The following is a 144179-nucleotide window of genomic DNA, read 5'->3' on the forward strand; positions in this document are numbered from 1 at the left end:
AGGAAACCATAGAGGAACCATGAAAATAATGTACATATGCGCTAAAAACAACTAATTAATGTAATATCTACTACAAAAGATCAGATGCCAAATGTGATAAATGCTCTATGGACATTACCCATGATTAAGTCACGTGGCAAGTGACGATACGCGTGGGGGAGGAGCCTGCCATACGAGACCTGTCGGAAGTTCCCGAGTGAGGATCTCTACAATTCGTTACTGAGCGGCTTTCACAAAGAGGGGGAAAATCGTGAGTGTATCAGCGCACAGCGCCTCTGATTCTGCTTTGGAGCTTTGCAGCATTACACTATTGTGTGTTTCTTTCTCTCCCTCATATATTTCACATCCTGCCGTGATTTGTGTGGAGTGGATCTGAAGTAACTGCATTGCATATTATTCAACAAGGCTGTGTGGTATCATCACACTGAAGCCGGTCTGAATCCATTTGTAGTGCTTAATAGCCATCCTAGGCTGTGTTGGTTTGATTGCACTGACATTCACTTTCTGCTGATTAAACACGCACTGTTAACCCTTCAGAGCAATATCCATTCAACTATAGGGACGGTTATTGGAAACCTTATGCAGTCGATGCTATTTTGATTTTATCACATATAGTTTGCGGTGATAACAATACCGAGTTCACTCATCAGTATTAGCAATTTTTGTTTGTTTTTTATCACATTTGGCATCTGATCTTTTGTAGTAGATATCACATTAATTAGTTGTTTTTAGCGCATATGTACATTATTTACATTGTTTATGGTTTGGTCACCCTTTTTCACATACTGCAGCTTTTTACATTTGATTATTAATTGTGTGGTGTAATTTTGGATCTAGTAGCGCTGTAGTTTATATATTATTAATTTTGCACATAGAGGAACCATGTTCCTCTTGGCTTCCTCTCCAGATGCAGTGCTGCCATGGAATAGCTACATCTGCAGTCAAGAAAGTAGACTGCACCTGCCTACACACAGAACACAAAAATATAGGCAGGCAGGCCAGAGTCTAAATTAGCATAACAGTCAGGACTTACAGTTAGGAATCTTTTGCTTAGTTGCCATTTAAGTATACTCAACCAAATCTGCCTCCACTGCCAGGTGATACCATGAGCAGAGTGTGACTGTAATACAATTGACTTTTTCAACGAGTAGGTGGAAAAAGTATGCATGTGTGATAGCTGGCTGAGAACGGGGAATGCTAGGCTCAAAGAAGCACAGATGCCATGTAGGTAGATCATGTAGGTAGATCTGCTGGAAGCTGCTTACAGAACAGTCAACCGGATAGCTGTCAGTTTGTCTGTCAGGAGAAATGGCAGGACTTCTGTTGCCCCTTGAGATGTAGCGGGACCAGGGCCATGACCACAGGTGAGGTGGCACCTAATTAAGTAGCAAGATGAGACTGGAAGGACTGGACTCAAAAAAAGTAGTCACTTAAGTTATACATAGGAAGGCAAGCCACAGAGAATGCAGGAGCATGGTCAAGAACAAAGCCAAGGTCATACCCAGGGATCCAGGGGAGCAAGCAGAAAAGTAGTTAAGGAGCAAGCCAGAGTCATGCATGAAAGAACAAGAGAAGCAAAGTCCTTAGAGCAAGCTGGGGTCAAAACTAGGGATGAGGAAGCAGGGAGGTGCAGAGGCAAGCTGGATTCGTAACAGGTACCAAAGGATACAGAGAACACAGATGTACTGGTAGCTGAAGGTCATCCAGCAAAGTCTGAGTGCAGCAACTGTCCTTAGATAAGACGTTTGGCGCCAATTCTGGCAGCAAATGTATATGAACCTGCGCCAGTGTGCACGCCCACCCTAACGCGCACAGGCACACGCATTGGCACAATTCATGTGCACCTGTGTGCATTCCTACACAAACGAACATGGCCAGGTTTTCAGCACACACACATCTTTTTTTCTGCTGTCTCCTTTTAAGCACATGCTCATGTTTGTTCTGAATAGCACCCTGGCATGTGCCCAATGAATATTACTAATTACTAGTCACCAGTATTGCCTGTGGTTCTGGCAGCTGATCTTTTATCCATTACTGACTTGTACTGCATTGTGTTTTTATGTGTGCAAGTAGCCATCTTGGTAGAGACAGAAGTTTGTTTCCTCATATCTGAGCTGACCCCCTGAATAATGGCGATCTGATGACTGGCAGTGTGATAATCCAGAAGCAAAAGGAGAGGGGCAGAAAGCACAGAGCAACAAAATGAATGAATCAGAAGGGCCTCAGGCTAGGGCTTTTTCGCCAGCGAGGAGAACAGATAACAGCAAGGTAGTGATATTAGCAAATCTCGCTTCAAATCTCCCGAGACAAACACTAGGAAAAGGATCTTACGTTTTCTTGGGAACTTCCAGAATGGCTCAAAACAATCAATATTCTCTCTAAAATATCGATCAATATGACTTTAGTGGAATCTAATTATAAAACACCATTGCAATGGTACATAGTCACATCGAGCATAGCTAAAATGAATAAACAAATCTTTTCTAAATGTTTTAGTAATTGTGGTCAAAAAGGTTCTATGGCACACATTTGGTGGCCCAAAATAGGTAAACTTGGATCAAAATATTTGACTTTAATACATTAAATTACAAATGTAAATGGTATTAGATCCCCAGAAATTTACTCATAAATTTGAGTTTCCCTAAACATATGAAACGCTTAAAGGGGTTGTAAAGGTTCGTTTTTTATTTTCTAAATAGGTTCCTTTAAGCAAGTGCATTGTTGGTTCACTTACCTTTTCCTTCAATTTCCCTTCTAAATGTTTTTTTTTTTGTTTTCTTTGTCTGAATTTCTCACTTCCTGTTCCTCCTCAGTAAGATGTTCAGTAAGCTGTTCTGGCTGACTATCCACCGCTCGGATGATGGGGGCAAGCTTACTGAGGAGAAACAGGAAGTGAGATATTTTTAGAAGGGAAATCGAAGGAAAAGGTAAGTCAACCAAAAATGCACTAGCTTAAAGGAACCTATTTAGAAAATAAAAAACAAACCCTTACAACCCCTTTAATTCTCTAGATAATCCTGGCCTCTAGAATAGCCGTTACATGTTGTTGGAACTACCCTTGTCTTACCCACCCCCTTCTTCTTATCTTATCTTTCCTTTCTTTTTTCTCCTTCTGATTTATTTTATCTTGACCACATTTTAAGAACCCTATTTATATGATTAGTTATCAATAACAACAAAAATGAGATTACATAAATACAGTTTAAATAAAATATTAGTCTAACTATATGATATTGTTAGCATTTTCATATGTACCTTGGAATTCTGATATTTAATATGTCCCGAATTATAATTTTTTTAATGGGTTACACTTCATTGTCAGTCATATTTATATCTTCTTCTTCTTACTTGATTTGTTAATTGTTAACATATCTGTTATGATTATATTGTTTTTTTTTTTTTATTTCTTTTCCTCTTCTTTCTTGTAATATGTCAAGAAAAAACAATAAAAAGTTGGAAACCTAAATCCCAGAGACTAGCAACCATAGGCAGCCGCAGCAGTGCCTTAGATGATCTCACACTGCAAATATACAGATATGAGGCTCAATGCACAATAAGTACACTTCTATTTTTCAGGAGGAGGTCAAGATGATAAGAACATTTTTAAGGGTTCTGCTTAGCTACAATTAACATCTGTAAATGTTCCCTATAAGATAGAAAATCTTCCCATTTTGAGTTCAGGTCCACTTTAACTACTTACGGACCACCTGCTGTCGTTATACAGCGCCTGTTTGACGTTGAATACCGGGGTTATGGTATCTTTTTAAACAGCGGCCGGTCTGTTTTCAGATAAAAGTGTTCTGTATGGCGGATTCGCCGCAAGATCACTTTTATTCGCACCAGGAGAGGTGCCCACATATCACTCCCTGGTGGTCTCTGCCGCTTACTGGAGCCGTTGGTAGCGGCAGAGACGATCCGATCTGATCCTTTCAACTTGCCATTGAGTCGCGTGAGGGAAAGATGGCTCCCACTGGGTTCCATACCATTGGATGACAGAAGCAATGTCAAACATCACTTTCGCCCAATGGTCTTAAAGGGGGGAAAAAATTATTGAAAACTATTTTTTTTTTTTTGTATTGCATTTAAGTGTAAATGTAAGATTTGCGGTCTTTTTGGCCATAGATCTCACATTAAAGAGGTCCTGTCATGCTTTTTTTCTATTACAAGGGATTTTTCTACATTCCTTGTAATAGGAATAAAAGGGACCCATTTATTATATATTTTTTAAAAAGACAGTGCATTTTTTTTTGGGGGGGGGGGTTCCCTTCCTTCCCTCCCTTCCTTCCCTTCCTTCCCTTTTCTCTGGATCTACTCAGTTTCTGTTTCCTCACCTCTCTTTCTCCTCCCCCTTCTATTCCGCTAAACTCTTATGCCGCGTACACACGATCGGTCAAACCGATGAGAACGGTCTGATGGACCGTTTTCATCGGTTAACCGATTAAGCTGACTGATGATCAGTCGTGCGTACACACCATCAGTTAAAAAAACGATCGTGTCAGAACGCGGTGACGTAAAACACAACGACGTGCTGAAAAAAACGAAGTTCAATGCTTCCAAGCATGCGTCGACTTGATTCTAAGCATGCCTGTTTTTTTAACCGATGGACGTGCCTACGGACCACCTGCTGTCATTTGACGGCCCCTGTTTGTTTTATGTATGTGTGTTTTAAGTATTGAATTGTAATGTTGAAAAAAGATTAATAAAGAAATGTGAAAACTGGTAATAAAAATAAAGGGGCAGATCCACAGAGCGAGTACACCGGCGTATCTACTGATACGCCGGCGTACTTTCAAATTACCCGCGTCGTATCTTTAGTTTGAATCCTCAAACCAAGATACAACGGCATCTGGGTTAGATCCAACAGGCGTACAGCTTCGTACGCCTTCGGATCTTAGATGCAATACTTCGGCGTCCGCTGGGTGGAGTTCACATTGTTTCCGCGTCGGGTATGCAAATTAGCTATTTCCGACGTTCCACAAACGTACACGCGGCCGTTGCATTCTTTTACCTCGTCTCTAGTCGGCTTTTTCCGGCGTATAGTTAGACTTGCCATGTTAAGTATGGCGGTCGTTCCTGCGTTTAATTTGAATTTTTTTTTTTTTGCGTAAGTCGTCCGTGAATCGGGATGGACGTAATTCACGTCTATGTTAAAAAAAATCACGTCCTAGCGACGTCATTTAGCGCAATGCACGGCGGAAATTTTGGGACGGCGCATGCGCAGTTCATTCGGCGCGGGGACGCGCTTCATTTAAATGAAACACGCCCCCCTAATCGCCGATTTGAATTCCGCCACCAGAGATAGACTACGCCACCGTAACTTACGGCGCAAAATCTTTCAGGATTCAAACTAAAGCCAGGTAAGGTACGGCGGGGTAGCGTATCTCTGATACGCTGCGCGTGTGCAGATCTCTGTGGATCTGCCCCAAAAAGTGTAAAAATAAGTAAAACAAAAAAGGTAAAAAAAGTGTAATTCGCCCCGTCCCGCTGATTTTTCCGTGCAGTAGCGAATGCACACGTGTGAAGTATCGCCACGATCGTTAGACCGGGAGCAATAATTCTAGGCCAAGACCTCAAATGTAACTCAAAACTGGTAATTTTTAAGGGTAAAGTTTGTCGTCATTCCACGAGCGTGCACAATTTTGAAGCGTGACATGTTGGGTATCAATTTACTTGTCGTAACATTATCTTTCACAATATAGAAAAAAATTGGGCTTTACTGTTGTTTTATTTTTTTATTAAAACAAAATGTATTTTTTAACAAAAAAATTGCACTTGTAAGACCACTGCGCAAATACAATATGACACAAAGTATTGCAATGACTGCCATTTTATTCTCTAGGGTGTATGAAAAAAAATATATAAAATGTTTGGGGGTTCTAAGTAATTTTCTAACAAAAAAATAGAGTTTGAAAAATAGGCCTGGTACTTAAGTGGTTAAAATATGAAAATTATCCACTGTCTTAAAGCTTTGGGGGGCACCATAAAGAGAGCCCTTATGTTACAAGCCAGACATTACCTAGAATTGCAGAAATATACTTGCTCAATATATTTGTCTTTGAGCATGGATCACTTCTACTAATGACTGCTAGTGTTTAACAAAGCAAAAACAGATCACTAGCTGACACCGGGGTGATCTACAGCATTCCGAGAATTTGCCTTCTAATGCATCGAGATAATAACAATACAAATTCCGCCCGGGGGCGATGAAATGGAAATAAGTGCCCCAGACCTGCTCTACAGACGTCTCCTCTCCTCGCTTCGACTTTTTGCCTTGCCCTATGACCATACAATGATCTTTAAATAATCCCATTAGTATAAAATGGATATTTGCGTTTTCTTTTTCTTTTTTCCTTCATCCACTTACGCCGGCTATCACTTAAGCTCGCTATCACCAGAAAGCATCAGTTTTAGGAAATTGAGCTTTGTCATTTTAGGCACTAGACACATTTATGGAAGCTGAGAGCTCATTATGCTTCAGACAGCTGATTAAAATGAAATCATATTACTCGATTTTCAATACTCTTTGCAGTCTTAGTCTTGTAAGTTCAGCAAACGCAAATTGTTTTATTAATAGTCACCAATGGGCAATATATTAACTGACAACAAGATCCTGAATGGAGAGCCAAAAGAGAGGAAAAAATTATATTTGAGTCTTATTCTCGCTGAGCAGACATGAATGACAGATGTGGAATAATCGCACACAGTCTGCTCTCATATTTATGTCAACAGATGGGGTTTTTTGTTATTTGTCCTATTGCACTTCAGATCTTAATTATCTGCATTAATACTATTGGTCCCCTTTTTTTTTTCACTTGTTTTGAAAGAACAAAAGAAATATAAAATAATTAAATATAATATGGTATTTATACTGGAATTAATTAGTAGATGATCAAAAACATATTTTTTTTATAGCTATCCATTTTTAATTATTGTATTTTAATTCTGGCATTGCTATAAATGACGAATCCTAAAACCAAGCTCATTCTTATGATCCCTAGTTTAAACCTCGGGACTTTAGGAGTGCCTTACCTCATTTTATCTCCTAAAAAGCTCAGGATCAATGGGCCAGACTCACAGAAGAGATACGACGGTGTTTCTCTGAAACGCCGTCGTACTGTATCTCTCAGAGTATCTATGCGACTGATTCATAGAATCAGTTCCGCATAGATAGCCCTTAGATCCGACAGGTGTAATTGACTTACACCGTCGGATCTTAGGATGCAGTACCTTGGCCGCCGCTGGGTGGAGTTCGCGTCGTATTCCAGCGTCGGGTATGCAAATTAGCAGTTACGGCGATCCACGAAGGTTTTTCCCGTCGTTACGTCAGCGCAAGTCTTAGTTTCCCGTCGCAAAATTAGGGGTACTTTAACATGGTGTAAAATTACTCCACCATGTTAAAGTATGTCCATCGTTCCCGCGTCGCTTTTGAATTTTTTTTTTTTCCCGGCGTAAGTACGTTACGCACGTCGCGATTCACAAACACGTTGCGCCGGCGTAATTTCGCACAAAGCATGTTGGGAAAATTGCGAACGGTACCCGTCCCATTTGAATTGGGCGGACTTGCGCCGGACGTGTTTACGATACACCGCCGCAAGTTTACAGGTAAGCACTAACACTGAAAACTTGCGGCGGTGTAACGTAAACGGGTTACGTTACACGGCCGCAATTGTACCTGAATCTGGCCCAATGTTTTTAGGTTTTTTTTATTCACACAATAACACAAGTGTGAGGCCTCGTACACACGACCGTTTTCCTCGACAGAATCCATCAAGAAACTTGGTGGCAGAGCTTTTTTGCCGAGGAAAGCGGTCGTGCGTATGCTTTTCATCGAGAAAACTGTCGAGGAACTCAACGAGGAAAAAAGAGAACAAGTTCTCTTTTTCCTCGACAGGAGTCTCAATTTCCTCGTCGTGTTCCTCGTCGGGCTAATTTTCGACGAGAAACACGTTTGTGTGTATGCTAAGAAACCCGCACATGCTCAGAATAAAGTACTTTTACTTCGGTAAAAGTAGCGTTTGTAATGGAGATAGCACATTTGTCACGCTGTAACAGTCTGAAAAGTGCAAATTGTCTCTTACTAAACTTTTACTTAACACGCAGTAACATGAGATTAGCAAAAGCAGCCCCAAGGGTTGTGCCAGTGGAATCGAACTTCCCCTGCCGTTGTATGTGTTGTACGTCACCGCGTTTGAGAACGACGAGATTTGGTCTTGACCCTGTGTACGCAAAGAAAATCTGACGAGTTTTTCGACAAGCCTAACAAGGAACTCGTCGAGGAAAACGATGTGTCTTTTCCGTAGAGTTACTCGGTCGTGTGTACGAGGCCTTAGGCAGCCCATTAAAAAAAAAAAGTCTGGCACTGCACCACATTGTCTCACAAAACTAACATGTTCCTTTTCATGAGGCGCACCGCAAAACACATTAATGCATTGCCTCCCGTGTCAGTTGGCAAGGTGAGGTGGGTGTCATTTCGAATGAATGGCACTACAATGCACCAATGCAAGTGATGTGCGTTTGTTGGCAGGTTCAGTCTCTACTCCCTGCTGTAGGTGGCGCTCGACCAAAGTGGTTCCTCTACAATGTCCTGTGATCACCAGAGGAGCAGCTGTCCAATTGGTGCCCCTTGTGACCTCCATGGCCATCTTGGATAAAGGCAAAACTTATTTCATGTCCTAATCCTCTAATTTGGCGCTCATTGTGTGTGGTTAGTGAAGGGACAGGTTCCCTCTCTGTCAGGGACAGTGTAGAGCAGCTGGGAGGGCTTCCAGAGCAGTAGGGAAAGTACAAGGACTATGCTATCGCCTCTCCGGAAGCCTCCCATTTGGGTGTGGACCGGCTAGGCTGCATTCCCACTCCTGACTGCAGAAGCTGGTGGTATTATTTTAAGAAAACGTTCCTCTGTTTTGTAAGTGGCCCCAGTTCACTGTGCTTTCCCAACAGGCCTAATTGTGCATTATTGGGACTTTCTTAATACACTGTTCTTATTCAACTTGGATGCACCCTGTTCACACGTTGCAGTGGGTTATGGTAAAGAGTGCATTAACCACTTCCGGACCAGCCGCCGCAGTTATACTGCGGCAGGCTGGCCCCCCTACGTGAGCCGTCGTAGATGTACGTCGGCTCTTTAACACGCCTCTGGTGCCCGAAGCGTCTTCCCAGAGCCAATGCGAGTGCCCAGCGGTCGCGATGACTGCCAGGGACACCCGCGATTGCTCATTAGAGAACGGGAATTTGTGTGTGAACACACACATCCTGGTTCTCCCAGGGGCAAAGAGACTGATCATGTGTTCATACAATGTATGGACACCGATCTCTCTCTTCCCCTAGTCAGTCCCATCCCCCCTTCTGTTAGAACACACATTAGGGAACACATTTAACCCATTGATCGCCCCCTAGTGGTTAACCCCTTCCCTGCTAGTGTCATTTACACAGTAATCAGTGCATTTTTATAGGACTGATTGCTGTATAAATGACAATGGTCCCAAGAATGTGTCAAAAGTGTTCGATTTGTCCATCATAATGTCGCAGTCCTGATAAAAACCTCAGATTGCCACCATTACTAGTAAAAAAAAAATAATAGTAATAAAAATGCTATAAAACTATTCCCTATTTTGTAGACGCTATGGGCCAGATTCACATACATTTGCCCTGGCGCAGCGTATCAGTGATACGCTACGCCGCCGTATCTTACCTGGCGGAATTTCAAATCCATAGCGAAATCGCGCCGTAACATATGGCGGCGTAGTGTTTTTCTGGCGGCGTATTTGAAATTGGGCAGGTTGGGGCGTGCTTCATTTAAATGAAGCACGTCCCCGCGCCGAATGAACAGCGCATGCTCCGTTTTGAAATTTCCCGCCGTGCTTTGCACCAACGTCATTTTTTGAACTTCGACGTGAGTTACGTCCTTTCCTATTCACGGATGACATACGCAAAAAAAAAATTGAAATTCGACGCAGGAACGACGGCCATACTTTAACATGGCAAGTCTATCTATACGCCACGAAATAGCAGCTTTAACTATACGCCGGGAAAAGCCGACTAGCGACGACGTAAGAGAATGCGTTGGCCGTGCGTACGTTCGTGGATCAACCGAAAAAGCTAATTAGCATACCCGACGCGGAAAAGGACGCGAACTCCACCCAGCGGGAGCCGAAATATTGCACCTACGATCCGAAGGCGTGCGAAGCCGTACGCCTGTCGGATCGAAGCCAGAAGCCGTCGTATCTTGGTTTAAGGATTCAAACTAAAGATACGACGCGGCAAATTTGAAAGTACGCCGGAGTATCAGTAGATACTCCGGCGTACTTGCTCTGAGATTCTGGCCCTATAACTTTTGTGCAAACCAATCAAAATATGTGTATTGCGTTTTTCTTACCAAAAATATGTAGAAGAATACATATCAGCTTAAACTGAGGAAAAATGTGCGCTTTTAAAAAAAAAAATTGGGTATTTATTATAACAAAAAGTACAAAATATTGTGTTTTTTTTCAAAATTGTCGCTCTTTTTATGTTTATAGCGCAAAAAATCTAAATGGCAGATGTGATCAAATACCACCAAAAGAAATCTTTATTTGTGGGGAAATCTTTATTTGTGGGGAAAAAAAGTACAATTTTGTTTGGGTACAACATCGCACGACCGCGCAATTGTCAGTTAAAGTGATGCAGTGGCGAATTGCAAAAATGGCCCGGTCATTGGGCTGCTGATGCTTCCGAGCTGAAGTGGTTATTGTACACATTCCCGCAACACAAAAATAGGAAATTACTCTAAAACGTTAAGATATTTTTTATGTATACAGCATATCACTGCGCAGTCCAAATTTAACACCCATGAGTTTCTTTCCTGCGACCATGACATGGGTCTGCTTTATTCACTGCCTCTGCAGTATGGCCTACTCTTTCTAGCAGCAGAGACCTTTTAATATAATTGGGAAAGAACACCCTCCAATCAGGGAACATGACCTCTGTTACCAACTATGGTAGGAAAGACAGGTCCCACTCAGGGGCGGACTGGCCATTGAGGCACTCGGGCAGTGCCCGAGGGCCCCATACCATTAGGGGGCCCCATCAGGGTTGCCAGGCTCATTAAAACCAGGGACAGTATGTAAAAATCTGTGTTTTTTTTACATCTGTCCCTGAAATGTCCAAAACCGACATGCTTTTGATGTGAAAATCCTGAGATTTTAGCTGCCCCGCCTCTGTAATGCCTCCTGGCTTGGTGGCCATCTGTAAGTCTGGGGGGCCCCATAATCTTCTATTGCCCGGGGGCCCCATGAGTTATCAGTCCGCCCCTGGTCCCACTACATTTGAAGGGGAAGTGCCAAAGCTTGTAAGAACCCATTGCATGGCTGTACCAAATGCAACATGCAAATAGCAGCTGTTCTGACAATTTACTGCTAGCTTGGGCAGAGCATAGTGGGACTAATTTACTAAGTGTATAATTCAATACCAAATTACTAGGCACTCAATCTAATAGGCATCAAAGGAGATATATCGACTCGTTTTATAAACAGAGACGCCACTTGCAAACATTTGCAGTTATGTACTGTGGTCTAGACTCTAGAACAAGTCACCCTTGTTTTATAGAACAATGGACATACTCCAGAGGGCCTCTTGCTACAGATCTACAGACGGATCTCAAAAACTTGTGGGCCACACTTACCTCTAATGCCGCGTACACACAACCGTTTTTCATGATGAGAAAAAATGCAATTTTTATTAATTGGTCGTGAAAAACGGCCGTGTGTAGGCTCCAGAGCATTTTTCCTCGACGAGAAAAATGGCCATTAAAAATTTAGAACCTGCTCTATTTTTTCTCGTTGTTTTTCACGTTGTCGTTTTTCACGCCGTGAAAAACAGTCGTGTGTAGGCTTTAATGAGGGGGAAAAAAACGTGCATGCTCAGAAGCAAGTTATGAGACGGGGAAATTACCATAAGCAGCCCAAAGGTTTGCGCCATTTGAATGGAACTTCCCCTTTATAGTGCCTTTGTATGTGTTGTACGTCACTGCTCTTTGCTCAAGCATTTTTTTTTTTTTTACAATCGTGTTTTTTACAATTCTTCTCAAGGCAGGATTGAGAAGAATCATGTCGAGAAAAACATTGTTTTTTTCCTTGACATGAATGAAAAATTACAGTGTCCAGATAAAAATCACAGATCACCGCTATTACTAGTAAAAAAAATAAAAAATGCCGTAAATCAATAACCTATTTTGTAGGCGCTATAACTTTTGCACAAACCAATCAACAAACATGTATTGCAGTTTTTGTTTTTCCCAAAAATTTGTAGAAGAATATATATCGGCCTAAACAATTTTTTAAATTGGGATATTTATTATAGCAAAAAGTAAAAAATATTGTGTTTTTTTCAAAATTGTTGCTCTTTTTTTGTTTATAACGCAAGAAAATAAAAACCGCAGAGGTGATCAAATACCACCAAAAGAAAGCTCTATTTGTAGGAAAAAAGGGACGTCAATTTTGTTTGGGTACAGTGTCGTACCACCGCGCAATTGTCAGTTAAAGTGACGCAGTGCCGAATCGCAAAAAAAGGCCTGGTCAGGAAGGGGGTAATTCTTCTGGGGTTAAAGTGGTTAAAGTATAGAACTATAGGCAAAAAAAATGTATAACCTTGGTCAGACTTTTTTTCGCCATCTATGTTGCATTGCAGAGATTTCCATTCACTTCCTGTTTCACAGCCAAACAGGAAATGAGAATAAATCCCTGCAAATTAAGGGAATTCCTTGGGAACACCCAGGTCACCTGAACTAGTGTCCCCATTGGAAGATCTCCCCACTTTTCTGGGGACAACCCAAAATTTGTGATTTTTCTCTCACTTTCAATTTCCCTAACAGGGGGATAGTCAAGAATAAAAACCGGCAAGCGTTCTAATCCCTCTCCACTCTACCCAAAACTGAAAAAAAAGTTTTGCTATTAGTTATACTTTCAGTTATCCAGGTATGGATTGAACTATTTACACTAGATTGGATGCTGGAATTCAGCAGGGCTTCACTTCATCCACTAAGCTCTGAGGAAAATTCCTTAGCAAAGTGAACTATTTGCCTTCATTAAATCAAACCCAATATGTATTAAAACAGTGCTTCTCAACCTTTCTAGTGTCGTGACCCCTTGATAACATTTCACAAATTGTGGGGACCCCTAACAGTAAAATTATTTTCGTAGCGTGGAACCCGTACTACAGTGGTGCCTCGCAGCAGTGACACCTATGCTGAAATAAGGAGATAGGGTCTCCTTCAGCCCCTCCCACTTCATTTTTCTCACCCTTCGGCCGACTTCTAGTCTCTGCCCCTCAGCCATGCTCTGAACTGAACGGGCGGCTGCAAAGAGGCTGAGTGGGCACCCGCGGGCTCCAGGAACAGCCCAGCTGGGCGGCCGAGAAAAGGCTGGGAGATCGGTGCGGTCTTCAGAAAAAGGCCAGGATTTGGTGACTCCTGGCAAATCATCATTCGACCCCCAAGGGGGTCCCGACCCCCAGGTTGAGAACCACTGTATTAAAATGACACTCTCCCACTGGTATCTTAAGCCTCGTACACACGGCCGAGGAACTCGACGTGCCAAACACATCGAGTTCCTCGGCCAGTTCAGCACTGAAGCCGCCGAGGAGCTCGGCGGGACGAGAGCTCCCATAGAACAACGAGGAAATAGAGAACATGTTCTCTATTTCCTCGTCGAGCTCCTCGTCGGCTTCCTCGGCTGAAAGTGTACACACGACCAGTTTCCTCGGCAGAATTCAGCCAGAAACTCGGTCGGAAGCTGAATTCTGCCGAGGAAACTGGTCGTGTGTACGAGGCCTTAGTGAATCATTGGATTGTGGAAGGATCTCCCAATCAAAGTCCCTAGCTCCCCCATACACATATTCATTGTATATAGCACTGATGTTAATGATCCAATTTGCGGGTGCGCGGCCGTCTTCGCTGTCCTCGTAATACACCTGTCACTTCCCTTATCATTGTGTATTCAACATCTGCCCATACTCCTCCCCTTACTCCTCCCCCTCGCCATTTATAAGGCAGCTCGAGGAGTATGGGCATAGGTCTGACGAAGGAGCCGCTCATGCTCCGAAATGCATTACCACCCCCTTCTCCCCACTGACACCATCAGCCTTCTGTGTCCCACAGTGAACCCGGAATACAGGCTTTTCTGCTGCCTCCTCTCTCCAACACGTATAAGAGCTCTTTACAGCTGCTGGACGGCTCTACACTGCTCTCTACCACCATGCTGAGGATGGACACATGCCACAGTTGAGGACTCCTGATTTTATCATGTCTTTTAACACTCAACGATCTTGTAATTGCTTTTAACCCTTTGTGCGCTTTATTAAATTTTGCATACTGCACTTAAGGGCTCCTTTCTTTTCCTTTATTTCCCCCCCATACACACACATAGGGGCTGATTTACTGAAACTGGAGAGTGCAAAATCTGGTGAAGCTGTGCATGGTAGCCAATCAGCTTCTAACTGCAAATGAAAAGAACACTCCAGGTATAATTGATATGCCCACTGGAACACACACCTGAGTGCTAGCCCCGGCTCGCCTCCATGGTAAATAGTCAAAATAAGAAACGGCTGCACCTCACGTGGACGCCAAGTAAAGTTTATTGGAATATGAAAATATCCAAAATGACACCAGAGGACACCAGCAGTGGTCAAGGTAGACACACAACAGAAATGTGCTTAATCATTACCATTAAAGGGGTTGTAAAGGTAAAAGTTTTCTCACCTTAATGCATTCTATGCATTAAGGTGAAAAAACTTCCGACTATATCGGCCCCCCGTTATACTTACCTGACCCCTCGAAAGTCCAGTGCTCGGCCCCGACATCCTCAGTCTTGCCGTTGATTTGGCTAGAGCGAATGGATTGAAAGCAGCGCAGCCGAGGGGCAGGGCCGAGTGAGACAGTGAGTGGCTGTATCACAGGAGCGCACCTGCAAGGACTCCACACAATGTGAGCTCCCTCGCATGAATGTGTGGAGTTCTTGCGGGGAGGACCAGAGATAGCCGCAGAGGGACCCCAGAAGACGTGGATCGGGGCCACTCTGTGCAAAACGAACTGCACAGTGGTGGTAAGTATAACATGTTTGTTATTTAAAAAAATATATTTATTTTCAACCCCTTTAAGCACATTTCTGTTATGTGAAACACGTCTACCTTGACCACTGCTTCTACCTTGACCACTCCTGGTGTTCTCTGGTGTCATTTTGGATTTTTTCATATTCCAATAAACTTTACTTGGAGCCCACGTGACGTGCAGCCGTTTCTTATCTTGAGCTTCTAACTGCAGCTTGTTCAATTAAGTTTGACCAAACAAAACATGGAAGCTGATTGGTTTCTATCCGGAGCTTCACCAGATTTTGCACTCTCCAGTTTTAGTATATCAACCCCATAGGCCTCGTACAAACGACCAGTTTTCTCGGCAAGAAAGCTCTGCCAGCAGTTTTCTTGCTGGTTCTTGCCGAGGAAAACCGTTTGTGTGTACGAGGCTTTCAGGTTTCTCGTCAGGAAATCTGGCCAGAATCTCGACGAGAAAAACAGAGAACCTGCGCTATATTTTCTCATCGAGATGCTTGTCCGCCTGTTTCCCGATGAGAAACCCGAGTGTGTATACTTACCTGTCGCCGTGGAAACCCACGCATTCTCGAAATGACTTAGACGCATGTGCGGTAGCTTCCACGGCATAGGTAGGGTGAAGCAAGATGGTGGCGACGGCATCGAATGTGACGAGCGCATGCTCGTTGTACACGATAACATCACTGTGTTCTTGCCTTTCAAGAGAACTGCGGTTCTTTTGAAAAGGTTAGTGTGTACACTCGGGCGGCAAGAGATTCTTGCCAAGAATCTCGTCGGGAAAAACAATGTTTTTTTCCTGACGAGATTCTTGCCCGTGTGTACGAGGCCATAGTGTTCTAAAGTGAAAAATGCCTCACTTCTGCCTGTAATGTATAATACATAGGCCCCCTAATAAGGGGGTATTTATCAAAACAGTCAAACCCAGATAAAATCCCTGTGCGATAAGTCTAAAAGCAGGATTATTTCCTATCTCAGTTGAATACCAAAGAAAAAGAGCAATCCCTTTTGAGTTTTTATCAGCTTTAAATTCTGCCACTGCTTAAATTCAGATGAGCAAATGAAACCAACAATACCTTTGCTTGTTTTCCGCTGCATTTGTAAAAGCGATTGTTTTTTCAAATAAATTCACAGGACAATTTGTTGTTGCCTGGTGCACTTTGTCACTGTTGCCCGCATAATCTTATCTACTCTAAATTAAAAAAAATATATATTAAAAATTGGAGAACAACTTGTGCTTAACGAGGACATTTGAAAGAAGTGGAGTGCCAGCTATGGAAAAAAGAAAAGTTTATCTTGATCCTTCTTTTAAACTTTACAAGAACTTTACAAATGGAACTCCTGATATATTTTTATTCATATTGCTAATTACGGTCTTTCGCGCCTTTGTGTTGGTAAACAAAACCTACTTAAAATTCTTAACAGACTCAAAGAAGGATGGTTGGTAGGAATGTTGCCTGAGAAGCACTACATCTCTGACAAGTTACAGCTCTAGGCTTCCTGACCCTTCAGGTGATTATCTCAGAATTGACAGAGCTGTCGACAAAATGCCCAGGAATTAGCACTTCTGTATCCTTATTTAGAAAGATCCCTCGTTCATTCCTGCAGTCCCTTTGTCATGTATAGATGTGAAATCATTACATTTGTCAATGCGCAGAGCCGTGTGATTTGCTGTTTTCTTTTTCTTTTTTTTTTCCCGTAATGCAGGGAGAATGGCATTTTTACAAAATTTCACTGCAAGTAATCTATCATTTAGAAAAACAGTGCGGTGTGTATATTAGATGGAAAATGTGCTTTACTTATAATGAGCTATATTTTCTGGGAATGCTTGATACATCATATGAATTTTCTCTGTGCTAACATCTTGTTTCAGCTCAGCTGGGGCTTATTTATGGGCACTAGCGCTAAAGAAAAATGGTGGTTTTGTCCATGGCAATCGGCTTGATGTTGGCTTTTATGTTCTAGCAGAACAGGGAAGGTTGTAGTCACCTTTGAGCAATAAGAACATGGTGCTGTAGGTATCACAGTCAGTCTGCTGTGCTGAGGATAAGTCGTGCCAAAAATGAAAAAAAAAAAGATTCCCTTACAAAAAAACATCAGAGGCCATTGCTGCCTTCTCATTCTACAAATGTCTCTTGCCTAGATGTTGATCCTCCGGCCACAACACTTTGAGCACTAAAGTCAGAGGGTTAGCAACAGGGGCTGGCTGGCAACTTTTGGCCCAGGAGGCAAGTACAACACAGAGGCCCATGGTGCATCGACTCAGCCCCCCTCTTCCCTGCCTCCTCCGAACCCACATCCCAGGCCAAAGCTCCACTCCAGGGACTGTCTGCTCACTGGGTGGGTTGAGTTTTGACAGAGCCTGTTGCACCAACTCCTGCTTCCCAAACTGGCCAGCAGAGGGTGGCCGGGGGCTTCGGGGAGCCGGGTCAACTTGGTCGGGCTGGCCAGGGAGGATAGCCTCTAGTGGGGCACAAAGTTGGCCTTTGCTCAGACACAGCATACATTATCAATGCCAGGTAGTGGCCTGCGCTCTGTCCTCATCCCGCACTCGTTAGGACACTAATGGGGACTTTTTACTGCTCTTCACCAGGAAGCCTTTAGGCATGTCTGCGGTGGAAGCAGTGCAGCCTTTTTACAGGGCATCAGAGCAGCCCGGAGGGCAATTGCCCCCCTGCCTCTGGCCTAGTCCATCCCTGGTTAGCAAGATAACCAGGATAGACACTCCAAGAAAAGAAGAGGGCTATGATATGCAAAGGAGATGTTTTGAGCCTTTCTAAAATAGTAGTTTAGAAGGAAAAAGAGCGTGGTGTGTATTTGAGATGGAAAATGTTTTTTTTTTTTTATAAAGAAATACACTTTCCTTAAATGGTGTTGATTGTACGATACGTCCGTTGGGGAAAATGTTTGCGATTCAGGTAATATTCATGCCTCTCGACATTTCAGAGCGGAGCATGGGGGTGACACCACTCCTTTTAGATTTTGTGGAACTAAATGGTTTCATTACATAGGGGAGATAATAAACAGTGCAGATTGTTGCAGAGAGACATGGATATATACATTGCAGACCAGGGCACCCTGAACCTCAGGTGGGACCTGGATCTGTATCTCCACTAGCCTCTAACTCTATGGCTATTTTCTATAATATTTTGCCTCCCCTTGGGTGCTGGTGTTCTATCGAGAAATGCCCTCCGTCGGAAAATGCCCCTGATGGATCTGCGCATGTGCAGTACCAAATGTCCCTTCAGGTGATATGTTAATCAGCTGGTGTGACGTCAACACAGCGCATGCGCAGATCGTCAGAGGCATTATCCAATGCTATGTCTATCATCAGATAAAAATAATAAAAGGATAAGAACTGCACTCCAAACGGTGCTCTTCTGAGTTACTTAATTGGATCACCCGCAATAGATATACAGCCATAAGGTCTCCACACAAAGAAACCAACTTTTCCGTAATGTGCTTCGCCATAATGGGGCTTATGAATAAGCAACATTGTGTCGAAATGTGTTGAGTAGGAGTTGCTTTCCTTGGATGGAGACACTATGGCCCGGATTCAGAAAGGACTTACGGCAGCATATCTCCAGATACGCCGTCGTAAGTCCAAATGTGCGCTGTCGTATCTATGCGCTTATTCAGGAACTGAGATACGCCTGAATTTTGCAAGATACGACCGACGTAAGTCTCCTTACGTCGTCGTATCTTGGGTGCATATTTACGCTGGTCGCTAGGGGCGCTTCCGTCGATTTACGCGTTGAATATGTAAATGAGCAAGATACGCTGATTTACGAACGTACTTGCGCCCGTCGCAGTAAGCTACGCCGTTTACGTAAGGCTTACATCCGGCGTAAAGTTACCCCTGCTATATGAGGCGCTGGTAACGCAAAGTATAGACGTCGGAACAAGCGTTTATTTTATGTCGTTTACCCAGGAGCCTATGTTCACTATATCTGGTCTAACACAGTACACAGAACATGTAAATGCAATTATTTTAGTGACTATAAACTGCTAAATACCTTTTCTCATCAGCAGTATATAACAGTCTTCTGACTTCTATCGGTGTCCAGCCATGAATGAATGAATGACTTGTATAGCGCAACGCATGCGAACTGAATCGCCTCTGGGTGCTTTTTCCAGCCAGTATCTGCTTGGCTGGTGTGGTCATTTTTACCCCGTAGGATCATGACACGCTAGGGACACACAGTCATACACACATATATACAATATACAATATACAATATATATACAATATACTACACCATGCACTAGTTAAAGCTTGTAGGAGGAATTTTGATTCTCCTCTGACTATCCTATGAGCCTGCATGACCCCTGACCCTCTGTCTGGACAATGCTGAATGGCCCTGGGGTACAGGATAATAATGTATCTTCATGTCGTATATTGTGATTTTCTAGTTGTTCATGACCATGTTCACTGTTTTATGTATATAGCCCTTTCTGAATAAACAATCTTTCGTACCTTAATTTAATGAGATCCGGTGAAGTCACGGACACTGGCGGGGCTTGCCGTGTCCATCTGAAGGGCTCCTTTGCCGTGCCTTCATATCTGCATGTCGGCGGGACCTCACTATCTGCCACACCATGTGTTTTGCCCGTCGAGTTTCTCGGTCGTGTGTACGGGGCCTTAGAGTCCCACCCCTAGGGGTTTACCTTTTTTTTGTTTGCCCTTCTTAGGATGTGGCACACTGGGATATCTATATTATCAGAATCTTATCTCATTGGCCCTGTGCTGATCACATGCACTCTCCCCTTAGAAAAAAAAAACCTCTCTAGCAATGCACACCAAACTGAGCATGTGCAGAGTGTCTCCAAGGATCTGTACTATCAGGTGATGGATTGGGGACTGTGGAAGAAGTGGAGGATAAGAGAAGACGGGATCAAATAGCCTTTTTACACAATGCCGTGAGTATCACAAGCATACTTTACTGCATAAATAGACTGATTTTACTGTTGTGGGTTCAGTAACACTTTGAAGGATCTGCTACTGATGACTAGGTCCCATATACCATAGTATACCTTTAGAGGTCTAATGAAGTCCATGCTGTTTTTACAGCAAAAGGGGGACCTAATTATTATTAAGTGAGTGGTCAATTTCAATAAAAAAAAAAAAATCCTAGCCACGAGAAACAAATTAATCTTCTAGAAAAGTATTCCTAGTTTTCAGGTTCAATGCTGAAGCAAAAAAAGTATTTATACATTTATTGTAAAGTCTATTAATGACCCCAGACGCTGCTAAACTTGGTCTGGGCATCTAAGCTTCAAACAATGTTGGTCACCAAAGGTAAAATAATTACCTTGAACATGATCAGTGCTTCAGCTTTTCATCTAGGAATGCCTGTGGTGCGCCAGTCCATGAAATTATGTTTTGTCAGTAATCTGATGGTCTGCAACCCCCCTTTTTTTTTTACTTATTTTGTTTTTACTTATGCATGAGAGGTGTTCTGAAATACACACCCCTTGCAGCCCCTTGCTGTTTCCACATGCAGGATCCCTGTTGTGTCATGATGTTAGCACTAAAAAGCTTCTTACAGCTATCAATCAAATTCAGATTAGTCTTGTAAATTTGAATCTGATTAGTGATGCATAAAGCAGAGAGAAAGAGGCAGAGAGAGACAATTTGTTCAGCGCGTTTTAAGTGAAACTAAACGCAACTCTTCTCCAGTGATGTGACATCCATGAGCTCCCTTGCAAGCGCCAACATCTTTTCAGCCTCCTCCAGGTTCTGGATCTTTGGCCATCTTGATTGATCTAGTTGGGATGACATAACTAGTGCATTTTTACTCCGCATAAAAAAAAACATGGACAGTGTTTAACCACTTGAAGACCAGGCCAAACTGACGCATTTTGTTTACATGTAAAATCTATTTTGTTGCTAGAAAGTTACTTAGAACTCCCAAACATTATACAGGTGGTCCTCGGGATACAAACAAGATCGGGTCTGTAGGTTTGTTCTTAAAGGGTCACTAAAGGAAAAAACATTTTTTGCTGAAATGACTGTTTACAGGGTATAGAGACATAAAAGTTAACTGATTCCTTTTAAAAATGATTAAAAATAGATTAAATTCAATCATATAATGTGCCTCTAGTTTCACTTTCGGTTTTAAACTGGTTTCATGTTTTTGTGAAGTAAAGAGACACACAGAACAAAAACAAACAAATCCAGGGCAGTGTTTTGTTTTTAAAATGAATCTTATTGGTTCTGAGGAGTTTTAGACACACAGTAATGACAGCTTAGACCACCGTGAAAAGCTACCAGTACTGTGGTTATAAGGAAACAGGCAGGGCTCAAGTCCTGCGGGAACGCGTGGGAACAGAGTTCCTGCACTTTTTTCACAGCAGGAACGCAGTTCCCTTTGCAGGACTAGAGCAGCTGAGCTGCCCGAGCCAATCCTTCACTAAGTGGCGATGCCCAGCTCGGGTCACTGTCAGGGGCAGGCGAACCTTCGTAATCCTTTATGTTACTGGCTGCTCCCCGTATATGGATTCATCGGGTAGTGTGCGGGGAATTCGTCACTTCCTTCGATGCCGCAATGTCTCCTGGGAGCTTTTGTCATTGTTCCCAGGAGCACACTACCCGATGAATCAATATACAGGAAGCGGCCAGTAACATAAAGGTTTACTAAGGTACAGTGGATCAAAAAAAAAAAAAAAAAAACATGTGGTTTAGTAATTATGCATATAAGCGTATAATTTTTTATTTATTTTGGTGGGGGAGTGGATTTAGGGTGGGAGTTCCCACACTTTTTTCCCCAGGACTTGACCCCTGGAAACAGGCAATCAGGAAGTGTGGAGATCACAGCAGAATTACAGCTACTTCAAAGCAAAAATGAACAATGAGGACATGAAACCAGTACTGCAGTAAGGTAAAGGAAGCTATTTAGCTAAAAAAAAAAAATTCCTTTAGTGATCCTTTAAGTTGAATCTGTTTGTAAATCAGAGCAGGTAAAAAATGTTAAGTGTAGCTCCAGCCAAAAAAAACGATTTTTAAGCTTTTTGGATAGCATAAGGAAGGGTTATCACCAGGGGTCAAGTCCAGGGGAAAAAAATGTGGGAACTCCCACCCAGGATCCACTCCCCCACCAAAAAATAAAAAAAAATGATACACTCATATGCATAATTACTAAACCGCATGTTTTTTTTTTTTAAGCAAGTTCTTTCTAAATCCCACGATAACTCGCGGCAGACCTCCGCAATGTCTCCTGGGAACAATGACAAAAGCTCCCAGGAGACATTGCGGCATCGAGGAAGTAACGGAATACCCGCACACTACCAGATGAATCCATATACAGGAAGCGGCCAGTAACATAAAGGATTACTAAGGTTCGCCTGCCCCTGACAGTGACTCGAGCTGGGCATCGCCGCTTAGTGAAGGATTGGCTCGGGCGGCTCGGCTGCTCTAGTCCTGCAAAGGGAACTGCGTTCCTGCTGTGAAAAAAGTGCAGGAACTCCGTTCCCACGCGTTCCCGCAGGACTTGAGCCCTGGTTATCACCCCTGTAACATTTGCTTTTCTGTCTGTGCCCCTGTTCAGAAGATTTCAACTCACTTTCTGTCCATGTGACAATCCGATTTTGAAAAATTTGGGTTGTTGTGGAAACAAGCCTTGGTGATAAAGCATCAGTGAGGTGTCACGTGTAGCCACCCCCCCACTAACAGTAAGAATCACTTCCTAGGGAACACTTATCCCCTGCAGTGCCACCAAGTGGTTAACCTCTTCGCTGCCAGTGTCATTTTCACAGTGATCAGTGCATTTTTATTGCACCGATCGCTGTAAAAATGACAATGGTCCCAAGATGGTGTCAAAAGTGTACGATGTGTCCGCCATAATGTCGCAGTGATGATAAAAATTGCTGATCGCCGCCATAACTATTAAAAAGATTATTATTAATAAAAATGCCATAAAACAGTCCCCTATTTTGTAGAAGCTATAACTTGTGCGCAAACCAATCAATAAACGCTTATTGCGATTTTTTTACAAACATATGTAGAAGAATACGTATCAGCCTAAACTGAGGGAAAAAAACGTTTTTTTTATATATTTTTGGGGGGATATTTATTATAGCAAAAAGTAAAAAATATTGTTGTTTTTTTTCAAAATGTACGCTCTTTTTTTGTTTATAACGCAAAAAATAATAATTGCAGAGGTGATCAAATACCACCAAAAGAAAGCTCTATTTGTGGGGAAAAAAAGGACGTAAATTTTGTTTGGGAGCCACGTCGCACGACCACGCAATTGTCAGTTAAAGCGACGCAGTGCCGAATCGCAAAAAGTGGCCTGGTCATTAACCACCAAAATGGTCCGGGGCTTAAGCGGTTAATACATTTGTAAGGATTTCAAACACACTTCTTTCATGTTGTCATTATGGGGTATTGTTTGTAGAATTAGTGCAATTTGGAATAAGGCTGTAACTTAACAAAATTTGGAAAAAGTGATCTGGATACATTGTAGTTGCAACGCCTGTGCAGAGATTTTTTTATAAATAGATCCCATAGTATGTCTTTTCTTCAATATTGAAAAAAAAAAGCATTCCTTCTACCAAATTTTTAATTTTTAATTTTTACAAATAGACCCACCTATCCAGTGTGTGGGGAGCTATCAGTAGTAGATTACATAGAACTCAAAGGTGGTGAGGGGCGCTTCATCGGGACACAATTTTGTCTTTGTATATATATTTAAAAAATGAAGATAAAATTAGACAAGTACCTCCTACCTGCCCAAATTCTTTAGACGAATGGAATATTTTACCAAATCATGCATTTGTTCCAAAAGAAGTTGATTTATTAAAACTGGATAGTGCAAAATCTGTTGCAGCTCTGTATGGTGGCCAATCAGCTTCTAACTTCAGCTTGTTCAAATAATCACTTAAGCTCCGGACCATCTTGCTGGTCAAAGACCAGGCCACTTTTTGCGATTCGGCACTGCGTCGCTTTAACTGACAATTGCGCGGCCGTGCGACGTGGCTCCCAAACAAATTTGACGTCCTTTTTTCCCCACAAATAGAGATTTCTTTTGGTGGTATTGGATCACCTCTGCCTTTTTTTTTTTTGCGCTATAAACAAAAATAGAGAGGCGATTTTTACTTTTTGCTATAATAAATATCCCCAAAAAATATATAAAAAAACTTTTTTCCTCAGTTGAGGTCACTACGTATTGTTCTACATATTTTTGGTAAAAAAATAAGTGTTTATTGATTGGTTTGTGCAAAAGTTATAGCGTCTACAAAATGGGGGATGGTTTTATGGCATTTTTATTAATATTTTTTTTACTAGTAATGGTGGCGATCAGCGATTTTTATCGTGACTGCGACATTATGGCGGACACATCGGACACTTGTGACACATTTTTGGGACCATTGTCCTTTTTACAATGATCAGTGCACTAAATACTGTGAAAATGACACTGGCAGTTAAGGGGTTAACTACTAGGTGGCACTGTAGGGGTCAAGTGTGCCCTAGGGAGTGCTTCTAACTGTAGGGGGGGTGGGCTGTGTGTGACAGGACAGTGATCACCGCTTCCGATTACAGGAAGCTGTGGTCACTGTCCTGTCACTAGGAAGACTGGGGAAATGCTTGTTTGCATCAGCATTTCCCCTTCTTCCTCACTGTGACACGATCGTGGGTATCCCCGCGAACATCGAGTCCACGGACCTGTGGTCGGAGTAATGGAGCTTGCGGCGGGTGCGCGCGCGTGCACAATGCCAGCTTCTTAAAGGGGACGTAGGGAGTGCAGAATTATTAGGCAAATTAGTATTTTGACCACATCATCCTCTTTATGCATGTTGTCTTACTCCAAGCTGTATAGGCTCGAAAGCCTACTACCAATTAAGCATATTAGGTGATGTGAATCTCTGTAATGAGAAGGTGTGTGGTCTAATGACATCAACACCCTATATCAGGTGTGCATAATTATTAGGCAACTTCCTTTCCTTTGGCAAAATGGGTCAAAAGAAGGACTTGACAGGCTCAGAAAAGTCAAAAATAGTGAGATATCTTGCAGAGGGATGCAGCACTCTTAAAATTGCAAAGCTTCTGAAGCGTGATCATCGAACAATCAAGCGTTTCATTCAAAATAGTCAACAGGGTCGCAAGAAGCGTGTGGAAAAACCAAGGCGCAAAATAACTGCCCATGAACTGAGAAAAGTCAAGCGTGCAGCTGTCAAGATGCCACTTGCCACCAGTTTGGCCATATTTCAGAGCTGCAACATCACTGGAGTGCCCAAAAGCACAAGGTGTGCAATACTCAGAGACATGGCCAAGGTAAGAAAGGCTGAAAGACGACCACCACTGAACAAGACACACAAGCTGAAACGTCAAGACTGTGCCAATAAATATCTCAAGAAAGATTTTTCTAAGGTTTTATGGACTGCTGAAATGAGAGTGAGTCTTGATGGGCCAGATGGATGGGCCCGTGGCTGGATTGGTAAAGGGCAGAGAGCTCCAGTCCGACTCAGACGCCAGCAAGGTGGAGGTTTGGGTACTGGAGGTACTGGTTTGGGCTGGTATCATCAAAGATGAGCTTGTGGGGCCTTTTCGGGTTGAGGATGGAGTCAAGCTCAACTCCCAGTCCTACTGCCAGTTTCTGGAAGACACCTTCTTCAAGCAGTGGTACAGGAAGAAGTCTGCATCCTTCAAGAAAAACATGATTTTCATGCAGGACAATGCTCCATCACACGCGTCCAAGTACTCCACAGCGTGGCTGGCAAGAAAGGGTATAAAAGAAGAAAAAATAATGACATGGACTCCTTGTTCACCTCATCTGAACCCCATTGAGAACCTGTGGTCCATCATCAAATGTGAGATTTACAAGGAGGGAAAACAGTACACCTCTCTGAACAGTGTCTGGGAGGCTGTGGTTGCTGCTGCACGCAATGTTGATGGTGAACAGATCAAAACACTGACAGAATCCATGGATGGCAGGCTTTTGAGTGTCCTTGCAAAGAAAGGTGGCTATATTGGTCACCGATTTGTTTTTGTTTTGTTTTTGAATGTCAGAAATGTATATTTGTGAATGTTGAGATGTTATATTGGTTTCACTGGTAAAAATAAATTGAAATGGGTATATATATATTTTTTTGTTAAGTTGCCTAATAATTCTGCACAGTAAGGCCTTGTACTCACGACCGGATCTGTGCGCTGGAAACTGTCTGCCCGACAGTTTCCGGCGTACAAGGCTGATTTGTGTTTTGTTCCGCTGGCGTGTACACACCAGCGGACCAAATTCCCGTCGTACCGGAACGCGTGCACGTAAACTACGTACGACGTCACTATAAAGGGGAAGACCAAAGTTAATGGCGCCGCCCTCTGTTCCTCTTTTGCTAGTTACGGGTTTGCTCGTGTTAGTGAAGGTTTGGTTAGAGCTGATTCGCGCTTCTCGGTCTCCAGGCTTTGACAGCGTGTATTCACGGGTTCAGTGCGTGTGCTTGCGGTAACGTAGTTGTCATTCGGCTATAGGCAAGCAGGTTGTTTCTGCTTTAGCAGTTGCATCCTGTGCGCTCGTATCTGTTTGTCACGCGTTTGTCGCAGGTAGTGCTGGATTTGCGAGTGCTTTCTGTTTCAGTGTGTTCTTGACTGACCAGCCGGCCGGTTTGAAGCCATGATGGAGCAGCAGCGTCAATTTTCGCGAGTTGGTGCTGTTTATGGGATGGCTGCTGGATATGTTCATTTGTCCAGTACTTTGGCCAGAAACAGGGGGCGGAGGCGTTTCTGGACCAAGAATTGGTTGCGCCAGCGTGACCAGTTCTCACATATGCCTCTGCTTAGGGAAATCCAGGAGAATAATCCTAATGACTTTAGGAATTTTCTCCGCATGACGGACCCCGTATTCAACAGTCTGCTGGAACTTCTGTCCCCCTATATCACGAGGCAGGACACTGTGATGCGCCAAGCCATCACGGCCGAGCAGAGGCTTATTGCCACGTTGCGGTACCTGGCGACTGGGAGGAGCCTGCAGGACCTCAAGTTCTCGACAGGCATCTCTCCGCAGGCGCTTGGGGTCATCATACCGGACACGTGTGCTGCCATCATCAAAGTTATGCATGAGGAGTATATTAAGGTAAGTTTCCTGGCTCTAATAATGTGGCCAACTAACTTTATTTTTATTTTCCCAGATATGCTGTGTGTTTAACTAACGTTACCTTTTCTCCCTATGCATGTTGATATCAGCTTTACATGTTTTATTCTTGGCCTACCTGCATATTTGTCCCTTACCCAATATTAACCTGTCCAGCATGCTATCCTAGGGACAAACCCACCTTGCCATTTTTTAAAACAGGACTTTTTGGTTTTTGTGTCCCCCCCCCCCCCCTTCAAACTTTTATTGTCCCCATCAGAGGGCTGTGGAGTCTCTTAATGAAGTGGCCCTATATATTTCATTTCCCAAATTCTCCATGCACATTTTTCTAATGCAATTTTAATAATGTGAACTGTCACAAGGATGCTTGTAGGATGTTTTTGTTACAAAGTACTAAATCTCTATTTTTGTTTGTCCCCACAGCTACCCTCCACACCACAGGAATGGCAGTCTGTGGCTTCCCAATTTGCCCAGCGGTGGGATTTTCCAAACTGCGGTGGAGCAATAGATGGGAAACACGTCCGCATTGTGCCCCCACCCCACTCGGGGTCCTACTATTATAATTACAAGGGTTATCATAGTATTGTGTTGATGGCGGTGGTGTCGGCACAGTATGAGTTTCTATATGTGGACGTGGGGAAGAACGGCCGGATGTCTGATGGGGGAGTGTTCGCACGGACTGATTTCTATGATCGTCTCCAAGCTGGTGGTCTGGCATTGCCACCAGATGAAGATAATGTGGAAGGACTTCCGTTTGTGTTCCTAGCGGACGAGGCTTTCGGGCTTGGTCCTCACCTCATGCGGCCTTTTCCCCAGAGGACCCTCACCTCAGAGAGGAGTGTGTTTAATTTTCGGTTGGGCAGGGCTCGGAGGGTAGTCGAGAATGCCTTTGGGATACTCACCAACCGGTTCCGCCTGTTCAGGACATCGATACATCTGGCGGAATATAAATTGGACACCGTTGTATTTGCCTGCTGCATTTTGCACAACTTTTTACGCAGGCACTCCCAGACGTACCTACCCGACATCGGTTCTGAGGCAAGACTACCCTCAGATCCCCTTCCCGGGCTGGACACTGGTCGCGCTGGCTTGGCCCCCCAATCAGCTCGTGAGGTACGCGACAAATATGTTGAGTACTTCATGGGTCGGGGGGCCATTGCTATGCCAGATCATATTTCTTTCTAATTCGGCCCCCAAAGAAAGGAATATTCTAAAAAATAATAAATAATTAGACCATTGGACTTTATACAGTTGTTTGTCATTAATGCTTTTTCTCTTTTTCTGTCTTCCTGGTTCTCTAACTAACTTCTTCAATTGTAATGCATAATTGATTTCTCCACTTTTAGTAACTAACCACATTTTGCACAGTATTCACTCATCTACAAACAGGGCATTGAGTCTAGAAATAAGAAGCAACTCCATTTGTAAATTTTGAGGTCAAGTATTTTAATTTTTGCTTGTTCATGACCCCAAAAATTATTTTATATTTTTTTCATTACTCCCTGCTTTTGTACTTAGGAGTCTACAAAATTTTTTTATATTTTTTTTTTTTTTCAGGTAATTCAACCAAAAATATTATGCAGATTATACATTTATTAACAAGTTCACTTTTTTTTTTATCAAATATAGTTAGATTTATTGTTTACATATATATATATATATATATAGATTATTTTTGGTGGGGTGTTTACCGCCTTAATTTTTTTTTTGGGCATATTTTTTATGCACAAAAAACAATAATTTTTTAACCATTTTTTTTGTTTTTGGTGTGTTTTTCTAAAAGTAAATTTTTAGGTGATATTTTGGAGTCAAATCTCTACTTCACTAAATTCAGTGATTAGAGAGATTTATAATTCTATATATATATATTTTAAATTTTTTGGCGTTGTTTATTCTTTATGGTCTAAACTTTATAGTATCCCAAAATGTTCAACATGGTCAAAAAGTAACAAAATCCAATTCCAAAAATCTAAAAACTCACAACAGCAGTCAGTCATGGTGTGCTTTCACACTGGAACACGCCAAAATTGGAAGATACACACATTCAGTGCAAACTCGCCAAATGTCATTGGTTCAACAGACAAATGGCCACATGTGCTATCTGACATCATGGGTGATCAATGTCTGTGTTTTGTGGGAGCAAACCCTTCCTCTCAACTACTTGAGGATGGAGGAGGGGGTTGGACCCACAAAGCACAGACATAAGATATTCTGTGATGGCAGATAGCACATGTTGGCACACTGTGTGTGCATCTTCAAATTTTGGCGTATTCATTATTCAAACTGTAAAAATGTTTGTGGGGGCGGGGGATGGGCGGGGGGTGTTTCAGTCTTTGACACGGCCCATCATGTCAATAATGTTTTTAAAATTAGATTCGATGACCATCATTCTTTGCCGCATATTGTCCATTTCCGTGCTGCATTCCAAAAGGACATTTGTTACATTCTGTTCCATGAGAAACATCCTTTCACGCATATTGTGCATTTCAGTGCTGCACTCCATTACCTGCTGAATAATTATAGCAGCACTTGCACGTGAAAATATTGGCACACCATCCTCCTCCCCTAAAAAAAAAATTAAAAATGGCATTTACAACATTATTTTTTGATGAGGCCTATCTACATATGTTTTTTTGAATCAAGCTAGGGTGACACTGACCTGATGGGCTTCTCCTTTCCACCTCTTCGACATCTTCTATCACTCCTCCTTCTTCCACCACCTCCCCATCATCTTCTATCACTCCTCCTTCTTCCACCACTTCCCCATCATCTTGGACTCCTCCTTCATCCATCAATCCACCTTCTTTCAATTCGCCAAATTGTTCTTCCGCCACTTGCCCTTCATCTGCTATAACTTCTAAGTCCAAAATTACTTCTTCCTCCTCTCTTCCTTCCTCCTTTCTTCCTTCCTCCTCTCCTTCCACATCCTCCTCTCCTTCCACATCCTCCTCTCCTTCCACATCCTCTTCTCCTTCCACATCCTCTTCTCCTTCCACATCCTCTTCTCCTTCCACATCCTCCTCCTCCTCCACATGTTGAGATGGCAGATTTTGGCCTTGTCTGGCCCTCTCTGCCTCCTCCAAATGCTGGCGACTTCTTTCCCCTGAAATAAACCAAAAAAAATGTAGACTCATCAGCACACAGATATTGGAGAGCATAAATCGCACACATTGCTTAGAAGATGCTTTCATTTAGTTACTTTTATCTTTCACCAAACCTACATTTTGCAATTACTTCTATATGGCAAGCTCTGATCCTGCCCCTTTTTAGCAAAGTGACACACATGGATGTCCCCCCTAAACTGTATTTCTGGGAGACCCTACCAAAACCCATTTTTGATTTGGGGAGACACAGGTGCTCTGCATTGCAGATGTGAAAACATCTGCTTTATTACCACTGTTTTTAGAATGAATCCTGTTTGCCTTTCCCATTCTCATACTTTTTTTTTCTAGAACTAGCTTTTACACAATGTTTACAAACAAAGTTTTTGGCCAGTGAGCCATGTCCAGGTGTGTTGTTCCTGGAATAACCGAGCCTTTCTGATAAACTATGTGATGTTACGTTGTTTACTAAGAACACTATTTGTAAATATGTAGTTATTTATGTCCTAAAAAATAAATGACAACATGTCTTTAAAATTACAAGCAGGCCAAGGAGGCAGATGGTGAAATATACATGGCAACACATTATTGCAGACAATCACCCCCCCCCCCAACCCCAATATATATTTACTTACTTTTACGCAGAATTTTAATTATTTTTTTCATCTGATGTGGCTCCCTCAATTTTAAGTCTGACCATCGTTTCCTCAGCTGTTCCTTGGACCTGGTGATCCCAAACATCCTCTGCATTCTCCTCGCCACCTTGTCCATAATATGTGCCTTTCGGCGGTTAGGGGTCTTGTATGGCCCTAATTCACCATCATAGTCCTTCTTTCGCATGATGTAAACTAACTCCACCATTTCCTGGAACCGCATATTAGTGGCTTTATATCTTCTTTTCCTTGATCGGGACGTCCCTGCCTCTGTCCCTTCACTTGTGGCATGAGAGCATCGTGCCCGCTCGTGTGACATCGCCATCTTTCCTTTCCCACAGAGATTATGGGCGTGGAAAAGATGAATTCTTACGCCATGGGCGGAGAAGAGGGCGGCGTTTAATACATACGCGGAGTGTAGAGAATGCAAACAACGTGTTTACGTCGGTTACGCGGAGAATCTTCGAGCGCATCCAGAACATACACAGTTAACGCCATATTTCCTAAACTCATTGATTAGGGGCCTCGCAAAGGTGACGAGGGCGGGGTTTAATAAATACGCGGAGTGTTTAAAAGGTTTACGCCGTGATTACGCATCTTACGCGGTAATTAGGCGAGCGTGAGAAACGAGGAGCGAGAGACAGGAAGGTAAGGAAATTAAAAATGTGATCAGCAGAGGCCTTGAAAATGTAGACACATGGGATGGGGGTTTGGGCTGTTGGTTGCACCCTTTTGAAGCTATTCTGTCTATGGGGTACCACAATGTTATTTTGGTTTACAAATGCTTTTGGACACCTCACAAAATAGAGATGTGAACAATGCTGTACCTCATTGACAAGTTTTTGAATGGTGTATTCAGATCAGGCAAAGTATTGTTCAAGTGTTGGTTGTACAGAGGTCATTAGGAAGTGTCTTTTATGTCATCCATTGTCAGGGGCATGAGATTTACACATGAAAGAGTGCCTAGATGAAAACTGTCATTTGTAAGCATTGTTTATTTTTCTATATTTAAAATATTTACTGCAATGTGAACAATGGTTCTGCATCTAGCAAATCAATGTTTGGTACAAGCAATGCGGCCGAGCTGCCAATCATTGTTTAAACAAGAGAGACTGTGTTTGTAATTAGATATAGGTAATAAATTTGAAGACACATATTAGATCAAGGTCAACGCTGATCCTTTGGAATATTTATTTTTCTGTGGTTTATGTTTTTGTAATCTAGACTCAAAAAGAAATATAATTTTGGAAAAATTACAATGGACCTCCTACAAAGCAAGGAATCTATAGAGGCCTTACTCCAAAAATATCAGGAGACGCCCATCCTGTGGAATTCCAAGCACTCTTTATATTGCAATAAAGAGGTACGAGCGGCAGCACTAGAAGAGCTAGCAAATTATATGCAAACTTGGGTGCCAGGATGCACTGCCAACATGGTGAAGGATAAACTTGCCAACCTCAGAAGCACATACAGGAGAGCATACAAAGCTAATAAAAGCCTAAAATCGGGAGCAGCAGCAAGACAAGCAAAGGAACCCAAACTGTGGTATTATAAACAGATGGCTTTTTTGCGGGACGAAATGGAAGGCAGGAAAACGATGTCCAGTCTTTCTTCCAACCTTTCCTCCATGCTACCTTCCAGCGGACCTTCCCCAGATGACCACAGCCCTGCAGAGTCGGAGGAAGAGGGCCTGGCTGACAGAGATGCAGATCTGCCACCCTTCGATGAGGAGGTATAGTAGTTTCCTCTATATTTCTGGCGTAAATAATTCTTGGTGGATTAATGATTAGATATTGTAAAAAAAAAACCAAGCTGGGAAAAAGCAAAAAAAAAGGTGTTCAGACAAATAGGTGTCAGAGATGACAACTGCAGGGGTCAGAAGTAGAGTGTATTCAAGTAATAATGAACAGAAAATACTAAACGAAAAACATGAAAATGAGTGTGGTTTGATTTAGCGAAATTGTAAAACAATTCCTTTTTTTTCCACACAGGAAGAAGAGATCAGCCAGGAGGTGGCAGATCCTCAGGTGTCTGTCAGCCAGGAGGAGGCCGGGGTCAGTGGCAGCCAGGAGGAGGCCGGGGTCAGTGGCAGCCAGGAGGAGGCCGGGGTCAGTGGCAGCCAGGAGGAGGCTGGGCCCAGTGGCCTGCAGCAGGTCCACCCGGCCAGGAGAACCACCACCAGCCAGTCTTCTCCCCCCCAGGTGAGGCCATCAGGCCGAAGGAGGCAGTTGAGGCCTGTGGAGGAGGCAAGCCTCCGCATGATCCAGGAGGCAAGCGCCATCATGAGGGCCCCCCTCAACCCCACAGAGGCCTTCAGTGCCTCATTGGCCCATGATTTAAATGAAGGGGAGGAGGACCAGAGAAGACTGGCAAAGGCCCTGATGAACCAGGTCCTTTGGTGGATGCAGAGGGGCCTGCTGACCCCAGACACTGGGCTATGTGACCCGGCCCGGCTTGCGGAACACCATCCTCCTGCTGCCACATCAACCCCACCTGCAAGACCCCGTGTTCGATCCGCTGGAAGGCTGCCTGGAGGGAAGGCTGGAAAGAGGAGGAAACGTTGATTTTCTGCCTTCCATTTCCTTCCACATAAAGGACATCTTGTTTGTACTACCACAGTTTGGGTTCCTTTGTTTGTGTGCTGCTGCTTCATATTTTTGTGTTTGGCTCCTGAGGCTTGGAAGTTTATCCTTCACCATGTTGGAAATGCAAGTTTGCATATAGTTTGCTATCTATTCTAGTGCTGCCGTTCTTTTTATTTTTTGTGATGACATTTGCCTGAATAAAAGGCTTTTTGCTTTCATTTGAAAACATGTCTATTGTTTGTTATACTGTGGGGATTATTAGGCAGCAAACCTTTAATAAATATACAATGGGTAATTTACAAAGGACACACTCCTTGGGGGGGGGGGGGACATTTGGTGTGCCAACATGGTTTAATATTCTCTAATGAAACACCAAAAAAAAAAAAATATATAAAAAAATGAAAAAAACATGTAAAAAAAAATTAGTTTAAATGGTGACATAACTAGAAACAACAAAAAAAAATAAAAAAAATGCACATTCCTTTACAAAAATGACTACTCTAAATTATGGAGGACCACCAACCAAAACACACGTCTGGCATAGAAAACATTATTAAAGGATTACATCACAAGCAAGAAATGTGACATTTCAGTATGGGACAACTCTATTGAAATTGCATCAGCAAGAGAATGGGGTTATTCTAGCAAGAGAAGAATTAATAAAACGAGGCTTGAAAATGTGGTTTAGTGCGCCTTTTTAAGACATTGTTCTCTTGCTAGAATAAAAGGTTTCTAATGACGAATGTGCCATATCCCAAAGAAACGCGAGTTTTACCTGAACGAGCGCTCCCGTCTCCTCATTTGGACTGAGCATGCGCGGGGTTTTTGTACGCTGCTTTTGTGTACAGACGACCGAACATGTCTGACGGACACGATTCCAGCAGACTGTTTTAAAGCAAGACCAGGAAACAGTTGTTCGTTGGAAAACGGTCTGGCCGACGATTGTTTGCTGGAATTCAGTACGTTACTGCCTACACACGAACGAACATGTCCGCTGAAACTGGTCCGCGGACCAGTTTCAGCAGACATGTTTGGTCGTGAGTATGGGGCCTAATAGTCACCTGCACACACAGATATCCCCCTAAATAGCTAAAACTAAAAACAAACTAAAAACTACTTCCAAAAATATTCAGCTTTGATATTAATGAGTTTTTTGGGTTCATTGAGAACATGGTTGTTGTTCAATAATAAAATGAATCCTCAAAAATACAACTTGCCTAATAATTCTGCACTCCCTGTACGTCCTTTGGCTTGCCTGTGCCTTGCTGCAGACGTATATCTGCGTGCGGCGGGCGGTAAGCGGTTCAGCTTTGACAGAGAAAATGGAAGCTGATTGGTTTATATGCAGAGCTGCATCAGATTTTGCACTCTCCAGTAAATCAACCTTTAAATCTCACACAGTTAAACAGGTATTTCATGTAAATAATTCCCACTCTGTTCTCTGCGTAACCCAACCTGTCCTTAGAAACAGACAATCCATTAGTCACAGTATGGTAGAGTATGTTTGTATATAGTCAAGGCCCATCTATCTAGTTAGATAATATGGTCATGGAGTGCCAACCCTAAATATCATTTATTGAAAATGAGAAAAAACACATATATAAACATGACAATAGGGAAAATAAAACATACATCCCTATACATAAAATCAATGGTGTATATACAGAAAAATTGCTACATAAAAGCAACTGATAGCCAACATGTTTTTTGGTTAATGTATAAATACCCTTCTTCAAGGCTTGTTTGCTTCATAGTTTGCTTCAAGATGCAATACAATGTGTATGAGTATTGCAATATAGATAATAGTGCTAATCTAATAGTATTATTATAAAACATCAAAAACTGTGAAGAAAAACATGAAGAAAAACTCCTCTCTGAACATACCGGTAAATATATAGAAAAAAGTTCACCACCACCTGTGTGTGGATTGCCTGCTCACCTTCCAAGCAAAGCAAAAAAATATCACTTTTGAACATCTAGCCAAGTTACGATCAGATCGGACTTCAAAAGATGACCCTTAGTATTATCTTGACTTCTCCGTGTGTAGTGGTTCTAAAACAAAAAAAGATAAACATCATCGCGCAAGATTGCTAGATCATCATTGACTCATGTAGTAAATAATTGCACTCACCTTTGTTGAATGGCATAAACGCATAATAACGATCAAGCTCGTGAACAGTTTACTCCTCCTCACTGCCCATCCAGTGTATCAAAGCACCGGAAGTGACGTCACTGGCCTCTCCATGACACATTGCGTCACAGGTCACGTGACTTTCTCATGGGAAACTAAAACACACATCCCTATACATAAAATCAATGGTGTATATACGCAACAAAATTGTTACATAAAAGCAACCGATAGCCAACATGTTTCACGGTTAAAGCGGTAGTAAACCCGCACAAAAAAAATGAAAAAAAAATCCTGCAAGGCAAAGGCATAATGAGCTAGTATGCAGCACATACTAGCTCATTATGAAATACTTACCTCAGAATGAAGCCCCCGTATCGGAGCCCGGTCCACGCCGAGGGAGACGACATCTTGACCTCGGCGTGTCTTCTGGGTTTGCGGCTCCGGCACTGTGAGTGGCTGAAGCCGCGATGACGTCACTCACGCATGCGGGAGTTTTCTTCCCGGCAAGGTCCGATAACGCTACCGGACCTTAAGCTGGGGGAATTCAGAGCACATGCACCGCTGACGTCAGCGGCTGCATGCATAGGGAATATCTCCTAAACCGTACAGGGTTTCTGCTTCATCAAGGGTTGTTTGCTTCATAGTTTGCTTCAAGATGCAATACAATGTGTATGAGTAGATCCTCTTGTATGGTTAAATTCAATAACAATATATTCCAGATGGATACACCAACCTCAATTGGCAGGCATATTCTGATAGCACTGCAGCCACTAATATTGTGTGAAATGCCATACTCATAAATGTGGAAAGAGCAATGTTGGGAGCACTACTCCGATGTAGGAACAACCCGACATGGGACAGACCTGGGTCTCCCGAGGATCCCGCTCCCCAGAATGACTTTTCATACTTCAGAACGGCATCCTCGGGAGACCCGGATTTGTCTCATGTTGGGTGGTCCCTACATCGGAGTAGTGCTCTCCACGTTGCTCTTTCCACATTTATGTGTAGGACATTTCACACACTATTAGTGCCTGCAGTGCTATCAGAATATGCCTGCCAATTGAGGTTGGTGTATCCATCTGGCATATATCGTTATTGAATTTAACCATACATTAGGATCTACTCATACACATTGTATTGCATCTTGAAGCAAACTAGGAAGCAAACAAGCCTTGAAGAAGCACATTTATACATTAACTGCAAAACATGTTGGCTATCGGTTGCTTTTATGTAACAATTTAGTTGTATATACACCATTGATTTTATGTATAGGGATGTATGTTTTATTTACCCTATTGTCATATTTATATATGTGTTTATTTTAATTCTCAATACCCGAATATAAGCATAGGCACCTAATTTTACCACAAAAAACTGGGAAAACTTATTGACTTGAGTATAAGCCTAGGGTGTCCATCTGCATGCCTCACTGTGCCTTTTTTTGCCTCACTGTGTCCATGCCTCACTGTGCCTCACTGTGTCCATGCCTCACTGTGCCCATGCCTCACTGTGTCCATACCTCACTATGCCCAAACTTCACTGTCCCCAGACAATACATTTTGCACACCTACGATCGGCCGGTACCAGGTCCCCAAAGTCCGGGAAATCAGGTGCAAAAACGTGACTCGAGTATAAGCCGAGGGGGGCATTTTCAGCACCAAAAAATGTGCTGAAAAACTTGGCTTATACTCGAGTATATACTCGAGTAAAAGTACTCCACCATGTTAAAGTATGCCTGTCTTTCCCGTGTCGCTTTTGAATTTTTTTTAAATCTTTTATTTTTCCCGGCGTAAATCTTTTTTCACATCGCGATTCACAAAACGTTGGCGCGTCGTAATTTTCGCGCAAAGCACGTCGGGAAATTTGTGACGGGAGCATGCGCAGTACGTCCGGCGTCGGAGCGCGCCCAATTTAAATGGTACCCGCCCCATTTGAATTGGACCGCCTTGCGCCGGACCTGTTTACGATACACCGCCGCAAATTTCCAGGTAAGTGCTTTGTGGATCGGGCACTAAATCGGAAAAATTGCGGCAGTGTAACGTAGACCGGTTACGTAAAATTGCGCCCGCTGTACGTGAATCTGGCCCAGTATTCCTATCCCTTTACCTTCCCTCTCTGTGTGGTAGGGACAGAAAATAGAACCAGCAATTGCTTTTAATAATACTGTTTATTAAAATTTGTACTTGAGATTCTACAAATATTATCTTGTTAATTTATACTATTACTACGCATTAGAGGGTTTTTCTCTTTTTTTCCCATTAGAAATAGACACAGAAGATCTAATAGATGCATTAGGCTTTTAGCAATCACCCACTTTTCAATGGACTTTAAACTATCTCATGTAGCCAAAGACAAAAAAGGTCACATTGAGAGGGTGATAAGAAGGGAGGTTTGTATAAAGAATCTCCACATTCCATCCCTCCCAGGCACCATGACACCGTGTCTGTTTTTCTTACATCCCCTCTTTAATTATTGTCAAGATAATTGTCATTTGTTACAAGTTTTCGGAGTCGGGAATGTTAAAGACAAATATTTTTCCCTTTGTGAAAATTTAGACTAAACTCCGTCCGAAATAAACACAGATCCTTTTCTAGACTATGGGAGAATCATAACCAGTTTGAATAGCTTAATATATAGCGGATACCTTTCCCCCTTTTCCAAGCACAGAGATTCGCAGTTCTAGCAATGTTAATTTTGGTAGCAAATTTCGATTTAGTCTCAAGCCTCGTACACACGACCGAGTTTCTCGGCAAAAACCAGCAAGAAACTTTCTGGGAGATATTTTTTTGCCGAGGAAACTGGTCGTGTGTACATTTTCGTCGAGGAAACTGTCGAGAAACTCGACGAGCCAAAAAGAGAGCAAGTTCTCTATTTCCTCAACAGGAATGGAAAAACTTGCCTTGTCGAGTTCCTCGGCAGCCTAACAAGGAACTCTACGAGGAAAACGGTGTGTTTCGCCCGTCGATTTCCTCGGTCGTGTGTACGAGGCCTCAGTCTTAAGACTAAAATGGCATTTTAGTTTATGTCCCATTTTAGTCTTTTGCAATTGTTTTAGTTTTAGTCTTATTTAGTTGACTAAATCTCCAGTACATTTTAGTCGACTAAATTGTCCTACGTGGTCCTTGGACTGCGAATCTTCGTTCTCCTTTAGATTTGTAGCGGGACTAGGGGATGTGGAGGAGATTTTTACTAAGCGCTGGAGCAATTTCACTTGCAGAGTGCACTATTTGCCTTTAGTAAATCAACCTCTATGCCTCTACTTGATCTGCAGCTACCGTGGTGCTGCACATGTGATCAGTTATGACACCAGCCATTTAATGAATTTACAGTTCAGGTTAAGCGCACAACCAAATGTGACAGTTATCCATACTTCCCAACTTTTTGAAATGGAAATGAGGGACATCTATTAGCAAAAGTATGTAGGCATTGGACACACCCCTTGTCACAACACCTTAAAGGAGAATGACACTAAAGCCCCGTACACACGACCAAACATGTATGCTGAAACTGGTCCGCGGGCCAGTTTCAGCATACATGTTCGGTCGTGTGTAGGCGCGAGCGGGCCGAATTCCAGCAAACATTTGCCCGCCGGGCCTTTTCCCAGCAGACAAATATTCCTGGACGTGTTTTAAAACCGTCCGCTGGAATCCTGCCCGCTCGGACATGTACGGTCGTCAGTACAGACCTACCGTACATGTCCGAGCGCCCGCCGTCCCTCGCATGCGTCGAATGACTTCGACGCATGCGTGGAAGCCTTTAAATGGCAGGCCCGCCCACGCCGCCGCGTCATCGCCGCGTCATCATCGCGGCGACGACGCGGACACGCCCCGCGTAATGTTTACGCGCGGACTTCTGTACGATGGTTAGTACAACCATCGTACAGAAGCCCTCTGGCAGGCATGTACGGTGGAAACGGTCCGACGGACTGGTTTCACCGTACATGTTTGCTCGTTAGTACCCGGCCTAAAATGATTAGTTAAACTCACAAGTGTTTTTTTTACCATTACTTTTCCTTTATACAGGGGGTCCCCGGGTTACAAACAAGATCGTTTCTGTAGATTTGTTCTTAAGTTGAATCTGTTCGGACTTAGTCGGAACAGATACGTTTTTTAAAGTGTAGCTTCAGTCAAAAAATCTATTTTTAAGCGTTTTGGATAGCATAGGAAAGGGTTATCACCCCTGTAACATTTGTTTTGCATTCTGTGCACCTGTTCAGAAGATGTCACCTCATTTTCTGTCCCAATGACAATTGGATTTTGAAAATTTTGGGTTACTAGGGAAACAAGGATTGGTGATAAAACATCAGTGAAGACACCTTTTTCCTATATTAACTCTTAGGCCTCGTACACACGACCGTTTCCCTCGACAGAATTCATCAAGAAACTTGATGGCAGAGCTTTTTTTGCCAAGGAAAACGGTCGCGTGTATGCTTTTCATCAACAATACTGTCTAGGAACTCGACTAGGAAAAAAGAGAACAAGTTCTCTTTTTCCTCAACGGTAGTCTTAATTTCCTCGTCGTGTTCCTCAGGCTGGTTTTCACCGAGAAACTCGGGCGTGTGTATGCTAAGAAACCCGCGCATGCTCAGAATAAAGTATGAGACGGGAGCGCACCTTCGGTAAAAGTAGCGTTTGTAATGGAGATAGCACATTTGTCACGCTGTAACAGACCGAAAAGTGCAAATCGTCTCTTACCAAACTTTTACTTAACACGCAGTAACATGAGATTAGCAAAAGCAGCCCCAAGGGTTGTGCCAGTGGAATCGAACTTCCCCTGCCGTTGTATGTGTTGTACGTCACCGCGTTTGAGAACGAGGAGATTTGGTCTTGACAGTGTGTAAGCAAAGAAAGCTTGTCAAGTTTCTCGACAAGCCTAACAAGGAACTCGTTGAGGAAAACAATGTGTCTTTTCCGACGAGTTTCTCGGTCGTGTGTATGAGGCCTCATTAGTTTAAAGCATTAAACTAATGAGCCTTCATGATTCAATGAACTGAAATCCAATGAACAAAAGGGGCAAACCAATGACATTTCAGTTGGATATGGGAGAAGTAGACATTGCTGGATGTCCTTCTGCCAGGAAATGAGGCAGGGTTCTATCGGATGTGTTGCAGGTTTTAATGCACACTGATACACACTATGAGAAACTCACAGTGTGCAGTGAAATTAGAGATGAACTATTCCAGTGCAGTAGAGAAGCCTTTATAACTCTTCAATAGAGATGGGCTCTGGCATGTTCAGGATCCTAGTCCTAACTCACCTGCCGATCCTGGAAGCCGACACTGCACACTGCTAATCACAGGCAGTGAGACATTTCCTAGTCCACAGCTGCAAAGAACAGGAAATGTCTCAGGCCTCGTACATACGACCGAGGAACTCATCGAAAAAAAAGACACATCGTTTTCCTTGACGAGTTCCTTGTTAGGCTTGTCGAGGATATCCACTGGCACAACCCTTGGGGCTGCTTTTGCTAATCTCATGTTACTGCGTGTTAAGTAAAAGTTTGGTCGGAGACAATTTGCACTTTTCAGTCTGTTACAGCGTGACGAATGTGTTATCTCCATTACAAACGCTACTTTTACCGAAGGTGCGCTCCCGTCTCATACTTTATTCTGAGCATGTGCGGATTTTTTTGCATACACACGATCATGTTTCTCGTCAAAAACCAGCCCGACGAGGAACACGACGAGGAAATTGAGACTCCCGTCGAGGAAAAAGAGAACTTGTTCTCTTTTTTCCTCGTCGAGTTCCTCAACAGTTTCCTCGATGAAAAACGTACACACGACCCTTTTTCCTTGGCAAAAAAGTTCTCCCACCAAGTTTCTTGATGGATTCTATAGAGGAAAACGGTTGTGTGTACGAGGCCTTACTCTCACTGCCTGTAATTGTTGGTGTGCAGTGTCGGCTTCCTATCGGGCAAGTGGGTTAGAACTAGGATCCTGAACACACCAGAGCCCATCACTACGACTGAAATGGAGTTCCGAGTTCAACTGGAATTGTTATAATAGAAGAAGAATATAACTGCAGGTCCAAGAATTCCGAGTGAAGAAGTAGGTTGGTTTGCAGGGAGCACAGGATCCACTGCTATACCAGTTAGCAGTAAAGAGACTGCATGATAATGAGGCCCAGCTAATGGTGTGGCCTCTATGACCATTTCCCTTCTATTGATATCAGAGACCATAAGGTTGATTTAATAAAACTGGAGAGTGCAAATCTTGTGCATCTCTGCATAGAAACCAATCAGCTTCCTGGCTTTTTTTGTCAAAGCTTTATTGAACAAGCTGAAGTTAGAAGCCGATTGGCTACCATGTATAGCTGCACCAGATTTTGCACTCTCCAGTTTTAGAAAATCAACCTTCATGTATATAGTGCACATGGGCAGACTGTGATCCCATAGGAAATTATCGTTGAGCATCTCCTGCTTTGCAGGAGAAGGACCGCTTCACTGCTTACATGCAAACTGTAGCAGTACACATAGTATCCACAATAACTACAAAAGTAGTGAGTGTGGCAGCCTGCCACCAAAAATCAGTTTGGAGATTTTCTAATCATCTTTAAAGTTTTCTATGGCAATCCCAAAGCTCATGACCACACAAAGATATTTTATCTGATGAGACCGTATAGTAAATGTTTGCCCCTCTTCAGACATTAGTTACAAATAACATTTGTTAGCAAGAACACTGACATTTAATTTTTTTTGTTTTTTATGTTACAAAGCCAGCACAGTTGGGAAGAAGTTGGAGGAACATTTAAAAGGATCGTTCCAATATCCCATACGGTTGAGGCCTCCATTAAGATTACCCTGTCACTAGCCTCAAATTTCGAGATAATAAGAATACTGGCAAGCAAGTCTAGCCTGGCACCAACAAACAGGAGAATGCACGGTGCCAAGCCAAGTTGGCACACCTATTAGTCCGCCTTTGTGTTGTTCCAATTAACTTGAAGGCAATAGTGTTGAATTTGTCAAAATGTTGTGAGCACTGGCCTTTACGATACATATAATTATCTGTGCACGGTGCTTGTAAACAGAGACGGAGAGTAGTCTGTACCAGACATTATTCATCATGACCATCGCAATCTGCTTGAAATATGTTATGTAAATAATCGCAGATTTACGCCGCACTCCAGGCAAACAGCTAAATATAAAAATAAAACACATGTATGGGAGCTGTTTACCTGCTGAAGGATTGGTGTTGCTATCCATTCAGTCCTAAAATTTACACAACATACTGTAGCCTTGACTGACAGGGCAGGAGATTAGATTTTGGGCCATAGGTCCAAGCACTGCAGGGAACCGAGCCAGGAGTTGGGCACCAAAGTGACACTAAAGTCTGTTGTAAAAGAAAAAAAATATTTGAGTATGTATTTTTAACTCAAAAAGTTGCTCTCAGCCTTCTCCAAATCCTCAAATCTTTTATTTATTTTTTGCTGCTGTGATTGATAAAGGGTGGCTACGTTAATTTCCTATGGTCCCACTGTATGTAGGAAAATATCCACCCCTCTTGCTCACTCCTGAAATGAACTTGAGCACTATTCCCCAACCAGGATGCCACGGCACAATGGGGTGCTGCCTGGGTTACCCTGGGGTGCTGCAGGCACAGGACCCAGTTGGCCATGAATCAGTATCGATTTGCCATGGGGTCGACAGACTGAGCGGCGGCACCATAACAACCAATGATATTGTAGGGCTAGGAGGAGGAGCCTTATTTGTTGCTATGGTAATTGCAGCCAGCTCCCAAGCACCATGGCAATGTATTTCTCTGATCCGGGGCAGGTGGCATGCAGGGCTAGCCCCAGAATTTGGGAGAAGACAGAAGTCCACCTCCTCCAGATCTCCTCCACCTCTCCCCTCTGCCATGTTGCTGGAGTGATTAAAGGAATGTGTGGCTGGAGGACTCTATGATAGAGGAGTTCTGTGTGACTGGGGGAGGGGACTCTGTGACTGGGGACTTTCTGATGGGGAAACATTGTGGTGATGTGGAGTATCTTATGTGATGGAGAGGCTCTAATTTTCAGGGGGGTCTCTGCTATGATGGGGGACTCATGTATAGGGGACCTTTGATGTATAGAGGGACTCTGATTTGATAAGGGTTTTCATGCATAGGGAGGCCTCTGATGTATAGTGGAGACTTTGATGTTATGCGATTCTTTCATGTGAAGGGGTGAATGACTCTGACATAAAGAGGGGAGTTCAGTTGTGATGTGGGATCTCTGATGTGATCAGGAACCTCTGATGTAATGGGGAACCTTTTATGTGATCGGGGATCTCTGCTATTATGGGATACTGCTGATGTGATGGGGTACTATGATGTGATGCATGCGTAGATGCCTCTGTTGTGATGGGCCACCTCTGATGTGATCAGAAACCTGTGATGTGATGGGCCGCCTCTGATGTGATCAGGAACCTCTGGTGTGGTAAGGGACCTCTGATGTGAGGGGGGTCTCTGCTGTGATGGGCCGCCTCTGATGTGATCAGGAACCTCTGGTGTGGTGGGGGACCTCTGATGTGATCAGGAACCTCTGATGTGATAGGGGCCTCTGATGTGATCAGGAACCTCTGGTGTGATGGGGGACCTCTGATGTAATTGGGGGCTTCTGATGTGAAGGTAATTCCATAAATGTTGTTGTGTCTCAGGCTCAGATTTCCCATTGTTAAGAATCTAACATTTACAGTTTAGACCAGGGTGTCTCAAAAATTTCACATACTTTTAAAGGGCGCCATGATTGAAAAAAGTTGGATAAATTCTGGACTATGGACTGTGGGATTTCTAGCGTGCGTAGAGCAGTACACATGACCACAACTAATAAGCACTAGAGAGGTCTGGGAGGTCACAAATGACATTAAACGGAGCCAGAAAAACACAGTAAGAAATAAATTCATAAAAAATTGATTACAGGGCTATTCAGTAGTGGATGTGTATGGAGTATTTTTGGAGAAGAATATTGTTTAGTGTCATTTAAAATCGTAAACCCCGCAATAAGGCTCTCACATAAGCCGAGAAGTTGCTGTACCGTCATAAAAAGAAAGAAACTTCATTCTACTTGTAAGCCTATTGAACGCTACTCTTTTTTTCCCTTTATTTACATAAGAGTGCTTGATAGAAAATGTGGCCTTCATCCTAAATAAAGAAGAAGAATGATACTGTTTCGGAACGTATAAAATCAGCTTAAAGGAAACCCATTTCGGCTGCGCTTACATTAAGCAGAACAAAAGGCTGGAAATATTAATATTTGGAATAAAGCGTGATAGGCTCTATACAAACAGCAATTCTATTTCCAAATCTTAATTTTGCATTATACACACATAATATAACATGCTTGTGCTGAAACATTCTTTTGCTATGATTTGTTCCATAACACTGAGCATTTTTATGTTTTGTAATTAGGTTTTGTAAGCCACACTGTGTTAAGTCTTTCAAACTGTGAAATTCCATACGCTTGTAAAATGACAATGAAAGTCTTTTTTCTTTAAACACGTCCCCTGATATCTACATTAGGGAAAAGGCAAATTTACCCAGATTCCATTTGGAAATTATTGACGCCCATGTTCCCTAAACTGTACTAAGCCTTAACAAGGCAGATGCGCATTTTAATGGCATTCCAGCTCAGGGTCTCTAGGGTAGATGTTATCATAGCTCCCAACAGGTCCTCTTTTGGAGAACCAAAAGAGGACCATTTGGGAGCCAATGGAAAAATGTAATTCCAGCCTCTCTGCTTGACCCAAATCCCTCTTTGTTCTACAGTTGTCCATCATTTTGAGAGGTGGTTGATGTATCTGTATATGGTAAATACCTTTTATTTCACTCTCAAAAGTTGTTATAGCAACTTTCTCAGCTTACCACTCTCTGTGGTGGATCTCTTTTAGGAAGTTGATAAAGCAATGGCTGATAGGTGTTCAGGAGGCACAACTGCCACCTCCTGCTTCTTTTTAAAATATCTCTTTAATTGTCAATTACAACTTATGTAGGATTTATGAATAGACTGCCCTATGCATGTTTGATACTCAAAAGAAGTGCATGCATCTTTTTGGGTGCAGGGCTTTGCGCAATTTTTAAATAAGTGTATTGCTGCAATTGCCGGCAAATCTGTAATCTATGTGGATACATCTCTAATCTCTATGGAGGGTGGCTTCATAGGAACTCCACTATCGCAAGGAGCCACCTCAAAAACAGAAGTCAATTAAATCAAATTGATTCTGACGTTACCAGATAACAATGGCATAAACATTATAAGTATATTTGTGATTGTAGGATGCTTGACAACAAGTGTAACACTGTTCACTGTTACTGTACTGCACATTTATATTTCACCACAAGATGGCAGTGTTTAGCATCTCTGCTCATTAAAGTCCCAATACAGGAGCACAGAGACTGCTGGAATTTGTATGCCAGATGCAGAATTTTAACTCACAGGGAATTTGAAACTAAACTACAAAGTCCAGAAGCAATCATCGGGGGGGAAGGAGCATATAAAAGCAAAAGCCTGGGAACATGGAGGGGAGTTGGAGAGAGACCTGGCTGATGAGAGGAGGTGTGTACGATGGCTGTGTTGAGCCACGTATGTTCAGATTGAACCACAATAGGCAGAGAAACCGCAACTGACACTCACAAGCCGAGTATCCTGTGAGAGGCAGACTGGTGGAGACCGGTTTGGTGCAGAATCATGGACATCGTCACCAACATCATCAAAGCCGCATCTCCAGAAAACAAGGGTGCCCCCCAACCAGACACTCTTTATTGCATAAGGATTGGGTGAGAGGGTTCCCAACCCACCTAACATTACTCTTGTTGCAAACTTGTCTTGTTGTTCAAGTTCAAGGACATTTTTCAGTATAGGCCTTTGCAAGTGGCACAGGTGCCAAAGCCTATCGATTGCTGCAGTCTACCATTCCTAACTGTGTCCACACATACTGCCTGCATGTTACCTGACTGACCTGACTTTGCTAGGCTGAGCGCTGTATTTACTTTAACCATCTAAGGAAGGAATGAGACCTCAAGTTTAACTACTCTATTTAAACAGAAGTACACTATACATTTTCATCCCCCTCTTGAAGTTTCTCTTGCTCTGACTTAATATTTTGAAGTGAGCCTTTCCCACTAATTTATCACATATTAAGTAGATTTCTGCAAACCGCTTGACTGCCAATAGGGATTATTCTATTCCTTCACATCCTAAAGGGACTGCATCCTTCAATGTGTGCCAACTTAATGGCCCCAACTAAGCCGGCAGAAGAACCCATTACACAGATTGGTCGCGGGGGGTAGATTTGACGAACGTCCTGGGGCTTAAACCTAGTCTCTTCTGACTGAGAGCCTACAAATGAGTTAGGCCTCATACACACGGGCAAGAATCTCGTCAGGAAAAAAACGTTGTTTTTCCCGACGAGATTCTTGGCAAGAATCTTTTGCCGCCCGAGTGTACACACAGACCTTTCAAAAGAACCGCGGTTCTCTTGAAAGGCAAGAACGCTGTGACGTCAACGCGTACTACGAGCATGCGCTCGTCACATTCGATGCCGTTGCCTCCATCTTGCTTCACCCTACCTATGCCGTGGAAGCTACTGCGCATGCGTCAAAGTCATTTCGAGCATGCACGGTTTCTACGGCGACAGGTAAGTATACACACTCTCGGGTTTCTCGTCAGGAAACAGGCCGACAAGAATCTCGACAAGAAAATAGAGAGCAGGATCTCTATTTTTCTCGTCGAGATTCTGGCCAGATTTCCAGACGAGAAACCTGAAAACCTTGTACACACGCTCGGTTTACTCGGCAAGAAAGCTTTGCCAGCAGTTTTCTTGCTGGTTCTTGCCGAGAAAACCGTGCGTGTGTACGAGGCTTTAGCCTTGTGTTCTTGTTACCCTTCCTTTGCTTACTTGGGGGGGGGGAGATCTCCCAGTTTGAGAGCTATCAGAGGGGTGTGTACATATGCTGTGTTGCAGCAAAAATTATACCTGCTGTTGCAGAATGTGACCCATTCAACTGAATAAGGTTACCCCTCAATGCAATGCACATCATTGCAGTATGCTATTGTGGGGTTCAATGGTTTAAATCACTCAGATGCTTTTCCAGGGCAAACTGGGTCCTGGGCTTGCAACACCCTCATTGAGAAACACTGCCCTAATTTATCTCAGGACGAGAAAGTGAAGGTGGCTACGATCATACACACAGTGGGACCATGGAGAACGGATGTAGCTGCCACCACCAACAGAAAGTTGGATCACATCAGCAAAAAATAAAAAAAAGAGATTTGGAGGGGGCTGAGAACAATAGAAGGAACTTTTTGAATTAGGAATACAAACATGAAAAAAATACATTCTTTTTAACCAGAGTTTAGTGTCGCTCCTTGTGAGTATAGCCAGGGGGTGTTTTAACGAACAAATCTAGCTTTATTTAAAGGACACAACAGAACAGGTTAAAAAAAATCCACAGTAAATGTAGAAGACGTCAAAGGTTATGAATTGCAGGTGATTGCAGAGTTGTCCATCAACTTTTAAAAGGTCCATCCTGATAAGCTTCAGATATCCAACAGAGAGCACATAAGATCATTCACAGCTGGACATGGCTCAGATATTTTTTCTTGTCAAAAGCTGTGATACCTGTGATTTCGGATAAAACAAGTTTACTCCATGCCTAGGTACATGTAGTCCTCCTCCAGAGGCAAACAATATTCATCCATGTTTTAAAGCAACTTGGAAATGAACCTCAAAGCCATAACAAATGTACTAATTGTTGGATTTATCTCTGTGATTTCCCAAAAAAGGCTGAACAAATTCTGAATTCCTAAAACAAGAGCATTTCATGTCTACTTATAAAAGCAATAAATAAAACATCTTCACTCATGGCTGACATCTCCTGACAGTCCATTGCTGATTGTTCATCGTTGCCACTGATGAAAGATGGAGATGTATTAACAATTGTATGTGACAATCAGTGAGGCTCAGGGTTCTCTGTGACCCAGCTAATCTTTACAGGGAGAGTCAGGACATGTGAAAGGATGGTGATTGAGATCCACGATGTTCAATAGCAATCAGTCATTAAAACAAGGTAGATAGGTGCTCTCAGCAGTTACAATGGTAGTAGTCCTAAAGGGAATCCGTCACAAAAAAATAAATGTCAGAATAAAAGATATACCTGCAAAGAATAAGCAAAATGACTACCTTTCCCACAGCTGGTGTCACTACACACTATGCTATCTTTGTGAAGTAAGAGCACTGATCCATATGGAAATGCAATATAACACAATAGGCAGTTTACGGTCCTAGAGGCTGCTCACCAGCAACTGTGGTGTCTTGCTGGACCCCCAGAGGAGTTTACTGAAGTTTTAAAGTGACGGGAGCACCACACCAACATGTTTAGTCCCTAAAACGCGTTTCAGGGGCTCCACAGTGCCTCTAAGCTTTGGAGAAAATTATTTTGCAAAATGAAACTTCCCTTGCAAAATGAACAGTCTATTTACCTTTAGTAAATCAATTTTCTTGGCTCCCAAAAACCTCATGCACATTGATGTATGAGGTCATATAATGTAAATTGTTGGCATATTTCTGCACTTAGGATACACAGTTGCCATGTACAGCTGACCCTAGCAAGGAAAGGCTGTAGGTTTATGTAGATCCTTGCATAAATCCACATGTACATAAAGTTGTAGGCCCCTGGACGCAGATTTTCTGCAGGTAATATTCTGAACGGTCTAAGATTATCAGTGGTGTACCCCAAAGTTCAGTGTGGGGGGCCTTACTTTGTAATGTATTTATCAAGGATATATGGTCTTGCATTTAGGACAATATTGTTCATCTATATCCAAATATTAGACAGCACAAGCTGTTCCCTTAGTTTTTAGTGTTTGTTTAATTTTTTTATTTCTCTGGAACTTCATCTTATCTCGCCACTGCTGTAAAACTATTGTAATATGGCTACGCTGTGTTTTATTTATTGGTTTACATTCAATCTATCACTGCAGACATAGGTAGTTAAAGGAGTTGTAAAGGTTACTGTTTGCATTAAGGTGAAAAAACATCTGACGATTATTGCCCCCCTAGCCCCCCCATTTTATTTACCTGAGCCCTGGAAAGTGCTGCATCACGCTGGATCTTGGCTCTTCATTGGAAAGATTGATAGCAGCGCAGACATCGGCTCGCGCTGCTGTCAAACAAATCCAATGACGCGGGCGCCAGGGGTGGGGCCAAGTACTGCACTGGGTGGCTATGGACACTGAATGCAGGACTCGGGAGTGCGCCCACAAGGTAACCCCTCTGGGAGAGCGCTTCCCAGAGGGGGTTATCTGAGGCAGGGAGGAGCCGAGAAAGCCACCGGGGACCCCAAAAATGCAGTTCGGGGCCACTCTGTGAAAAACGAGCTGCACAGTGGAGGTAAGTACCAACAATTGATCAAGGGGAAGGCGAAAAACAAAAAACAAACAAACAATAAAGCATGATCCAATTTGCTCCAGTTGGGAAAAAAAATCCTTCCTGATCCCCTAAGACACAATCAGATATTCCCTGGATCAACTGCCCCTGTCATCATGACCTCTAAATATTAATATCCATTAATATTCTGTGCATTTAGGAATGCATCCAGCTCTTTTTTTAAAACAAATTACTGGACTGGCCAGAACTAGTTCTTGAGGGAGTCTATTCCACATTTTTACAGCTCCTACTGTAACGAAGCCTTACCATATGTGTGAAGATGAAATCACCTTTCCTCCAGACCTAAAGAGTGCCCCCTTTTCCTCTGTAATGACCTGAAAGTAAATAACTCAACGCTAAGTTCACTATACAGACAACGTATGTATCGTTCCTGGATAGTTGTTTTGTAGATAACAATTACATGGATTATTCACCTAGAGAATGTATTGCTTTACCTTAAACCCTATTGACAGAGCTCCTTTCTTTGACCAGTTCTCACTACTTTTTACCAGTTAACAAAGGTTCCTTTCTCTTTACCACCCCAATAAAAGTATTGCAAAAACACGACAAAACTACTGAGGACACAAAGACATTTTTGCTATGATTTAATTTTTACTTTGTTTGAAAATGTGCTTCTTAGTTTTTGCACAAATGTTACCAACATTGAGAATTTAATTGAATTTTGATGAATAATTTTAATCGTTTTTCCATCTGTTAGCGATAATGAGCATGTAAGCATTATGACTAAATAAATAATTAAGATCTACATGTTATACAAAACAACAGCAAAGATTTCAAAGATTTCCTTCCATTACAATTATCATCTGGTTTAAGGAGATAGAAAACTGCAAAGAGCCTAAGACCCCAAGTAGGAGGGTGTGAAGGTCAAGGGCAAAAGGGAGGATGAGACGAAAAAACACATTGAGATATATTCTACCTTGAACAGTAATCAGAACCATACATAAAGAACTGGACTTTTAGACAGGAAAACATTGTCCTTGGTGTATGATTACTGGTACTTTATTAATGCTCCTCTTTAAAGTTATACATAGAGCCCACCGCCATGTCTTATCTGCAGCTCATCTCTGCAGTTCTTTATAGTTGTTTTTTCTTTACACAGTTTCTGATCTCTTAGGTCTGCTCCTGTGACTTTGGCCATCTGGAGTTAATCAGGGATGACTCAGGTCTAGGGGTTGAATGCACATTTCGGTCAGCGGTCAGGTTTAGAGGCCAGCAGTTATAGCAGTAACTATAAAAGCTCCCACCAACTAGTTGGATAAGTACAGAGGTAGTTCATCCTGGCGCATGATGCAGGCTCACTCGAGGTGCGGAGTCTAAGCACTAACCGGTGTTCACCAGAACTCCTGATAGTGGAGATGGGTTTTGCTACATGTTCGTCCAATCAGGAGGTCCAGTAGCAGACAGGTAAGGATTAATCAGAAGCATATTCAGTAACATGCCAAAGGACTGTAACAAATGGTTGCTGGTTGGAATCAAGCAGAAGTGTAGTGGAAGACCAAGGTTGGTAATGAGTGGTAGCGAACATAAAAAATGGCAGCAGGGTAGACAAGAGTAAGATATTGGCTGAAGAGAGCACAATAATCTCACAAAACAGGAAGTGAAAAGGCATGGCTCATCTAGGAATCTTGTGGGAAGTGCAAAGGGTTCAAGGTTCAAGAGAAACAAGGTTCAAGGCAAGATTGTTCAAGGAGTTGTCCAGGCTGCTGTCCAGCATTCCAGGTGGCTCAACAAGAGGAGGACGCACAATTGCTGGAAGGCTGAGTGATGGTCGCCTGTCAGCTTGAGTTCTAAAGTTTATTCAAGAGAGAGATTCGGGTGCTTAATCCTGTGTTGAGAAGGATTCTGGACCGAATACATCTCTACCCTTTGGGAAGGTCTGTGGCAGAGACTTTGCTTAAGTTTCCGTGTGACATTTGGCTGCTAGGCTGGTGAGAGAGGCCTATCCATGTGCACAATACCCACTCTGGCTAGAGTGGCGACGAAAGTTACATTGCTGGAAGCAGGATTGTTTCCGAACAAAGTTTTACACCTGAACCTACCACCCATTTTCCTTCTACCTCTTCAGCTACTACTGTTATTCTTCTACCCTGTTGGGCAATAAAGCACAGAAAAAGACATCTAAAGTGTGGACATTGCAGTTCTTTTCAGCTCTCATCGTATACCCTAGACAGCGAAGGAATAGAGGTAACATGCCACCCGAAACAAACCAGCAGTTCCTTCGGGGGTAGTGCTACATGTACTTATGCAATCCCTTCACCAAGTGAACATGCCCCATCACAATAGTTTGGACTCTTACCAGAGAGCCTGGACCCTTTATTATGAAGGGTCAAACAGGCTTGATGAATATGTCCCGGTAGGGGTCATCAGCAGGGGATATACAAAGGAACCACGCCAGAAACAGCTCCAGAGAATCAAGGGGACTCCACCCAAACGATGATCGTGTAGTCAGATCCATATAAAACATAAAACGCTGGATAATGTAAAACCTCTTAAGGGTTACATTTAATACAAAGTATTGCACTTACACGTATCCATAGTAAAAACAGCATTGCCTGGTAAAAAAGGAAGGCATCTGCCACAGAACATCCAAACATGTGAAATGTGCGAAAACAGTAACATACAGCTCAGCCCGGCCGTTTTCTTGGAAAAGAGGATATGCCCCAAAAGAAGTCCTATTGTCAACGAAACTGGTCGGGCTTAGCTAATTACTTAATTGCCCAATTTACATGAATTAAAGGAAAAGTACAGCCAAAGCTGGTTTGGCTGTAGATCCTCTGTGGACTGACAGCCACCAGCTCTCTTTTTTTGTAGTGCAGGTAAATTTAAGCAAGCCTAGCCAGAAGCTATTCCTGTTTGTTTTGATCTGTGGGCTGGGAGTGGCTTAGAGTAGGCTGGTGACTCACAGCTAGCTTCATCTTTCGGGTACCTCCCTTCTGCTTCAAGAGGCTTCTAGAAGGAAGGTGGGGAAGAAAGGTGAAGCTGTCTGGGGTGTTCTAAGGAGCCCTGACCAATCCCCAACCTGGATTGGCAGGGGACAGTCTCTTTAAAATACCTAGAGTCAGCCCAGCTAAGGAGGAGTTGTTTAGGTGGAAGAACTGGAGATGAAGTATTAGACTGGCGGGCCATGGGCTTGGAGCTGGACAGGAACCTCACACAACCCAAGGGGTGTCCTGAAAAGGAGCAGGAGAGGACAGTGGGGAATACTGCCGGGCAAGTCTTCAGGAGGGGTACATTGGGTGTTGGTAAGTGTCAGGCACAGTTGGGAGAGCTGGGAGCGGCATGCCGGAGAGGACTGGGAGTGTGCAGTCAGAGATGGATATAGAGCCAGTGGGAAAGACTGTGATGTTACTGGTAGTGAAGTTGGGCCATTGCAGTCAGGAGGGCTGTCAAGGCCTGCAAAAGGCTGACTGGGATCAGTAGTCCACCAAAGAGGGCAGCTAGCACCAAGACACTGCCTATAATAAGGAACTTTGCTAAGGCCTTGCTGAAACCAGAATTGGGCCTAACCATGTGCTAGCTGCGCCTGAAGAATTGTGGTGGAGGGAGAACGAGAGATAGTCTGCAACAAGTGTTGTGCAGGAGGAGCATATCTGAATTGTCTTAAACAATGCAAGAATCATTTTCTGGGCATCTCATTAATTCCTTAACCCCATCCAAGTTCTAATCCCTCAATAAAATACAAAAAAAAACAAAGCTGATTGACCTTTTCATTGTCTTGGAGTGTCTGGAAGGGAATGCCGGGCTGGGCAGGGTGACAGGTGGGCCACATCACTCCGCAGCCCCTACAGGGGTACCGATACACAGACTTGACTTGATATTGGCATATTTTTTACACTACATGATAATTGTGAAGTTTATGAGTTTGTTAAAGAAATGCTTGCTCAGGATGGGTTAGAAGAAAACCTCGGGAGTGTGCCTTTGCGCGTTTCAGAACAAAAGTGGGTTCTTGTATGTTTATTGTTTGTGTTGAAGGTCTTTGAACAATGTTCAAGTTTTCTGGCTGCCAGCTCCTGTTTATTATATTCAGGAATGCTAGTGAGTGCTCCATTTAATAAATGCTTTTATTGTTTTACACTATAATCAAGCAATATAAAAAAATTTGAATCACATTGTACATTAAATCTTTTTACATGAATACGTGGGTATATTTTAAGGAGCATAACGGAGTTGCAAGCTCTAGAATATGCTCCATTACAAATATATTTTAAGAGTCATAAAAATGTTAATATAAATATAGTAATTTAAATAACAAATAGGATGATAAATCAGGTTACTGAAACTTAAAAATGGAATAACAAATTTTGCTTAACTTGCTGTAATAATGATGCATTTCTGAACCTTTCAGTATTTAGTTAAACATCCATTAGGGAATCTGGAACTCTAGCAAACGCATACATACACATTTGAAGTACAAATACATATTACAGTATATATTAATTGTTTTGCCTCTTAAATGAATTGTATTTCAGTTCAGCTTTTGTGATCATGAGGTCCGGAGAGTTTTTTTTGTTTTTTTTTGCTGTGATTTGAACACACTGGGGTTCATTTACTAAAGGTAAATAGGCTGTCCACTTTGCAAGGGAATTTTCACTTAGCTTAGAGAATGTGGTGAAAATTCATTCAGAAAAAAAAATACCATATACTGTATTTATTGGCGTATAACACTCACTTTTTTACCCTGAAAATAGAGGGTAAACTGTGCCTGCATGTTATACGCAGGGGGCTGTGGAAAGTTTTTTTCCTGAAACTCCCCTCTTAAAGTTAGGGTGCGTGTTATACGCCGATAAATACGGTATTTGTTTGCACATGATTGGATGGTGGAATTAAGCAGGGTTTCACCTCATTCAATAAGTGAAAATTCCCTTCCAAACTTCACAGCTTATTTGTCTTTAGCAAATCAACCCTGACACTCTTCTTTTTCTTCTATTTTCCTCTTTTTCCCCTGACTAGTATAACAAATCTGGTCTGTTACTCCATAGTAATCCAGTATTGGGACCGTAAAGCGGAGCTCCATCCAAAAAGGTTCTGCGTGTTTGCAATCCCTCACCTGCCACATTTGACACTTTTTGAGGGGGAGGGGAGAGCGGGTACTTGGTTAAAAACAGGTACCCACTCTTGCTGCTCAAATCGTTGTGGCAGTCTCCGGCTCCCCTCCATCCCCTGCAGTCTTCTGGGACCAGAAGACTATGGGACCATTCACAACTCATGCATTTGCAGTAGGAAACCGGCTTTGAGGCCGCAAGGCTTCACTTCCTGTTTTCCTTACTTAAGATGCTGGCATCTGCACCCAAAGCCGATTGATTAATTGGCTTGGGTAAACACATCACTGGCTCCCTGGACAGGTAAGTGTCCTTATATTGACCACCTCAATGCTGGGCACGTTCACCCCCTTCCTACCCAGGCCAATTTTCAGCTCACAGGCCTCATACACACGACCGAGAAACTCGTCGTAAAAGAAACATCGTTTTCCTCGGCGAGTTCCTTGTCAGGCTTGTCGAGAATCTTGTCAAGCTTTCTTTGCGTACACACTGTCAAGACAAAATCTTGTCGTTCTCAAACGGGGTGACGTACAACGCGTACGATGGCACTATAAAGGGGAAGTTCTAATCCATTGGCGCCACCCTTGGGGCTGCTTTTTCTAATCTCATGTTACTGCTAGGGATGAGCTTCGTATTCGAGTCGAACTCACATCGTATGTTCGATCGTTCGCCGAATTACGAACATTTTGGGCCGTTCGCGCCAAATTCGGCCGTTTGGCGTGTCACGGCCCATAATTGACTGCGGCATCGCAGTGCATTGCTGGCTGACAATTATGGGCCAAGCATGCACTATGACCCGCATGCTTGGCCAATCGCAGCTTGCAAAAAACGGAGAGCCATAATTGGCCAAAGCCAGGGTGGTTTTGGTCAATTATGGCTCAGGGGGTTTAGTACACGCCCCACACTATAAAAGGCTGCCTGCAAGTCGGCCTTGTGTAGTGTGTTGTGGTGGTTAAGAGAGAGAAGACAGAGAGAAAGAGTGTCATTTTTTGTAGGTAGATAGAGCAGGCAGGCAGGCTAGTCAGTTAAAGTTACAGGGCCAGATTCAGGAATAATTATGGCGGCGTAACGTATCCCCTTTACGTTACCCCGCCGCAAGTTTTCGGCGTAAGTGCCTGATTCACAAAGCACTTGCCTGTAAACTTGCGGCGGCGTAACAAAAATCTGTCCGGCGCAAGCCCGCCTAATTCAAATGGGGCATGTACCATTTAAATTAGGCACGTTCCCGTGCCGAACGTTCTGCGCATGCTCCGTTTGGAAATTTCCTGCCGTGCTTTGCGCGAAATTACGGCGCCCCAACGTGTTTTTTGAACGGCGACGTGCGTAATGTACTTTCGTATTCCCGGACGTCTTACGCAAAAAAGAAAAAAAATTACAATTTGACGCGGGAACGACGGCCATACTTTAACATGGATGGTGTAATTTTACACCATCTAAATAGCACTCTTAACTTTACAACAGGAAAAACCGACTAGCGACGACGTAAGAGATTGCGATGAACGCGCGTATCTTCGTGGATCGCCGTAATCAGCTAATTTGCATACCCGACGCTGGAAAACGACGCAAACTCCACCCAGCGGCCGCCAGAAAATTACACCTAAGATCCGAAGGCGTACGAAGCCGTACGCCTGTCGGATCTTAGCCAAAAGCCGTCGTATCTTTTTTGTGAATTACAAATAAAGATACGACGCGGCAAATTTGAAAGTACGCCGGAGTATCAGCAGATACTCCGGCGTACTTTTTCTGTGAATCTGGCCCACAGTGTGTAGAGGATATGGGTATTGTATATATATGTATACACTGTATCGTTTAGCTAGATCCGCTCTTACTAATTTACTGACAGGCAGGCAGGCAGGTGATTGTGCTAGCTGCAGTATTCTCACGTGGTGTACTGCCTGTGTCCTCTGCAGTGTGCACCTAAAGCTATGTGGTGTGTGCCTGTGTCATCTGCAGTCTGCACCTAAAGCTACGTGGTGTGTGTACTGCCTGTGTCCTCTGCAGTGTGCACCTAAAGCTACGTGATGTGTGTACTGCCTGTGTCCTCTGCAGTGTGCACCTAAAGCTACGTGGTGTGTGTACTGTCTGTGTCCTCTGCAGTGTGCACCTAAAGCTATGTGGTGTGTACTGCCCGTGTCCTCTGCAGTGTGCACCTAAAGCTACGTGGTGTGTACTGCCTGTGTCCTCTGCAGTGTACACCTAAAGCTACGTGGTGTGTACTGCCATTGTCCTCTGCAGTGTGCACCTAAAGCTACATGGCGTGTGTACTGCCTGTGTCCTCTGCAGTGTGCAGAGGACACAATATTGCTTTTTTTTAACCTATGGATGAATAACCGATGGGGCCCACACACGATCGGTTTTGACCAATGAAAACGGTCCATCAGACCGTTCTCATCGGTTCAACCGATTGTGTGTACGCGTCATTAGACAGTTGTCATCAGAAAGAGGGTCCTCATTAGAAGATTCCCCATCACCTCTGGTTCTAGGAAGAACTCTACATATGGTCACCAGAACAAAGAACGAATGCAAATCTACCCAGCCACAAAGGATATAAATCTAATCTATATGCATCAAATGTCTTTATTACCTTGTAAACGTTTGGGGTGACATCATCACTGGGCTGTACCCAGCCTGTGCAGGAAACAGAGCAGAGGGGGGAGCCCCAGCAGGCTCCACCCACTACAGACTGCTTGCAGAAAGCTACGAGAGGGGGGCAGAGACAAGACCAGTCACCCTGCACAAGAAGAGAGAGAAGCAGTGACCGGTCTTTATTACAGGAAGCTCACACTAAGATTTCACACTGGATTGCCGCACAGAGAGAAGAAATACACAAAGCACACCAAGATTCAAGGAAGAATACACATGACTCTGGTATTTAGACAATATTTGCTAATTCCGTATTTCAGCTTTAAAAGTGTCTACTGAGCCCAGACAGTTTTGTAGCATACTGTACCAAACACCTGACCTTTTCCTAGTAGATGCTGCCTTCTCTTCTTCCCCCCAGTAGACAATAACAGTCTGAAACTCCATTTCTTGGTTGACGACTAATGTACTGTATACATTATACTCTCCGTAGCAAGTGTTATGAACTTGCTTTGACATGTATAGTTTTGCAAAGTTTCAAAAATCCCATTTTATTTTGGACTTCCGCCATTACTACCTTTCAAATAATTCCTGTAGGGCACCATTTGGAAGTATTTAAAGAAATTGCAGCTCATTGTGTCTCTGGCACATAATGTCATTTTGAAATAACTTAGACGGCCATATTTCACTATGCGGAGATAGACAGAACGCAGGAAAACTGCATTCTAGATAAAAGAGCATTGTGAAGGAGGTATATCATTTACCAAGAGATAATTTACTAGCAGTATCTAAACTAAAGCTCTTCAATTAAATTACTGCTGACATAGCTTGAAGATGTTTCTGTTGTTTTTTTGACCTGGTTTCACAAATTTTATAGCTGGCCATAAAGAGAAGACTCAATGTTTCACTATCCCCTTAAAGTGTATTTAGTCTATAGACAAATTATTTATTTATTTGTTTTATAATTTATTTAATTCATTTATTTATTATATTTTGGATAGAGTGGTGAATGGTTAGAACCCCCATTGAGTTTTTATTGCTGTCTGTGTCCCTCCTGTTTAGATTTATAATCTCTATTTGTTTTGGAGACCACTGTAGCTGGGGCTAAAATTTCGAAAAAATCCAAGTTTTTGAGTTGTCAGCAGAACAAGAAACAAAAGAGGAGATCTTCAAGTGGGTGCATTTGTTCCAGTCAGGGCCGGATTAAGAGCATCATAGGCCTGGTGCTGAGGATTTTGTTGGGCCTTTTTATTAAAATAAATAAAATGAAAACGCAAACATTTTTTTTTAAGACAAATTAAATTAAAGAGAGAGAGGGGGTAAGAGAGGGGTTGAGAAAGAGAGAGGGGATGATAGAAAGAGAGAGAGGGCTGAAAGAGAGGGGATGAGAGGGAGGGGGAAAAGAGAGAGAAAGGGGTGAACGAAAGAGAGGGGGGTGAGAGAGAGGGGATGAGAGACAAAGGGGGGATGAGAAAAAGGGGAATATAGAGAGGGTGAAAGATAAAAAAGAGGGTGGTAGGAGAGAACAGGGTGAAAGAGGGGGAGAGAGAGAGGGTGAGAGAGTGAGGGCGCGAGTCTGTGGGGGGCACAGCATAGTACATTACATGGGGAGGAGCACCGTACATTACATGGTAGATACATGAATACAGCACATTACATGGTGGGCACAACACATGACATGGTGGGAACTGCACATCATATTCAATTGTAAGCATGACACAGCACATTGCATGGTGGGCACAATACACAATTGGCGAGAAATGATACCGCTCTAAAAACTGCTGATCCCTTGGCTTTGCTTCCGTCCCACTAAACCAAAAAGGTGCTGGCTATGCACAGGTGCATTAGATAGAAGAAAGTCCTGGACTGCCGCACTCCTTAAAACGACGTCTTTATTGTATAAATAAAATCCAAAAAATAACCAAAGCGATGCAGTCAAAATGAAGTGAACATCAGGAAAAAGGTGGCTGACATGTTTCACATCATGTGATGCTTACTTGTAGCTTCTATCTAATACACAATTGGCACTGCACAATACAGCACATTACATGATGGGCACACCGCATTATATGGTGGGCACAGCACATGACATGGTAGGTACTGCACAACACAGCGCATTACATGGTGGGCACAACACAACACATGCACACGGTGGGCACATCATCTTATATCGCCCAAATAATCGTCCCTTCCCCTCCTCCCAGGGCCTCCTGCTCTCTAGCTCCCTTGTTGCCTCCTCCCATGCTCGCCTTCGGGACTTCTCCAGAGCATCTCCCTTTCTCTGTCCCTGCCCCGGTATGTCCGATCAGCCCCTAACCTCTCCACTTTTAGGAGAGAGAAAACTCATTCATTCAGGGAAGCCTATCCCACTTCCACCTAACAACTGTCCCAGAGCCACCCCCATCAAATCATTCCCCGCATCTATTACCTTTTGTACCACCCCCCCCCCCTTTAGAATGTAAGCTCTACGAGCAGGGCCCTCTTGTCCCTTCTGTATTGCACTGTATTTATGCTGTCCCCCCTCTACATTGTAAAACACTGCGTAAACTGTTGGTGCTAAATAAATTGGGTATAATAATAATAATATGGTGGGCACAGCACATGACACGGTGGGCACAGCTGAGCACATTACTTGGTGGGCATTGAGCATTACAAACGGGAACTGTACAGCACATTATATGGTGGGCACAGCATATTTTTTGGTGGGTACTGCTCATGACATAGTGGGCACTGCATAGCACACTTTTGGGATGAACTTAAAAAAAAAAAAGCAAGCCAAGTTTTTTTTTTTTCCAACATTGGTACCTGATCTCACAAATGCTTTTTTGGCTATATAGGCATGCATTTCCATTGGCCTTCCCAGAAGTGTGGAGGTTGTTATAGCTTCAAAGGGCAAATGAAGACAATTCCATATTGTTGCCCAAGGTTATAGAATGCTTATACAGCTGTGGTGGCCAGATATCAACAAATATATGTTGCTTTTTGTATAGGATAAATATTTTAGCATCCCTTATCTCCATTGCTACTGTGCCTTCTTCTGACACCAAAAATGGATGACGGACCTTGGCCAACTCCCTACCCCAAGAAAAGCATGAACAGGAGCAATTATAAAGATTGGTATTCTTCATGTTGGGTGTAGTCAGGCAGAGTCAGGAGGTAAAGAAACAAGCAACAAGTGAGGATGGGGGGCTTAAGGTCTAGTTTAGACTTGCAGTTGAGGGGGTGGCAAAAAAGCATGGTTGAGCTGCGTTTTTGCCATCTGCCAACTACCCCCCCCCCCCCTTAAGCCGCAGTAGACAGCGGATGGGGATGTTTACATGCCACGGCTGTGATGCTTTGTTTCGTTCCCATGGCAAAGTTGACCCAAGATGTAGTGGCCAGTGGGTGGCACACTACATATTCAAGCCTGTGGGGAAGTGCTGCAAATGCTCTGCAACCGCATACATTGCATGTAGTTGTGGTGCATTTGTCAGAAAAAATGGGGTTAAAACAGGAGGTGAGGAGGTATTGTATACCTTCCTCACCTCCTATCAGTAGCCTCTGCAGGGCACTCCGAACATGAATCGGGCTTCAGAGGCAAGGGAAATTTAGTACGTCTAAAACGAGCCTAATGCCGCGTACACACGATCGGAAATTCCGACAAGAAAAGTTTGATGTGAGCTTTTGGTCAGAACTCCGACCGTGTGTAGGCTCCACCGGACTTTTTCTGTCGGAATTCTGGTTCTGGTTCTCAATTTTTCCAACAAGAAAAGTTCTTGTCGGAAATTCCGATCGTCCGTATGCAATTTCAACACACAAAAAAAAACATGCATGCTCTGAATAAGTACGGGATGGAAGCGCTCGGTCTGGTAAAACTAGCGGTCGTAATGGAGATAGCACATTCGTCACGCTGTAACGGGCTGAAAAGCACGAGGATTAAAAGTGCAAATCGTTTCTCACCAAACATCTACTAACACGTGATTAGCAGAAGGAGCCCAAAGGGTGGCGGAATTTCCGTTCTATAGTGCCGTTGTACGTGTTGTACATTACCGCATTCTTGACAGTCTGAATTTTGTGTGACCGTGTGTATGCAACACAAGTTTGAGCCAACATTCCATTGGAAAAAAATCCATGGGTTTCTTGTCGGAATTTCCGATCGTGTGTACGCGGCATTAGAAACAGAAAAGCAGGGGAGCTGCGGTGGCTCAACGCGATTGGCACTGCGCTGACAAGCCATTCACCTCTGCAGCTAGGGGTTCGGATCCCGGTCTCGGCTACGTGTGAATTGAGTTTGGTGGTCTCAGCCCGGCTCCCGGTGGGTGTGCTATGCGAGGTAAGCCTGCGCTTAGTACGCCCACCCCCCTCCCACAAAAACCACCACACTTACACATGCACTCAAAATTGGGTTAACATGCACACACTTTGACCACGCGGTCTCTAAAAAGAGAGGCGAAGGACTAATGGGGCTGGTTGAGTGGGCTAGATCCTCTCACTCCCTTATAGGGAGTCCCTCTGCCCCGTTGGGCTTCAAAGCGGAGCAGGTAGGGCGGGCTGTGTGGGAGGACCCCCTCACACACCCGCCATTGCCACCCGGGCATGGAGAAAGGTGGAAGATTGCCTCTGGGGGAGGCCTGCCTACTCCCAACTCCTGCAGTCCGGCTCCTCTCTTGAGTACACGCACAAAATACACTTTAAAAAAAAAAAGAAACAGAAAAGCAGTGTTGACTTTCATACTTTATCTCAGTGTATTTTTCTGGATAGCATTAGTACATTACCGAGCCATTGTTTGTTTAGCGACGTTCTGTAACTATAACCACCCCATTTAGCTTTTCTTTATCTATTATTAATCTACAAAATATATGGGATTTGATGGAGAAGGTGTGGAGAAAAAAAATCTTATTGTATTCTATTTATCCCGTGGGAGTTTCTTGGAAAGATATTTTGAGCGAGCAAATATTCAGGAGTGGGTTCTATTATACAGAGTAAGAAGTCACATAACTTAAAAATGGGAACATGAAATTGAGCATGCCATTGGCAGAATCCACTTTCATTATACTGTATTTCCAGCACTTTGTTACACCAAATTCCTTTCAGGCAGACTGTAGAATTTGGACAAACTTAAAGACTTGTTGACTCACCTCTGTCTTTTCAATGTTGAAAATACTGGCACGCCTCAGGAAAGCTTTGACTCGTTTGAATGCGCCTGGCTTCCATCCTGTCCACACCAGGAAGCACGGAGTCCCTTTTTAACCTCTGAGTTTTAAAGCAATGAAGTTCAGTCTCATTCCATTACTACTTTGACTACAACGGATTCTACTGTCCAAAGTGATTTTTTTTCTCAATGTTGCTCCTCTGTGATGGTTCCAGATCTTTTCCAGAAATTTCAGGTAACGTTTGTGCGTTATTTAAGCTGTTCCCAATTAGCAAAACTGAGCTTCTGTTAGAAAATCTGGAACAATCATGGCCCATTCACATCTGTGTTGTTTCCTGTGGTTTACCATAGGAAGCTTCATGGACAGTACAATGATCTATTTCTTGTTCAAGGAGGGCAGATCAAAAAAAATCTGAATGTCCTTTTTATGTTGCGCAATACCAGAGAAATTAGGTGCAGCAGACATTGCAAAGCAGGAAGCAGATCTTCAAATGTGGCAACCCCAATGTACATATACAATCACAGACAATAACTAGAGAGACAAGATTTTTTTTTTCTTTTAAAGTGTTACTAAATCCGGGACCCTGCTTTCACTATATCTGATCTCCCACAAGTACAGAGAACATGGAACTGCAATTAGTTTAGTAAATATAAACTGCTAAATACTGTACCTTTTCTCATCAGCAGTATGAAGCCGTCTTGTGACTTATATCAGTTCCCGGTAAAGCTTGTAGGAGGAATTTCCATACTGCTGTAGCCTGGAGCTGGCTATTGTACCTGCGATTCATGAACAGTATACAGTGCTATTAATGTGGAGCTGTCTCCGTCTAGTGTTGGCTTGGACTCCATGCGTCATTTGCTAAAAACAGAACTTAGAGCAGAGCAAAGCATCGTGGGATGTGTAGTTCAGAATGCTGGGGTTTCAATTTCAGCAGAACTGGTCTGAACTACCACTACAGCCTCGTACACACGACCGAGGAACTCGTCGGAAAAGACACATCGTTTTCCTCGAAGAGTTCCTTGTTAGGCTTGTCGAGGAACTCGACAAGCTTGCTTTGCGTACACACTGTCAAGACCAAATCTCCTCGTTCTCAAACGCAGTGACGTACAACACATACAATGGCAGGGGTTCAATTCCACTGGCACAACCCTTGGGGCTGCTTTTACTAATCTCATGTTACTGCGTGTTAAGTAAAAGTTTGGTAAGAGACGATTTGCACTTTTCAGACTGTTACAGCGTGAAAAATGTGTTATCTCCATTTTAAACGCTACTTTTACTGAAGGTGCGCTCCCATCTCATACTTTATTCTGAGCATGCGCGGGTTTCTTAGCATACACATGATCGTGTTTCTCGTCGAAAACCAGCCCGACGAGGAACACGACGAGGAAATTGAGACTCCCATCAATACTCCTGTGTTCAAGAAGAAAGTAGCAACTATGTCTAAAAAGGGGGGCTGAATTTTAATAGGTATACAAAGGATAATGGAGGGAAGGGAAGGGGAAGGGGAAGGGGAGGGAAGGGTAGGGCAGCGAGGGAGGGAGAGGAAGAGGGGGAGGGGAGCAGGGAAAATAAGGGGGAGGGGTGGGAAGGGAGGAAGGGGAAAGGGAGAGAAGAGATCGGGGGGAGGGGAGTGGGAGGGGAAGGAAGGAAAGGGAAAAGTTAAAAAAAAAGAACAGAAAAGAGGGGGAAGAGGGAGAAAGGGAAAAGGGGATAGGGAGGAAAGAGAGTGGAAGGGGGAGGGAGGAAATATATAAACTGGCCCGGATTCAGATAGGAGATACGACGGCGTATCTCCTGATACGCCGTCGTATCTCTGAGTTGCGGGCCGTCGTATCTATGCGCCTGATTCAGAGAATCAGTTACGCATAGATTTCCCTAAGATCCGACCAGCGTAAGTGTCTTACACTGTTGTATCTTAGGCTGCATATTTACGCTGGCCACTAGGTGGCGCTTCCGTATAGTTACGCAAGGAATATGCTAATTAGGTATTTACGCCGATTCAAAAACGTACGTCCCGCCGGCGCATTTTTTTACGTCGTTTACATTAGGCTTTTTTCGGGGTGTATAGTTAACCCTGCTATATGAGGCGTAGCTAATGTAAAGTATGGACGTCGTTCCCGCGCCGAGTTTTGAAAATTTTACGTCGTTTGCGTAAGTCGTTTGCGAATAGGGCTGTACGTCACTTACATTCACGTCGAATCCAATTTGTCCTTGCGGCGTACTTTGGAGCAATGCACACTGGGATATTTCACGGACGGCGCATGCGCCGTTCAAAAAAAATGGCAAAAACGCGGGGTCAACTGAAATTTAATAAAACACGCCCTCAACATCCCCATTTGAATTAGGCGGTCTTACGCCGCCACACATACGTTACGCCGCCGTAACTAAGGGCGCAAGTTCTTTCTGCATAGGGAACTTGCGCCCAAAGTTACAGCGGCGTAACGTATCTAAGATACGTTACGCCCACCCATAGATAGAGCATTCTATCTGAATCCGGGCCAGAATGTTTTGTGTTTTTTTGTAATCTTCAGGACTAAAATTATTTTTTAAACGTGTGCAGAAAATGCAAAAGACAGCTGTAGTTATGAAAGGGTTAAAGGATAAGTAGACCTCCGGGAACATGTTACATGTTCTACCTGTAAGCTTTGTTAGTAAAAAAAAAAAACTGTCTCCTAACTTTAATAGATGGCTCCTAGATTCACAGCAAATTTGTCAAGTCCTGCTCAATCTTATGGGCAGATTTTGTTAATAAATGGTCCGGTGACAGGGTCTCTTTAAAGAGACAAAGCTGTACGGTAGCGATCTGTATACAGTGACACGTCCGTATGGAGACAACAGAATGTATTTGCTTGTTCTTTCATACGATCAGTCTTCTATATAATTTGTCTTTTCTGACATATGTTAATGAAAAGCCAAGATTCCACCGAGAATACGCAGCAAAACAAAAGTCGATTGACTTGTAAAGTGAATTTCAGACGTTCTCGGTGGAGGTTCTATGGGTATACTTATTGACCCAGGCGGAGGAAGGTAGGAGGGATTTGTACGTGTCTCTAATTACACAGCACGTCGCAGGAGGAGAGTATTCATGTCGCAACGAGTCAGATGAATAATATGGAGAGATCAATTCTCCAACTGCCATCACAACAGTAACCCGCTCTAGTCTCCAGCACATCGGTTATCAGTCACTGTGGGTATCAATGGCTGTCATTTGTTCAGGACTCAAATCCAAAATTACATTTACAAACTGTGATTATAAATTCACCCTTTTGTATCTCATGGATTAGATTACTAAATTAAATCTTCAGACTCCGTTATATCGAGGGCTCAGTAGAAATTTGAAAGTCTAGTTCATAGCTCGGTATTTGCAAGTGATGTGAACAATGTGAGCAAGCCATGCAACCAGGGCTGGATTTAGCAATAACCACAGCAGGCCAGTGCCTATGAGCCAGGGGTGGGTAACTGAGGTCCTCCAGCTGTGACAGAACTACAAGTCCCATCATGCCTCTGCCTCTTGAAATCATTTGTGTAACTGTCCGTCTTGCAATGCATCGTGGGCATTGTTGTTCCACAAGTGGTGGAGGGCTGCAGTTGCCACCCCTGCTACATAGTTGGCAACATTGTCAAAAACATTTTATGGACACTGTTTTTCTGTAGATGGAGTATTATTTTAATTAGGCGTGGGGCATTCATTTATGGGCGTGGGTGGAATATTAGGAGCGAAAAAAATTGACATACAAAGCATGCCACAGCAAACAATGGGCATGGTTTAAACTATGCTAAATATTGGGCCTGGCTTAAATGGGGTGTGGTTAAATAGAGTCTGAGATGAAAGAAGGATGGGGGAGAAGGAAAGAGGGATGAAGGGAGATAAGAAGAAAGTAAGAAAGAAAGAAAGAAAGAAAGAAAGAGGGATAGAAAATGAAGCAAAGAAGAAAAAAGAAGGCGGGATGGAGAGAGGGAGAGAGAAGGAAGGAAATAAGGAAAAAAGGGAGGAGGGAGAGAGAAGGAAGGAAAGAAGAAAAAAGAGGAGAGATAGAAAGAGAGAGAGAGAAGGGAGGAAACAAGAAAAAAGGGAGGGAGTGAGAAGGAAGGAAAGAAGGAGGGAGAAAGGGAAAGAGAAGGAGGGAAAGAAGAAAAAAGGAGGAGAGAGAGAATAGGAATGAAATAAGGAGGGAGAGAGGGAAAGAGAAGGAGGGAAATAAGAAAAAAAGGAGGAGGGAGAGAGAAGGAAAGAAAGAAGGAGGGAGAGAGAAGGAAGGATGGAGGGAGGGAGAGAGAAGGAAAGAAAGAAGGAGGGAGAGAGGGAAAGAGAAGGAGGGAAATAAGAAAAAAAGGAGGAGGGAGAGAGAGAGAAGGAAAGAAAGAAGGAGGGAGAGAGAAGGAAGGATGGAGGGAGGGAGAGAGAAGGAAAGAAAGAAGTTGGGAGAGAGGGAGAGAGAAGGAAGGATGGAGGGAGAGAGAGAAGGAAAGAAAGAAGGAAGGAAGGATGGAGGGAGGGAGGGAGAGAGAAGGAAAAAAAGAAGGAAGGATGGAGGGAGGGAGAGAGAAGGAAAGAAGAAATAAATGATGGAGGAGGGAGAGAGAAGAAAGGAAAGAAGGAGGGATGGAGAAAGAAAGATTTTCCAGTATTCAGCACAGGCTAATTGGGACTGTTGGCAACTTTTCTGCTATAGGCAGTGGAGGCAAAGGATAGCGTTATGCCTCATTCACAGGGCATACTACAGCATAGCCTTACATTTATAAATTTTTTACATTTTTATATTGTTGGCAATGATATTGTATTGCTGGTAATTTAAATGTAATTTGTTTTTCTTTATAAATGTAATTTTTGCTGCAGCAGGTTCTATACATGGTACAGATGCGCCACTTAACAGGCAGACTAAGGGACCCCGAGGCACTATATTTAAAGGAATTTTTCATTGTTATTGTTTCATTTTAAGCATCATTAAAATCACTACTCCTTTAAAAATGATATTTTTGAACCACTTTAAAACTGGACACTTTCCCCCATTCAGCTTTCAGCGCTGTCGCACTTCGAATGGCAATTGCAACACTGTACCCAAACTAAATTTTTATATTTTTCTTCCCACAAATAGAGCTTTCTTTTAGTGGTATTTGATCACCAGCACTGATGGGCACTGATAGGCGGCACTGACGGCACTGATAGATGGCACTGATAGGTGGCACTGATGGCACTGATAGACACCGTTAGGTGGCACTGGATAGGCAGCACTGATGAGGAGCTACTGACAGGCATGACTGAGTGGCATCCAAAGGGCACTGACAGGCATTACTGATGGGGAACTGATTGGCACTGTTATGGGCACTGATTTGCACTGTTGTGGGCACTGATTGCCACATTTATGGGCACTGCCAGGCAGGTAATTGGCATTTATTGGCAGCTGATGGGCACATCTGATGGGGGCTGCTCTCCCTCCTCCATCATTTATTTCTTTCCTGTCCCAAACGGTGCAACGCCAACTTTGCGGCGCCTCACCGATTCCCAAACGTAGTTCCTGCACTACTTTTGGTGACTTTGGGGTCGATTTCAATAGACATCTATGCAGAAACCCACACAGATGTCTGTCAAGTCGCCCCCCAAAGTCGGACTGAAATGCGCGGGTACAGTGCCGTGTTCAGTGTGAACGAGGCTAAATCGATAAAGAAGGAAAGTTATGCTTATTCGTTTGTTTGCCAATTTAATCATTTTGAGCAAATCACAAATTGATCTGATAATAAAATCAAAGAAGCTTGTACTACATATTGTATAGTGTATGGTCAGTTTTTATCAAGCTGAGCAATCAGATTGGGTCAAAGAAAATATAAGAGTCGGATATAAAGTCAGCCTATAAAATGACAAAAATTCAGATTCTGACATGGGCCCAGTTATGACAGGTTTTCTTTAGTCACCAAAAAATGACTATCCAACCACCTGACAACCTCGGGATCTGTCACGTGGCCCCTATAGCGGCTGTGTGAGAGACGATGACAGGAGCCGTGTCTGCAGGTAAAGGAAAGAATCTTCCAGTAAATGATGACACATACATAATACTGTCATTAGGACCCGTCACTGCAGGTAGAGCGCCCCCCGTCCCTCCGAAGAGGGATGAACACAGAGCCACCGCTGATCCTGCCAAATCAAATCTTCGCTCACATCATTTATCGGCCTGATGTCACATATTAACATTTTCTATGCAGTGAGCCAAATCACACAGCATTTAATAAGGCGCACTGGAGGGGATTAGCTCTTCCTGAAGAGTTAGTTAGAGGAATTATTCTCATCACAAATGAAAACCATCATTCCGGACACAGATCCTTCCCCGACATTCCGCACATACATTTCTATTGTGTTCTAGAATCTCACATTACCATCTCAATCATCCGCCCTGACCCCAGTCTGGTCCGCAGAAAAATACATTTATTACCACCAGATTCTAGATGTGAATTCCGTCTGCCTATCCATCTGTTATCCATTTATTAACAGACAGCAACACTTTCTATCTATCTATCTATCTATCTATCTATCTATCTATCTATCTATCTATCTATCTATCTATGTATCTATTTATTAACTATCTATCTATCTATCTATCTATCTATCTATCTATCTATCTATCTATCTATTTATTTACTATCTATCTATCTATTTACTATCTATCTATCTATCTATCTATCTATCTATCTATCTATCTATCTATCTATCTATTTACTATCTATCTATTTATTTACTATCTATTTACTATCTATCTACTATCTATCTATCTATCTATCTATCTATCTATCTATCTATCTATCTATCTATCTATCTATCTATCAACGTTATGCTGTTTCTACAATAAATCTACCATCAAGCTATCTGTCTATCAATCTATCCATGTCTATCTATTTATCTAGCTCTCTATCATTAATCTAAACTTATATCTATTTACTGTTGACTATTTCTATCTATCTATCTATCTATCTATCTATCTATCTATCTATCTATCTATCTATCTATCAATCTATCTATCTATCTATCCATTATTTAAATATTATCTATCTATCTATCTATCTATCTATCTATCTATCTATCTATCTATCTATCTATCTATCTATCTATCCATCTATCTATATATATCAACTTAATGCTGTTTCTACTATAAATCTACCATCAAGCTATCTGTCTATCAATCATATATCCATCTATCCATGTCTATCTATCTATCTATCTAGCTCTCTATCATCAATCTAAACATATTTTTTTTTTACTTTTTACTCATCTATCTATCTATCTATCTATCTATCTATCTATCTATCTATCTATCTATCTATCTATCTATATATCAACTTTATACTGTTTCTACTATAAATCTACTATCTATCTATCTATCTATCTATCTATCTATCTATCTATCTATCTATCTATCTATCAACTTTTTACTGTTTCTACTATAAATCTACTATCTATCTATCTATCTATCTATCTATCTATCTATCTATCTGTCTGTCTGTCTGTCTGTCTGTCTGTCTATCTATCTATCTATCTATCTATCTATCAACTTTATACTGTTTCTACTATAAATCTACCATCTATCTATCCATGTGTCTATCTGTCTGTCTAGCTCTCTATCATCTATCTATTTATTGACTTTTTACTGTTTGCACTATAAATCTACATTCATCTATCTATCTATCTATCTATCTATCTATCTATCTATCTATCTATCTATCTATCTATCTATCTATCTATCTATCTATCCTGATGTTTATTATATATGGTAATCATTTTGATATATGATTCATATCTATCTATCTATCTATCTATCTTTCTATCTATGTATCTATCTATCTATCTATCTCTCTATCGTCTCTCTAAAAATCTACTTTTTACTGTTTCTATTTATCTATCTATCTATCTATCTATCTATCTATCTATCTATCTATCTATCTATCTATCTATCTATCTATCTATCTATCTATCCTGATATTTATTATGGGGCAGATCCACAGAGATCTGCACCGGCGCAGCGTATGGGAGATACGCTACGCCGCTGTAACTTACTTTGCCATACTTCGAATCCACAAAGTTTTCGTGCCGTAAGTTACGGCGGTGTAGTGTATCTCTGGCGGCGGAATTCAAACCGGTGATTAGGGGGCGGGTTTCATTTAAATGAAGCATGTCCCCGCGCCAAAATTAACTTAGACGTGAATTACGTCCATCCCGATTCACGGACGACTTACGCAAAAAAAAAAAATCAAAATAAGCACGGGAACGACGGCCATACTTAACATGGCAAGTCTAACTATACGCCGCAAAATATCAGCTTTAACTATACGCCGGAAAAAGCCGTCTAGAGACGACGTAAAAGAATGCGACGGCCGCGTGTACGTTCGTGGATCGTCGGAAATAGCTAATTTGCATACCCAAAGCGGGAAAACTACGCAAACTCCACCCAGCGGACGCCGAAGTATTGCATCTATGATCCGAAGGCGTACGAAGCCGTACGCCTGTCGGATCTAACCCAGATGCCGTCGTATCTTGGTTTGAGGATTCAAACTAAAGATACGACGCAGGAAATTTGAAAGTACGCCAGCGTATCAGTAGATACGCCGGCGTACTTTCTCTGTGGATCTGCCCCTATATATGTATTGTTTATTATATATTATTTATTATATATAAGGTAATTATTTTGATATATGTTATTTCATATCTATCTATCCTTGTGTTTATCTATCTATATAGCCCTATATCATCTATCTATCTATCAACTTTTTTTACTGTTTTTACTATAAATCTATCATCAATATATCTGTATGTCTCTATCTATGTATGTCTGTCTGTCTATCTATCTATCTATCTATCTATCTATCTATCTATCTATCTATCTATCTATCTATCTATCTATCTACACTATATACAGTATCTTTATAACATCTATCTATCTAACCAACCATCTATTAACTATATATCTACTATCTATCTAATATCTATCCATGTGTCTATCTAAATAGATCTCTATCATCGATCAAACTATCTATCTATTGACTGATACTGTTTGTACTATAAATCTACCATCTATCTATCTATCTATCTATCTATCTATCTATCTATCTATCTATCTATCTATCGATTTATATATCTATACTAATATGTGATATTTATTATTGATTGTATATTTATTATTTGATATACATATTGTATTTATTCTGATATATGGTATTTAAAATCTATCTATCCATATATCTTTTCAGTTGGCTCATCACCATTATACACTGTTTGTGAAAATATGGAATTTAAAATATAAATGCAAGGACCAAGTGACAAACAATTGCCTTATTACTCGTTGTAATGATAAATATAGAATTAGGATGGAATCAATCCAACAGAAGTTCCAACAGAAGTCCAATGACCTTCTATCTGAGGCTTACAATAAAGCTATAATTGACAAAGATACCGTAGATTACCTAAGAGTTAAGCACTCGAGCTTGCCAACTTTCTATTCATTACACAAGATTCACAAGAGCATTCATAAAGCACCAGTTTGACCAATAATTTCAGGTATTGGAGCACAAACAGAGCCTGCTAGCAGGTTTGTGGACTTACATTTAATGCCTCATGTTATGAGGCTTCAATCCTTCATTACAGAGGAGTTCAAGTCTCTTGTGAGAAAAAAATGAAAGTCAGCAGCTACAAATACTGAAGTTGCTGACTTTTAAAAAACAGCCATGCAATCAAACGCAGCCACTGTGCCATTAATTGTCACCACTGTGCCATGCCATCAAACGCAGCCACTGTGCCATCAATTCGCACCACTGTGCCATGCCATTAAACTCAGCCACTTCGCCATCAATTGTCACCACTGTGCCATGCCATCAAACGCAGCCACTGTGCCATGCCATCAAACACAGCCACTGTGCCATCAATTGTCACCACTGTACCCTTTAATTATCACCACTCTGCCCTTTAATTATCACCGCTGTGCCCTTTAATTGTCGCCACTGTGCCCATTGATGTCGCCGCTGTGCCCTGTAAAGTGCCCCTTCCCCCCCCCCCCCCGCCTGGCACTTACCTTTACTGGAGTCAGCCATCCACGTCCCTCGATGTCTTCTACCGCCCTCGATGACTGACAGGCATCTTAGCCAATCAGGTTACCGGTAGCCAGAATCGGCCAACCTGATTGGCTGAGACGCCTGTCAGTCTTATCCAAGGAGCGTATCCCTAGTGCGTTCCTTGTATAAGCTTCCGGGACCCAAAGGCTGTACTCGAAAAAGCCTATCAGACCCGTTGGCTCTGATAGGTACTTCCGTACAGCCAACCAGCTGCCGTTATTCAGATGGCCGGATATGAGCGCCGACCATCTGAATAGAACAGCGGCAGCGGCGATAATTACATAGATTTGTGTAATGCATGAATCTATGTAATTAGACTGCTCTCACCCCAGTCGGTTTCACCCCCTATATTCCTTCCTCTGTGCCGGCATCTTCACTATGGGCACCCGGCTGTGACAGCTTGTGGCTTCACAGCCGGGTGCCCACTGTGCATGCACGAGCAGTGATGCGCATCGTGAATGAGACCTGTTAGTGTCCCAAAAGACTGGGGGGGCGACTTCCAATTCCGACTACCTAGGTGGTCAGAAAGATAGTGGCAGTGGGTACCTGTCAAAATTGGGTACCAGTTCCTCATAAATCCTTCAAGAGAAGCGGGGGAACGAGTCCTTGAAGCGGAACTTCCCCTTTCGGGTGAAGCTCCACTTTAAAGACACTGCAGACCTTCTACCAATAATAGAAGGAATGATAATTCCCCCACAAGCATTGCTAGTTGCAATATTCTAGTTCATTCTTATGTGACATAGACCAACTGATGACATTGTACTAATATGGCCATCTGTCCATATTAGGTCACTAATTTCACTGATCTAATAAGGTCAACGATGACCTAATGTTAACATTGACCTAATATGGCCATGTGTCTGTAAAGGTCAATGATGACACTGATCTAACGATGACATGACCTAGTGATGACCATAATGATGACATTGACCAAGGATAGCCCATATTATGGCCATTAAATTAACTGACTCTGAGGACATTGACCTATTATAGCCTTGTGCCCATATTAGGTCCTTGATGTCCATTGACCATGATGACATTGACAATTATTCCTGCCCCTTTAAGCACTTCAGTTGCAAGGTGGGGAATGTCTTGGTTGCAGCTCATTGGCCCACCAATGACAGCTAACTTCCAGGTTTGACCAAAATTTAGTTCAGACCAGGCCCAAACCTGAACCCAAGTTTATCACTTGTCAACATCAAACGTTCAGTTGCATTTATAAAGAACATTTGCTGGTCAGATTTTTTTCATACATAGGCCAAATTTTCTTATATATAAGCAGGAGATCCATGGGTCAGGCATCAAAGCATCTCAGATGGACATTGCAAAGCCTGAAATGTCCGCCAGTAGTTCAACTCAACTGTACAGCAAATACAATGTGAACTGTAAACTATCGAGAGAAATGGAAGCTTTACATAGATATTTATGATTATACTATGCCTTGAAAAAGTATTCATACCCCTTAAAGTTTTTCACATTTTGTTATGTTACAACCAAAAACATAAATGTATTTTATTGGGATTTTATGTCATTGACCAACACAAAGTGGCACATAATTGGGAAGTAGAAGGTAGATGATAAATATTTTTCAACATTTTTTACAAATAAATATCTGAAAAGTGTGGCGTGCATTTGTATTCAGCCCCCTTTACTCTGATACCCCTAACTAAAATCTAATGGTACCAATTGCCTTCCAACGTCACCTAAATAGTAAATACTGTCCACCTGTGTTTAATTTAATCTCAGTTTAAATATAGCTGTTCTGTGAAGCCCTCAGATGTTTGTTAGAGAACCTTAGGGAACAAATAGCATCATGAAGGCCAAGGAACACATCAGACAGGTCAGGGATAAAGTCGTGGAAAAGTTTAAAGCAGGGTTAGGTTATAAAAAAAATATCCCAAGCTTTAAACATCTCACGGAGCTCTGTTCAATCCATCATCTGAAAATGGAAAGAGTATGGCACAACTGCAAAGCAAAGACATGGCCATTCACTTAATCTGAGAGGCTGTGCAAGGAGAGCATTCATTGGAGAAGTAGACAAGGCCCATGGTAACTCTGGAGGAGCTGCAGAGATCCACAGCTCAGGTGGGAGAATCTGTCCACAGGACAACTATTAGTTGTGCTCTCCACAAATCTGACCTTTATGGAAGAGTGACAAGAAGAAAGTCATTGTTAAAAGAAAATCATAAGAAGTCCCATTTGCAGTTTGAAGCCATGTGGAGGACACAGCAAACATGGAAGAAGGGGCTCTGGTCAGATGAGATCAAAATGTAACTTTTGGCTTAAAAGCAAAACGCTATGTGTGGCGGAAAACAAACACTGCACATCACTCTGAACACACCATCCCCACTATGAAACATGGTGGTGGCAGCATCATGTTGTGTGGATGCTTGTCATTCAGCAGGGACAGGGAAGCTGGTCAGAGTTGATGGGAAGATGGATGGAGCCCAATACAGGGCAATCTTAGAAGAAAACCTGTTAAGCCCTGTACACACGATCGGATATCTGATGGAATCTAATCCGATAGATTTTTTCGTCGGATATCCGATGAAGCTGACTTTCATCAGTCTTGCCTACACACCATCGGTTAAAAATCCGACCCTGTCCAACGTGGTGACGTAAAACACTACGACGTGCTGAGAAAAATTAAGTTCAATGCTTCCGAGCATGCGTCGACTTGATTCTGAGCAGGCGTGGATTTTTGACCGATGGACTTCCACACAGACGATCATTTTTTTCTATCGTTTTTTTATCCATAGGAAAATTTTAAAACATGTTCTATTTTTTTTCCCCCCATGGAAAACAAATCAATGGGGCCCACACACAATCGGTTTGTCCGATGAAAACGGTCCATCGGTCTGTTTTCATCAGACAAACCGATCATGTGTACAGGGCTTAAGAGTCTGAAATAGACTTGAGACTGGGGTGGAGGTTCACCTTCCAGCAGGACAACGACCCTAAACATACAGCAATGGAGTGGTTTAGATCAAATCATAAATCCAATTGAGAATCTGTGGCAAGATTTGAAAGTTGCTGCTCACAGACGCTCTCCATCCAATCTGACAGAGCTTGAGATATTTTGCAAAGAAGAATGGGCAGAAATGTCCCTCTCTAGATGTGCAAAGCTGGTAGAGACATCCCCAAAAAGACTTGCAGCTGTAATTGCAGTGAAAGGAGGTTCTACAAAGTATTGGCTCAGGGGGGCTGAATACAAATGCACGCCACACAAAAAATGTGGAAAATCATTTATCACTTTCCTTCCACTTCACAATTATGTGCCACTTTGTGTTTTATCACATAAAATCGCAATAAAATACATTTACGTTTTTGGTTGTAACATTTAATTTAAAGGGGTGTGAATACTTTTTCAAGGCACTGTATATATATAACGCAACACTATCTTCTGCGCTCGGGAGCTTAGTCTATGAGTAGGTGGTGTAGCCAACCCTTCGGATAGAGTATGGAATGTCAAAGGTCTTGCTGACCATCTCAGAACAATGGGTATCCTTAGAACTGAAACATATAGAAAGAAAAGGAGGGCGCACGACCTTGTGCATTACCAAAGATAAAATGTATTAAAAAATTGTAATAGCAAGAGTAATACTCACAAATTAAGTCTACTATTGCTGTGACCCTGATGACGGGGGTCCTCCCTCGTAATGCCGTTTGCGATGCCATCTGGTTCCTCCTAATACACGGCCCAGGTTGCAGGTATCTAGAGACTTTTAGCCAGATTCAGGTAGACGTGCCTAACTTTAGGCAGGTGTAGCATATCTCATATACGCTACGCCGCCGTAAGTTAGAGAGGCAAGTACAGTATTCACAAACAACTTGCGTCCTAAGTTACGGCGGCATAGTGTAAATGTGCCGGCGTAAGAGTGCCTAATTCAAATGTGGAAGAGGTGGGCGTGTTTTATGTAAATTAAGCATGACCCTACGTAAATGACGTTTTGAACGAACGGCGCATGCGCCGTGCGTGGACGTAACTCAGTGCGCATGCTCCAAATTCCGCCGCAAAGACTCATTGGTTTCGACGTGAACGTAAATTACGGCCAGCCCCATTCACGGACGACTTACGCAAACTACGTAAAATGTGAAAAATTTTACGCGGTTCCGACGTCCATACTCAACATTGGCTGTGCCATCTTTTTGGTGGTTTATCTTTACGCCTGAAAACGCCTTACGTAAACGGCGTATCTTTACTGCGACGGGCAAGCGTACATTCGTGAATAGGCGTGTCTCGCTGATTTACTTATTCTAGGCGTAAATCAGTGTACACGCCCCTAGCGGCCAGCGGAAATAGGCAGCTAAGATACGACGCGCCAGCGGTCGCATCTTAGCAACATTTAAGCGTATCTCAATTTGAGAATACGCTTAAATATACGACGGCACAGATTCAGAGTTACGACGGCGTATCTACTGATACGCCGTCGTATCTCTACCTGAATCTGGCTAATGGTTGCAAAGTGCTGGAGCGCTGGCAAGCCCCTTTTTTTAACGTTCATTTGTGAGTATTGCTCTTGGGGTCCTTTCAGAAGTGCGGACCGTTTTTTAGATCAGTTTTTTATTATCAGTTGATCAGTTTTTTATCATCGGTTGATCCGTTTTTCATTCGTTTTACATCCGTTTTTCATCAGTTGTCATCGTTTTTCATCCGTTTTTTATCCGTTTTTTCATCCATTTTTCATTCGTTTTTCTTCCGTTTTTTGTTAGAACTTTGGGCCAGATTCACCAAAGAGATACGACGGCGTTTCTCCTGATATGCCGTTGTATCTCTGTTTCTATCAATGCGACTGATTCATAGAATCAGTTACGCATAGATATCCATAAGATCCGACAGGTGTAATTGTTTTACACTGTCGGATCTTAGGATGCAATACCGCGGCCGCCGCTGGGTGGAGTTTGCGTCGTAAACCAGCGTCGGGTATGCAAATTAGCAGTTACGGCGGATCCCCGACGGATTTTTGCGTTCGCTACGTCGCCGCTAGTCTAGTTTCCCGTCGCAAAGCTAGTCGTCGTTTTTGGTGCCTTAACTTTACACAGCAATCGTATTGCTGTCTAAAGTATGGCCGTCGTTCCCGCGTCGAAATTTTAAATTTAACGTCGTTTGCGTAACACGTCCGGGAATACGGAAGTACGCTACGCACGTCGCCGTTCGAAAAAATTACGTCACGGCGCGCAAAGCACGGCGGGAGTTAGGAAACGGAGCATGCGCAGTAGGTCCGGCGCAGGAGCGCGCCTAATTTAAATGGCACACGCCCATTTGAATTGGCCCGTCTTGCGCCGGAGGCCGCAGGCGTAGTTTTCATCGCAAGTGCTTTGTGAATCAGGCACTTGCGATGAAAACTTGCGGAGGTGTAACGTATCTACGATACGTTATGCCGCCGCAGTTCTACGTGAATCTGGCCCTTTATTTTAATTACATATTTTGATGAAAAACGGATGTTAGCGGATCGGATGTTAAACGGATCGTCCGCTAACATCCGTTTTTCGTCTGTTCCGTTTTTTTGACGGAAGAAAAATAGGGTTTACTTCCGTTCAAGAAACGGAGCTTAACTGAGACGGATGTTAACGGACGTTAGCGGATGCTCATCGGCTAACGTACGCTATCCCATTGGAAAGCATTGCAGTCCGTAAATGGACGTATGAAAAAACGGACGAACGGTCCGCACGTGTGACAGGACCCTTGCTGTTACAATTTTTTTATAAATGTTATCTTTAGTAATGTACGAGGTCGGTGCTCCCAGCTTTTCTTTCTATATATATTTTATAACAGGTGTTTCAGGATTATCTTTCCTACCTGTTAAAAAAAGAATGGCCATTCCCCATAGCCAAAGACACTGAGAGCAGCTGGTAATTTCAATAACGTGTAAATAAATCATTGAAATAAATGATACATATAAGAAAGAAAAATATGATTATGAGTTGCTATGGTAGTTTATAAACTTTTCTTTGCATTGTAACTTTTAGATTGACGTACTCGGTGTCAGTCAGATTGTAGAGCCACACAATAATCATTTATTTATGTGTGCAATGCTTTATAAAGGTTTTGTCTGTTTTCTTACCTGAGGTGACCCTGATCTACCGGTACAGGAACAAGCGGATAGGCTCCAACAAAGAAGCATGGATATAATTGTAAAACACCGCCAAAGAACAAAAAAACACAAAAAAAATGAGACGTTTACCTGGCAGCTAATGACTCATCAGCTTTTATCCCCACAGCTGTCAATCTGAGGTATGCATTATTAAAGTAATATATCCCAAAGGGTGAAAATTAACTGTGTGACATGTCTCCGATGGAAGCTTACTTCCCAACTGAATACTAGGTCTGGAAAATAGGTGTGCAGTTCAGCGCACTCATCTCCGCTGTCCCAGAACTGGCACGTGATCCAGGATTAAGGGTTCAGCAGCTTCTATCTGAGGCTTCTTTTACATTTTGCTTTGTGGTATTTTTTCCAATAAAGAGAACCTGTTACCACAGCTTCTGCACTATTTTTGCATCGTACATTTTATATATATTTTTTTTATTTATTACAGGTACTTATATAGCGCCAGCAATTTACACAATGCTTTACATTGGTTTTCATTTATCAATGTGTCGAAAGGGAAAGTATGTTTTTTGTTTATAGCAGTGATCTCCAAATTGTGGACGGGGCTGAATGTAGCTCTTTGCTTGATTGAACAAAAATTACAAGTGCCACTCGGGCTCCACCAGGTCCTCTTGCATGACAAACCGCAAGGAGTGCCGACAAGTATAGAACTTGTCCCAGCTTAAAACATATAGATATATGGAAAAAACCTGCACTCTGGGCTCCATCCAAATTCTTTATTTGATTATTTACCAAGTACAGAGTAACTGCTAACAAGTTTCGGTGAAGAGCCTTGTTCACAGCACACAGAACAAGGCTCTCCGCCGAAACATGTTAGCAGTTACTTTGTACTTGGTGATTATCGAATAAAGAATTTGGATGGATTCCAGATTGTGGGTCCTTTCCATATATCCATATTCCGAGTTTGTGACAAGTGAAAAGAAGGTACCAGTAACCAACACGCATATTTGGAGGTTTTCACAGTTAGAACGGTGCTACCTTGTGTGCCCGGCTCAAAACATGTAGTAGGGAAATAAAGTCCTAAATGTTGCACACACAACAGCAAATCCTGTAAGGAGGTGTATGACAGTCTCAGCCTAAGCTCCAACCAGGCCAGGCCCCCCAAACGCATTTCACACTGCCCCTGGTACGTAACCACAGTTAAGCTCCGGGGGTGTAGTTAGATATAATGGCCTGGTTGGAGCCCGGGCTGAGGCTGTCATACACCTTCTTACAGGGTTTTGCTGTGATGTGTGACTTTTTGGACTTAATTTCCCTTTGCTTGCCTTTACTGTATCTGGCCCTTGGTGAACTATTTCACCAGCTGACACCAATGATGGGGCACCATTCCCTCTACTAACACCATCAATGAAGGACTAATTCTCCCATTAAAACCAATCATGGGGCACTGATGCTGGGGAATTTTCTACACACATAATCCACAGTCTGGCCCCCCTGAAGCAGTGGCGGTTCGTTCATAGAGGGCGCTGGCGCGCCGCCCCCTCTGGCTCTCACCGCCACTGAGTCTAATAACATTGATTCATGCATTGCACGAACGTTTGAACATTTGATAGGAGTGGGATTTTAAAAGTGCTACATCAATTGACCAAACAGGGGTCAATTGACAATAGAAGCCATGCGGTGAAACATGTAGAAGAAAAATGCATAGAACAGTACTCTGTCAATGCCCTACAGTATACACAAGGGATAATAACAAAAACATTCTTGAAAAATGTTCTATGGATTGTAAAATGGATTTGTAATAAATATTTCTGGATTTTAACTGTTATGTTTGGTCAATTGTTGTAGCGCCTTTAAAATGCCACCACTGTTCAATGTTCATTTTGTACCAGAATATTCAAGAATATATTTAAGGAATGTGGTGCGAAAACCTATTCCTCCCACATATATATTTTCAACTTATCCTGACAAAGAGACAAATATCCAAGAAATGTGTTGTTTTTCCTGTTTTATGACAAATAAATACCTCTTTTTAAAGAATACACTTGAAACCTCTTTTTGTCATACAGGCATCTCCACTGGCCTTACCACTGGTTTGGGGCTTCATCCTCTATACCAGGGGTCTCCAAACTATGGCCCGCCAGTTGTTCTGGAACTACAATTACCATAATGCCTAGTCATGTCTGTGAATGTCAAAGCTTTACAATGCCTCATGGGACGTGTTGTTTCGCAACAACTGGAGGGCCGTAGTTTGGAGATCCCTGCTCTATACCGTAGTGGGATCCATCAACAGTACATAATTATTCCAAAAACCCTACAAGCATCAAGCACAACCATTTACCATTCTGTGAGTTACATTCTCCACAGGCTCCTAATCAGGTTACTTGACCCTGGGATGAGTATCTAGCAACCTTACAGATGTGAATATACGCATATCAAGTTATTCTTCACCAAACCGGTGCCTGTCCGCACACTGCCTCCGCATATAGTATATATAGGCTTCCATGATTAAGTCCCTATTTGGCGAGACAAATTAGAGGAAGTTCTTCCATAGGTAGGAGACCAAGCTGAAGTTATTTTATACTAAGAGGAGCTCACTATATGCCAAGGCAGTATGTGGATGGGCGCCATTTTGTTGTAACCCTCAGTGTGTCTGATGAGCCAGTATTCAAACCGACCAACACCTGCAAATATTGTGGACAGCACGCTGGGATAACAGAATGGAGCATTTGATCAATATGTATTTTATTTTGTTTTTCTGTTGCTCTAAGAACCCCACACTTTTTGAAACTCACTACTACAACTCAACAGATCTTAATCAGGTTGTTTTATTCATTTTTGTCTTCCTTTTTTCATGCTCATCTAAAATTCCTCTGTACATCCTTTGTCCTTCCACAGTTCAGGTCCTCTTTAAATTGTTAGGCCGGGTACACACGGACAAACATGTATGGTGAAAGCGGTCCGTCGGACCGTTTTCACCATACATGTCTGCCAGAGGGCTTCTGTACGATGGTTGTACACACCATCGTACAGAAGTCCGCGCGTAAACAATACGCGGGGCGTGTCCGCGGTGTCGCCGCGTCGATGACGCGGTGTCGCCGCGACAATGACGCGGCGACGTGGGCGGCCCGCCTTTAAAATGCTTCCACGCATGCGTCGAAGTCATTCGACGCATGCGAGGGACGGCGGGCGCCTGGACATGTACGGTAGGTCTGTACTGACGACCGTACATGTCCGAGCGGGCTGAATTCCAGCGGGCTGTTTTAAAACAAGTCCAGGAATATTTGCCCGCTGGGAAAAGGCCCGGCGGGCAAATGTTTGCTGGAATTCGGCCCGCTCGCGCCCACACACGAGCAAACATGTCTGCTGAAACTGGCCTGCGGGCCAGTTTCAGCAGACATGTTTGCTCGTGAGTATGGGGCCTTAGACTGACTGGTGTGCCACAAATTAGAACTAAGAGGGCAGCATGTAGCCCAAAAAGAGATGAAAGTGTAGAGCACACTCGGCAAAGAGCTGTGTTCCATCTGTTCCAATGGCCACCTCCCTAAATCTTTCACTTCCAGCCAGCTTTACGTCAAAGGCAGTTGGCTCTGCCTTGAAACACTCGTTCCGAGTCCTGACCCAAAATCATTTTCTAATTTATTTTTCATTCCTCTTCGACATGTTAAGAAATTTTCACATGAAAAGGGATTTACTGTAAAGAGATACCAAAAATAAGACAGCTTTCTTTATCCAAAGATTTGGTTACATCTCCACCGGGATTTACACCAACCACAAAGATCACGTCCTTAAAAAAACTTAATCTAACTCTGTTTGCATCTTTATTTACCCCCCCCCCCCCCCCCAATTCATGGATTCATAGACTCCTACTCTTATTTAATTGAACTAGTGTTGGCACTGTTCCACTGTAATCAATGTTTTATACGATTAAAGTAGAATACGATATACCCTTGCTTGGTAAATTAACTCCTATTAGTTTTATTTCACAGAATTGCTGACAGATATCAGATCATGCCAACAAAATTGTGTTACAGAACTTATTTTCCTAATTTAATTTGTGTTTTTGGTGATGTAATATTTACACAGGATTAAAGTTTTGAGAGTAATTTTAACTGGGAGATGATTGTGAAAACATGTTTCATTCAGCAGCCAATAAAAAAAATAAAAATAAGGTTTATATCTTCAAACTGATATATAACCAATTTGTTCAAAAAAATTTCAAGCACATTTTTTTTCCTCCAGTGCATAATACAATATTCACCTCTGATGAATAAACACAGTGTCACCAACGCCAAAAGATACAATGTTGCCTTATAGATTAATATGTGAAAATAAACATTATCAAAATATGACAAGAAACTTATTTAAGTAACATAAATTTGAACAACAATTTTAATGCAGTTTCATCATGACAAGTGCAAAGGTTTATATGACACATAATAAATTAAACAGAATTCTTTTTTTCCCCCCATTTTTTGTGTTCAGGGATACACGTTAGTAATGAAAACGATATCATTAGCAGTAATCAGCATGGATTCATGAAGAATTGTTCTTGCCAAACCAATCTATTAACCTTCTATGAGGAGGTGCATTGCCATCTAGATAAAGGAAAGTCCCTAGACTAGTGAATCCGGATTTTGCAAAACCATTTGACACAGTTCCTCATATATGTTTACTGTACAAAGTAAGGTCCGTTGGCATGGACCATAGGGTGAGTACATGGATTGAAAACTGTCTACAAGGGTGAGTTCAGAGGGTGGTGAGTATTCAAAATGGTCAGGGGTGGGTAGTGGGGTCCCCCAGGGTCCTGTGCTGGGACCACTCATGTTTAATTTATTCATAAACAACCTGGAGGATGGGGTAAACCATTCAATCTCTGTATTTTGCAGACACCACTAAACTAAGCAGGGCAATAACTTCTCCGCAGGATGTGGAAACCTTGTAAGAAGATCTGAACAAATGAATGGGGTTGGCAACTACATGGCAAATGAGGTTTAATGTAGAAAAATGTAAAATAATGCTTTTGGGTGGCAAAAATAGAAAAAAGTAAGCAAAACCTGTGTTGCATCAGAGGGGGCGGGGTCACCCGTACATGTCACTGGGTAACCCCGTAATTTCCCCTTTGCGTCAGAGGGGGGCAGGGTCACCCACGCATGTGACGGGTGTCCCCACCCTCAGCTATTGCGCACATGACGGGTGGCCCCGCCCTCAGCTATATAAGAGCTGTCACGGTGGAAGAGCGTCATACGGCGGGTGCCTCCCATGGAGGCAGGATCGAGTCAGCATTTTTTTCTCTCCGTATCCTCACTCAAGAATGGATTACAGCGCTGTATTTTTTTTTATTTTTTTTATTTTTATTAAAGGACTTGTCCCAAGCTGTCTACTGTGGTTTTTAAATTTTTTTACCCTTTTTTTGTGAAATGGTAGGGGTACAATGTAACCGTTACCAGTTAACATAATGGGGGCTGGGATCTGGGGGTCGCTTTTGTTAAAGTGGGCTTCCAGATTCCAATAAGTCCGCCACAACCACCGGGCAAGGGTTGTGGGGATGAGGCCCTCGTTCCCATCAGCATGGGGACATCCTCCCCATGTTGAGGGCATGTGGCCTGGTACGTTCAGGAGGGGGGCGCTCTCTCGTCCCCCCCTCTTTTCCTGCGGCCTGCCATGTTGCGTGCTCGGATAAGGGTCTGGTATGAATTTTTGGGGGGAACCCTATGCCATTTTTTTTATTTTGACCCGGGGTTCCCCTTAAAAACTATACCAGACCTGAAGGGTCTGGTATGGATTTTGAGGGGTTCCCTACGCCATTTAAAAAAAATTGGTGCAGGGTTCACCTTAATATCCATACCAGACCTGAAGGGCCTGGTAATGGACTGGGGTGGGGGGGGGGATTCATGCCTTTTTTTTTAATGACTTTTATCTGTATTGCCGGAAGCTGCTTTTAAAACTTTTTTTTGCATTGATATATATTCCCCTAACTTGCATATTAACCTTTAAAATTAGCACTTTTTATTTCTCCCATAGACTTTTAAACACCCAATGTTTGAGTCGAACTTATGTCCCTACTGGTGACCCCACAATAGGGATAAAACTTTTTTTCCGGAAGGGAGTTTAATAAGACGCGTGGCCATGCACTAAAATTAGAAGAAAAGAGGTTTAACCTTAAGCTACATAGAGGGTCATTTTTCTGTAAGAGCAACAAGGTTGTGTAATTCCCTTCCACAGGCGGTGGTCTCTGCAGGAAGCATCGATAGTTTAAAAAAAATATTAGATAAGCACCTGAACGACCGCAACATACAGGGATATACAATGTAATATTGACATATAATCACACACATAGAATGGACTTGGGTCTTTTTTCAACCTCACCTACTATGTAACTATGTAACAAAAATCTTTCAATGTCTCTTATTTTGCACAAATCATATAAATATTTGTGGAAAATAATAAAAAAAAATTAACGTTATGAAATTATCTATGCTTAGAAGCAATTGAAAAGCGCCAAATAAGAGTAAAAGTTTTATGGAGGCTTAAAAAAAAGTTGTGCTTTGGAAAAGACTGGAACAGTTTGGAGATCGGAATACACAGTCTGCAGCGTGAAGCACACAGTGGGGATCAGCCTCCTTCTCTCTCCTAGCAGAGATGGGACCATCTGGATTAGGAGAATAATCACATGTTGCATCCAAGCATTACATGAAACATTAAAGTCTGTAAACGTATAACTTGTAACGGAGCCCACAACAATAAAGAATACATAAGTTATATAAGAAATGTATTTCATAAAACACCAACAAATATAGGGTTCAGTAAAAATTAGCAGAGCATGATGCAAATCATGTTTAATGGTCACTGATATCCGTTTATAGGAGGATATCTATACTTGATGTCATATCCCAACATGTTTCGCCAACAATGGCTTTCTCAGGGAATTGTTATGGACCACAATATTCAATGAATAACAATAGTAATTGTATGTTATACATATGGGGGCAGATCCACAAAAGAATTACACCGGCGTATCTATTGATACGCCGGCGTAATTTTAAATTTCCCGCGTCGTATATTTGTTTTGTATCTACAAAACAAGATACGACAGCATCTGGGATCGATCTGACAGACATATGTCTTAATACGCCGTCGGATCTTAGGTGCATTTTTTCCACTGGCTGCTAGGTGGCGTTTCCGTCGAATTCCGCGTCGAGTATGCAAATTAGCTAGTTACGGCGATCCACGAACGTATGTCCAGCCGGCGCATTTTTTTACGTCGTTTGCGTTCGGCTTTTTCCGGCGTATAGTTAAAGCTGCTATATGGTGGCGTACTCAATGTTAATTATGGCTGTCATTCCCGCGTCGAAATTTGAATTTTTTACATCGTTTGCGTAAGTTGTTCGCGAATAGGGATTTGCGTAGAATGATGTCACCGTCGGAAGCATTAGCTTGTTCCGGTTTAATTTCGAGCACGCGCACTGGGATACCCCCACGGACGGCACATGCGCCGTTAAAAAAAAACGTTGTTTGCATTGGGTCACGACGTATTTACATAAAACACGCCCCCATCACAGCCATTTGAATTCCGCGCCCTTACGCCGCCAAAGATACACTACGCCATCGTAACTTACGGCACAAATTCTTTGAGGATTCGGAAAAAAAAAGTTACGGCGGCGTAGTGTATCTTAGATACGCTGCGCCCGGCGGAAAGATAGGCGGAGGTACGTAAATCTGCCCCATGGTTTCTAGGAATATAAAATCACATTTAAAAATGGATCCTGCCATTTGGGGTGCTTTCTCTGATGGGGTGACAATGCTACGTCTCCTGCAGTGAACTCAAACAATGTAGCTGAAGGAATTACCAGCTTGATGTCATATCCCAACATGTTTCGCCAACAATGGCTTCTTCAGGGAATTATTATGGACCACAATATTCAATCAATAACAATAGTAATTGTATTCTATACATATGGTTTCTAGGAATATAAAATCACATTTAAAAATGTATCCTGCCAGTTTGGGTGCTTTCTCTGATGGGGTGGCAATGCTACGTCTCCTGCAGTGAACTCATTCAAACAACGTAGATGAAGGAATCGCCAGCTATTGTTTTCAAGCAGCTGTGATATGTGCAGCCTTCTATATATATATATGATTGAATGCAGTCGCTGTGTGATAGAACATTTTCCACCCAGGTCCATCGATTTTTTAGTTGAAGTTTTTTGAACCAGGTGGTGCCAACAGGGACATGCACGGCTCAAATATCAGCTAATTCAGCAGGAGTTACTCAAAATTCGAAGTCGGCATGGCCAGATTTATGGCTAGGACTTCGTCAGTTACCTAATTAAAGTCTCTACTTTCAAAATCACAATAAAAAGGATTATTTCGTCGCAATGACGCCCACTTTTTTTCTGCATCAGAAACACATGGTGGGTAGTAGGTTATATGATTTCTAATGGCATAGTTCACACCAGTGTGGTCAGTTCCAGAAAAAAATAAAATAGAACATGCTGCATTTTTTCTGCACTGAACTGTACTGGAACTCGGTAAAACGCATCAAAAACACTGCACCTAAACATACAAAAAATGTCCCCATTTAGGGCTGGTTCACACCACAAAAACATGGTGCCTTTTTGATGCATTTCTGGATACATTCTATATTCTTTTTTTATTATTTTGTTCTGCTTTTTTTTTTTTAAGTACCGAGGTCCAGTGCTTTTTTGGTGCGTTCCAGTGCATTTTGATGCATTGCTGATGCATTTTATCATGTTTCAGCACAGTCCAGTGCAAGAAAAATGCAGCATGTTCTACTTTTTTTCTGAAACTGAAACACCCGCAACTGACCGCACTGGTGTGAACTATGCCATTGGAAATTATGGGCCAGATTCACCAAAATTTGCGGCCGTGTAACGTAACCCGTTTACGTTACACCGCCGCAAGTTTTCAGTGTAAGTGCCTGATCCTCAAAGCACTTGCGGCGGTGTAACGTAAAGTCGTCCGGCGCAAGCCGGCCCAATTCAAATGGGGCGGGTACCATTTAAATTAGGCGCGCTCCCGCGCCGGACATTCTGCGCATGCTCCGTTCGCAATTTTCCCGACGTGCTTTGCGCGAACTTACGGCGGCCTGACGTGTTTGTGAATCGCGACGTGCGTAACGTACTTACGCCGAAAAAAAAAATTTCAAAAGCGACGCGGGAACGACGGGCATACTTTAACATGGTGGAGTAATTTTACACCATGTTAAAGCACACCCAACTTTGTGACAGCAAAAAAAGACTTGCGCCGACGTAACAACGGGAAAAACCTTCGTGGATCGCTGTAACTGCTAATTTGCATACCCAACGCTGGAATACGACGCGAACACCCCCCAGCGGCGGCCGAAGTATTGCATCCTAAGATCCGACGGTGTAAGTCAATTACACCTGTCGGATCTTAGGGCTATCTATGCGGAACTGATTCTATGAATCAGCCGCATAGATAGGACAGGAGATACGACGGTGTATCAGGAGATACGCCGTCGTATCTCCTCTGTGAATCTGGCCCAAAATTATTTATTAATTACACGTGCAAAAAAAAAAAAATATCTAAAATGGCTCTGGCAATAAAAGGTTTATTTAGCCATTCGTTGACCTCAGCATTGCTGAGGTTTTGCCTTTTGTTGGTCAACCAAGTTCAAAGTTTGCAACTTGTTTCTCTACATTGTACAACTCTATTTTTTCATGTAGTACTAGTGCAGCCAAGTGGTTATTACTTCCACCTAGCAGCATTAAGGTCGTCCGTTTGAACCCCAACCATGGCACTACCGCCACAGAGTTTGAATGTTCTCACTGTGCCTGTGTGGGTTTCCTCCCACAGTCCAAAGACTTACTGGGAGATTAATTGGCTCCTGTCTAAATTGGCCCTAGTATGTGTATGACTTAGGGACATTAGATTGTAAGCTCCTTGAGGTGCTAACTAAATACCTGTAATAAATAAATAAAAACAGCACTACCCCCATAGGAACTGCTGATTTGACCTGGTGAGCAGAGGACACTCTTCTCTCAGTAAAGGTATCACTGTCTATCTCTCACAGTTGGTGACCATGTGATGGTTTGCAGAATAGTCTATTGGTTCATGACTGAGGATCATGAAGTAGTTTGCAGTAGTTTGCAGAATAGTTAAAGTTTCACAGCTGGGGATCATGATATATAGTGAGGACAGACTATTGGCTCATGGCTGGTGACCATGCGGTAGTTGGCAGAATAGTTAAAGCCTCACAGCTGGGGACCATGAGTTAATTTGCAGGACGGTGTATTGGCTCACAGTTGGGGACCATGAGATATTTTGCAGAATAGTCTATAGCAGTGATGGCGAACCTTGGCACCCCAGATGTTTTGGAACTACATTTCCCATGATGCTCCACTACACTGCAAAGTGCATGAGCATCATGGAAAATGTAGTTCCAAAACATCTGGGGTGCCAAGGTTCGCCATCACTGGTCTATAGGCTCATGGCTGAGGATCATGAAGTAGTTTTCAGAATAGTTAAAGTTTCACAGCTGGGGATCATGATATATAGTGAGGACAGACTATTGGATTATGGCTGGTGACCATGCTGTAGTTGGCAGAATAGTCTCTACTCACAAACACTATAGCAGATACATCTACAGGCCTAATCCCTTCATAGAGAAGCTGGTCAATCAGTCCAGAGATGCCTTAGGGCAAGCAACCCCTGAAGATCAATGATTGATTCCTCATGGGGGAAAAAACTGTCTGATCTGAGTTCCAGCCTATTTAGTACCCCTCCTAGACCATTGCCCAAGAGCATAGTAAATATTCAGGCGCGTCAGTTGAATTTCCCTCTAAGCTCTGGAAGCTTCTCCTAGAGGCAGGGGAAACAATCAAACTCCCAGCCTGTGAAACCACAAACAGACCAAAGCAAAAGATCATCGCTCCTCTGAGCAGAGCAAGGCAAAAATTATACTAGGAGGTTGCTACATCCACATTGCTTTTATAGCTAGGAAATAATAACACAGCTGCTTTTTTTTTGAATATAGCAAATATTAGTAATTCCCTTTCCAAATGTTTGTTCTTGTGTGGTCTGCAGATTGCAGATGAAACATTATGAAGGAAGCAACATAAACAATCAGTACCCCAGGTATTAGTCTAGATACGCATGATCAAAACAATATTTTCTTCATTAAATTGCAGCAACCAAGTCTAGGAACTTCCCACCCTGGGCTGCCGTTCATGGTACATTAGCACGCCTGATTCATTAAAATGGATTGCAAACATTCCCACACAGTATATAGACATAGTTCCAATAGGAAACATTTCCGCAATACATATTGGAGGAATCTGTACATATTTAAACTGACCCAAGCCCTAACTTGAAAAGAGAAATATGAAACAGAGATGGAAATTAATGTGTTGGTTTCCACTAAAAATAAAGGCCTATGCCGTGTACACACGACCGTTTTTCGGGTTGTAAAAAATTTGGGGGCAGATTCACGTACCTCGGCGCATATCTCCGCCGGGCGCAGCGTATCTAAGATACACTACGCCGCCGTAACTATTTTTTTCGAATCCTCAAAGAATTTGCGCCGTAAGTTACGGCGGCGTAAGGGCGCGGAATTCAAATGGATGTGATGGGGGCGTGTTTTATGTAAATACGTCGTGACCCGACGTAAACAATGGCCCAGATTCAGGTACGACTTGCGCTTTATTTGCGGAGGCACAGGGCAATGATTTTGCCCTGCGCCCACGCAAATATTTTGTGCTGCCCTCGATTCACGGAGCAGTAGCTCCGTAAATTGCGAGGGCGCGCCGGCAAAATTGCCCGGCGTAAGCGCGCGCAATGTAAATGATCCCGCCGGGGGCGGGAATCATTTAAATTAGGCGCATTCCCACGCCGATCGTAAAGCGCATGCTCCGTCTGGAAACTTTCCCGACGTGCATTGCGGCAAATGACGTATATATAAGAGCCTTATGCCACGCAGATTTTAGGCTGCAGTCGGCGTAACAAGTTCTCTGAATCAGGAGAACTCGTTACGCCGGCGCCGTCCGTGAGGTATCCCAGTGCGCATGCTCGAAATTAAACCGGAACAAGCCAATGCTTACGACGGTGACGTCATTCTACGCAAATCCCTATTCGCGAACGACTTACGCAAACGACGTAAAAAATTCAAAAGGCGACGCGGGAACGGTGACCATACTTAACATTGAGTATGCCTCATAATAGCAGGGGTAACTATACGCCGGAAAAAGCCGAACGCAAACGACGTAAAAAAAATGCGCCGGTCAGACGTACGTTTGTGGATCGGCGTAACAAGCTAATTTGCATACTCAACACGGAATTCGACGGAAACGCCACCTAGCGGCCGCTGAAAAAATACACCTAAGATGCGACGGCGTACTAAGACGTACGCCTGTCGGATTGATCCAAGATGCAGTCGTATCTTGTTTTGTAGATACAAAACAAAGATACGACGCGCAAAATTTGAAATTCCGCGGCGTATCAAGAGATACGCTGGCGTAATTCTTTTGTGGATCTGCCCCTATGTTTTTAAAGCGGAGCTCCCCCCTAAAGTGAAAGTGAAAGTGAACGGAACCCACCCCCCTCCGGTGTCACATTTGACACCTTTCAGGGGGGAGGGGGGTGCAGATACCTGTCTAAAGACAGGTATTTGCACCCACTTCCGGCCACAGTCTGCGGAAAGACTGCGGGCATGACGTCACCTCCCGTCCTCCCCCCCGTTGTGCTCTGGGAACACTCGGCTCCCAGAGCACAGCGGGAGCCAATCAGCAGGCACATCGCAACTCGCGCATGTGCCGTAGGGAACCGGGCAGTGAAGCCGGAGCGCTTCACTTCCTGGTTCCCTCACCGAGGATGGCGGGGGGCAGCAGAGTGATGAGCAATCGCTCGTCCTCTGCTGCGGACGGCGCTGGACTCCAGGACAGGTACAGTAAGTCTGTCGATATTAAAAGTCAGCAGCTGCAGTATTTGTAGTTGCTGACTTTTAATATTTTTTTTTTCAGCGGACATCCTCTTTAAGGGTCTAGACAAGCGTCGCACAACCATGCAATTGTCAGTTAAAGCAATCATAAGAAAGGGGCACAGGTAATGGAAAAAATACACCCTCCTAAGCTAGTAGGAGTGGCGGGGCAGGGGTGTGTAATTCTGCACTGACTGTCTTTGAAATTGCCCCAACTCCTGTAATAATCCAATCAGGGGACAAAACCGGGGACAGACTTGGTCTGGGGACAGTGTCCTCTAACCGGGGACTGTCACCGGAAACTGGGGATGTCTGGTCACCTAATGTAATAGCATTTTGTTGCGACAGGTTCCTATTAGTGAGACATTGGCACTTGCCTTCCACTGTAAATAATGGAATGCAGATTGTGGGGAAAGTGACAGCTGAAGCTGGAAGTGACATAAGACATAATGCTTTCATGTTCATTCTAGCGAGGAGAGATCGGCAAACAGATATGTGCTGATCCCCCTCCCCCACTCCCCTCTACCCAGTGGCATCCGGCATGGGGGGAGATCTCACAGGAGAGGACAGCACTACGGGGGGGTCTGTGGAAGTGGTCAGGTGTCTCATCTGTACAGTCAACCAATCGCAATCAGCGTATCAAATTTACATGCACATCCCAGCTTTAGCAAACGTGCAGTGTGTGCGTGACCCCCCCCCCCCACACACACACACCTTAATCACTGCCCATGTATGGTGAAAGGGTTAAAGCAGAACTCCAAGCAGATAAAAAAAACTCATACATTAGTGCAGCTCTGTATTTATTACAGTAATACATCTTTGAATGTACATGAATTAAAAAATGCAAGCAGTAAAAGTAGCTACATTTAACTGGCATCAGCCTTTTGTAGTTTACTGTACAGCAGAGCTCAGATTGGGGGAGAGAGAAGCATAACAAGAAGTGTGCTGATAGATAGGGGAGAGCAGAGTGACTGAAGAGGAGTGCATCAGTCTACTGCTACTCCTTTCACTGTCCAGTCACTGGCTATGGGTGGGGAAGAGGAGAGCATAGTAACTGAGAGATGAGTGCATCATTCTACTGCTACTCCTTTCACTGTCCAGTCACTGGCTATGGGTGGGGAAGAGGAGAGCATAGTAACTGAGAGAAGAGTGCATCAGTCTACTGCTACTCCTTTCACTGTCCAGTCACTGGCTATGGGTGGGGAAGAGGAGAGCATAGTAACTGAGAGATGAGTGCATCATTCTACTGCTACTCCTTTCACTGTCCAGTCACTGGCTATGGGTGGGGAAGAGGAGAGCATAGTAACTGAGAGAAGAGTGCATCAGTCTACTGCTACTCCTTTCACTGTCCAGTCACTGGCTATGGGTGGGGAAGAGGAGAGCATAGTAACTGAGAGATGAGTGCATCAGTCTACTGCTACTCCTTTCACTGTCCAGTCACTGGCTATGGGTGGGGAAGAGGAGAGCAGAGTGACTGACAGATGAGCGCATCATTCTACTGCTACTCCTTTTACTGTCCAGTCACTGGCTATGGGTGGGGAAGAGGAGAGCAGAGTGACTGAGAGATGAGCGCATCATTCTACTGCTAGTCCTTTCACTGTCCAGTCACTGGCTATGGGTGGGGAAGAGGAGAGCAGAGTGACTGAGAGATAAGAGCATCAGTCTACTGCTACTCCTTTCACTGGCCAGTCACTGGCTATGGGTGGGGAAGAGTAGAGCAGAGTGACTGAGAGATAAGAGCATCAGTCTACTGCTACTCCTTTCACTGTCCAGTCACTGGCTATTGGTGGGGAAGAGAAGGACTCTTCCCCACCCATAACCAGTGACTGGACAGTGAACATAGTAGCGTTAGACTGATGTCACTCTGCTCTCTCCTTCTCACCTTCTTTTATTTGCATCACCATTTACAAGGTGTTAATGTTGAAGCAAAAAAAAAAGGGAATTTAGAGGAGGCTGAGAGCAACAGAAGGGACTTTTTTTAAAAGTTAAAGCGGTTGTAAACCGCATAAACTTTTTTTTTTTTCCCCCAAACCTGCAATGCAAAAGGCATAATAGGCTAGTATGCACCGCATACTAGCCTATTATGAAATACTTACCTCGGAACGAGGTGTGTACCACTTACCTGGTCCACGCCGAGCAGGATGTCATCTTGCTCCGGCGTGTCTTCCGGGTATCGCCGCTCCAGCGCTGTGATTGGCTGGAGCGGCGATGACGTCACTCCCGCGCGTGCGCGTGGGAGATTTAAAAGCGGCAGGGTCCGGCGGATGCCGGTCCTTCAGCCGTGGATTCCCCCCTGCGCATGCGCCGCCCGCATTGCGGGAGGAATATCTCCTAAACCGTGCAGGTTTAGGAGATATTCTCCTTACCTACAGGTAAGCCTTATTATAGGCTTACCTGTAGGTAAAAGTCCAAATAGTGGGTTTACAACCACTTTAACAATACATACAATATAATTTTTTTTAAACCAGAGTTTAGTCGCTTTAATAATAATATTCCTCTTTACATGTATCAGGGATTTTGTTACACCCCCATTACCTCTTTCCCCCGCTGCAGACTTTTCTAGTTTATATTAATTACTCACATGATACCAAAACCTGATTCAGCCCTATAAATAAAAAAAATATAAGATAATTGAAAAAATATGTATGTGTATAAACACAATGAACCCAGTCTAAGCCATCCGTGTCACGTGTTACGCTTTTATGATTAATTACAATTAAAAACAAATGTAACATCTAACGTTCCTATACAGTGCAAGCACCGCTAACTGAGGAATACTGCGCTCCCCAAGCAGGACCCGCTCCCATCACCACTGTCCTTGATAAAGAGAATGTTAATTACAAGGTGCTAAAATTAGTGCTAAGTCTGGGCTTTGGGGAGTGCTCATTAGGCCTGAGGAATGGCTGCCAGGCTCAACTTTCAACGCTGAATATACATGGAATAAAGAAAGGATAGATAGATAGATAGATAGATAGATAGATAGATAGATAGATAGATAGATAGATAGATAGATAGATAGATAGATAGACAGACAGATAGATAGACAGATAGTCAGATAGACAGATAGATTGATAGGCAGACAGATACAATATAAATAGATTTAGAGAAAAATATACAATTTAGTCAAATAGATAGAGAGCTAGCAAGCTCCCATAGACACATTCCTAAACCTTGTGGACAGGTCAGGGCTGGTGCAAGAAGTTTTGACACCCTAGGCGAAACCTAATTTTGCCGCCCCCCCCCCCTGGCTCCCCTGAATACGCCCCCTTTACCCTGCCAATGTATACCCCACCTTTTTAATGAAGCACCCAAATGCAGCCCATCAGTGCCCATCAATGCAGCTTAACTAGCGCCCATCAATGCAGCCTCATCAGTGCCCATAAAATGTAACCTTACCAGCGCCCATCACATTTAGCCTCACCAGCACCTATCAAATGTAGCTGTAACAGTCACCATCGTTTACGATATTCCATTCCATCGCCCCATGACAGCTTATCTGACAGTCCGACAGACATCAGACACGACCCATTTCATTTCCCAGAATAACGAGACTCACACACAGCTCTGTTACTGGTTCCAAAATGAATGAATATTTTTAATGGTACCTTAGCTTTCTTATATACAGTACAAACATGTTACAGTAATCAAAGGAACAAAGACACACTCCACCCACACATCACACAATGGGGCTTCAATACACCTTCTTTTAGATAATGACATTCAGATGAGTTAATTATCCCCCAGACGTCCTGATTCCGACAATAAGCTATTCACCTGCATAATACACATTCCTATGTCAGACGTTTTGGCACCGGTCTGACATAATTAACATGACCTAATTACTACACCTGAGAAGTCAGACATTATGACTCTCACCTGCTATTCACATCACATATTATCATCAATAGTATTTCACACCATACAGTGTCATTAGCATCCACAATGAAAGGTCTTTCAGAAGCCAGACTCAATTAACACCTCAAAGTTAGACATCTGACTTTACAGACTTAATTAGTACAATAGACACAAAACAGTATTAGCATCACACAATGGAATATCTAGGAGCAGACTCAATTTCCACCTCAAAAACATGTGTCCCCACATTGAATGAAAACACTCCATTGACCTGTTGGAGTCAGACTTTAACAACTTGTAATATTTCAAGATCTCCTGCAATACATGAATTATCATTTCTCAGCCATCCTATGCCCAAAAGGGGCATAGGATGACCCTAGACCCAAGAGTCATTAGTGAAGCTGGCACAGGAGTACCCCACATCCTTCAAAAGTCTCTGGGTGTCACGGGCCATTCCGTTACAGTAGCCTACCAGCACCCATCATGCAGCCTCACCAGCGCCCATCAAATGTAGCCTCACCAGCGCCCATCAAATTCAGCCTACCAGCACACATCAAAGGCAGCCTCAACAGCGCCCATCAACGCAGCCTTACCAGCGCCCATCAATACAGCCTTACCAGCGCCCATCAAATGTAGCCTCACCAGCGCCCATAAAATGTAGCCTCCCAAGCGCCCATCAAATGCAGCCTACCAGTGCCCATCAATGAATGTTTGCTTGCTTCCATTCATGCTGGAGTCGGGACACATACGTGTAGTGTCCTTCGCCCGCCGATGCGCCTCTGACCCTATGTGCAAACAGAGTGGCCGCTGCCTGCTGATGCTGAGACTTAGCTGCTTGTTGCAGAGAGAAGAGAGTAGGAACATCAGTGGCCGGGCGCCCTAGGCAGCTGCCTAGTTTGTCTAGTGGTATCATCGGCCCTGGGACAGCCTTCCCAGAAGAGTTGAAGCTGTTATAGCTGCAAAGGGGGGCAACTCAATATTGGACCCTACGGACTAAGACTGAGATGTTGAGATGTTGTTAAACTTCATGCGTGTGTAAAGGCTGGTGTCCCAATACTTTTGTTAATATAGTGTAGATAGATAGATAGATAGATACGATAGATAGATAGATAGATAGATAGATAGATAGATAGATAGATAGATAGATAGATAGATAGATAGATAGATAGATAGATAGATAGATAGATACTGTAGATAGATAGATAGACAGACAAACAAACAGATAGATTGATTGACAGACAGGTATATCTAATATAAATAGATTTAGGATATCTAGTTGAATAGATATAGATAGATAGATAGATAGATAGATAGATAGATAGATAGATAGATAGATAGATAGATAGACAGACAGACAGACAGACAGACAGACAGATAGAAAGATAGATAGATAGATAGATAGATAGATAGATAGATAGATAGATAGATAGATAGATAGATAGATAGATAGATAGATAGATAGACACAATATAAATCGATTTAGAGAGAAATCTAGGATATATAGTTGAATAGATAGAGGTATCTAGATAAATAGATAGATCGATAGAATATAAATCAATTTAGAGAGAAATATTGTATATTTAGTTAAATAGATAGATAGATAGATAATATATATAGTAACTAATATAGTTAGAGAGATAGGATATATAGTTAAATATGGAAAGAAAGAAAGAAAGACATAAGATATATACAGTAGTTAAAGTGATTGTAAAGCTTTATATACACACAACTCCTCCTGACATAGGCAGATTATTCTCGGAGTGTTATAAGAGACACTTTGTAAATGTCGGGCAAATAACACGGCTCTGTGTATTCAACACACAATAGTTTTACATTATATAGTAATTTGGAGAGAAAATGGCGAATGACACGGCGGGGGGCGTCCGATGTATCAATGTCATTATGAACAGTCTATGATAAAGCAGCAATACAGGATCCAATTAATATACAGCCAAGGCTTAGATTTAAAGTGCGGAACCCCCTAATGTATTGGCCTGTGAGCCAGAGAGGAGAATAACAAAGAGACTCTTCCAGGAAAGTAATCAAGTGCTTTGTTATCCCTGTTTTCTTTTTCTGAGGGGGGTAAAAGCTTCTGGGAAGAGGAGCAATTACCATTGTCCTTGCCGGCCTGGATGATAGCGTGGAAGCATACATTATAATTGCTTTCCATAGAAACAATAATAATATAAAATATCAGACACGGGGACGGTGTCGCTGGAAACGCAAATACACTTCACCCTGATCAGACGTTTCCCAGATGTAAATGACTCATGGTGTGAATCTCCGCTGTGTGAGCTAATGGAGGGTCTTTTTTTTTTCCAATCCTTCTTCATTAGCTTGTTATATGGTGACCATACACAGTGCTACAAAACAATCGCTTTAAACCACATCAACCACATAAATGAAAATAAAAATTGATTACGCGGCAAACATATGTAGTGGGTGGTTGCTACGAGTTACTACATCCACTGATATCACCCTGCTGCCAGACATCCATTAGACACACTCGTTCAGTCAAAGAAAAGTATTTTGCTTGTTTTGTTATTTTATTAGGGGATTAACTTGGATGGTGAATAGGGACATGGGATGCCCATAGGATGAATTAGTATTTGAAATGTTATAGCTGTTCATACCAGTATTGGAAATGTTATAGCGGTTCATGCGTTACACTTCCTCAGATTCCTCAGGGCAAAATGGCTGACACTAATCTTGACAGTCTTTTACCTCAAAATATTTCCTCTGCACTCTTCTGCAGACTTTTACCTCAGGACACTTCTCCTCCTGCACATCACTTTCCTGTCACAGCATTAGTACTCCTGTCCCGCCATCTTCAGCTGACTAGGCCTCACTCTGAACAAGTCCTAGTAGTTTCAATTGATGTTCCTGAATAGGCCAGATGCCTGCAGTACCCCTTTTATGTCCGCAAATGTTATTTGAAGAGGATATTTGATGATGGACTACTGATCCCAGCAAGCCCGACTTGCAAATCCTTCCCGCCCTCATGGCTGCATCGATTAGACACAAACTCCACAGTCTTTCCTCTGGCTCTACACCCAGCTCCCATGGCATGCCTCTTGCAGGTCTCCATTGTGCTTTCTCTCACTGACTCCTGCCCTGGGTCCTTCCTGAAGGACTTTCTCTGGACCGTGCGGACCAACTGTCTCTCCTAGCTCCTGTTCCAGGACACCTCTCCATGACCGTGTAAGGAGAGGCTCCCTCCCAGCTCCCAAGCTCTTCCGCCAGATCCACCCCCCCAGATGGGGGTGTTCCTCCTGCACAACAGTCTAGCACTCCATCCTTCCGTTCACTCAGCTGACAACTCCTCCCCCAGAAGGCTGACCATGGGTATATGTAGGAGGCCTGGCCCCTGCCAATTATAGGTGGGGATTGGTCAGAGCTCCCCACATGTACCCCATGCCACTCCAGCACTCAGCCCTGCCCCTTTTCCGGAACATTCTCCACTGGAAACAGGAGAGGCGCCCAAGAGCTAAAGTACATGTCAGTCACCTACTGCTACACTAAACCACTTCCCTGCCCCCAGATCAAAAACAAACAGGCCTAGCTCGCAGCATAGGCCTTTTTAAATGTACCTGTACTGGCAGCTAACACAAAAACCCTACACTTAGCACCTACAGTAGGCGAACCCGATTTTGTGTCAATCTCGCTCTCTTTCTCGGCGAGATTGAGCACCTACGAGCCCCATCGCGGGAGCCAGCGCCGAGCTGGCTTGCCGCGATGGAGACAGAGCCGTCATAGAAGCGACGGGAGATCCGACTTGGATTCCCGCCAATTCTACACGTGTGCAGCGTTTGTTATGAATCCTGAGGGGGAAGTCCCCGCCGGATTTTAAATAAAAATCCGCCATGGGTCCCCCCCTCAGGAGCATACCGGGCCCTTAGGTCAGTTATGGGTTGTAAGGAGAGCCCCCCTACGCCGAAAAAAACGGCGTAGGGGGTCCCCCTACAATCCATACCAGACCCGTATCCAAAGCACGCTACCCGGCCAGCCAGGAAGGGAGTGGGGACGAGCGAGCGCCCCCCCCCCCTCCTGAGCCGTACCAGGCTGCATGCCCTCAACATGGGGGGGTTGGGTGCTCTGGGGCAGGGGGGCGCACTGCGCCCCCCCCACCTCAGAGCACCCTGTCCCCATGTTGATGAGGACAGGGCCCCTTCCCGACAACCCTGGCCGTTGGTTGTCGGGGTATGCGGGCGGGAGGCTTATCGGAATCTGGGAGCCCCCTTTAATAAGGGGGCCCCCAGATACCGGCCCCCCACCCTAAGTGAATGAGTATGGGGTACATCGTACCCCTACCCATTCACCTGCAAGAAAAGTGGTAAAAACACAAATAAACCACACAGGGTATTAAAATATTTAATTAGTCTGCTCCGGAGGCCGCCCCCTGTCTTCTTTATTAGCTCTTTTACCAGGGGGAGCTTCTTCTTTGACGTCTTCGGGTGGGTGGGGGCCGCCGTCTGGTTCTCTTCCACCGCCGGGGGGGGTGGCTTTTAAAAAAGCCCCCACCCCCCCGGCGGGTTTCCTCCGGCGGGGCTCTTCTTCTTCCGCTATCCCGACGGGTCTTCTCCGCTATCCGGGGGGTCTCCTTCTATGTTCGCCGCTCTCCGCTGTTGACTCGTCGCACCCCGGTTCTTCGTCTCGCAGTCCGGTCCCTTCTTCCGTGCTGTACGTCTTCTTCCGTGCTGTGAGTTCTTCTTCCGTGCTGTGACGTCATGTTCTTCACTTCTCTTCTTCTCCCGATGTTGACACGCCGGACCTGTAGGTATCACATGGGTAGGTACAGAGCATGATGGGACTGTGAGGCCTATATAGGTCCGATGCAAGGCGCGCATCCGTCATTTCAGCGAGAAGGACCGGCGTGTCAACATCGGGAGAAGAAGAGAAGTGAAGAACATGACGTCACAGCACGGAAGAAGAACTCACAGCATGGAAGAAGACGTACAGCACGGAAGAAGGGACCGGACTGCGAGACGAAGAACCGGGGTGCGACGAGTCAACAGCGGAGAGCGGCGAACATAGAAGGAGACCCCCCGGATAGCGGAGAAGACCCGTCGGGATAGCGGAAGAAGAAGAGCCCCGCCGGAGGAAACCCGCCGGGGGGGTGGGGGCTTTTTTAAAAGCCACCCCCCCCGGCGGTGGAAGATAACCAGACGGCGGCCCCCACCCACCCGAAGACGTCAAAGAAGAAGCTCCCCCTGGTAAAAGAGCTAATAAAGAAGACAGGGGGCGGCCTCCGGAGCAGACTAATAAAATATTTTAATACCCTGTGTGGTTTATTTGTGTTTTTACCACTTTTCTTGCAGGTGAATGGGTAGGGGTACGATGTACCCCATACTCATTCACTTAGGGTGGGGGGCCGGTATCTGGGGGCCCCCTTATTAAAGGGGGCTCCCAGATTCCGATAAGCCTCCCGCCCGCATACCCTGACAACCAACGGCCAGGGTTGTCGGGAAGGGGCCCTGTCCTCATCAACATGGGGACAGGGTGCTCTGAGGTGGGGGGGCCGCAGTGCGCCCCCCTGCCCCAGAGCACCCAACCCCCCCATGTTGAGGGCATGCAGCCTGGTACGGCTCAGGAGGGGGGGGGCGCTCGCTCGTCCCCACTCCCTTCCTGGCTGGCCGGGTAGCGTGCTTTGGATACGGGTCTGGTATGGATTGTAGGGGGACCCCCTACGCCGTTTTTTTCGGCGTAGGGGGGCTCTCCTTACAACCCATAACAGACCTAAGGGCCCGGTATGCTCCTGAGGGGGGGACCCATGCCAGATTTTTATTTAAAATCCGGCGGGGACTTCCCCCTCAGGATTCATAACAAACGCCGCACACGTGTAGAATTGGCGGGAATCCAAGTTGGATCTCCCGTCGCTTCTATGACGCGCTTGCTGGGATGTGCTGTCACTATTCCAGTGAGTGCGAGATCTCGGCACCATGTCGCCGAGTATCAGCGCGACGCTGTCGTGCTAAAAACACAATATCACAAACACCTACTGTACCTAAAGGTAGAGTGTGCTACACATAATTCAATCAATGTTCCATACATGTGCACTGCAAGTTTCAATTGATTCCACAAATAAATCGATTGTATCAAGCCGTAATGTAATGACAGCTAACTTCTGTGTTTGGACTGAACCCAAGTTTATCCCTATACTGGTGACCAAATAATTTTCCACCTTATGGACATGCCTCAAAGTATACTTTCCCCTCCCCTGTACAAAGTGCAAGGTGAACTTATTGTCCTTTTCATTTGTAGCCGTAATAGGTCAGTATTATGAGCATCCATGTAATTTTGTGTATGTGCAATTGCAGGGAGGGGAATGTCCCAGCCACAGCTCATTGGCTCAGAAATGACAGCTGCCTTATGGGTTCGGGCAAACCCATGTCTATTCACTATCACTATTAGGGATCAAAGTAGTGTTGTTTTCTTCCTATTAAGGGCTGCTGCTTTTCCTGGAAGTTTGTAGGCAGGTGCAGTTAGCTACTTGGCCACTAGGTGGCTCTGTACCAGATTAGTGTCTGGTTACAGTAGGTAGTATCACCAGGTGCTAGGCCCCTTTTAGGTAGAGTCCTCCCGCTCATCTCATGGGTAAGTCAGTGCCCTTTTATAAGCCAGGTTAGGAGGAGCCCTAGCAGCAAGCTAAACACCCCGCATGGGAGCTAAACACCCCACATCTATGAAGATATAGCCAGCACACATAGGCCCTTGACAGGGCAGAAGGCAGGGTGGAATGGACCTGTGCACAGAAAAAGCTGGCTGTAGTTGTTCCATCCTTTGTGGAGGTGGGGGCTAGAGTAGATTTCAGAAGGCTTTTTAGGGCAGGCGGTCCCTATGTGAGGTTGTTTCCCTGGAGGGTTCCTTAACAAGATGTACCTAGCAAGGAGGGGACTTCGGACAGCACAGTGCTGTGAGTACTAATGACCCAGGGCATAGGAGAGACTCCTACCCACATCTAACAACTGTATTTTAACTTTGCCCACCTGATCACCCCCCACATCTACTACCCTCTGTTCCACTTCACCCTCCCTTCTAGATTGTAAGCTCTAACGAGCAGGGCCCTCTGATCATTCCTGTATTAAATTGTACTGTAACTGTAATGTCTTCCCTGATGTTGTAAAGTGCTGCGTAAACTGTTGGCGCTATATAAATCCTGTATAATAATAATAATAATAATAATAATAATAATAATAATAAGGGAAATGGCTACTGTGGGGCTGTACATGCTTTCATTTGTAAATACTGTGGACCGTCCACTAAATGTGATTGACTGTGTATATCAAATGACTCCGGAATGTATGTCCTTATGTGACTGTAATGCCATTTCCTGCTTACCACCAGTAAAGTGCAGCAAAACTACTTCTTGTGTGGACATTGCTTCTTTGGGGATACAAAGGTCTATGGATGGGAATGTGGTATGGAGGCCTCTAGCAAGGAGCAGGGCACAAGATGGCGGAGGGTTTGATCTCAGCAGGAGAGATAGTGTTCTAGCAGGGCTGGAGCGGGGGTAGGGACTTGTGCTCTTGGCACCAAAACCAGCCAACCACGAGACCTCACCTAAGAGTTTATAGGGTTGGTTTATGGCCATTGGTCATTGGAGATGAAAACAGTGCCCAGTAAAGTTATTCTTTAAATACAGAGTAGAGGCTCTGGTATAGCAGTGAAATCGCCTTAAAGTGTACACTTGAAACCAAGTTTAGTGAAAAGCTTGTAGGACGATTAATTAAACATGACTACATAAGGCCAGTATTCTTTATTCATTAGAAATAAGTAGCGGATCATGTATCAACTTTTTGTGGGTTATGAAGTTCAAAGTAAAAAGGCAACAGTACATATATTAACTACCGTAATGCATGGAGGAAGCGAAAAAAGGAGCATTAAGGCCTGAAATATGCATTAGTTCATCTAAAGGAGTGTGGAGCAGATTTAATCCTGAATTTAGAAACTGAGTTAAGTATGAAACAAGGACAACCGCTGTAATTACATTCAAAATTGATATTATGAGCAAGACTTGGAGCATATTTATAAAGCATTAAATGTTATATTCACCAAACATTCACTGATGGTGAGTCAATCGCTGTCATTTAAAAGTATACAACTGGCAGATTCACCTGTGGTGAATGTTTGATACATATCATATTTACAGCTAAATATGCCCCTTAAAGTGGTTGTAAACCCTTGTTAAAAAAAAAAAAATCCTGCATGACAAAGGTATAATGTGCTAGTACGCCTCCTACCCGGCACTTGAAATTGCACTGAAAGTAGTATGCACACAACAAACAATATTTAGCCCATAGGACTTTTAAACCGTCACACCTCATTCAAAATATATAAAAAAATATGAAAATGTTATTCACAAACATTTAAAAAACACATACGATATAACAACTTGTTAATGAACATCAATGCATAAATAGTGTATGACATGAAAACATTTTTTTGATAGGACCTACAAATGCCATAAAGATACCACCATCAATTTGGAGCAGCTGAGCAACTAATCTCAACGTTTTTCATGAGACAACTATCGCTTCTTCAGGAGAGGCACAGGGGAATGTGGTTTTGTTTTTCCAAGATGCTTGCCAACTCACACCATGGTGGTCGGGCTGCAACATATATGAAAAAACTCATATGTAGCCATATATATTATACCCCAAAAGGGAAAAAGAAAAATCAATAGAGCCTACCAAGAGGTAAGACAAAAAGCCAGAAACCGATGGCGAATATTGATTCAGTAAAAGTGGGAGGCGCAGTGCTTTTTTTCCCCCGAGGTCAACCTAAAACAAGCCAATTAGAGCCTCAGGGTCTAATCACCTGCGTGCAAAAAAATGATGGACCTAATAGAAACCCATTAGTCTGGCGCCCCGCACAGTGCACAGCCACACACATAGAATGACTGATTTTCAAATAAATATTAATTGACTAACATTTTTACTTTAAGATGTTTAACAGTTGTTAGTCACATTATCAGTTATTTAAAAATATGATCTATGATTATGCAAACTAACTGTGGGAACTTTGGGGGGGGGGGGGGTTGGCACCCCTGCACCCATTATGGACTGGCAGACACTGCATCTATGCTCTTTTATTTCTATATACCAGTAATATTCATAGTTTTCTATGATAGTTTTCTAATTTCTTTGTAAATAAACAAGACCTTTGCTTCTTTGAGCATTGTGTTTATTTGTATAGTTAATATTGTTATTATATAATCACCATTAGTATTATCAGAGCTTTGATAGACTAACTAATTTTAGGAACAGACAAGATAATACATATTTATACTTTAAGTAGGAGGGAAGCCAAAAACCACCCCTTCAGTCTTATGTGCAGATGGAGGGTGCTCACAATCGGCTCCTGATTGCCATACAACAATACTCAAATCTTCATGAAGCGGCACTCATCCTTGGGATCACAAAATTCTTTATTGGTCATGACAAAAAGTTACATTTAGAACCCATGCTAATGCATTTCCACCCAGCGTGGGCCTAAAGTCGCGTAAATATGATCGGTTTGTCTGCTGAAAACAGACAGATGGACTGTTTTTATCGGACAAACCGATCGTGTGTGGGGCCCATCGGTTTTATTTCCATCAGTGTAAAAAAATAGAACATGTTTTAAATTTTCCTATGGATAAAAAAAACGATAGAAAAATCTGATCATCTGTACGGAACTCCATCGGTCAAAAATCCATGCATGCTCAGAATCAAGTCGACGCATTGAACTTAATTTTTTTCGGCTCGTTGTAGAGTTGTACGTCACCGCATTTTGGCCCGATCAGATTTTTGACTGATGGTGTGTAGGCAAGACTGATGAAAGTCAGCTATCCAACGAAAAAATCCATCGGATTAGATTCCATCAGATATCCGATCGTGTGTACAGGGCTTCAGTTATAGCCTACAACTAAAGCCCATATTGGGCGAAAATGTGTTCTAGATGTAACTTTTATTGTAACCAAAAACAAAATGTTGTGATACCAAGGATGACTGCCACTTTATGGAGATACTGCCTGGCAAATGTAATATATTGTAAAATATTCGCTACACCATGATGCAACCATGGCAATGTATACCAGAAATTTGTGGGAACGGGTAACAAACCCTGGGATTATGTTGCCATAATCTCTGGCATTGCCTCTAATGCCCTATGTTTATGTACCATTTTCTTTCTTTTGTAGTTTATCCTGTTGTATTTCTCCTGATGAAACTCTTAGCGAAACATGTCGGGCATCCCCTAACAGGTTCTGCTGCTGCTTTTTTTCAAAGCCGCCAAACTATCACAGGGATCATCAGTGTTTTGTATTCCTTTTATGATATGTTATATATTTTTCAATAAGAGTCGGTTCACACTAGGGCGACACGACTTCCAGCGCGACTTTCAGAGTTGACTCCGACATGACTTGAAAATGAACCACAGGGCGATCTGGGTCGATTTACAACACAACTTGAAGTCGTCTCCAGGACAGGAGACTTTCCAGTGGCCAATAAAACAACAACCAGTTCTGGGAGGGGGGAGGGAGAGGTTTGCCTGAGAAATGTATGTTATCTTCCTGGAAAGTCGCTTCAGTTAAGACAGTGATCCGACTTCTGAGGCGACTTCCATTGAAATCAATGGGTACAAATCGCCTACAAGTCGGATTGAAGTAGTACAGGAACCTTTTCTGAAGTCGGATCGTCTTGAGTCGTGTGTATTAACACCGCTCCCATTCACTTCCATTGTTTTTCTCTACAGCGCGACTTGGGACGACTTGAGGCGACATGAAGTCGGATCGCAAGTCGCCCCAGTGTGAACCGGCTCTAAATTATTTGTTTATCTATTACATCATTCTGGATCTATTATGTACTATGACACCTTAAAAATCCCAGGGTTTGTTACCCGTTCCCACAAATTTCTGCTTTTCATATATCCCGGGATGTGGTGTTTTCGATTTGATTACCTATGTCTCATTTATCTATATGGCAATGTATACCTTCATGCGACCATGGCAAATGTCTGATGAGAATTTTAACTTGCAGTGGGTGAAGGTGCCTTTTTTCACCGCCCCCTCTGTCGCCCATGTTTGCGAGGCCATAGAGTTGATTTTTTAATTTAAAAATAAAAAACTTTGAAGATGTGAAAAACCTCATTCAATTCTATTCCATTTTTAGCGTGTTATAAAGGTTAAGATCTGAACATTTAAACGTACAATGAAAGAGAAAAAAAAATGCTTGAAGATTTGCATTTGAATAAAAAGAGCTCTTAATGTAGATGTTTCTCATATTTTAGTCTTGAATTAAGAGCTTTAATTAGCATTTTATGGGCCTTCAGAAGTAAATCTTTAAGAGAGCCGAAACAATGAGGTGCAGTTGACAGCCGAGCATGATCATCTTGAGTTAGACCCACAAACCACTTGGTCAGGATTAATTACAGGCAAATCGCACATCCACTTGATTTTATGGTCAAGTCTTAAAAAAAAAAAAAAAAAGAAAGAAAAAATGGAACGTCTATGCTGTCTGTGCCATTTTGCTTTTGAGATAATTTGTATAAGAGCTGTCATTCTCCTCCCTGGAGTATCCTGCCTGAGATCCTATAACCTTTCTAGCTAGTTAAAAATACGTCCAGGCGATTCATTCTGGCTCTTATGGGAGTCATATAAATCAACAACTTGCACTTTTCCTCCTCTCTGCTGAGAACAGTTAACTTATAAAATCAAGTATGGCTAAATAATGATTTCAAATATAATTAAGGGAACATTGGGATTCCTGTGTAAATCATTCCGTAATTAGTTTGTTTCCAAGGTTCTGTATTTTGGTAGCCGGGCGTGAAGTGTTTCTCGTCTGATAAGAAGTTATTGAATCAATAATTAAAAAGACCTCCGCTAAGCACTTTTTGTATCCGCAATGGCAGCGCATCATAACATCCCAGTTATTTCAGAAAAAAACGACAACTGCTCTTATAGAATACGGATTGCCTTGTCTCTGTAATACAACAGTGCTGAACGCCGGTCGCAGCAGGCTTGTTTGAGACACATTGCGATCCTGTGCTTTTAAGTTGCGCTGCTTTTAGTATGCTAAAAATCCTGTGGTGCCAACTACTTTTCTACCTGTCTGAGCCACTTTGTTTACTGAATTTAAAGTAGAGCGAAACTGGAGAGAGGTTTGAAGGTTTCCAATCAGTCAACAGCTTGAATAGCAATGAACCGCTGATATTGACTCGGTTTTTAGGATGTGGGCAATTGTTTACCTTAAAGATGAACTCCAGGCAAATACCTAAATACCCAGAAAAATACATATATGGGAGCTATGTAATCTGTCAAAGGATTTGTGCTTTCTCTATCCAGTTCTGAGATTTACACAGCCTTGTTTTGCAGGGCAGGAGGCTTGATTTTTCAGTAGTTATATACAGGTATGTGGGTCTTGGTCCTCTCCCAAATAGTGAAGGGGAAGCAGTAGACTGACCTTTAGGGATGAGATTGGGTTAAGTTCTGGGGTCGGTTAGAACCCATGTTTTGCCAAACCCCGTGAGCCAGCTTTAAGCGCTGGGCCAAAAAGCTACAGGCAGGGGTTCGCCCCCACCCCCCCAGCTGAAGGCAGGATGTGTGTGACATCATTAACCTAATATAGCCACATGGTGATATTCGGTCAATGTCATTGCCCGAATATAACCATGTGGCCATATTAGGTCAATGATGTCACAGGCATCTCATTTACCTCCCCATTTTACCTTTCAAGTTATATAGTTTTGTGTCATGGAATACTGGTTTTGCCAAACTTTACAAAATCCAGGCTTTATATTCATTTTCTAAGCAGGGAAGGGTTTTAAAGACATTTGCAGTAATTCAGGCCTCGTACACACGACCGAGTTTCTCGGCAAAAACCAGCAAGAAACTTGCTGGGAGATATTTTTTTTTCCCGAGTAAACCGGTCGTGTGTACATTTTCGTCGAGGAAACTGTCGAGAAACTCGACGAGCCAAAAAGAGAGCATGTTCTCTATTTCCTTGACGGGAATGGAGAAAATTGGCTTGTCGAATTTCTCGACGGTTTCACAAGGAACTCGACGAGCAAAACGATGTGTTTCGCCCGTCGAGTTCCTCGGTCGTGTGTACGAGGCCACAGGTACAATTGTAAATGGGGGAAGTGGGTGGAAATGTATTTGCTCATTAAGGGCAGTTATGTTCTCCATAAGCCCTGCCTCCAGCAACACACCTTGTGGAAGAACCTATAGCAACTCAAGAGGTCTTGGTGGCTGGAATGTTGGTGGGAAGAAGAGGTTGAGCCCTTTCTATAGAATTAAATTATCAGTCCGATATTCAGCACATATTCAAGATTATATCCAAAATCAGATTCAATGTGATTGTGATGATAGAAAATCATGGACGCCTAACCGATCAGGTCAAAACCGATCGTTAGTATGCAAAAGCATCGGTTAAAAACCTGCGCATGCTCTGAATCAAGTCGACGCATGCTTGGAAGCATTGAACTTTGTTTTTTTTCAGCACGTCGTTGTGTTTTACGTCACCGTGTTTTGACACAATCGGTTATTTAACCAATGTAGGCGCGACGGACCATCAGTCAGCTTCATCGGTTAACCGATGAGAACGTTCCTTCATACCGTTCTCATCGGATGGACTGATCGTGTGTACAAGGCTTTAGCCCCAACCTCCAGCAACACACCTTGTGGGAGAGCCTGTATAAACAAAATAGGTCTTGGTGGTGGAATGTTGGTGGGTAGAAGAGGTTGAAACCTTTATATAGAATTCCATCAGCCATCTTTCCATCAGTCTAGTATTCATAACAGTAGAGGGGCTCGCTCACCTGGTGAACTTCTAGCTAGTTTTATCAACCTGTATGTTTGTACCACCAGACCTGTACCAAATGTGATGGAGCAGGAGGATATCTATAACATTTAAAATATATCCAGAACTAGATTCAGTGTGATTGTGATGACAGACCATCAGCTTAACAATATTTATCACTATTAGTTTTGTTGTGCTGTTTATTTGGTTAAGTAGATAATGAAAGTTCCTCTTTAAACCTCCTCCTGATTCTTAATTGGTCTATGGATTGGTTCCAGACTTGTGACACATGCTTGGTGTGGTTCACTCTGTAAATAGGTTTGATAAACGAGCAGCCACCAAAACATTAATCATGTTGTTTCATTTAATCTTGTAAACATTTCCTTCGCTTATAAATAATGACAGATTTCTTGCTTTTACTCTTTAACACCATTAACACTTGGCGTTAATCAATACTCTCTGAATATTTCTTTATTAAGAAAATTTCCGATCCGCTGGAATCGGGGAGCTAAGAAATTGTATGTACAAGCCACACAGTTTCATATCATGGGGGATCTCCAGAGCCCAGTTCAGCCTGGATTGTTTTATTATCCGGGCTTAATTTCAACAGAATTCCCCTGGCCAATGGAATGGAAAGGTTTATTGGACAACTGTAGGGTATGCATCCTAACTGAATGCCATTTAGTTTGCTAAAGCATTGTGTAGCAAAAAAAAACAACATTTTTTTTTATTTAAAATGAAATAATATTAATTAACTTTTTTTTTTTATATAAAATATCTGTATTTACTTTTATATTTACTTTATTATATCTTGATGCAGCTAATATCCTACAACCTCAGTGGACAATGTCATGTGTGTTAAAAGGCCACTTTCGGTCTCCGTCGGAGGCTTGCAAGACAATTTGCACTGAGTGACAACATAGGAGGCAGTTGGAAGACAGGGAAAGAGTGTTGTCACACAATAACAGGAAGTGGTTTAAAACAGGCCTTCATAGTAGGATTGGGCTTACTAATGCCGCGTACACACGATCGTGCTTTTGCCCGGCCAAATCACATTGGAATTCCGACAGAATTCCATCGGAAAAAAATAGAACATGTTCTATATCTAAACTCTGATGGAATTCATCGAAATTTCAGATAAAAAACTCCAATGGGCTACATACGATCGGAAAATCCGATGGAAAAAGTCCATCTGACTTCTTCCATCAGAAATTCCGATCGTGTGTACGGGGCATAAGAGTGGCATTGTCTTTTGGATAGTTGTAAGGTTTACTATACACTTTACAATCTGACTGTACAATCTCCTTTAGATCTACCAACAATGATGCAGTTTGCCGATCGCTTAGTTCTCAGTGCTCCATCAGTCACCAGCTCTCTGCTCTGCGCTGGTGCGCTCACTGGAGCACTGGACTGTAAATGGGGGCAGGAATGGTCGTTCAGCCTCTCAGTGGCTTACTGAGAGGGTGAGCCAGGTGCCGGTCCAGGCATGTGGGCGGATCACAACCATATGATTCTGATCCTTCCCGAGCCTGGACTGGCTCTGTAACATCTGCTGACAGCGGGCTTTAGCCCACTGTCAGCTAAAAATGGGTCATAGGAGTGCAGAACCATCTTCACTCCTGTGATCCACAAGAGAATTTCTCCTTTAAAGTGGATGTAAACCCTCCATACACCCAGTAGTGAACAGCCTCAGATTATACACAGAGATTAACCAAATCTCCCCACATAGGTTTTACATGTAAATCTGCTGTCATTACATTTATGTACTGTTTAGAAAGTTGAGATCGTTTTAGGAGATTTTCTCTTCCTGGTTAACACAGAGTGTGAAGTCTGGGCATACAGCCAAGATAGCTAAGATTGCTGATTGGAGGAAAGGCACACACCCCCTCTCATCATAGGCAGAGTTTCTCAGAGGTGTTTTGTAAAAGGACCTGCTCCCTGCTAATCTATTTTAGCAACCTCCCCGGACTGAAGATTCAGGCTGCTTTTGTCTAATGTGTCCGAGAATTTCTCAGGAGTTATCAGGCTGATAACAGAGGAAATGTTCAGAAGAGAGCTATGGGACATAGCTCATTGAAGAGAGATAACAAAATACTGCAGATATATGTGCCCAGCTCAAATTTCATGAATTGGGTTTACATCCACTTTAAGTGTTTACTATGTTATGTTTACTATAAGGCATGCATAGGCTTTAGGCCTCGTTAATACCTGGCGACTTGGGATCGTGGGCAGAATCTTGGCTAACCCATATGGCGGCAGAACGTGTGACATACTTTTGGGCGAGATTATTCTTTAATGGCACTCCAAACACCATCTGATTCTGCTGCACTTGCTGCACGACAAGATCACACGACAGTTGCAGCAAACTGAGGACAGCCCATACAAGAGAATGGGCTGGCCATATGTGACACGCAAAATCGCATGCAAAGCGCTTGACCAAAGCTTGTTCCTGCTACGTAGAAGTACAGATGCAGCCGTAAGATTTTAGTGATTAAAAAATGAGTGAGTAAAAAATTGTACATCCAGCCTATTTGAACCCCTTTAACTTCTAACAAAAGCACCGGCTCGGTTCCTAAACTTTGAGGCCCGGATTCACGTAGAAGCGCGCATCTCTGTGCGGGCGTAACGTATCCTATTTACGTTACGCCTCCGCAACTTTGACAGGCAAGTCCCGTATTCTCAAACCAAAGTTGCGGCGGCGTAGCGTTAATAGGGCCACGTAAGCCCGCCTAATTCAAATGTGGAAGATGTGGGCGTGTGTTATGTAAATTTAATGTGACCCCACGTAAATGATGCTTTTTACGAACGGCGCATGCGCCGTCCGTGAAAGTATCCCAGTGCGCATGCTCCAAATTAACCCGCAAGAAGCCAATGCTTTCGTGAACGTAAATGATGCCCAGCCCTATTCGCGAACGACTTACGAACGACTTTTTTTTGGGGGGGGGGGGCAGGTTTTAGGTCGAAGAAGTCATAGTAAAGGGGAGAGAGGGATACATAGAGTATAGGAAATATCCGTTCAAATTATGTTGATGGTTAGAATAAGGTATATGTTATATTTTTGCATCTGTAATATTTGGACGTGGTGATGTTGTTTTCTTCTTTTTCTTTTTTTTTTGGAATATGTATTCTGTTCTGTATGCCTTTCCCTTTTACAAAATCAAAATATTGAATATTAAAAAAAAAAAAAAATTGAAAAATTCGATGCTGGCCCAACGTCCATACTTAACATTGGTACGCCTCATCTACGCCTCATATAGCAGGGGTAACTTTACGTCGGGAAAAGCCTAACGTAAACGGCGTAGCTGTAATGCGACGGCCGGGCGTACGTTCGTGAATTGGCATATCTAGCTGATTTACATATTTCTAGGTGTAAATCAGCGTACACGCCCCTAGCGGCCAGCGTAAATATGCAGTTAAGATACGACGGCGTAGGAGACTTACGCTGGTCGTATCTTATACAAATTCTGGCGTATATGATTCTTTGAATCAGGCACCAAGATACGACGGCTCAGACTCAGAGTTACGACGGCATATCTGGAGATACGCCGTCGTAACTCGTACGAGAATCTGGGCCTGAGATTTTAAAGTACAAAAAAAAAAAAAAGAGCCATAAAAACTGAAAAATAATCATTTCAGAAAGTTTCCGATTAAAACAATTATATTGCATTAGCAAACTGCAAAACTTCTTGGCATCTGTTGAAAATGAGTAATGAACCCTTTTTGCGTATAATTTCAAAGGCCACGCAGGACAGGCAGCTGCACACGGCAGGCTTAAGATGCGAGCAACCGGCAGGCAATCTGTTTTGCTTATTCTCTTGTTTGATAAACTACAAAGCCGCCTCGCTCGCTGCAAATCTGGGCAATAATGCTGTTTAAATAGCTTGAAAGTGGAGATGTACTGCGGTGATGGGAGAGCCTACTTAAAGCCGAGGCAAACGGTCAGCAGAGGCGTTCGCAACGCCAATATCTCTATCCTACATCACTGTCAGCTCCATTATCATCTAATGGACGGTTGAAGGCAGACATCAAACAAAGCACAACTTGGACCTTTTCCACATGATCTTTTAATATTGCAATTAATTAAAAGAACAACCTCAATACACCAGCAGACACAAGTCAGCCCAGGGAATCATAATTTAGTGACGTTCATTTAAATTGCCATATGTGTAGCTGAGCCTGCCAATGAATATTTGATGTACTGTATGTTTTTATTGAATTTATTTTTATTTTTTTAATTAAACATAGATTCTGTGTGCACATAGGTATTAAAATGGAATACCTTTTTTTTTTTTGGCATGGAGTTTGCTCCGCAGTAACACATGGTTGCATGTAGCCATGTAGACATTTAAAGTGACACTAAATGATATCCTTATTCTCCAGAATTAATCCATACACATCCGGTGCTTAATGGCCCTGTAATCTGTTTTTCATGAAATCGTTTCTTAGGGATCGTTTAGACGTGCACGTTTGAACCGTATTTTTAGAGCCCCACAACCACACCCCCTTAACCACTTCAGCCCCAGAAGAATTTACCCCCTTCCTTACCAGAGCATTTTTTGCGATTCGGCACTGCATCACTTTAACTGTCAATTGCGCGATGGTGCGACGTTGTACCCAAACAAAATTGATGTCCTTTTTTTCCCACAGATAGAGCTTTCGGTTGGTGGTATTTGATCACCTCTGCGGTTTTAATTTTTTTGCGCTATAAGCAAAAAATGAGCGACAGTTTTGAAAAAAAAGCAATCTTTTTTACTTTTTGCTATAATAAATATCCCCCAAAAATATATATAAAAACACATTTCTTTCTTAGTTTAGGCTCATACGTATTCTTCTATATATTTTTGGTAAAACAAATAGCAATAAGCGTATATTGATTGGTTTGCGCAAAAGTTATATAGCGGATTCTCAAAAACTTGCGACGGTAGATACGCCGTCATAAGTCCGAATCCACGCCGTTGTATCTTTAAGCGTATTCTCAGTCTGAGATACGCTTCTCTGTTGCTAAGATACGACCGGCGTAAGTCTCCTACGCCATCGTATCTTAGCTGCATATTTACGCTGGCCGCTAGGGGCGTGTACGTTGATTTACACCTAGAATATGCAAATGACCTAGATACGCCGATTCACGAACATACTTGCGCCCGATACGCTGTTTACGTAAGGCGTTTTTCCGGTGTAAAGATAAACCACCAAAAAGATGGCGCAGCCCATGCAAGGTATAGACGACGGAACAGCCGTCGTATTTTACGTTGTTTGCGTAAGCGTATGTGAATGGGGCTGGGCGTAGGTGACGTTCACGTCAAAAGCATTGAGTATTTCCGACGTGATTCTGAGCATGCGCGCGCATGCGCCATACGAACGGCCTTCATTTACATGGGGTCACGATTCATTAACATACAACACTCCCCCTACCTGCCTATTTTGAAGTAGGCGTGGGTTACGCCGGGCCATTTGCGCTACGCCGACGTTACTTAGGAGGCAAGTTCTTTGTGAATACAGTACTTGCCTCACTATGTTACGTCGGCGTAGTGCAAATGGGAAGCGCTACGCCGCTCTACCTGAATCCGGCTAATAGTGTCCACAAAATAGGGGATAGTTTTATGCCATTTTTATTATCATTTATTTTTAATTTTTTTAGTAATTCAGCGATTTTTATCATGACCGTGACATTATGGCGGAAGCTTTTGACACTATTTTGGGACCATTGTCATTTATACAGCGATCAGTGCTATAAAAATGCACTAGTGATTACGGTGTAATTGACACTGGCAGGGAAGGGGTTTAACACTAGGGCGCGATGAAGGGGTTAAGTGTGTCCCAGGGAGTGATTCTAACTGTCTGGGGGATGGGCTACCTAGAACATGACAGAGATCACTGCTCCCGATTACAGGGAGCAGTAGATCTCTGTCGTGTTGCTAGGCAGAACTGGAAAATGCCTTATTTACATAGGCATCTCCCCATTCTGCCTCTACGTGAGACGATCGCAGGCACCCACGTCGTATCTTTAGTTTGAATCCTCAAACCAAGATATGACGGCATCTGGGTTAGATCCGACAGGTGTACGTCCTCATACGCCTTCGGATCTAAGATGCAATACTTCGGCATCCGCCGGGTGGCATTCACGTCGTTTTCCGCGTCGGGTATGCAAATTAGCTATTTCCGACGATCCACGAACGTACGAGCGGCCGGCGCATTTTTTTTACGGGGTCTCTAGTCTGCTTTTTCCGGCGTATAGTTAAAGCTGATATTTTGCGGCGTATAGATAGACTTGTCATGTTAAGTATGCCCATCGTTCCCGCGTCGATATTTTTAATTTTTTTTTTTTAGTAAGTCGTCCGTGAATCGGGATGGACGTAATTCACGTCTAAGTTAAAAAAAATTACCTTGTTGCAACGTCATTTAGCGCAGTGCACGGCGGGAAATTTCGAAAAGGAGCATACGCAGTTCATTCGGCGCGGGGACGCGCTTCATTTAAATGAAACACGCCCCCTAATCGTTGATTTGAATTCCACCGCCAGAGATACACTATGCCGCCGTAACTTACGGCGCGAAATCTTTAAGGATTCTAAATTTCGCCAGGTAAGGTACGGCGGCGTAGCGTATCTCTGATACGCTGCGCCGATCTATTTCTATGTGGATCTGGCCCAATGGTGTCAGTTGGAACTTATCTGAGAGGCAGAAATTGCTCATTACTCAAGGAACCCATAGCAACTCAGTGAGTCTAAAGAGACCAGCCTATTATGTGCCTGTAGGCAGGTGCAGTCTACTTTCTCCACTGTAGGTTGTTGCTTATCTGCAGTGACACTGCAGTTGGAGAGGAGGAAGTCAAGAGGACCATGGCTCCTCAATGGTTTCCTGGGTTACCGGGGAAGCTATCCCATTGGATATAGCCACGTAATGTGACTCCTGCAGCCATCTTGGGTCAGACAGAGCCTTTTTAAGTCCCTGGTTCCTGGGTTTGGCACCCATTTGTGAATTTGTAAAGTAGGGACAGGTACCCCATCTGGTAGGGAAGGAGCGGTTCATGTCGAGGATATGGAAAGTGTAGGGTTAGCTATTTCTTTGGACAACTGCCTGCTTGGGCGCAAGATGGCCAGGCTGCATTCTTCCCCTCTCTACAGGGGCTGTCTGTTCAGTTGAAACCTGCTCTCTACACGCTGTTGAACTTGTGAGTGTCCCTGGCTGGGCTGCCTTCCCACTGGGTTATTTGTGAACTGCCTTTGCATTGTTTCAATACAAGTTTTTTTATTGAACTGGGACTGTGTGTGTGTTATTACTGCTGCACCCCACCTACATGCCAACATGGGTTAAAGAATGTACATGCTCCCCCATCACATATCTGTGATAGCATTGTAGTTCTTCGCATCAACAGACCAAAAGTACAATATGCAATCATAAAAGATAGTAAAGTACACATGCAGAAGATCCCTCATCAGTGGAAAGGAGATCCCTTCTCTCTACTAACTACATGGTCCACCTTGGATTATTGAGACCATGGGCAGAGAAAGGAAAAGGCCCTGATAGCAATATAGATAATATCTTTTATTCATACGAATACAGAAGATATAACATCTTATCTTGTGTATAAAATAAGGCTCATGGCTTAGGTTCTTTTATTAATATATCTAACTTGGATCGCTGGGTCTGTTTCCAGATATTGCAGGGCCTTAGAAAAAGGATTTGGCTCATTACGTTGAGCATGTTATCAATCATCTAGAAACGGTAAATGAAAACTTTGTATCTGAGGGGTCGAGATGACTCGAGGTGTATCCCCAACTGGATTAGAAACTACTAAAGTGCAACACACCTTAATATAAGCAGCACAGGCAGCGACAGCTTGTCACCAAACGCCCGCTGCAATAAATGTGCTTGATTCGGTTACTCCACGTAAAGTCATTTCTCTGAAAATACGAGCCTTGGATCTCTCAAGATCTTGAACTCACACGCTGTCATGGTATGTTTGCTGGTTGCATTTTTTAGATGTTGCTTTGGACAGAAGCATACACATCTATCTGAGTTGGAAAAGGTCTAAAAAAAAAAGCCTGTCGGTGGTCCGATCAGCAGAGGAGTCAGTTGTCATATGTTTAAGGATGGGTTGGAGTCATCTGGTTTAACGAACAGTGAAATAAGTCATTATGATATTCATTAAACCTGATGAATCCAACCCATCCTTAAACATGACAACAGGCTCCTCTGTCGATTGGACCACCGACATACTTTCCATAGACCTTTTCCAACTCACATAGTTCAACACTCACCTGAGAACCCTGCAGAGGATCCAGGATTGGGACCTCCGTGGCATCGAGAGTAACCTTTTCCTGTGTGCAGACAAGGTTTTCTCCACCTGTACTTCCAGAAGGTTGCATGTCTCTACCTCTTAGAATGACCACAGCTTCAACAGATTTAAGTTATTTTCTTTTCCATAGACAAAGATTCCGAGCTATCCACCATATTTGAGTCAACTAACTGCACTATAAGGCAGGGGATCTCAACATGTGGCCCGAGTAGCACTCTGATGTGGCCTGGGACCTCAAACCATTAAAGTGCATGCCCATGCTCTGAGATGGCAGGTCGGCAAGCCAAGATCTTGATCAACGGGTTGCTGACCCGCCATTTCAGAGCTTCAGAGTGCACGGAGCTGGTGCAGGCAGCACAGGAAGCCAATGCTTCCTCTATAGCCCAGGCCCCTGTCCCAGGCAGAGTGATATGCCGTTCTTTTGAATTGCACGAATGCGGTGACGTCATCGACTACGACGAGCATGCACTCGTCGCATTCATTTCCGCCATCTTGCTTCAGCCTACCTATGCCTTGGAAGCTACCGCGCATGCGTCAAAGTCATTCCGAGCATGCACGGGTTTCTATTGAGAGGTAAGTATACACACGATTGGGTTTCTCGGCAAAACACTGCCAAGAATCTCACAATGAAAAAATATAGAGCAGGTTCTCTATTTTTCTCAAAGAGATTCTGGGCAGTTTTCTTGATGAGAAACCTCAAAGCCTCATATACATGCTCGGTTTACTCGGCAAGAAAGCTCTGCCAGCTGTTTCTTGCGGAGAAAACCGTGCGTGTGTACGAGGCTTTAGATTAAACCTCTTTCTTCTAATTTTAATGAGTGGCCACGTGCCTTAATAAACTCCCTTCCTGTTTTTGCTCTGCTGACCCTTCATTGGATCCCTTACCCACAGCTCCCGGGTGAGACATTTCCGCCGCCCCCCGGTGCGACTTTGGCACGCAGCACCCTGCATCTCTGTGAGTATGGATCCCTCAGTTTGATTCCCATAACTCAATTTATTTGACATATTTCCATGTTCTTTACTATGTTATTTCTTGTTACTATTTTACCTTATAGATCAGTGATGGCGAACCTTGGCACCCCAGATGTTTTGGAACTACATTTCCCATGATGCTCATGCACTCTGCAGTGTAGTGGAGCATCATGGGAAATGTAGTTCCAAAACATCTGGGGTGCCAAGGTTCGCCATCACTGTTATAGATCATGTCTATGCATCAACCCCTGAAGAGTGAGACTGAACTCATGAAACATGTTGGGTCACCATAGATGCTATGGCATACCTACTATGGATTACTTTATGATTGCATGTAACAATGTAATGGATATTTACATTTGGGCCAACTGTTTGGCATTTTAAAAATGTTTCCAGTCCGATTACTGGCATATTCAATAAACCTACGCTATGTTTTTATTACTGACTGTGTGGCGCTTCATCCAAAGTCCCTGTGGGCAAAACTTGACAGGGGTGTCAACAATCCGCTAAAGGAAAACACTTTTGGCTATACTTACACTTCAAAAAAAATTGACTGATACTAATCTTTTCCCATGTGACAGTACTGGTGCTTGGCCATCAGTCACTCAGGAACCCAGCACAGTCACATATGGGCAAGGAAAACGTTTTTGCAATTGAGGACTTAAGCCCTGTACACACAGGCCAGAATCTCGTCAGGAAAAAAACGTTGTTTTTCCTGACAAGATTCTTGGCAAGAATCTCTTGCCACCCGCGAGTGTACAGACACTCCGTTCAAAAGGACCGAATGGCAAGAACGCAGTGACGTCACCGTGTACGACGAGCATGCACTTATCACATTCGATGCCGTCACCGCCATCTTGCTGCACCCTACCTATGCCTAGGATGCTACCGCGCATGCGTCAAAGTCATTTCAAGCATGCACAGGTTTTTACGGCGACAGGTAAATATACACACTCTCGTGTTTTTTGGCAGGAAAACCAAGAATCACGACGAGAAAATAGAGAGCAGGTTCTCTATTTTTCTTGTTGAGATTTTAGGCAGTTTTCTTGATGAGAAACCTGAAAGCCTCGTACACACGCTCGGTTTACTCGGCAAGAAAGCTCTGCCAGCAGTTGCCTTGCTGGTTCTTGCTGAGTAAACTGAGCGTGTGTATGAGGCTTTACACAATTTAGATCCTCAAGCAGGCTGAATAGAAAAATGGGATAGCAAAGCAAAGCTATATACTAATGCCGCGTACACACGATCATCATGAAAAAATAACAACGTTTTTCCAACTTCATCATTAAAACGACGTTGCCCAGACACCATCGTTTTTTAAAAATGCTCTAGCAAAGCGCGGTGACGTACAACACGTACAGCGGCACTATAAAGGGGAAGTTCCATGCGGATGACGCCACCCTTTGGGGCTGCTTTAGCTGATTCCGTGTTAGTAAAAGATGATTTTTGCTTTTCTGTCTGTTACAGCGTGATGAATGTGCTTACTCCATTATGAATGGTAGTTTTACCAGAACGAGCGCTCCCGTCTCATAACTTGCTTCTGAGCATGCGCTGGTTTTTAACGTCATTTTAGCCCACACACGATAATTTTTTTACAACCCGAAAAACTACATAGTTTAAAATGTCGTTAAAAAATGCAGCAAGCTCGAAAAAAATAAATAGTCGTTTTTCAGAAGCCTAAAAATGATGTGAAGCCCACACACGATCATTTTAAATTACATTTTTTTAAAACAGCGTTTTTTTCATGCCAAAAAATGATCGTGTGTACGCGGCATTACAGCCAGGGCTGGCCCAACTTTTGCTGCCTGGATCCAGAATTAAATGCTGCCCCCCCCAATTTTTTTTTTATATGACATACTGTTAGGTTCAATTCCAAGGGGCAGACTAGGGCAGTATAGGGACAGGCTAGAGTAGTACAGTAGGTGTTTGTGATATTGTGTTTTTAGCACGACAGCATCGCGCTGATTCTCGGCGACATGGTGCCGAGATCTCGCCGACATCTCACACTCACTGGAATAGTGACAGCACATCCCAGCAAGCGCGTCATAGAAGCGACGGGAGATCCGACTTGGATTCCCGCCAATTCTACACGTGTGCGGCGTTTGTTATGAATCCTGAGGGGGAAGTCCCCGCCGGATTTTAAATAAAAATCCGGCATGGGTTCCCCCCTCAGGAGCATACCGGGCCCTTAGGTCTGTTATGGGTTGTAAGGAGAGCCCCCCTACGCCGAAAAAAACGGCGTAGGGGGTCCCCCTACAATCCATACCAGACCCGTATCCAAAGCACGCTACCCGGCCAGCCAGGAAGGGAGTGGGGACGAGCGAGCGCCCCCCCCCCCCCTCCTGAGCCGTACCAGGCTGCATGCCCTCAACATGGGGGGGTTGGGTGCTCTGGGGCAGGGGGGCGCCCCCAGATACCGGCCCCCCACCCTAAGTGAATGAGTATGGGGTACATCGTACCCCTACCCATTCACCTGCAAGAAAACACAAATAAACCACACAGGGTATTAAAATATTTTATTAGTCTGCTCCGGAGGCCTCCCCTGTCTTCTTCAGCTCTTTTACCAGGGTAGGCTTCTTCTTCCGATTTCCGGGGGTCTTCTCCTGCTCTCCGGGGTCTTCACCGCTCTTCTGTGACGTCTTCTCTGCTCCGGGGGTCTTCTCAGCTCTGGGGGGGTCTTCTTCTATATTCGTCGCTCTCCGCTCTTGACTCAGCGCACCCCGGTTTATCCTCCCGCTGTCCGGTTCCTTCTCCTTCAGGGCTGGCCGCCGCTATACTGGCGGCGGTCAGTCCGCTCTTCTGTAACGGCATCTTCTTCTCTTCTCGTCTTCCGTCTTCTCCAGATGTTGACACGCCGGCCGGCTCTTCTCGCTGCAATGACGTGTGCCCGGCTTGCGTCGGATTTATATAGGCCTCACAGTCCCATCATGCTCCGGTAGGTACCACGTGGGTAGGTATCACATGGGTAGGTACCAGAGCATGTGAATGGACAAGCTAAGGCAGCATAGGGGCAGGCTGGGGCAATATATAGACAGGCTAGGGTAGTATATAGACAGGCTAGGGCAGTATAGGGCTGGGCTGGGGTAGTATATAGACAGGCTAGGGCTGTTTTGGGCAGGCTGAGGTGCCCAGGGGTGTTGTCATCATGACACACAAAACTGCTGAAAAAAAATCTTGGTTGTTAATTTGCTGGGTAAATAGAAGAGAAGGAGAGGCAGTCATGGTTCTGTTTACTTCTCCTCTCAAAGTGCTGCCTGGGTCCAATGGACTGGGACCCATGGTAGGGCCAGCCCTCCTTACAGCTGAGGTGGCTGGTTCTAAAGTTGCGTCTTCTAAAGAGTGTCTTGTAAAATGAGTCATCAGTCAAGAAGCCGAAATAGGTGAATTAAAATATGCAATCTTTCTAAGTGGAGTCTAAAGAGGAGCAATGACAGATTCATGTTTCATGCACCGAAGGTAAGTGTTGTGTAGGTAGCACTTAACAGACCAGGAACATTTCCTACATGCACAAGGAAGCGCATCCATGGCTGTAAAGGGAAGGCTCCGAAAACATCTTGTGTTTCATGGAAAAAACATCCTGCATAGGGGGAGGCAATGATAGCTTATAGATTTTATATCCACATCAAAAAAAAGAACCCCAGGCAACTGTAAAACCTGTTGGAGTTACAAAAGAAGAGGGAATATACCTCAGCAGAGTCTGCTTATAAGTTAAGCATTGTAGAGTTACAGTATGTAAAAGATGGTTGCTAGGCAACTTGGCAGTGAGTCTTGTACCAAAAAGAAGATTTTACAAGTATGCCATTATAACTGCTTAAAATTAAATTTTTGGTGACTGTAGGTCCTAATTTATCTACAGTGCCTTGCAAAAGTATTCACCCCCTTGCCATTTTTCGTGTTTTGTTGCCTCACAAACCGGAATTAACATGGATTGTTTGAGGATTTGTATCATTTAATTTACAGAACATGCCCACAACTTTGAATTTTTTTTTTGTGAAGCAAACAACAATCAGGACAAAATAACAGAAAAAGTAAATGGGCCAGATTCACGTAGATGGGCGTACTTTTGGGCGGGCGTAACGTATTTGATTTACGTTACGCCGCCACAAGTTTTTCAGGCAAGTGCTTTATTCACAAAGCACTTGCCTGTAAAGTTGCGGTGGCGTAGCGTAAAACACCCGGCGGAATTCAAATTTGGCGGGTAGGGGGCGTGTTTCATTTAAATGAAGCGCGTCCCCGCGCCAAACGAACTGCGCATGCGCCGTCCCTAAAAAATCCCGGCGTGCATTGCTCTAAATGACGTCGCAAGGACGTCATTGGTTTTGACGTGGACGTAAATGGCGTCCAGCCCCATTCACGGACGACTTACGCAAACGACGTAAAATTTCAAAATTTCGACGCGGGAACGACGGCCATACTTAACATAGGATACGCCACCTAGGGGGCAGCTTTATCTTTACGCCGGCATAGCTCTTACGGAAACAGCGTATCTTTACTGCGACAGGCAAGCGTACGTTCGTAAATCGGCGTATCTACTAATTTGCATATTTTACGCCGAACTCAATGGAAGCGCCACCTAGCAGTCAGCGGAAATATTGCACCCTAAGATACAACGGCGCAGGCCATCGTATCTTAGGTAGGTTTAAGTGTATCTCAGTTTGAGCATACACTTAAACATGCGACGGGCTTAGATTGCGAGTTACGTTGGTGTATCTACTGATACGCCGGCGTAACTCTTTGTGAATCTGGCCCAATGTGCATAACTTTTCACCCAATAAAGTCAATACTTTTTAGAGCCAACTTTTGCGACTATCACAGTTCCAAGTCGCTTTGGATAAGTCTCTATGAGCTTGCCACATCTTACCACTGGGCACCTTCATCTCTACGTTTGGGAGTCTCCCACATGCCTTTTCACAAACTCAAAACGTGCCATTTTGTTTTTTGCGGAAAGTAATGGCTTTCTTCTGGCCACTCTGCCATAAAGCCGAACTCTATGGAGCATACAGCTAATTGTTGTCCTATGTACAGATAGTCCAGTCTCTGCTGTGGAACTCTGAAGCTCCTCCAGGGTTACCTTAGGTCTCTGTGCTGCCTCTCTGATTAATGCCCTCCTTGCCCGGTCCGTGAGTTTTGGTGTTCGGCCATCTCTTGGCAGGTTTGCTGTTGTGCCATGTTCTTTCCATTTGGTTATGATAGATTTGATGGCGCTGATAGGGATCACCAAAGATTTTGGTATTTTTTTATAGCCTAACCCTGACTTGTACTTCTCAACAACATTGTCCCTTACTTGTTTGGTGAGTTCCTTGGTCTTCATGGCAGTGTTTGGTTAGTTATGCCTCTTCCTTAGGTGTTGCAGCCTCTGGGGCCTTGCAGCCTACAGGTAAGCCTTATTATAGGCTGAGAAAAATTAAGTTCAATGCTTCCGAGCATGCGTCGACTTGATTCTGAGCATGCATGGATTTTTAACCGATGGACTTGCCCACAGACGATCGTTTTTTTCTATCGTTTTTTTAACCAGATCAGATAATTTTAAAACAGGTTCTAAGTTTTTTCACCGATGGGAAAAAAAACGAGGGGCCCACACACGGTCCATCGGACTGTTTTCATCAGAAGAACCGATCGTGTGTAGAGGGCATTAGTGTAGCAATATTGTTACATTAAATGAAGGTACAACATTTAGTAACATTTAGTACACTTGGAGTCGCCTCTCTTCTCTTTTATACTCTGTAGCTCCTGTTGGATTTTGCTTCTAATCCCCTTGTGGAGGCTTCCATTTGTGGATGGACATTTTATGGTTACACAACTTATCACATTGCTATAATCTTTTTATATGGCTTATGAACTGAAGGATTTATAAATAAATAGTTGTGGAATGAATCATTTGAGTTTCCATTATTTCTCATGGGGAAATTTGCTTTGATATACAAGTGCTTTGGATTACAAGCATGTTTCTGGAACAAATTATGCTTGCAATCCAAGGTTTTACTGTACTGTATATTTTATAGCGATAGAATGCCCACTGTCATAGAAGAAAAATAAAGGACCTTTTTTAATTATATATTTTTTTTTAATTAAATGTAAAAAATTTACTACCGTAATTAAAGACATTTTGCCTAAGTAGATAAAATAGCGTTTCCATCTAGGCAAAAATTTGCCAACTGCAAAATCAGTAATTCGGCCGTAAAATCAGTTTTCCAAAAATCACTACTCTCATCCCCTATTCAGATTTCCAAAAATTGCCCTTGAGTTTCCTGAAATGAAAATATATAGAAGTATTGTTTTGTTTTTCTTGGGTTTCAAATAATTGTCGGCTATGGAGCTGAAATGACTTTTCTACTGATACAAACATTCCAATTTACAATGACATACAGTCAGTGGCTGCATTGGTCTCTGTACAGCGGAATCCAGGAACATAGGATATGACAAGATGAAGCACAATTTCAGTGTCTAGTGTTTTTCTTTCAAGGTCACAATATTATTTTTGGTGTTCAGTTCAAGCACCATATTTACTGCAATCATGTATCTTGAGACGATCCGCTCAGCATTCCCGTCACACGTAGAGGGGGGGGGGGGGGGCAGCCTTTTTGTGACAAAATACACTAGAGAAAATGACCGAATACTTGATAAAACACTTGGAAAAAATTGGCAGAATTGCTATTATAAAGTAATGCCATTTTATTATCCTCTAGACACCATTGTATTTTTTGTTTTATAAACATTAATTGCAAAGTGGAAATTGTATCAAGATGGAACTCATGCTGTCTGATGTCCTAAACTGTGTCTGGAAAATAAGTATTAAAAAAAGACACTAATGGTAATTGACCTTGAGATTACTTTACTTTTTAAATATGGAAAAAAATATAATATGTTAGTAAATTCCACAAAGAATTCCAGTGATGCAATGTGATCGTTGGAGGCCACTTCTATCTTCACCCATCTTGCTTCCGGGTCTGCAGACTCCTGTTCTATGACTGTCCGGAGCCGCGATGATGTCATTCTCCTGCATGTGCACGGGAGCCACCCTTCACAGCACGGGACTCTGAAGGAACGGCATTGTTGCGCCAGTAATGTATTTTTATGTACAGTAAATATCTCCTAAATGGACATTTAGGAGATATTTACACTACCTATAGCATACCTCCCAACTGTCCCTGATTTCGAGGGACTGTCCCCAATTTGGAGCAATGTCCCTCTGTCCCTCATTCTCCTCATTTGTCCCTCGTTTTGGTCTGATCTATATAGATGTATATAAAATGCACTTTTTATCTATCAAAAAGTGTTTCCCAGTGCTAAACTTTCATCTGATTTCTAAATTGCTGAATTTGTAAATTCCAAAAGCCAATACAAAGGAATAGTAGTGGTAAAAAAAGCACTTGTGGGTTTAACCAATCTTATTTTTTTGTACAATTCTCCTTTAAGGGGGCGTGGCAAGGGGTGTGTCCTATGCCTGCATACTTTTGCTGATAGGTGTCCCTCATTCCCATCTCAGAAAGTTGGGAGGTATGCCTATAGGTTAGGGTGACCAGACATCCCTGGTTTCCGGGGACAGTCCCCGGAATTGAGGACCCAGTTTTGTCCTTGAATTGCATGGGTGAACTTAGGGTTGCCACCTGTCCATTTTTTGACACATGTGTCTCTGCCCGCCTCTAACCCAGACAGTGCCTCACCCGACCCGCTTGTGGCTCACTATGCCGCCATATCCGCAGTGATTTCTTCTTCTGCCGGCCAAAGTTTCTCCCTCCCCATCTACCCCCTGTGCTTTGCGCCTCCACTCAGTGTGCTACAGATGGGACACGGAGGTGAAGGTGGAACCTCAATGTTGCCGGATGATCTGGCTGGCTGCAGATGGGACAGGGAAGTGGAGCATTCATCTTGCTTTGGGCTCTGGCTGGCTTCAGGAGGCATACAGAGGCGGGGTTGCAGGCGGAGCCTCCGTGTTACCTGCTGCTCTCTTGAGATTGCCTGGGAGATTTGTACAGTAAGTGTTTGGGGTATTGTGTATGTCAAACAAAGGGTTCTCACCCTCCACCATCCACATATACAGTTTTTACCCCCCATACAGCATCCATCCATACATACAGTTCTCCAACCCCCCCCCCCCCATACACCATCCATATATACAGTTCTACAACCCCCCCACACCATCCATCCATACAGTTCTCCAACCCCCCCCACACCATCCATCCATCCAGTTCTCCAACCACCCATACACAATCCATATATACAGTTCTCACCCCCATACACCATCCATCCAGTCCTCGCCCCCCCCATACACCATCTATATATACAGTTCTCCACCATAACACACACACACACACATCTATCTTAAATTCTAAATAGTATACTTTTTTTATCTCGTGGATGAAATGTGAGAAATTAACTTTATCTATCTACTCTATCTCTAACTATATCATACAATTATTCCATAAACACATACCACATACATATGTAATTTGAGGAAAACATGCTAATTAAATCGTTTACCATTTGCCCAAAACAAATGTCCCCAGATTTCATTGAGATGGAAGTTTACTAACTCTTTAACCACTTTCCGACCGCTGCAATTTTTTTACCATAAATATGTAGAAGAATACATATCGGCCTAAACTGAGGAAAAAAATTATTTTATATATATTTTTGGGGGATATTTATTATAGCAAAAAGTTCAAATATTGCTTTTTTTCCCCCAGAGATGATCAAATACCACCAAAGGAAAGCTCTATTTGTGGGAAAAAAAGGACGTCAATTTTGTTTGGGTACAACGTTGCACGACTGGCACCGCGCAATTGTCAGCTAAATCAACGCAGTGCAAAATCGCAAAAAATGCTCTGGTCAGAAAGGGGGGTGAAGTGGTTAAAATCTGGTCACCTTACTATAGATAAGCCTTATTATAGCTTTACCTATGGGTGAAATTTAGAGATGGAAGTTTACCTCCTCTTTAACCACTTGCTTACTGGGCACATAAACCCCCTTCGTTCCCAGGCGAAATTTCAGCTTACGGCACTGCGTCGCTTTAACTGACATTTGCGCGGTCGTGCGACGTGGCTCCCAAACAAAATTGACGTCCTTTTTTCCCCACAGATAGAGCTTTATTTTTGTGGTATTTGATCACCTCTGCGGTTTTTATTTTTTGCGCTATAAACAAAAAAAGAGCGACAATTAAAAAAATATATATATATTTTTTACTTGTTGCTATAATAAATATCCAAATTTTTTTTTTTTAAAAAAAAACTTTTTTTTTCTCAGTTAAGGCCGATACGTATTTTTCGACGTATTTTTGAAAAAAAAAAAAAAATCGCAATAAGCGACTGGTTTGCGCAAAAGTTATAGCTCCTACAACATAGGGGACAGAATTACGATTTTTTTTATGATTTTTTTTTTTTACTAGTAATGGCGGCGATCTGCGATTTTTATTGGGACTGCCATATTGCGACGGACGTATCGGACACTTTTGACACAAATTTGGCGCCATTCACATTTATACAGCGATCAGTGCTATAAAAATGCACTGATTACTGTATAAATGTGACTGGCAGTGAATGGGGTTAACACTAGGGGGTGAGGAAGGGGTTAAATGTGTATCCTGGGTGTGTTCTAACTGTGTGGGGGGAGGGGAGTGACTGGGGGAGGTGACCGATGCTGTGTCCCTATGTACAAGGGACATAACAACTGTCTCCTCTCTTCTGACAGCACATGGAGCTCTGTGTTTACACCCCATCATTACACACAGAGCTCCACGTCCCTGCTGTCTTACCGACGATCGCGTGTACCCGGCGGACATCGCGGCCGCCAGGTACACGCATCGGCTTCCCAGCGATGCGCCGGGACAGTGTTTACCCGCTGCACGCCCCCCAGAGGCGCGCGCGGGTAATGCTTTTAAATGACGTCCAAAGACGTCCAGTTGGAACCTGAGAGCCGCGCTGTTGACGTCTTTTGTCAATAGCGTGGGTCTCAAGTGGTTAAATCCCCTTTCTTTCCAGTTCTGATGCTCAGCTTGAACTTCAGCAAGTCCTCTTCACCACATCTAGATGCCTAAATGCATTAAATTGCTGCCATGTGATTGGCTGATTAGCAATTTGTGTTACCAAGCAATTGAACAGGTGTACCTAATAAAGTGGCCGGTGAGTATATTTTCCCTTATGTCCATGCCTACAAAACTGCCAATATTCTTTATTATGAGCCTATATACAATATACAAGATAGATTACAACACCAATGATCGTGTGTGTGCAAACTCTCCCTGATTGGCTACCCTGGATCTAGGGCCCGCCTACACACAGATTGGTGCTCCCACTCCATAAGGACATATGTTGCTTTGATAACCCCTTAGTTAGGGCATTCAATGTCAGACTTAAAAATGGCATTTCCCCAGAGGTACTTCCTCCATTACACGAGCTTATAAGCAGCAATCAAATCTGAATTCTGTAAAGAAAAAAAAAGCCTTTGCATTGCAATAGTCCATAAAGGGGCTCACGTCAGAATATCTTTAGGTTCTTGCGAAAAAAATAAAATTCCATAATTTTGTATTCGCTTCACGTGCCCATTTTCTGGAAAATCTTCATGTTTTCAGCCAAATGAGTAGCTGTTTTTTTTTTCCCTTTCTCCTGACATACCCCTGGCCTCCGTGCCAGACATTTTCAACACTTACTCATCTGCAATATTTGACACCTCATTAACTATCAAATCAGGCTCTTCCACACCGCAGGCCCATTCATCAGCGAGTGCAGTGTGTTACAAAACAGTCAGCTTGCTTGTGGAGCATGTCTCTGATCCATCAAGCTCACTCGATTCGTTCTGCACTGCACTCAGGCACGTCCCTGAGCCGCTCGCTGAGGTAATTCAAGCCCCACCGCAAAACAAGGGCTGTGTTTCAAGTCCGTACGGCTTGGAATTAATAAACTATAAACTGCTCATTACGATTCATTACCAGCTAATGACATTAATGGGGCACACAGAGGCGGTGGCCACTTTGCTGCCTGAGCCATTATTCACCATAAGTGAACTGGCAATCCACTGGAGATCTCTGACGTCATAGAGGTATGGGCAACATTTTCTCCTTCACGTCCTCGATTGTTAGGCGATGGAAGAAAAAAAAAATGGAGATTTATAGGGCAAGGGCATCATGAAAACTCTACTGAAGGAACAGATATGAACAGGATCGGAGAAGCAGGACCCATGTCTGTCAGTCAGTTGATGAAAGACATGCTTGGACTTCAAAGTGCCCAGATGGATATTAACCACTTGCCGTCCACCCACAGTATATATATATATCATTATATACATCATTACTTTGACGTTTAGAACCGGCGTTATGGGGCGATTTGGCATCTGCTAGAAGTGATCCTGGTGGCTACTTTGCTGCCTGAGCTATTATTCACCATAAGTGAACCGGCAATCCACTGGAGATCTCTGATGTCATAGAGGTATGGGCATCATTTTCTCCTTCACGTCCTCGATTGTTAGGCGATGGAAGAAAAAAAAATGGAGATTTATAGGGCAAGGGCATCATGAAAACTCTACTGAAGGAATTGAGGATAATACAGACAGAGATATGAACTGGATCAGAGAAGAAGGACCCATGTCTGTCAGTCAGTTGGACTTCGAAGTGCCCAGATGGACATTAACCACTTGCCGACCACCCACAGTATATATATATCATTATACATCATTACTTTGACGTTTATGCCACGTACACACGGTCATTTTTCGGCATGAAAAAAACGAAATTTTTAAAAACGTCATTTAAAATCGTGTGTGGGCTTCACATCGTTTTTCGGCTTCTGAAAAACATTTTTAAAATGTTGTTTTTCAGGCTGAAAAAAATGATCGTGTGTGGGCTAAAACAACGTTTTAAACCCGCGCATGCCCAGAAGCGAGTTATGAGACGGGAGCGCTCGTTCTGGTAAAACTACCATTCATAATGGAGTAAGCACATTCATCACGCTGTAACAGACAAAAAAGCGCGAATCATCTTTTACTAACACGGAATCAGCTAAAAGCAGCCCAAAGGTGAATAGAACTTCCCCTTCAGAGTACCGTCGTACGTGTTGTACGTCACCGCGCCTTTGTTCATCATTTTTCAAAAACTATGGTGTGTGGGCAACGTCGTTTTTAATGATGAAGTTGGAAAAACTTAGTTTTTTGGACATGCTGAAAAATTTCATTTTTTTCATGACGAAAAACGACCGTGTGTACGCGGCATTAGAACCGGCGTTATGGGGCGATTTGGCATCTGCTAGAAGTGATCCTGGTGGCCACTTTGCTGCCTGAGCCATTATTCACCATAAGTGAACTGGCAATCCACTGGAGATCTCTGACGTCATAGAGGTATGGGCATCATTTTCTCCTTCACGTCCTCGATTGTTAGGCGATGGAAGAAAAAAGAAAATGGAGATTTATAGGGCAAGGGCATCATGAAAACTCTACTGAAGGAATTGAGGCTAAAACAGACACAGATATGAACAGGATTGGAGAAGCAGGACCCATGTCTGTCAGTGAGTTGATGAAAGACATGCTTGGACTTCAAAGTGCCCAGATGGACATTAACCACTTGCCGACCACCCACAGTATATATATATATCATTATATACATCATTACTTTGACGTTTAGAACCGGCGTTATGGGGCGATTTGGCATCTGCTAGAAGTGATCCTGGTGGCTACTTTGCTGCCTGAGCCATTATTTTGCCCCTCATAAAGCAGGGGTAAGTCATGTTAAAGTATGGACGTCGGAAACGTCGGAACAGCAGTCGTATTTTACGTCGTTTACGTAAGTCATACGTGAATGGGGCTGGGCGTAGGTTACGTTCACGTCGTACGCTTTGAGCCGTCCTATCTTAGGGAGTATATGCGACGTGATTCTGAGCATGCGCGCGCTTGCGCCGTTCGTACGGCCATGCATTTACATGGGGTCACGATTCATTTTAATACAACACGCCCACTACCTGCCTACTTTGAATTAGGCGGGCTTATGCCGGCCTATTTACGTTAAGCCGGCATAAATATGGGAGCAAGTGCTTTGTGAATACTCAGCTTGCCTCTCAATGTTACGTCGGTGTAGCGCATATGAGATGCGCTACGCCGGCACAAAGATACGACAATGTACCTGAATCTGGTCCAAACAGTACATTTTCAAGTACATTTAGGCACAAATAGCATTTCTAAATCTTTCCTGTAACTTTGCAAAGTTTCACTTTTTAAGCTCAATCCTGCTTTATATCAAACCTGTACTTTTCATATTCCGGGAAACGTAACAGGTTTGTTGGAGTGAATAAACACCCCTCTTTCTGTGCGCCTGCATTTTGAATGGGATAAGAAAAAATAACTGAAAGTATTAATAAATGCTTAGTCAATCTCCATTGACAGAAAGGGAAATTGCTACACCCATTAAGTGGTTCATAGCTTTTGATCAAATGTTTTTTAAATCATTGTATGATGTAGAATAAAATAGAATAGAATAAATTATTGCATTTTTTAAGTTATTTGAAAATTGTATTCAGCTTATTCAATGAAAATCAATAATGTATATTGTCTTCTATTCCAGAAATACATTTACATTTATTTTCCTAGCATTGAATCTATGTAAGATGTTTAAAGGTTGCTTATAGAATATTTAGCTGAGTCTGTATTAATTGGGCAACTAATTGTTTTTATTATTTTTTAAGCTTACTGTGGGGAAAATAATTATTTGATCTCCTTACAAAGAAATGAAGGGTCTATAATTTTTATCATAAGTGTATTTTAAATAATAGAAACAGAATATCCAGAAAAAAACCCACGATACAAATGTTATAAATTGAGTAGTTCAGTGAGTAAAATAAGTATTTGATCCCCAAGCAAAACATGACTTAGTGCTTGGTGAAGAAAACCTTGTTGGCAAACATAGGGGTAAGAAGTTTCTTGTAGTTGGTGACCAGGTTTACACACATCTCAGCAGGGATTTTGGTCCACTCTTTCTTAGGCCGCGTACACACGATCGGTTAAACCGATGAGAATGGTCTGATGGACCGTTTTCATCGGTCCAAACCGATCGTGTGTGGGCCCCATAGGTTATTTATCCATCGGTTAAAACAAAGCCAACTTGTTTTAAATTTAACTGATGGATTCCTAACCGATAGAAAAAAAAACGACCATCGGTTAAAAATCCACGCATGCTCAGAATCAAGTCGACGCATGCTTGGAAGCATTAAACTTTATTTTATTCAGCACGTCGTTGTGTTTTACGTCACCGCATTCTGACACGATTGGTTTTTTAACCGATGGTGTGTAGGCACGACTGACCATCAGTCAGCTTCATCGGTTAACCTATGAAAACAGTCCATCAGACCGTTCTCATCGGATGGACCGATCGTGTGTACAGGGCTTTACAGATCTTCTCTAAATCTTTAAGGATGCTGTCTCTTGGCAAAACAAAATTTCAGCTCCCTCCATAAATTTTCTATAAGATTAAAGTGGATGTAAACCCGAAATGTTTTATTTATTTTTTTGATGTCATAATGTAGAGTATAAGATTACCTATAATCTGTGCCCAGTCTTTTTTTTTTTTTTTTTGTTCCACTTCAGACTTCGCCAACAAAAGACTACCCTGACATAGGACAGGGAGACCTGCTCACGGTATAACCGCCCATAGCGTCTCATTTGTGGCTTTGCATCATATGTGGTTATTTCTTCATATAGATTTTTAATTTTTTTGCTCTTTGTTTTGCTTTGTTTGCTATGTCATTATGTGTGTGGGCCAGCGTGGGCACAGTATGGCAAAGTACAAAAAAAAAAAAAAATTACATCATAAAACCAAAGTGCCCCTACCCAAGTCGACTAACCCAAACCCACCCACCCCCCATACCCTGACCCACCCCTTTCTCTCCGAACCTCAGTCTCTTAGTTTGTCAACTTTTACTTCACTATACTTCCTGTCCTATACCATCCGGACTAGATAACTCTGTGATGACTTATAGTCAACCCAGTCCTGCCATTTAAGTTTGAATCCCCTTTCACCTTCCTCCCCCATAAACTTAAGCTGTTCAATGTAATAAATATCATTTATTTTATCAAGACAATTCTTCATTGTTGGGCTCTCGGGATCTTTCCACTGTTTAGGGATCAGGCTCTTTGCTGCATTCAGGATATGGGGGAGCAAGGTTCTCATATACTGTTTACTAGTCATGTTTGTCCCGTGGAACAAACACACCCACAGGTCTACTGCTATTTTAATTGCAGTAATTTCCTTGATTACTGATACCACTTTATGCCAATATCTGTTGATTTTGGAGCATGTCTACAACCCCTCCAACAGAATCCGGAAGTCTCCCCTTGGAATCGATGTGCAATATCTGGGGTGATATACCATCTTGATAAACATTTAAAATTCATTTCTATCAACCCGCAGTTAGTTGAAGTGATATGCGTCATCTTCAATATTTTCCCAAAATCTCTCTCAGTGTCCCCTGTTGCCAACTCTTCATCCCACTTTTTAATATACGGAGGTAGCCCCTTATTTTTTAGTCCCGACAATATTTTATAAATCCGTAAGATCCAGCCTCATCCGCTCGAGGCTAGACACATACGCTCTAGTGGGAGCAAATTTCCCTCTAGCCTGATCGGACGAGGAAGGGAGTCCACAAAATGTTTCAACTGTTGGTATCTCAGCCAATTCAACTCAAACATTTCTTTGTGTTCCCCAAGTTCCTGATAATTACAGAGTTTGCCATCTTTCAGTATATCCCTTAATTTTACGTCAGTTTTCTTTATCCAACTCCCAGACAAGCTTACTTTCCCTGGTGCAAAATAATTTGTGTCGTATAGTGGTATTAATAGGGAATTGTATCTGTGCCCAGTCTTGCCACACAGAGTTTATCCAGCTCTAAGCAATCCTCTTTTATTGTTCAGTGAAATAAAAACAGACTTACAGAAAAAAACCTTAGTCCGGTCCGCCCCCTTGCTGTGAGTGACAGGTAATTTACATATCTCATGCACTAGCTTGGAGAAGGGCATTATTTTTTTAATTCCCACCCCCACTCCTTTTCTGAAGTCATGTGGTTACTTTTCTGGATTTTGACTGGATGTTAGTGATCATAGCAGAATTTAGTGTAAGGAATACACAGGAAAAAATGCATGTTGACAAAGGGAGTGTAAAGGTGGGCGGGGAGTCTACTGACATCAAGACACCACCCACAGAGCTCCAGACAACAGATCCACCCACAGAATCTGCAGTTTTTCAGATCTTATAACAGACAGAGGGGGAGACATGTGACAGGTAAGGATACATGCAGGAGGCATCTATATCCTTATAGATCAGCACCATGGCAGTAGTTTAGAAAGGATGAGAGGGGCTTTACATCCACTTTAAGGTCTGGAGACTGGCTAGGCCACTCCAAGATCTTAATGTGCTTCTTCTTGAGCCACTCCTTTGTTGCATTGGCAGTATTTTGGGTCATTGTCATGCTGGAAGACCCATCCACGACCCATCTTCAGTGTTCTGGCTGAAAGAAGGTTCTAATCCAAGATTTTACAATACATGGTCCCGTCCATTGGCCCCATAATGCGGCAAAGTCAGCCTGTACCTTTAGCATAGAAACGGCCCTAATGCATAACGTTTCCACCTCAATGCTTGACTGTAGTGATGGTGTTCTTGTTGTGTTATGTTTATCTTGGGGATCAAATACTTATTTTACTCACTGAACTGCAACTTAATTTATAGCATGTGTTTTGTGTGTTTTTTTATGTTTTTTGGTTGATAGTCTGTCTTTCTCATTTAAAATACACCTGTGATAAAAATTATAGACCCTTAATTTCTTTGTACGTGGACAAACTTACAAAATCTGCCAGGGATCAATTAATTAATTTCCCACTGTATGTCCGCTAACAATAATGTTTAATGTATCAAAAAGTTAGACCCTAAAAAATATATTATTATTATTATTATACACGATTTATATAGCGCCAACAGTATATGCAGTGCTTTACAATGTATAGGGGGGACAACACAATTACAGTACAGTTCAATACAGAAGGTACAGAAGGGGCCCTGCTTGTAGAGCTTACATTCTAAAGGGAGGGGGGGGGGGGGGGTGGTGGTACAAAAGTTAATAGCTGCAGGGAATGATTTGATGGGGGCGGCTCAAGGACAGTTGTTAGGTGGGTGTGGGATAGGCTTCCCTGAATAAATGAGTTTTCAGGAATTTCCTAAAGGTGGACAGGGTAGGGGCTGATCAGACAAAAAGGGGACTTTTACAATAGGAGAATTTTTTTTTATTGTACATATTTATATGGGTTCAATACAGTGTTGCCAACAGTTTGGCTCCTCTTGAACTCAGACATCTGTCATTATGGCGCCCGTCTCCGTAGTTTGGCATTTTAGTTAAAACACGATCCCGACACTGAAACAGTTTTTAAAGTAAACCTTTCACAAATCTGTACACTTTAAACAAAATGCATAGTTTGTTTGGTGTAAACTGTACTTCTAGATGTTCAGAAAATCTAGAGATTTATTCGGCTGAAGTTGTATGCAAATCTTGACTTTTCATTCCTAGCCTCCCTATTGGTCAATGAGGCCACTCACCATATTAAAATACCAATAGGGAGACTCATACGGTGGTGAAGCCAAGATCGACATATACAGGGAAAGTCAAGATTTGCATATAAATGTAGCTGCTTGTATCTCGGGGTCTACTAATTGTTTTGACATTGAGTTTTCACTGAAGGTAAGCTCTGCTTATGAATTATTTTATTATACTGTATGCTCAGTTTGAGATGCCCAGATTTGTGAGAGGTTTATTTAACCACTTGAGACCCGCGCTATTGACAAAAGACGTCAACAGCGTGGCTCTCAAGTGCCAACTGGACGTCTTTGGATGTCATTTAAAAGCATTACCCGCGCGCGCCACTGGGGGGCACGCAGCGGGTAAACACTGTCCCGACGCATCGCTCGGGAGCCGATGCGTGTACCTGGCGGCCGCGATGTCCGCCGGGTACACGCGATCGTCGGTAAGACAGCAGGGACGTGGAGCTCGATCTGTGTGTAAACACAGAGCTCCACGTGCTGTCAGAGGAGAGGAGACCGATCTGTGTTTCTTGTACATAGGGACACAGCATCCGTCACCTCCCCCAGTCACCCCCCTCCCCCACACAGTTAGAACACACCCAGGCTACACATTTAATCCCTTCCTCACCCCCTAGTGTTAACCCCTTCACTGCCAGTCACATTTATTCAGTAATTAGTGCATTTTTATAGCACTGATCGCTGTATAAATGTGAATGGCGCCAAATTTGTGTCAAAAGTGTCCGATGTGTCCGCCATAACGTCGCAGTCCCAATAAAAATCGCAGATCGCCACCATTACTAGTAAAAAAAAAAAAAAAAAAAAAACTCATAATTCTGTCCCCTATTTTGTAGGCGCTATAACTTTTGCGCAAACCAGTCGCTTATTGCGATTTTTTTTTTGTTTTTACAAAAATACGTCGAAAAATACGTATCAGCCTTAACTGAGAAAAAATAAAAACCGCAGAGGTGATCAAATACCACCAAAATAAAGCTCTATTTGTGGGGAAAAAAGGACGTCAATTTTGTTTGGTAACCACGTCACACGACCGCGCAAATGTCAGTTAAAGCGACGCAGTGCCGTAAGCTGAAATTTCGCCTGGGAACGAAGGGGGTTTATGTGCCCAGTAAGCAAGAAGCAAGTGGTTAAAATATTACAATAATTTGAACACTTTTAAAGCCAAACTCCACCTTCCTGTAAGGCAAAAAATAAATGCACGTGCCTACCAGGGATGAGGCAAAAACATCTGGGTTAAATTCCTGAAGATTTGGCCAAATATCATTGAAGCCAATGGGAGCCAAATCTGTCAAATCAATTTTATTGTTAAGGCTAATAGCCAAGGTATAGGCAAAAAAAAGGCCATGGATCAAGGAGGATATGGTTTGGAATCAATGTTGGGGAGGGGTTGCAAGCTTGCAAGGAAAAGTGGATTAACCTCTTGCCTACTGGACACTTTTACCCCCCTCCTGCCGAGGCTAATTTTCAGTGCTCTCACGCTTTGAATGACAATTGCGTGGTCATGCAACATTATATCTGTATGCAATTATGATATGTTTTTTGGAACAGATAGAACTTTCTTTGGGGGGTATTGAATTACCCCGGGGTTTTTTATTTTGGTAAACAAATGAAAAAAGACCGAACATTTTGAAAAAACGTTTTCTTTGTTTCTGTTATAAAATTTGATGTGAAGGCTGCACTGATGAGCACTGACAGGCTGCATTGATGGGAATTGATGAGGTGGCACCGATGGCCACTGATGAGGCAGCACTAATAAGTGGCACTAATGGGCACTAATAAAGAGGCGCTGATGAGGCTGCACTGACAAGGCAATATGATGGGCACTGGTATGCTGCACTGATGGGCACTGGCATGCTGCCCTGATTGGCACTGGTATGCTGCACTGATTGGCACTGGTATGCTGCACTGATTGGCACAGGTATGCTGCACTGATGGGCACTGGTATGCTGCACTGATTGCCACTGGTATGCTGCACTGATTGGCACTAGTATGCTGCACTGATGGGCACTGATGGGGCTGCAATAATAATCAGGGCAATGATTATCAGTGCCCTGATTGTAAATGTTCCCTGTCACAGGAAAGCTGGTTTCAGCTTTCTTTTCCTCAGACAGGGACAGAGCTGAGGAACCGATAACTGGCATTTGTTTACATGTGATCATCTGTGATCAGATGTGATCGTCATTGGCTCTTTACCCTGATCGGTGATGTTCTGTGTCCTAGGGAAACGGCTCACTACCAATCGTGGAGCTGCGCTCCCCCAGGGGCGCGCTCGAGCACCCTACCGCCGTCAATTTGCTATAGGCCAGACAGGAACTGGTTAACACGTTTGCTGCTTTTGCTATACACATGATAGGAAAGGACACGGACCTCTCCCTATAATCATTCCAGTCTCTTAGAGATGGTATGGATATTGAGGGTGAATCCCGCACAAAAACAAAATCCATACCAGACCCTTCAAAACTAGTACAGACTTTAAGGGGGAAACCCTGTGCAAAAAATGGTGTGGGGTCCCATCACATACTGGACCCTTAATCTGAGCATGCAGGGAATGGGGTAGCATACTAGGCCATATGTCCTTAACATGGAGGGGGCCTATGTTAAATAAGAAAAAGGGACTCTTCCCCACAACCCTGGGCTGGTGGTTTTGGGGGTGTGGGGGAATTATTTGAACCTGAAAGGCCTATATCAGCTACGGAGCCCTTAGATATCCTGTTTCCTCCTAGTGGATAAGTAAGGGGTACATGGTACCTTGACTCATTCACAAAAATGTCAGTTGTAAATAAACACACACACATTTTTGACATGTACAAACAACCCACTATAGTGCACAGCAGGCCATCAGCTCACAATCCCCAGTGTAGATGTATGAAAATAGCAGCTAGTCTTGAAGGCAGGGAGAAAATTGGTGATTAGACAGTCATAGGATGCTGCAGTTTCCTTCAAAGATCTGGGCAGATCCAAACTAGCATAAGGACAGAAAAGCAGGAACGTGGGATCGCATTAAAAAAAAAACTTGTAGTTATTTGGTGAATTAAAATTAAATGCCTACATTCAAGATGCTATAGACCAACATAGTCTGGGGACTGTGTGAGGCAGCAGTAGATAATTCCGAAGTTGGTTCAAAGGGGACCCACTCTGGATGACAAATATTTTTTTTTTTTTTTTTTACAGAATGGAAGTTTAATTGTTTCATACAGCTTTTATGCTACCAGCACACAAGCACCGCTGACACCTTTAATCTTCTCCTCGGCACGTCGGCTGAAGAACTTGGCTTTTACAATGACTGGCTGCTTGGGGAGCTTGCCTTTGCCGAGCACCTTGAAATAACCGTCATGCACTGCGTCAATGACTGGTGCTGGTCCCTCTGGGTTCTTAGCGTTCTTCAGTCTGGTCTGTTCACTGACCAAAGTCCACAGTTTGTCCAAGTTGATTGTGGGACAAAAATGCTGATTCTTCTTCAGATGGTAATGCCTCATGCCGACCTTACCAAAGTAACCAGGGTGGTATTTATCAAAGTTGATTCTGTGATGATGCAAACCACCGGCATTACCACGACCACCAGGATGCTTTCTGTGTTTGCCAACACGACCATGGCCGTGACTGACGTGTCCACGGAGCTTCCTTGTCTTTCTTAGCTTAGTAGGCATGGCGGCGGCTGCGAGAGAAAGAGAGCGACAAATTAAGTTAACACAGAGAGTTGCATCTGCCACCACCGTTATTCTCCGTGGCCACGCGCTACATCCATAGGGGGTAGGGGGTGTATTGCGTAACGAGGGCATTCCCTCTTTGTCAAATAAAGACAACAGTTTTTCAATGGGATCCCAACTTTTTGACAAGTCCTTTATTACTCCTTCCCCCCCAAAAAAATCCAGCACTGTAAATCCAGTCTCAGTCCTAATAAAAATGCAACAAAACTATCCCCTATTTGGTAGACGCTCTAACTTTTGTGCAAACCAATCAATAAACACTTATTTTAATTTTTTCTACCAAAAATAGGTAGAAGAATACGTATCGGCCTAAACTGAGGGAAAACATATTTTTTATATATATTTTTTGGGGATATTTATTATAGCAAAAAGTAAAAATGTTTGCATTTTTTCAAAATTCTCGCTCTATTTTTGTTTATAGCGCAAAAACTAAAAACCACAGAGGTGATCAAATACCACCAAAAGAAAGCTCTATTTGTGCCGAAAAAAAAGACGCCAATTTTGTTTGGGAGCCACGTTGCACGACCGCGCAATTGTCAGTTAAAGCGACGCAGTGCCGAATCGCAAAAAGTGGCCAGGTCTTTGAGCTGAATAATGGTCCGGGGCTTAAGTGGTTAATATTCAAACTTATTCTGTGACTTTTTTTTTTCAAGCCCTTTATTGGTATACCACATGAACAGTGCTTTAGAACCGCAGCTTCTGGAAGAACCACTTGTTTTTGCCCGTCTTGTACCTTTCCTCAAATTTTACTTTGGCTTCCCTTCTGGCTTTCAGTTTCAGAGCTGGGTCCCTGAAAACATCCTTGTTCACCACAGCTTTGTCAAGAGGGATATCAACAGAGTATCTGGTTGGCATGAGGTGGTTGTAGTTGTACACCTTCACGAATGACTTGATCTTGGAACGCTTGGCAATTCTCTTCTTGCCCATAGTGGCAGTCACCTTACGAGGATAGCGATCAATGCCAGCAACCAGGGCGTGGCTGTACTGACGGTCAGAGGTGCCATCATCAATGTTCTTTACAATGACAGTGTGGTGGACGTGCTAAAATGAAAATGTGATTTTATGTTATGATTAGAATCACTGAAATATTTCTCTTTCCTATATTCCTTATACTGTTTGTTTTCATACGCATTATGCATATGTATGTATGGGAATGATCAATACTGCTTGTTTTCCTTGATAAGATTTGTCAGATATGTTTTTTTAAGTATATTTCAACTTGGATGGATATACAAAAGGGATAAAGGAAAAGTTCATCTTCCATTTTCTCCTTCTGCTTCTCATCTTTCGAATGTGTGCTCCGGCCCATCCCCCTATTGCATTCCTAGATGGCTTTTATTCCAAAACCCCCTTCTCGTTCCTTGCTCTGTATGGAAGAGGAAGACCACCCCTCCCCCCGTGTGAAGCTTGTGGAGGAAACTTGCTGAACTGACAATGGACTTTTTATGACACATGGATTTTCAAGAAGAACATGGAATAGGAAAGACCCTTATATGGACTGACCAATGAGAAGCTTCATGCCAAGGGCAAGCCACACAGGGAAGGAGGGTAGAGTGGATGTCTCTGTATAATGTGAACCAATCAATGCATGTTTTGTGATTCTATGCTTTTAATAAAGCTGTGGGGGCCATAGCTCAGTCTCTCTCTTGGCTATTGAATGTTGGAAGGTGAGCATGTGAAATATTTTTGTCTGTAGATTGCACTGTCTCACCATAGGAATTTTTAATCAGGCGGTAGAATGTGTTTCCTCCCTGAGAAATTGTGTCAGGAAAATAATTAGTCCACATCAACAGCTTTGCGGCCTGCATAGCGTCCTGCTAAAACAAGGACAACTTTCCCTGGTTTCATGAACTTGCCCATCTTCGTTTCAACTCAATGGCCGCCCTGAAAATAAAACTGTGACTATTATTAGACATTGCAGTTCACTTTCTGCTAGTGTCAATTTGTACAATGTGAAAGCCTTTACATTCTTAGTTTTCTCAGGAAATCAAAAGTAAGAGCATGAACTTTATTTGGTAAGGACTGTCTCTCGGTCCCTGTTCACCTCTGCACTGCATGGAAGATGTAGAAAATGCCGCCATCCTTTCATTATTTCACAGGTCTAATTCTCATTCCATCTCCAGTCCAAAACGCAATCCAGTGAAGAAAAGATTTATGTTGCATCAAGGTCCAGAATAATTACTGGGTCTCTGGATAGTCCCAGTGGTCATTTTGTGCTATACAAACGCAATACTATAATTATATACTAATCAGACTGGACTCGCTAATGAGCAAGGAGCTGGAACAGACACAAATTCAAGGCTCGGGGGCCGTTTAAGTGAAAGTTGGAAAAAGACAAAAATGATGTGAGATGTCTAAAACTTGTGCAAAGAATTAATTGAAAATTTGGACAAAACCCTGACCTTGAAAACAAGAGATCTCATAAGTCAGAATAGCCGTTTTATTTAATTGCTGAAAAAAAAAACAGGTCTCTACTCTCTAGTTTATCCCCTAGTTGAGATAATGTTAAAATGGTTTAGACAAGCTGAATATGCAAGTTTAAATAGTGATTTCATCTGACAACAGCCAGAATAATTCCAGGAGGGGATAGGAATTGTGCACTATGGGCCAGATCCTCAAAGATGTTACGCTGGCGTATCTATTGATACGCCGCGTAACTTCTACTTTGCTCTGGCGTATCTTTTTTTTGCATCCACAAAACAAGATACGCCTGAAGCTGGGCTAGATCCGACTGGCGTACGTCTTAGTACGCTGTCGGATCTAAGGTGCATATTTACGCTGGCCGCTAGGTGGCGTTTCCGTCGATTTCCGCGTCGAGTATGCAAATTAGCTAGATACAGCGATCCACGAACGTACGTCCGGTCGGCGTATTTTTTTACGCCGTATCCGTAAGGCTTTTTTCAGCGTATAGTTACCCCTGCTATATGAGGCGTATCCTATGTTAAGTATGGACGTCGTTCCTGCGTCGAATTTTGAAAATTTGACGTCGTTTGCGTAAGTCGTTCGCGAATATGGCTTTGCGTAGAATGACGTTCACGTCGTAAGCATTGGCTTGTTGCGGGTTAATTTCGAGCATGCGCACTGGGATACCCCCACGAACGGCGCATGCGCCGTTAAAAAAAAACGTCATTTACGTTGGGTCAAGACGTATTAACATAAAACACGCCCCCATCACATCCATTTGAATTGCGGGCCCTTACGCCGCCAAAGTTACACTACGCCGCCGTAACTTACGGCGCAAATTCTTTCAGAATAAGGAAAATACGCTGTAAGTTACGGCGGCGTAGCGTATCAGAGATACGCTACGCCGGACGCAACAATGCGCCACGCTACTTGGATCTGGCCCTATATAGCTAATTGCTGGCAGGTGATAAACCCAGAATTAACAGGCTGCATGTGATTAATCCCTTCAAGAGCTGTCTACTGCAGTCTGTATGTGAAATTCACTCTGTATACAGTTTTTAGTACTTTTAAATCACTGCTCATACACACGATCGGAAATTCCGACAAGAAAAACGTGTTTTTTTTCCAACGGAATGTTGGCTCAAACTTGTGTTGTATTCACACAGTCACACAAATGCTGTTGGAAATTCCGACCATCAAGAACGCGGTGGCGTACAACACGTACAACGAGCCGTGATCAATGAAGTTCAATAGGCAGTTCGGCTCTTCTGCTTGATTCTAAGCATGTATTTTTTTTTGCACATGGGAAAAGCATACAGACAAGCAGATTTTCCGATAGGAAAATAGGAAACAGAGAACCTGCTCTCCATCTTTTGCTGGCAGAAATTCCGACAGCAAAAGTCTGATATAGCATACTCATGGTCGGAATTTCCACCCAAAAGCTCATATCGGACTTTTCTCGTCAGAATTTCCGATCGTGTGTACGCGGCATTAGAAAAGATAGCAGGATATGAGCCTAAAGAATATGTGTAAGAAGTAAAATTGGTATCAGTCATTAAAAAATGCATTCTCGAGCCATACCCCTTAGTGATCATGGGGTCCAGCCTTACCCCTTAGCAATTACATGACACTATGCCACAAACATCTCTTAAAGATCCAATGACAATTTGGCATTTGCTTTTTAGAACACAGTCTACCTAAAGTGTGGTTCTAACGTTGATTG

The 144179-nt window shown here is 43.1% G+C and overlaps 2 protein-coding genes across 2 annotated transcripts; both read right to left on the minus strand.

The window, feature by feature from the left end:
* Nucleotides 1-139495: 139495 nt before the first annotated feature.
* Nucleotides 139496-140015, minus strand: LOC120944876 (60S ribosomal protein L27a-like). Its single transcript, XM_040358626.1, has one exon. It carries the CDS (start codon nucleotides 139991-139993, stop codon nucleotides 139547-139549), a length of 447 nt encoding a protein of 148 aa, XP_040214560.1. The 5' UTR covers nucleotides 139994-140015; the 3' UTR covers nucleotides 139496-139546.
* Nucleotides 140016-140700: 685 nt separating this feature from the next.
* On the minus strand, nucleotides 140701-141944 carry LOC120945984 (60S ribosomal protein L27-like). Its single transcript, XM_040360596.1, has 2 exons — nucleotides 141847-141944; nucleotides 140701-141081 (listed from the first exon to the last, which is right to left on the minus strand). The coding sequence occupies exons 1-2, from the start codon at nucleotides 141911-141913 to the stop codon at nucleotides 140738-140740; spliced, it is 411 nt and encodes a 136-aa protein (XP_040216530.1). The 5' UTR covers nucleotides 141914-141944; the 3' UTR covers nucleotides 140701-140737.
* Between the last annotated feature and the right edge of the window lie 2235 nt (nucleotides 141945-144179).

The sequence above is a fragment of the Rana temporaria genome, chromosome 7 (assembly GCF_905171775.1).
Source record: "Rana temporaria chromosome 7, aRanTem1.1, whole genome shotgun sequence".
Lineage (NCBI taxonomy): Eukaryota > Metazoa > Chordata > Amphibia > Anura > Ranidae > Rana > Rana temporaria.

Bases quoted from the DNA above. Each gene is read 5' to 3' on its own strand.
- LOC120944876 (XM_040358626.1), bottom strand. From the start codon at position 139,993: ATGCCTACTAAGCTAAGAAAGACAAGGAAGCTCCGTGGACACGTCAGT.
- LOC120945984 (XM_040360596.1), bottom strand. From the start codon at position 141,913: ATGGGCAAGTTCATGAAACCAGGGAAAGTTGTCCTTGTTTTAGCAGGA. The intron at 141,082-141,846 runs CTGTTGATGTGG...ACGTCCACCACA, and splicing joins ACGCTATGCAGGCCGCAAAG to CTGTCATTGTAAAGAACATT.